Source organism: Oryctolagus cuniculus, chromosome 18 (genome assembly GCF_051225735.1).
Source record: "Oryctolagus cuniculus isolate XC-2025 breed Fujian yellow rabbit chromosome 18, ASM5122573v1, whole genome shotgun sequence".
Lineage (NCBI taxonomy): Eukaryota > Metazoa > Chordata > Mammalia > Lagomorpha > Leporidae > Oryctolagus > Oryctolagus cuniculus.
The window spans coordinates 2,360,269-2,502,077 of NC_142884.1; the positions used below are offsets into that span (position 1 = coordinate 2,360,269).

At 46.1% G+C, this 141,809-nt stretch overlaps 10 protein-coding genes and 1 long non-coding RNA gene across 35 annotated transcripts in view; 4 read left to right on the plus strand and 7 right to left on the minus strand.

Moving 5' to 3' along the window:
* Positions 1–8,759: 8,759 nt before the first annotated feature.
* Positions 8,760–9,713, plus strand: LOC100346583 (olfactory receptor 6Z7). The gene has a single exon (XM_008250231.4). The coding sequence runs from the start codon at positions 8,775–8,777 to the stop codon at positions 9,711–9,713; it is 939 nt and encodes a 312-aa protein (XP_008248453.3). The 5' UTR covers positions 8,760–8,774.
* A 5,363-nt stretch (positions 9,714–15,076) lies between these two features.
* Positions 15,077–16,018, plus strand: LOC100341737 (olfactory receptor 6Z7). The gene has a single exon (XM_002722571.3). It carries the CDS (start codon positions 15,080–15,082, stop codon positions 16,016–16,018), a length of 939 nt encoding a protein of 312 aa, XP_002722617.1. The 5' UTR covers positions 15,077–15,079.
* A 2,238-nt stretch (positions 16,019–18,256) lies between these two features.
* On the minus strand, positions 18,257–19,195 carry LOC100346328 (olfactory receptor 6Z7-like). Its single transcript, XM_008250230.4, has one exon. It carries the CDS (start codon positions 19,193–19,195, stop codon positions 18,257–18,259), a length of 939 nt encoding a protein of 312 aa, XP_008248452.1.
* A 13,358-nt stretch (positions 19,196–32,553) lies between these two features.
* Positions 32,554–33,492, minus strand: LOC100341479 (olfactory receptor 6Z7-like). The gene has a single exon (XM_002722570.3). The coding sequence runs from the start codon at positions 33,490–33,492 to the stop codon at positions 32,554–32,556; it is 939 nt and encodes a 312-aa protein (XP_002722616.1).
* An 11,494-nt stretch (positions 33,493–44,986) lies between these two features.
* LOC100346067 (olfactory receptor 10A7-like) lies at positions 44,987–46,246 on the minus strand. The gene has a single exon (XM_008250229.5). The coding sequence runs from the start codon at positions 46,244–46,246 to the stop codon at positions 45,182–45,184; it is 1,065 nt and encodes a 354-aa protein (XP_008248451.2). The 3' UTR covers positions 44,987–45,181.
* Positions 46,247–53,393: 7,147 nt separating this feature from the next.
* Positions 53,394–54,359, minus strand: LOC100345807 (olfactory receptor 2H2). Its single transcript, XM_017338511.4, has one exon. It carries the CDS (start codon positions 54,357–54,359, stop codon positions 53,394–53,396), a length of 966 nt encoding a protein of 321 aa, XP_017194000.3.
* Positions 54,360–70,013: 15,654 nt separating this feature from the next.
* On the minus strand, positions 70,014–87,471 carry SMIM17 (small integral membrane protein 17). Its single transcript, XM_089320011.1, has 4 exons — positions 87,343–87,471; positions 77,922–78,180; positions 75,477–75,553; positions 70,014–71,775 (listed from the first exon to the last, which is right to left on the minus strand). The coding sequence occupies exons 2-4, from the start codon at positions 78,088–78,090 to the stop codon at positions 71,665–71,667; spliced, it is 357 nt and encodes a 118-aa protein (XP_089176137.1). The 5' UTR covers positions 78,091–78,180; positions 87,343–87,471; the 3' UTR covers positions 70,014–71,664.
* LOC138842965 (glycine cleavage system H protein, mitochondrial) lies at positions 83,028–83,683 on the plus strand. The gene has a single exon (XM_089320003.1). The coding sequence runs from the start codon at positions 83,096–83,098 to the stop codon at positions 83,615–83,617; it is 522 nt and encodes a 173-aa protein (XP_089176129.1). The 5' UTR covers positions 83,028–83,095; the 3' UTR covers positions 83,618–83,683.
* Positions 87,472–97,033: 9,562 nt separating the features above from the next.
* Positions 97,034–117,101, minus strand: ZNF71 (zinc finger protein 71). Of its 4 annotated transcripts, none has more exons than XM_089319975.1 (4): positions 116,685–117,101; positions 111,750–111,839; positions 104,353–104,479; positions 97,034–99,171 (listed from the first exon to the last, which is right to left on the minus strand). In XM_089319975.1, exons 2-4 carry the CDS (start codon positions 111,795–111,797, stop codon positions 97,712–97,714), a joined length of 1,635 nt encoding a protein of 544 aa, XP_089176101.1. In that variant the 5' UTR covers positions 111,798–111,839; positions 116,685–117,101; the 3' UTR covers positions 97,034–97,711. The 4 variants fall into 4 exon arrangements, with proteins under 4 accessions (XP_089176101.1, XP_089176102.1, XP_089176103.1 ...); XM_089319976.1 differs by lacking the exon at positions 116,685–117,101 and adding an exon at positions 114,798–115,058; XM_089319977.1 differs by lacking the exon at positions 104,353–104,479 and having other exon boundaries at positions 116,685–117,099.
* On the plus strand, positions 98,056–102,332 carry LOC149120692 (uncharacterized). Its single transcript, XR_016225135.1, has 2 exons — positions 98,056–98,161; positions 101,746–102,332. It is a non-coding gene; the product is annotated as an uncharacterized LOC149120692 (long non-coding RNA).
* An 11,596-nt stretch (positions 117,102–128,697) lies between the features above and the next one.
* Positions 128,698–141,809, minus strand: part of ZNF470 (zinc finger protein 470) — a 13,747-nt gene continuing 635 nt past the window's right edge. For 3 of the 22 annotated variants that reach the window (XM_070063410.2, XM_051837141.3, XM_070063412.2), the window contains exons 2-7: positions 141,378–141,479; positions 138,488–138,579; positions 137,077–137,128; positions 134,225–134,351; positions 133,978–134,073; positions 128,698–130,749 (exon numbers count right to left, since the gene is read on the minus strand). In XM_070063410.2, coding sequence (XP_069919511.2) covers positions 128,882–130,749; positions 133,978–134,073; positions 134,225–134,351; positions 137,077–137,097 — 2,112 coding nt within the window. In that variant the 5' untranslated portion in view covers positions 137,098–137,128; positions 138,488–138,579; positions 141,378–141,479 and the 3' untranslated portion in view covers positions 128,698–128,881. Of the gene's footprint in view, positions 130,750–133,977; positions 134,074–134,224; positions 134,352–137,076; positions 137,186–137,235; positions 137,340–137,397; positions 137,573–138,487; positions 138,580–141,377; positions 141,480–141,809 lie in introns of those variants that run through there. The other 19 variants (XM_070063418.2, XM_070063419.2, XM_089319938.1 and 16 more) reach the window with 12 other exon arrangements.

Genomic DNA, 141,809 nt, shown 5'->3' on the forward strand with positions numbered 1-141,809 from the left:
AAAACTTATCCAATGTATCTGCAAGTTCTCACAAATACAGATAGACACATGTGCAATAATATTCATTGTCTGTAATGAAAAAATCAGAAACAGCCTAAATGTTCACAAATATTGATGGTTTAGATGTATGATAGTATGTAAACTATGAGATAAATAATCTCTTCTTAAATAAAAATAAATGTACTTGTATGTTTTGACATGGAAATAAAGAAAAGGCAAATTAATTAAATTAAAATCAACAAACACATTACAAAATTTTTCACTTTATATTTTCTTGACTTTATCACTATATTGAGATATAGTTGGCAAATAAAGTTCCATATAGTCAGTGTATACTGTGATGATTTGAGGTGCATGTATATTGTGACATGCCTACCATTCAAGTAATTTCCACATACATCACCACACAAAGTTACTTTGTATGGTGATAAGGTCTACTATCACGTAAGATGTAAGGTATACAATACATTATTCATAACAGTAGACTTCATGCTCTACATGAGTTTTATACATTTTTTTACCTCCTAATTGCAAGCTCATGCTCTTTAACTAATATCTTCTCATTTTTCCTACACTCCAATCCCTTGCAGCCACTGCTCTACTCTCTGCTTCTAAGAATTTGATTCTTTTAGATGTCATATATAAGTGGGATTATGTATTTTTCCCCCTCTGGGTTATTTCACTAAGCATAATGTCCTCCAGTTTGATCCATGATGTCGCAAAATAGATGTGATCTTCTTTTGAGGTAGAATAACATTCCAGCAATATTCCAGTATTCACGGGTTCCTTACTCATTCTGCCAATTGACAGGTAATGAGGTTGTTTCCACTTTGGCTATTGTGAGTAGTGCTGCAATATCATGGGAAACCAGATATCTATTAAATATATTGGTTTAATTGTCTTGTATATACCCACTAGTGAGATTTCTGGTTTATATTTTCTGCTAGTTCTATTTTTAATTGTTGGAGGAGATATCCTGTTTTCCATAATGGTTGAAAAAATTTACATTCTCTCTAACAACACACAGTGGTTCTAATTTATTCACATCCTCACCAACATATTTTATCTTTTGCCTTTTGATATTTAGACATTTAATCCTTTTTGAGTTGATTCCCATGTATGATATGAGTCCAATTTCATTGTTTTATGGGTGGAAATCTAGTTTTCCCAAAACTATTTATTAAAGAGACTATCCTCCCTTCCCCATTGCGTCTTCTTGATGTTCTTGTCAAAAAGTAATTGATTGTTTATTTCTGGTCTCTCTTTGTTTTCCTTTGGTCAGTGGTCTGTTTTCGCATAAATACCATGCTATTTTGATTAGTGTAACTGTGTAATATAATTTGAAGCCAGAAATATAACATTCAGCTTTGTTTTTCATTTTCTTTCTCCGTTTTGAAGCTAATTTATTTTTAGCTTTTAATGAACACATAATTGTACATGTTGATGGGGTACAGGGTTATATTTCAACACTTACATTCAGTGTGTACCGACCAAATCAGGGTAATGAGCATTTCCATTGTCTTACCTTTTGTTTATATTTTTCTTTCTCAAGATTGCTTTGGCTCTTCAAAGTCTTTTGTGGTTTCATACAACTTTTTAAATTACCTTTTCCGTATCTGTGAGAAATCTCATTAGAATCTGGATGGAGATTTCATTGAATATGCAGATGGCTTGGGATAGTGTGTGAATATTTTGATATTTTTAATCCTTCCAATCCATGAACATGCTATGTCTTTACATTTGTTTGTATCTTCTTAAGTTTCTTTCATTGATGTTGTATAGTTTTCAAATTATAGATATTGTTTAAATTTATTCCTGGCTCTGTCATGCAATGGATAGTGCATTGGACTTCTAAATTTATTCCCATATATTTTATTCTTTTTGGTGTTGTCATAAATGGGATTGTTAAAATTTCTTTTTTGGATAGAACATTACTGGCATAAAGAACTAGAACTTCTTTTTGAGTGTCAATTTTGTAACCTATTTCTTTCCTGAGTTCATTTTTAGTTCTATCAATGTTTTTGTTGGAGTCTTAAGGATTTTTTACATATAGGATCTTGTCATCTAAAAGCAGGGACAATTGTACTTATTCTCTTTTTTGAGATAATTTTTCATAGTAATGTGATATGAATACAAAGAGAACAGATTCAATGTAGTTAATGGATACATCTAAAAATATAAAAATACTTACTTCCTCCCCTCCTCCCTCCCTCCCTCCCTTTCTTCCTTTTTTTCTTTCTTTTTGTGATAACATATTTTTAATTTACATTGTAGTCAAGGGCTTAATGCTCTGCTAAACAAAGAGTTCAACAAATAAAAAGTAAAAAAGCCCTAATTCAGCGAGAATATAGGCAAGAGCTATAGATAATAATCAAATGAAAATATAACAATTTTTCCCATATACAATAAATTTTAAAATAATGACAGGGCCGGTGCTGTGGTACAGTGTGTTAAAGCCCTGGCCTGCAGTGCTGGCATCCCATATGGACACTGGTTCAAGTCCTGGCTGCTTTCCCTCCGATCCAGCTCTCTGCTATGGCCTGGGAAAGCAGTAGAGGATGGCCCAAGTCCTTGGGCCCCGCACCTATGTGGGATACCCAGAAGAAGCTCCTGGCTCCTGGCTTCGAATCAGCTCAGCTCTGGCCATTGCAATCATTTGGGGAGTGAACCAATGGGCGGAAGACCTCTCTCTCTGAACTACCTCTCTCTGTAACTCTGTCTTTCAAATATATAAAATAAATCTTAAAAAAAAGTAATAACAGATAATTAAAACCATAGTAGTATAACATTTTTACCATTGGTTTGTCAAAGATACAAAACAAAGTTTGATAAAACTCTATGTCTTTCACTTCCTTTTCATGTCTGAATGCTCTTGCTAGTATTTCCAGTACTGTTTAACAGAAATCGTTGGAGTGGACATCCTTGCACTGTGCCAGACTTGAGAGGAAAAGCAGTTTTCCTCCACTGATTACACTACCACCTGTTATATTTCAATAAATGACCATTCTTCTGCTAAGGAACTTTTCTTCTATACCTGTTTTTTTCCTGAGTCTTATAAGTAAATGTTAATGAGTTTTGTCCGATGCTTCTGCTATATCTGCTGAGATGCTCATGTGTTTCATCCTGTTAGTGTGGTGTATCACACTGATCTGCATTTGTTAAACCAAGTTTGCATCTGAAGCATAAATCCACATGGTCATGGGATATATTCTTTTTGGGTTGGTGAATAAATTTGACTTTGTTAGTATTTTATTGAGGATTTTTTACATCTATTCTCATTAGGGACATCAGCCTGTAGGTTTCTTTACTTGTCTTATCTTTGATTTGGGCATTCAAGTGATGCTGTCTCCGTAAAAAGTTTGGAATTACTCCTACTTCCATTTTTTTTCTGGATGACTTGAAAAAGGATTGATACTAATCCATTGAACATTTGAGAATTCAGTCATGAAGCCATTTCTGCCTAGGCTTTTCTTTGGATATTTTAAATTGCTGTTTGAATTCTTTTGCTTGTTTCAGTCATTTCTTTCAGGCTAATTTTCAGTAGGTGGTTTGTGTCCAGTAATTTAATTAATTTCCTTTTTATAATCAAGCTTTTAGCATGTGGTTGCTCATAATGGTCTGTAATGATCCTTTTTATTTCTGGTATGTTCATTGTAATGTCTTGGACTTGTTGTAGCATGCAAGAGAGTGTCCCTTTATTAAAAGATGGTCACAGAGGCTGGCGCTGTGGCATAGCAGGTAAAGCTGCCACCTGCAGTGCCAGCATCCCATATGGGTGCCGGATCGAGTCCTGGCTGTTCCACTTCCAATCCAACTCTCTGCTGTAGCCTGAAAAAGCAGTGGAAGATGACCCAAGTGCTTGGGCCCCTGCACCCATGTGGGAGACCTGGAAGAAGCTCCTGGCTCCTGGTTTCGGATAGGCGCAGCTCCAGCCATTGCAGCCAATTGGGGAGTGAACCAGCTGATGGAAGATCTCTCTCTCTCTCTCTCTCTCTGTCTCTCTCTGCACCTCCTTCTCTCTTGCTGTAACTCTGACTTTCAAATAAAAATAAATAAATTTTAAAAAAAAAGATGGTCACAGAAACCAAGACCTGGGCATTGTCTCTATTCATTGCTCCTAAGATGTCAGTGTTTCTAGATCACTCAGGAGACAGACATAGGAAATACAAGAATACTTCAAAAAGTTCATGGAAAATAAAATTGAAAGATTACTTTGGTGTAAATGTTTTGAAATCTGTGCAGTCTTTTCATAATGCAGTTTTTGTGAACCTTTTGAAGATCGTTAATGTGCAGAAATTTCAGAAATTTTAGCACCAAAAAGTGTGCACATGTGAATATAAAAAACAGATTTGTTTACATGATTATACATACATTATATACATGCATGCCTGAAGTACACTCTCATGCATATGCATATATAGAAACTCAAACATGAACACATATTTCTCATTACCAGTTCCATTTCAATACCACAGGGTATAATATAATCTTCTCTCTTTCCTTTTTTTTATTTATTTATTTATTTTTTTATTTTTTTTATTTATTTATTTATTTTTTTTTTTTGACAGGCAGAGTGGACAGTGAGAGAGAGAGACAGAGAGAAAGGTCTTCCTTGGCCGTTGGTTCACCCTCCAATGGCCGCCGCGGCCGGCGCGCTGCGGCCGGCGCACCGCGCCAATCCGGTGGCAGGAGCCAGGAGCCAGGTGCTTTTCCTGGTCTCCCATGGGGTGCAGGGCCCAAGCACCTGGGCCATCCTCCACTGCACTCCCTGGCCACAGCAGAGGGCTGGCCTGGAAGGGGGGCAACCGGGACAGAATCCGGAGCCCCGACCGGGACTAGAACCCGGTGTGCCGGCGCCGCTAGGCGGAGGATTAGCCTAGTGAGCCGCGGCGCCGGCCTATTTATTTATTTTTGACAAGCAGAGTGGACAGTGAGAGAGAGAGACAGAGAGAAAGGTCTTCCTTTGCCGTTGGTTCACCCTCCAATGGCCACTACAGCTGGCGTGCTGCGGCCAGTGCACCACGCTGATCCGAAGCCAGGAGCCAGGTGCTTCTTCTGGTCTCCCATGCGGGTACAGGGCCCAAGGATCTGGGCCATCCTCCACTGCACTCCCGGGCCACAGCAGAGAGCAGGACTGGAAGAGGGGCAACCGGGACAGAATCCGGTGCCCCAACTGGGACTAGAACCCCGTGTGCGGGCGCCGCAGGTGGAGGATTAGCCTATTGAGCCATGGTGCTGGCCTTCTCTCTTTCCTATGCTGTAACTCCTCTCACTTTATCTTTGAGAAACCTGATCACCATTATTTTTAATATTTAATCATTTTCTCAGGTTTAGAACTTACACAAACTCATTGAGAAATTTCTAACTCACACCATTTGGAAAAACAAACCTAATAACTAGAGTTCAATATGTGTTTTCAGCTCTTTTTCTGTAAAGTTTGCACACAGCAAAATGTACTAATCAAAATTATATAATTGAATAAGTTTTGAAAAAGGTATGCACATATATACATGTAATACATAGGACATTTATTTCATTTAGGAAACACATAAATGCACAAAGACTGTTCTTGCCTCCTTTTCTAAGTTATCATATAAATGGAGCCCCAAATATGTACTCTCCTGTAAACTTTTCATCACCATGTACCTGTGAGATTTATCCATATTGCAGTCTGTATCATTGGTTTATTTTATCGCTAAAATGTCAACTTTAGGTTTACAGTTGTCCGGTATTAAGTACATTCAAATTGTTGTCAACAATCACTACCATCCATCTCCAAAACTTTTATCTTCTTTCAAAACTGAAACTCTGTCCATTAAATAATAACTCCCCATTTCCTATGGTTCCCAGCCACTGGCAAATACCCTGGTGCTTTCTCTGTGAATCTTAATGCTTCAAGAACCTCATATGAGTGGAATGATACAGTACTAGCTTTTGGTGATAGTTTAATTTCATTTAACATGATGCCCTCACTGTTCATCCATTTTGTAGCATATGTCAGCATATTAAGGCTGAAAATTATCCTACTATATGTGTATAGTAGAATGGTTTTGTTTTTCTAGTCCTCCATTGATGGGCACGTGGGTAGTTTATAAATTTGGCTATTGTGAATAATGCTATCATGAACAAGAGGTACAAATATCTGTTTGTGTTTCTCTTCTAAATAAGAAGCACTTTATGAGCCTTTAGCTTCTACCAGAAGATTCTCTGTTGTGGTCTTCAGTTCTATCAGAGCTCTATCAGTGTTTTTCAAAATGAATTAAAACTTGGTGTATAGTTCCATGTTGCTGTTCTCCCCTACACCTAAGATGGATCAGCTGAATGCTAGAGCTGTTTTGAGCTAATATTAGTACTCCAGGATCAAAGCCCAGGGACTCATGTTGTGGAAGAAATTAGCCAATACATGCTGACTTGAACTTGGGATGGTTTAGAGGCAAATTCTACTTTGCTACCATTCCCCTTAAGGCTCTGAAGAGCATGGAAAAAAAAAAAAAGCTTTCTTTTCCACTCCTTATGTAACTCCACAGAGACAGAATAGGTCTCTGAAACCCAGAGCTCCTGTTTAACCTCACCTCCCTGTCAGTTTCTCACAGTGTGGACAGCCAACTCAGCAACTCAGTGGATTCAGAACCACAGAGAATCAAGGGTGGAGCACGCTTCTTTCAGGACCACGGACAGCTCCTTCTACAGTGTACTGAAAAGCTGTTCTTCCATTCTGGGCAGAAGCTGAATCCACCCGGGCATCAGAGTCTCCTCCAGGTGCAGCACCTGCCAGGAGGGCTCTGTCCCCATTGTCCTTCCACCATCAGGTGAGGAGAACAAAGGCTATTCTTTGGGGTTGAAGACAAGGAGCAACAGAAAGAACACCCAAGGTAAACCAGATACTGACTTTAAATACGTACACACATTAACTAATTTCATACTCAAAACACCTGATGAGGAAATATCAGCATTATTGCATGTCTGGTTTATGTATTAATCACAATGCATGGCTAATTCAAGTGGCTTCTAGAGGCTCGTGCAACCAGAAAGGGAACGATATTTTGCTTATCATGCCTATCTGACGACTGACTACAAAATTTTTCCTATTAATTCTATTTTCTATAATACAAAGTGTTCTCACATGTATAGCTACTATTACATGGACTATATTAATCCTAAGGGAATAACCATCAATCCTTCATACAGTATGCAAAGAAGTACCAAACAGACTAAACAAATTTCCTAGAGTACTGGTGCTTCAAAGTTTTCAAAATTCTTTGAGGCCAAACCCCAGATTTTTTCATGTTTGTGTATATGAAGCTCCTAGCATTCTAATTTTCTTTGTGTACAAATACATTTCTTGATAAGTGTTTGTGGAACGGACAACAGGATTAAAATCCAGTCGCATATAAATCCTAAACTGATGCTTTAACCTCCACATTGTATTCTGTCTGCTTCTTCAGGAGAAAAAAATACATACTCAAAGTAGGAATGATTCTTAGTGTTGTTCTTTCTACTTTTTATTAACAATAATTGTACATATTTAAAGGATGTAATATGTCATTTCAATATCTGCATAAAATGCATACTGATTAAATCAGCGTGAACAACACTTCTCATTTAACATTACCTTTTATTAGAGTCTTAGAGCTCCTTTCTTCTTTTTTTTGTTTTGTTTTGTTTTGACAGGCAGAGCTCCTTTCTTCTATTTCCTCACAAAATATCTAGATTGTTGTGAACTACAACCACCCCCACTGCACTGTGTAACACTAGGAATATTCTCTAACTCTGATTTGACCCTTATAATCTAAATGCTCTTTATCCCCCTACCCCTTCCAGCCTCCAGTAATCACCATTCTGTGTGCAAATTGAGTTCTGTTAATTTGCATATATGCATGAGAATGTGAAGTATTTGTCTTTCTGTGTCTGGGATATTTGTTTAACATGATGTCCTTCAGTTCCATACATTTCTCTGTGAATAATAGGCTTTTGTTCTTTTTATGTCTGAACAGTCCATTGTGAATATATATAACACATATTCTTTATCCATTCATCTGATGATGGGTACCCTGGTTGATTCCATAGCATGGCTATTGTGAACAGTACCTAAATAAACGTGGTGGGATAGCTATCTGTTTCATATAATGATATAATATCTTTGGATAGACACCCATAGTGTGATTATTGGATCATATGGCAGTTCTATTTCTAGTTTGTAAGAAATCTCCACACTGTGCTATCTCACATCTCAATTACCTCTCCTTTGTCTACATTGTCATTGGATTGTGTTACTTTCTGTCTTTTTTGATAATAGGAATTATAACCAGGTAAGGTGATATCTCATTGTGGTTTTGATTCATATTTCCCTAAAGGCTAATGATACCGATCATTTTTCATATGTTTGTTGTCTGTATTTCTTTAGAGAACTGCCTATACAAGTCCATTGAATAATATAAAACTCAGACATGAAGAGGTTAAGTAGCCTACTCAAGGAACAGAACTAGAAAATACCACAATGTAAAATCCTCTGAGTAATAATCAGGTCTTATTTACCACTTTGTCTCCAGTCTAGCTAGTGGAACTATTGACAGGTAGGAGCAGTAACTGTGATCAGATTTTTGTCTCACAAATCTACAGTATCCCTCCCCTCTCTTAACAATAAATCATCTACAGAGATTGAGCTAGCAAAGTCACTGGGCTCTTCAAGCACAGTGGACACACTCCCAGATTTATTTTATTATTGTACCTTTTGAGGAATCAGAATGTCAACAATTTTATTTTTCTCTACACAGATGGAGAGGTCTCTGGAGTTGGCCAATGTGACCAGAGTCCAGCAATTTGTCTTGCTGGGATTTTCCACGAAGCTGGGTATAAGGGACGCCCTATTTGCCATCTTCCTGACTCTCTACCTGCTGACTCTCTTGGAGAATGCACTCATCATCTACCTCATCTGCAGCCACAGTGAACTCCACAAGCCCATGTACTTTTTCCTGGGCAACCTCAGCTGCCTGGAGATGTGCTATGTGTCGGTGACCATGCCCAGCCTGCTGGTGGGACTGTGGACTGGACCCTACCAGGTGCCCTTCACAGCCTGCATGACCCAATTGTTCTTTTTTGTCTCTCTCATCTGCACAGAGTGCACCCTCCTGGCCTCCATGGCCTATGACCGCTATGTGGCCATCTGCCGCCCTCTGCACTACCCACTGCTCATGCGGCCCCATGTCTGCCTGGGCTTATCTTTGTCCTCATGGTTTGGTGGGTTTATTGTCTCAGCAGTAAAAACAAAATGCATTGCCAGCCTGTCCTACTGTGGCCCCAATGTCCTCAACCAATTTTTCTGTGACGTCTCCCCTCTGCTCAACCTGTCCTGCACCCATGTGGCCCTCACAGAGCTGGTGGACTTCATCTCTGCCATCGTCATCTTCTGTGGAACTCTGCTAGTCTCCCTGGCCTCCTATGCAGCTATTGGGGCAACTGTGCTCCGCATGCCCTCAGCGGCTGCCCGGCGCAAGGCTTTCTCCACCTGTGCCTCCCACCTGGTGGTGGTGGGCATCTTCTACTCGGCAGCTCTCTTTATCTACTGCCGGCCCAGCCGCATCAAGTCCATGGACCTCAACAAGGTGCTGTCAGTCATCTACACGGTAGTCACACCCATGTGCAACCCTGTCATCTACTGCCTGCGTAACAAGGAGGTCCACGCAGTGCTGCGGAAGACCCTACCCTGGCTCTGATCCTCATCTTCCAAGCCTATCCTTCTCACATCCAGATTCAAATTGCAATCCGTGTGAAAAGATGTTTAACCTAACTCACAAAAGAACAAATATTTAACAATCCCATGAGCCTGGATGTGTCCACAGTACTGATAGGATAATATGTACAAGGATATTGTTGCGTATTGTTTGCAATAAAAAAATTAGGAACAACTTAAAATTGCACTGATAATGGATGGATTAAATGTTATTTGATGTACATTATGTGATAAACCTTGATCTATGTAAAAGAAATCAATGCTTATGAATTGATATGGAAATGCCAGAGTACTTCAAAAAGTTAATAGAAAATGGAATTGAAATGCTAGTTAATCTTGATACACAAACGTTGACATCTGATGTCCAAATAATGGGTACTGAATCATAGCTAGATTGAAGGAGGATGTTCCTAATGTTACACAGTATAGCGGGTGGCTATAGTTCATTATAATCTATTGTATATTTTATAAGAAAATACAAGAAAGAATCCCAAAGTTTCCAAAAATAAAGTAATATTAAAGAAGTGGAAATGCTGGTTGACCTGATTTGATCAATATACATTGTATACATGTATTGAAAATGTTGCTCCCTGGCCCATAAATGTGAACAATTATTATTAATTAAGGAAGAAAAATATTGAGGTCCATGAGTAGTTTTCCCATAGGATTTCCCATGAAATGGGAAACTTATAAAACAGAATGCAGAACTGTCATATTTTTATATGACTTGTTTCTTCACTTGTTTTCTCGGGAAATTAGTATATTTTGGGAGACTTGGATCAAGTGCCCTTTTGTTTTGTGTCAATTTTATATTATGTGAGTAATTAAATTTGATTGAGGTAAAGCATAAAATTTACCTAAAATCATAATCATTTTCATGTGCATAGCTACTACTTACACTGCTGTGCAATCATCACAATTCTTTTCCAAAATCCCTTTCACCTGGCACAAGTGAAACTCTGGCCATTAGACAGCAAGTCTCCGTAGCCGGCTCCCCCACCCCCACCCCGTCCGCTGGCTTCCTAGTTCTATCATTTGAGAATTCTAGCTGCGTCCTATGAGTGGGATGATTGTTTTTCTCTTTCTGTGATGACTTGTTTTACTCATTATAATATCTTCATGATTCATCCATTTCATAGCGTGTGTGAGAGCTTCCTTCCTTTTTAAGGGTGAATAACATTGTATGTTTCTGTGTATGCCGCATTCGACTCATCAGCTGTTATCTACCTGGATAGCTTCCACACTGTGATGTATGTTGCTATGAACATGGTGTACAAACATCTGCTGTGTCTCTGATTTCAATGAGCAGCATTTTCTGAGCACCAAGTCTGTTCTAAAAGCTCTCTGTTGTGGACCTCAGCTCCACTGGTGCTTCTCCAAACAAATTATAAACCTAGATTCCATGCTGGTGTGCTAAAGCACACACAGAATTGATAAACTGATTTTGCTTATCCTGATACCCAATCCGAGCACCTTGTGTTTGGAAAGACACTCTCAGTGCGTGGGGACTTGCACTTCAATTTGCTTGGAGGCCAACTTGCCTCTGTCCTTCTCCCATCAGCCTCCTTAGAGCCCCAGTTTAATAAAAACTTTCTTCTCCTTCACTTGCTCTAATCCACAGAGATCAGAGAGGTCTCTCAGGGCCAGAGCTCCTGTTTAACTTACCCTTCTGCCTCCTTCTCAAGTGTGGCTAGTCACTTCAGTAGCACCTGGAATGCAGAACCACAAAGAGAATCAAGGGGCTGGGGAGAGTGTGGTACCTATCCCAGGACCAAGGAGAGTTTCCTCTGAGGCACACTGAAAGCCTATAGTTCTATTCCTTGGATCTCCTTTGGGCAGAAGCTGAATCCGCCTGATCTTGAGTCTCCTCCAGGTGCAGCATCAGACGGAAAGGACCTGTGCCCACCGTCTCTCCACCATTAGGTGAGGAGACCAAACGTGATTCTTGGGAGGTGAAGACAAAGCAACAGAAAGAACATTTCTTTTGTAGAAAACTCAGGGATACCAGGTACAGACTCTAAATACTTTAGAGATACTGATTGATTTAACTCCCAGGAGTGGTAGATAGATACAGGTGTATATGGCATATGTAGGTCAAGTGGCTTCCTAAAGACCCTAACATTAGAAAGGGAGGGATAGCCTCGTAATCTGACTTGAAACCCTTTTAACCACAAGTGTTGCCATCCAAAGAGATCTGGCATGTGATGGACACTGATGTATAGCCAATCAATTCTAAGGGGGTAACAGTCACATTTTCATTACAAAGCAAAGGAGGATAAAGTGTATTTAATAACTTTCCTAGAGCCACACTGCTTCAGTGTTTTTAAACTCTTTGAGGCTAAAATCCAGGTTCCTTCATGCCCATCTGTCCACTGGTCCTGGCTCTGCTTTCTTTGCACACAGCATTTACTTGCTATGGAGTGGAGGTGGGATTAAAGTCTGTTAAAGTCTTTTTCCAATCAAGAGTCTGCTTTTATGAGAGAAACTCTGGGTTTCATTTAGGATAAGAGGTTTCAAACCCATATAACATATAACTTCTAAGCACAAGCCTTTAAATTCACAGTGTGTAAACCTCCTCTCCTAACAGATAAAATATTTTAAGGTATAAGAGGATTGTCCTTGATTTGGAAATGCACAACTCGAGCTTGAAAGGGTTAAGCGCCCTGTTCAAGACATGGAGCTAGAAAGCATCATGGCCCAAATTCCTCACAGAGCAGTAACCAGATCTTATGCACACAGTAACTATTCATCTGAAGGATTCAATTAACTCATGTCCCTATGCCTTTGTTCATAACCTTAAGATCATTTCCCAACATCTCCAGCTTCTTGGATCTCTCAGATGTAGAAACTCGAATTCTCTGGAATGAGAATAAAATGGCAGCAACAAGTTCTTACATACTGAAACTCCCATTTATAAAACCTCAGAGGTTCTCTCTCAAAACTCCTTTCATCCTTTGTATCACTGAGTACTGTAGGAATCTTTCTCCTAAAAACTTGTCACAAATATGCTGTTGTTGCTAGTTTTTCCAACTCAGTATTTGAACAGGATATGTGAAAATGATCTGACTTAGGTCACAGGAAGGGGATATGGAATTTCGATCCAATTAGACTCCAATTTGCATCCTAGTTCTCGTACTATTACTCCCTGTCTTGGAAAAGTTGCTGATTTCTTGAGCTTTGTTCCTTACCTGTAATACCAAAATGACAAATACATCTTCACGTTGGTTTTTTGAGCTTTAAAGAGCTAAAGATTGAAGGCATAATACAATGCTACACAAAGGAAGAGCTTCCTAAATAATCATTGTTATTACTGCTACAACAATTTAGTTTATGATGCTTCCATTTAGAATACTGAAAATCAGAATTATAATAATAAAAAGAAAGCATGTTAGATATAGGAATTAGAATTAGTCCAAGATTTCTTCCCAAAACATGGGCAAATAACTTTTATTGTTAACCCTGAGTTGTCTTTCTTAGAGCATTTTGAGAATTTCCTTGAATTGGGAGAGAATGGGGGCGGAGGGAGAGAGAAAGATAATTAGAATGGAAAACTTCAATGAGAGCTCTCTGAACATCCATAGCTGTATCCCAATCTGTAGTCTGAACTCCGAAATATCAGCCTGGAGTTGTCCAGAAGAGTGGCCAGGTGGAGTGAAGTACAGTGATTTCATTTGTTGGGTAATGGTTTGCTGTGCAAAACTTTGCACATGATAAATGGGCCATTAATTAGGGGAGTTTCCCCCAGAGCAGGGGCCATGTTAAGAACCAAAACACAAATATGTGAGTACGGGGGAGAACCAGGTTCATGTGGGCATCAGAGGGAAGTTCCTTGCAACTTCAGACCATTGCAAGTGCTGCTGTCTTGTTTGGAATATTCTTCCGCATTTAGTCCCACGTTGGGGAGCATCTGTCACCTCATGTTACACCTTCAATCATTTTGGCATAAGTAACCTTCTCCTGTGAGCTCTTATGGGCTCAGGATATGTTTCTTCATAGTTCCAAGCCCTTCTGAAATGTCCTAGTCCTTCTAATTGTTCGCACGAGTACCTCTTTCTCACAAATAGCCAGCTTCTCGCAGACAGCTACTGTTCCTGGATCTCACCCATGCAGTCTCAGTGCTAGCAACAAAGGGAACTCAATAAGTGGCCTCCAGTGAATGCAGAGGACGAAGCCCTGTACTCAGAAGGACTCTCCAGGTTGGGTTACTTAAGCTCTCCTATCCCCAAGCCTCAGGTGTGGAAGCCTTTTCTGGATCCTCTGATTTGGCACAGTGCTGACGACCACCCCAGCTGACTTTTTTCTCTGTTCAATTTGCTCCCTGCTGTGTGGTTTATGCTAGGTTGTATAGCAAGTTCTGGACATAGAGTTGGAGTTCAATGTATAGAAATTTTCATTAATAGATTATGTGCCTCAGTTTACATCAGCAATTTCTTCTGTGAAAGGAAGAAAATCATATATGAGAATATACAATCATATAGGTTTGGCACAATAAACTAAATGTCCAGCCTTATGCTGAACAGTGCACCAACTTTTCTGCAATTTGGACTGGACACTGCCTCTTTCCCTTCTTGAACATTACAAGTTATGACTCGCAACATAATATAATTCTATAAATTAAAATATAATTAAAATATTTTTAAACAAGACAGCTTTTAGGCTAACTCTACTCTGGATCTTATAGAATGGCCTTAATTCATTTGTGAATGATAAAAGATAAAAACTCTGAAGAAATCACATTTTACAAAACAAGCACAGCAATCATTCTTATTTCTAATTTGTTCTTAGGTATTGCTCTCTACACTTGATTTATTATAGCAAACTCATGGGATGGAAGTGTTACTCTGCCAAATTTCTTCAGTGGAATTGTTTGTATAAGGTCATAGGTTTAGCAAGAAGAGCACACAAAGAACTCAGACATCTGAGCTCACTGCTGAGTTTCCCCTACGAATATGCGACATTTCTCTCTACAACAAAAGAATTCCAAAGAAAACCAGTTGCCAAAGGCACCTGGTCTCCAAGCACTGTGAATATCCAATTTTTATCTTTTATTTCAGAATAGCCTCAAAATTTCAAAACAAAAGTTGTGAAGTTGCACAACGAGTTCTCATGTACGCCCCACACGGCTTCCACTATCGTTAACATATAATAGAGAAGATTTGTCACAGTCAATAATCCACTCTTGGTTTTGCCTGTTATTAACATCTCATATTAGTATGATATACTGTCACAATTAATGAATAAAACCCAGCTGTCCCCTAAGCCTTCCACCACCCCCAGCCTCTAGTAATCAGCATTTTACTACTGTGCCTTTACAGGAAACAGAATGTTAACAACTTTGTCTCCTCACAGATGGAGAAATCCCTGGAATTGGCCAACATGACCAGAGTCCAGCAGTTTGTCTTGCTGGGTTTGTCCAGTAGCCTGGGCATAAGGGACGCCCTGTTTGCCGTCTTCCTGACTCTGTACGTGCTGACCATCATGGAGAACACACTCATCATCTACCTCATCTGCAGCCACAGAGAGCTCCACAAGCCCATGTACTTCTTCCTGGGCAACCTCAGCTGCCTGGAGATGTGCTACGTGTCGGTGACCATGCCCAGCCTGCTGGCGGGGCTGTGGAATGGCATCTATCACATTTTCTTTGTGGCCTGCATGACACAGCTCTTCTTCTTCATAATCCTTGTTGGCACAGAATGCATTCTCCTGGCCTCCATGGCCTATGACCGCTATGTGGCCATCTGCCACCCACTGCACTACCCACTGCTCATGCGGCCCCAGGTCTGCCTGGGCTTGGCCATGACTTCGTGGCTGGGTGGGCTTGTAGTATCTCTGGCCAAGACCACATGCATTGCCACCCTGTCCTACTGTGGCCCCAATGTCATCAACCACTTTTTCTGTGATGTGGCCCCTCTGTTGGATCTGTCTTGCACTCATGTGGCCCTCACTGAGCTGGTGGACTTTGTTTCTGCCATCGTCATCCTCTGGGGTTGCCTTATTCTGACTATGACCTCTTATGTGGCTATCGGTAGGGCCGTGCTCCGCATGCCATCAGCTGCTGCCCGCTACAAGGCCTTCTCCACCTGTGCCTCCCACCTGGTGGTGGTGGGCATCTTCTATTCAGTCACAATCTTCATCTATGCCCGTCCCAGCCACATGGAGGCCATGGACCTCAACAAGGTGCTCTCAGTCATCTACACAGTGGTCACACCCATGTGCAACCCTGTCATCTACTGTCTGCGCAACAAGGAGGTCCAGGCAGCTTTCCATAAAACCCTGCACTGGTCCTGAGGTTGACCAGCTGACCAGCATCAGGAGAGCTTTCAAGTTATCAATATCCTACTTTTTTTATTGAAATATAATTCACAAGTTATAAATTTCATCTTTTCAACATGCACAATTTAATGGCTTTTTGAGTATATTCACAAGGTTGTGCAAACAACATCACTGTCTAATTCCAGAACATTTTCATTATCTCTACCACCCATAGCCCTAAGAAACCTCCCACCTACTTTCTATGAAGGCTGAAGTTAAAATGGTATCTGCTATGTCAAAGTGTATGAGCATTTAACTATGATCAATATTGGTTAACTGCTTTGCATATAATACGCCTCAATGTACATTTCCATACAAAGAGTGTGCTTCCTCCACGTCTTACAACATTGCATCTTCTCAAATGATTTCTTTTTCATTTTGATATGTATGAATTTTACTTTGATTTTCATTTCTTTACAAGAAGGTAGAGGTGAGTATCGCCTAAGCTTGTGGGTCATGTTGGTTACCTTTATTTGAATGAACTACTAGGTTGTCTTTGTGCAAATAGTTTTGAATAGGTATTTTTGTTACTCAATATCTTGACCATATCATAATCTTTTTGTACCATGATAAATTTATAAAGTGCAATTAATGAATGCAAGGGCATTCAGATTCTCAAGGATTTTTTTATTTATTAACAAATCACCCTTCTAAAATGTGCCCATTTATTCTCTCTCTCTGGAAAAAAAAAAAGAACATGCTCATTTCCCTTGAGGTACCATTGACATAATTTTAATAAAAGTTAAAAATATTTCAGTCTGAGCAAGTCATTCCATTGAAGGTAACTCCATTAATTTGCTTTCTTTTATGTTTATTTATTTCATTATACAAGAGTATTTTTTTAACCATTAATTCACATAATACAACACATTAAGGACAGAGCTGCATGGGGAGTAAGTGCACAGTGACTCCTATTGTTGATTACAGTATCTTAAAAGTTAATGGAAATGTAATTAAAAGATGAGTTAGCTTTAGTGAACATTTTCTTGAAATATATTCATATTAAGAGTCTTCAAAAAATTCATGGAAATGAACATTATAAAAAAAAGCACATGTTTCAATTTTTTTACTAAGTTAATTAATTAATTGCATTTTCCATGACACTTTTTAAGCACCCTAGTAAAGGTGACACAATTATAATACGAAATATTCAATATTTAAAGTAGAGTGTGAGCCCCTGTGACTCCATACCCAAAAATTCCTGCTGATAATAGTTGATATACCCACTCTCAGATTCTTTTCTGGGTGCATATTAACAGAATAACATTTTAATAATTATTATTTCATCACAAGTTTACAAAATGTTAACATACTCATATAATTGCTTATTTTATTTTTAACCCAACAACCTGGCTAGGACATCTCTCATGTCAGTAACCACAGGTCTAATCTAACCTCTTTCATGGAGGCATATTATTGCCCAGTATGTATGTAACATTTAAATAGTCTCCTGTTTGTGGCCACTTGAATTATTTCCAATAATTTCCCCAAAACATTGCCTATTCCAAATTTCCCAATTTTGCAACAAGTATTCTGTATATATAAGTTATGCACCATATAATTATATACATACACATACATGAATACAATAGTTTTATTGTGTAACGAATAGACTGCTGTTTTCCATTTTTAATTTCCTGGATTAACAGATGTTGCCAATCCTTTTATAGCTGATCAACCAGTTATATTTCCTTGGCAATAGCCTTTCTGGTCATGACCATTTTCATTTTGGAATATTTCCATTTTTTAAAAGCCGTGTTCCTCCAGTTTCTTTTTTTTATTTTTTTTTAAAGATTTATTTATTTATTTGAAAGTCAGAGTTACACAGAGAGAGAAGGAGAGGCAGAGAGAGAGAGAGATCTTCCATCCGCTGGTTCACTCCCCAGTTGGCCACAATGGCCGGAGCTGCGCCGATCCAAAGCCAGGACCCAGGAGCCTCCTCTGGGTCTCCCACGTGGGTGCAGGGGCACAAGGACTTGGGCCAGCCTCCACTGCTTTCCCAGGCCATGGCAGAGGGCTGGGTTGGAAGTGGAGCAACCGGGACCTGATCCAGCACCCATATGGGAGGCCAGCACTGCAGGGGGTGGCTTCACCTGCTACACCACAGCGTCGGCCCCCCTCCAGTTTCCTATTTGCCTTTAAAACTTAGGTGTGTGTCTCAGGTGATGAAAATTTTCGAACCAGGAGTGAGAGGGAGTCAGTTCTCAGCAGAGCTCAGCGAGGGTGGAGGGTCTTCTGCAGCACTGCCTGGACTTCCCTGTTGCGCAGGCAGTAGACGATGGGGCTGCACATGGGCGTGGCCACTGTGTAGATGACTGACAGCATCTTGTTGAGGTCTGTGGATGCCATGTGTCTGGGGCGGGAATACATGAAGAGGACCACTGAATAGAAGACGCCCATCACGACGAGATGGGAGGCACAGGTGGAGAAGGCTTTGCAGTGGGCAGTGGCTGATGGCATGTGGAGCACGGCCCTTCCTATGGCCACATAGGAGGCCAGAGCAACGAGTAATGGCCCCCAGAAGATGACGATGGCGGAGACAAAGTCCACCAGATCTGTGAGGGCCACAGGGTTACAGGACAGGTTGAGAAGAGGAGAGACATCACAGAAGAAGTGATTGAGGATATTGGGTCCACAGTAAGACAGGCTGGCAATGCATGTGGTCTTGACCACTGAGACCACCAGTCCACCAAGCCAAGAAGTCATGGCCAAGCTGAGGCAGACCTTGGGCCGCATGAGCAGTGGGTAGTGCAGAGGGTGGCAAATGGCCACGTAGCGGTCATAGGCCATGGAGGCCAGGAGGGTACACTTGGTACCAATGAGAGAGATGAAGCAGAAGAGTTGAGTCATGCAGGCTGTGAAGGGCACATGGCAGGGTCCAGTCCACAGCCCCGCCAGCAGGCTGGGCATGGTCACCGACACGTAGCACATCTCCAGGCAGCTGAGGTTGCCCAGGAAGAAGTACATGGGCTTGTGGAGCTCACTGTGGCTGCAGATGAGGTAGATGATGAGCATGTTCTCCAGGAGGGTCAGCAGGTAGAGAGTCAGGAAGACAGGGAACAGGCCACCCCTTCCACCTTGTCTGGCAGACAAACCCAGGAGGATAAAATCAGGACCACTGGACATGTTGGCCAATTCCAGAGACTTCTCCATCTACGAGAAGAAAAAAAGAGGTTTGTAAAGACCCTGGTCCTGGAGCTGGCACTGTGACGTAGTGGGTAAAGCCACCACCTGCAGTGCCAGCATCCTATATAGGCACTGGTTCGAGACCCTGCTGCTCCACTTCCAACCCAGTTCTCTGCTATGGCCTGGGAAAGCAGTAGAAGATGGCCCAAGTCCTTAGGCCCCTGCACCCACGTGGGAGACCCGGAAGAAGCTCCTGGGTCCTGGCTTCGGATCAACTGGGGAGTGAACCAGTGGATTGAAGACCTTTCTCTCTCTGCCTCTCTTTTCTCTCTGTGTAACTCTGACTTTCAAATAAATAAATAAATCTAAAAAGAAAAAAAAAGACCCTGGTCCATGCAGAAGTGCAAAGATTAAGTTGGGTGGACTGCATGTGGTTGGGTTCCCATGGAGATGACATAAATTTGCTGTTGGTTAACTATTTTAAGGAGGGATAATGAGAAGCAATTGAGAAAATTGCAAATCTGGAAGCAGATAACTTACACGTTTATTCCCCAAGTTTAGAATCTTAGGCAAGACATTCAAACTTTGGTATCCTTATCTGTGAAGTAGAGGAGAAATATATCCCAGTAAAGTCTTTAATCCTTATGACTACTAAACACAGTAATCGTGAGAAGATACTTCTTAATGTAAGGAATATTTGTTATTTCCTCACTTTTGTGTGGAAATGAAATTTTGATCTTTCTAGGTTGATTATTTTTGTTTTTCTCAAAATTCTCCAGGACTCAAGGAGTTTTCTGTACTATTTTTAAAGATTCATTTATTTACTTGAAAGCGAGGAAGAGGGGGTGGGGCGGGGAGGAGAGAGACAGACAGACATCTTCCATCTACTGATTCACTCCCCAGATGTCCACGACAGTCAGGGCTAGGCCTGGTCAAAGCTGAGAGCCAGGAACTCCAGCCAGATCTTTCTTCTTTACTCTGAGGCATGCTTCTCTTAATTGTGTGAATTTTTTGGAAGAAATTTGCAACTGTTTATGAGGAAAAAGTTCCAGCTACAATAGTTTTTCTAAAAAGACCAAAGAGGGTCGGCGCTGTGGCTCACTAGGCTAATCCTCCACCTGTGGCTCCAGTACTCTGGGTTCTGGTCCCAGTTGCTCCTCTTCCAGTCCAGCTCTCTGCTGTGGCCCAGGAAGGCAGTGGAGGATGGCCCAAGTGCTTGGGCCCTGCACCCGCATGGGAGACCAGGAGAGGTACCTGGCTCCTGGCTTTGGATTGTCGCAGTGCACCAGCCGTGGCGGCCATTTGGGGGGTGAACCAAAGGAAGGAAGACCTTTCTCTCTCTCTCTCTCACTGTCTAACTCTGTCTGTCAAAAAAAAAAAAAAAAAAAAAAAAAAACACACCAAAGAGGAATTTCCTCCCTGAATCTTTCTAAAAACAACTCCCTTAAGAAAGATAACATATAAGGATACTTCAAAAAGTTCATGGAAATATGTATTATGAAAAAATATGCATGTACTTAAACATTTTTACTTTTATAGTTTTTTTCCAAAAACAAAAGAAACTGAACATGTTGAGCATCAGTTGTGTGCCTTGGGGCGGGTTCTCTAAACATACAGAAATCTTCTTTTTCACGACCTTAGAACCAAATCAGCATCCTTTTCTCCCTTCATACACATGACTAGACTGAAGTTCACAGGCAACAGGTAACTTATTCAAATGGCTGGGTGGTACCACTAGGGTCTTTACCTCTGCCTTAACACTGGGGGTTCACCTTGACTTTGGGTGACTGACATGAGGATTAGACCGGTTCCCTTAGCATATGTAATCAATAGTAGAGAGCTAGTCAATATATATATCACTTAGCATATGTAATCAATAGTAGAGAGCTAGTCAATATATATATCAATCAGGTACCAGGTGCCTGAAACAAAGCAATGAACAGAACCAACACTGATGACTCTTACATAATGAGGGATAGAGAAGACAAAAGAATAAATATAATGGTAAGGAAATTTCAGTCGCAGACTTAGAACAGGACTAGTCGGGGCTGGGAAGGATTGTGGGAAACAGAATAGAGGGGGTTTGGATAACTTGTACTGAAGCAAAGGTAGATAAATGTAATAGGTTCCAGTGTTCGCAGCAGAGCAGGTGACCACAGTCCACAGCAGTGTGGTACCTAATGGGCTCCGAACGTGAAGAAGAGATACGGGAACAAGCATGACCACTGTCGGACTTCATCTGTGTGCGCTGTATGCATGTGTTTGAAATGTGGCCTGTGCCCATGAAAATGTACAAGTACTACATGTTAATAAAAGATGAAAATAAAATTATTTCCATAATCTAGAACTCTCCCCCAAAACCCCAAATTTGTCTAAAATATTATGTCAGATACCATTTCTAGCAACACTATGAAAGTGTCTTTTTAAGACTATCCCCATCAACTCTGGTGAGTACAAACTTTCCATCTGTTGCCAGTCTGATGGGCAAAAATGTTCATAGAAACTTTATTTATGACATAACTCGTACCCTAGAACAGCTGAGAAGAGAATGAACTTTGCACTAAACGGTCTTTGGGTAGTCTTCATGGAAAAACAAAACAGAAAGGAGCTCCTGAGTTTCAGTCATAATGTACAAGAAGGGGAAATGCTGACTTCCTTAATATGATTGCTACACATGGTATACATCTATTGAAATGTTGTCCTATAGCCCACAAATATATACATACAACTATTTTAATAAAAAATCAATAAAAGCTTTTGTAGTAAAGTTATTCTTTAAAAGAAAATTGAAAACCTGTATCATACCACATACTCAAAGAATCTATTTCAGGTGAACTAGAATTGTAAGCATGACGGTTAAACCTATAGAATTTCAGAAAACAGTGTGGAAGTGTATTCCCGTACCTTAACTGTTTTGAAAACAAAAACCCTAAAGTAGAAGAATTTTAACCTTGTTCATTTTAAAATGTAAAAATTAAAATTATTAAAATAAATTCTGATATCCACAAGTCATAAAAGTCATAAACTAAAAAATATGTTTCCAATAAATATAATAGTAATTCAAAAAGCTTATGGAAAATATAATTAAAAGATAAATTTGGTGCAAAAATAAAATAAAATCCATGCATGCAAGTTATTTGCAAAAATTCATGCAAATGCATAAAATGAAAAAAGTGTATTTCAAAAATTTGTACCAAAATTAATTTATCTTTTAAATTCATTTTCCACCAACTTTTCAGAGTACCCTCATATAAATGACAAGGGTTCACCATATATAATACATTAATAAATTTTTCAATGTACAAGATAGTTTTTTTAGTAAAAAAATGGACAAAAGACCTAGGTATACTCCCCACCAAATAGTAATTAAAGACACAACACATAGAAATACACTCATCTCATTAGGAACCAAGGAAAGGGAAAATAGAGCCAACGTGAGATACCGTTTCATACCCACAGAATTGGTACAAATGTAAGCATCTGAAAATATTTAGCTTGACTATGAGAGATTTTATAAACTGCTTCTCGGAGTCTAAATTGGTATAACATCAGAAATAAATTCAGAAAATTTAAACAAATTTAAATAAATAAATAAAATCAGAAGTAAATTTTAAGAATGTGATATGTCTCAAAAATTCTGTCACAGCATGTGCCCAGAATCAAGTTTATAGCAGCACTATTTTGCTAGCATAAAAGAAAACAAAATCTGTAAATAAACATCCAAGCTACCAATAATGCAATTGTTAAGTAAACTGCGATCCCTTAAATAATGGAGTAGTATTCTGTAAACACATGAATGAATTGCATCTAACATCACCGATTATTCAGCTTCAGAAATATAATCTTGAACAAAAAGAAAGTTACAAAATATGTAAACAATATTATTAACTTTATATAAAAGACAAAGTATGCAAAAGTCCTTTAAAACATATTATTAGGAAATACAAGAGCCCATGTTAAAAGAGATAAGGAGAATGATGATGGACTGAAACTTGGGACAGAATTATTTCTTAGGGTGGAGGAGCTGAGTGGGATAGGCATACAGAAAGCTTCTCCTATAAGTAGCGATGTTCTTTATATACTATACCTGTGTTTCACATTTCCATTGATATTTATATAATATAAAAGTCATTTTAAAAAGTAGCTTCTACAAGTTTTAAGATTCATATGTACACCAGAAACATTTGTGACTAGCATCTTGCTAGCTGGGTGACCACAAGCAAGACTCTTAAACTCCCAAGGCCTAAATTCCCTACTACTTAAAATGACAACATCAGGAATAAGAAGACAGTATGCAGTTACAGCTTTGATCTGTTGCCTGGCTCCTGGGTACTGATCAATTTACTTGAGGTAGAGTATAGCACATTCCAGCATTTTTGCCATAGACCATCAATAGAGACATACTTTACATTGTGGTGAGCCACAGAGACACAGCTATACAATCACCACATTTACAAACAACGCAGAAGTTTAGCATAGCAATGCTTACCCGTACTTTATGTGAATCCCTTTGATACTTCCTTTTGTTTTCTATCCTGTGTCATTTTAAGGGTTAGTATTGACCAATAGGTTGACTTCACGAATCTCAGTTTGAAATAGACTGCCATCAGCTTACCATCAGAGCCTTGAAATGAGGCTGAACTGATTCTAGCCCAGGATTTTTCTACAATCTAGGGAAGTTCTCTGGTCTTTTGGCTGACCTTCATCTCCTGTGTGGATATTCATGGGGGTCATCTGGGGATTAATTAGTCTCTATGGCACTGGCAGTGTCCAGCATCCCAAGGTGTCCTAGGGGATGTAGGATTTGTCTTCCTTTCTTCTTCCCCAGATAAAGTGTTTGTAGCTTCTTACCTCTAAGCTAAAGTGAAATGAGTGATTTTCCTCCCTGAAAGGGACTCTGGGAACAAAAATACTTACTTTCTGCCCATGGAAACAGGTAAAGGTGCTGGTGACTTGAAGAACTGGGTAATGCATTCACGGACCTCCAACCAGCTCATAAGTTGAGAGAAGTTGGTCCTGAGGATTGATTTATCCCCTTGCCTCCCCTCATTCATCTGCTCTGTGCTCTCTGCACTGCCAAGAGAGCTCTGTCCTACGTCCAGCTGCAAGCAGAAGGACCCACTTAAATCCAAGAGATGGACCTCAGAGGGCTATCCTAATCTCTGTGGGCTTAGAGAAGAAGGGAAGAAAAAACTTTTCATGAATGTGTACTGGGACTTGGGAAGGTGGCTTAAAAGTAGCATAGGTTCCAAGACGGTCCTCAGGCATTTGGAGCCCTAACAGGGGCTGGGACTTTGTGTCGGAGGTTGTCATTACAAACTTCAGGAGATTTAATTTCTGTTTTCACTGTAGCCCCAGGACACTGACCATAAAACAGGAAGTTACAATATCTTAGAGCAACTGACAAGCAATATGTCAGTATGCAGAGGAGGGGAATCTGGAGATTTAAAAAGAAAACATATTGTAGGTGGGAGGTATGATGTCATTCCTCAGAAATGTTTCAAGATTCCCTCTGCTTGGTGTAAGACAAGAAAAAGCAGGTAAACAAAACAATTCACAAATTCATTCTACCAGAAAAGTGAAATACTTCCTTCCCATGACCTGCTGGGTGTTTAAGCTCCCACGGTGGCATTCAACAATAAACATTAGATGCATGCAACACAAATTTTCTTCTCCACTCAATAGATATTTTCTCCACTTTGGAATACCCAATGCAAATTTGTATTGTAAAATTAAATTAATTGTCAAATTTAATTTTTGGTATTTTCCTCTTTGTCCAATCAAATGAAATAGATTTCAAATTATATGTCCATATTTCTAGCATAGCTTTCTCTCAGGAACAATATGTATAGTAAAAAATATAAAATAAATATAAACATAAAAATATAAAATAAAATAAAAATATAAAATATTTAGGAGCAAATTATATGACTCATATCCTTCGCAGCATATCTTCTGATCCTCTAATCTTCTTAGAGGGTCAGTTTCCACACACTCGACAAACTCGTAACTGTATATCTGTATCTTTTCTTATGATCACACGCAAAGTGCATTTGTGCACTTGTCTGTGTATACTCACAACAATCTCCCTGTCCAGAGCATTCTCTCCCAGGCCCCCACCAAATAAAGTCATGACTCCCTCAAGATCACTGTGCCTCCTTAGAGAGGTTTTCATCAATTTCCCCCATTTTCCAGGTACCAAGAATGATCCCCTGTCCTTTTCTGAGATGGCCACACGCTAGCATGGAAATGGCACCATCACTAGCAGTTACTCAGAAACTAGACTGAATGCAGGGCTCCAAACCAAGCAATAGAAGTGAAATTGGAAGGTGAAGCGTGAAAACCCGAATTTGAATTCCTGACCTCCCCATGAAGCGTGTGTGGCCTTGGCCTCCATCAGTAAAAGGGTGGTGCTGAGGTCCAGCTGGAAGAAGTTTCTTGAATACCCAACCTTTTGTTTTGTGGGAGCACCTGTTATGTCTTTATACCTATTAGGTATCAGCAAGTGGTAGCCATTGCTATTATTGGTATGTGTTAAATGAGTGCTGCATCTCAGAGGTGGGGAAAATTAAATCAATATCTGTAAGATCTGGCATGATAAGGACACAGGAAAGGCTGCCAATGAATGTTAAGACTTCTTGACCCTAAGTCTAAGCACTGCTTAAACTTAAATATATACATAATATATAAATATATATTATAGATATACAGCTTTTGACCCTTTTACTATGAATATTTACTTACTTTTCTTTCTCACCACTAAACTGAGAACTTATTCAGGGCAGGGGCTAATATTTTATTTCTGTGTTCTTGAGGCCAAGCAGGTGCCTGGCTCATGGTAGATGTTTGGAGTTTTTCTGCTTCAGAATTTAGAAGTCAAAGACCAAGAAGAAGGTTCTGCTTTAACATGATTAATTTTGACTTTGAAATATTTGATCATGAACCATATAGGGATTCTGACACAGAAGTGGGGGAACAGAGTCTTGCAGGTGAACGCCTGAAGTCAAGCCTCCGAGGAATGGACTAGAAGTCACCTGTGAACGAATATTTGTGTATTTTTCCAGTTTCTGTCATTACAAATATTGCTGCACTAGACTTCTCGGCACAAGTGTCTTTGGCCCTGTACAGAAATGCAATATAAGCCAACAATCTCATGGGAAGATGGAATTAGAAGATAAGTTTATTTTGTGCAAAAATTTTTGAAACCCATGCATAGGTTTTTCAGAATATAAATTTTTCAATAAATTTTTGAAAACATCTCATAATTCTAACACACATACATAAAAAAATGTAGGGTTAACTGGTCACTAGGTATTTATACTTTTTAAACATATTGCAAAATTGAAATTTAGAAAGATTGTTTTGCTTTGCACTCCCATCATAGACATCTAAGAATGCCAGGCTTATACCCGCTCAACTACACTGATTCTCCCAAATCTTTTCAATTTTTTATTATCTCATAGGTAAAGATGACAGCATTGTTTTCATGAGCATTTGTTTGTTTATGATGATGTTACAGTCAGGAAAACCCTCTTTCACAAGCCACTGGACTGCATCTCCAAGATCCCTTGCATGTTGGTATGACAATGTGACCAAGTTCTGACCAATGATACGCTAGGAGAGTGAAGTATGAAGATGCCAGGTCAGGCCTTCAACCCTTAGGTGATGCTTCTCATGGGTCATGAAATGGGTAACATACGCAGTAGATAAAGTTTGACCTCCATGGTTAGTAGTGAAATGAAAATTAAAGTGGCAAGTAACACAACAAATTGAAAAAAAATATATAATTTGAGAAAACCCAGTACTGGTTGAATGTGGGGAAAAAGCAGTATTTCTGACTGTGGGAACACAAATGGAGCCAAAGCATTTTACCTCTAAAGATTATATTTTAAATTCTCATATACAGGGACTGGCGCTGTGGCTCACTTGGTTAATCCTCTGCCTGCAGCGCCGTCATCCCATATGGACGCCAGTTCTAGTCCTGGCTGCTTCTCTTCCAGTCCAGCTCTCTGCTGTGGCCAGGGAGTCCAGTGGAGGATGGCCCAAGTGCTTGGGCCCCTGCACTGGCATGGGAGACCAGGAGGAAGCACCTGGCTCCTGGCTTCAGATCGGCACAGTTCCAGCTGTGCGGTCATTTGGAGGGTGAACCAATGGAAGGAAGACCTTTCTCTCTGTCTCTCTCTCTCACTGTCTATAACTCTACTTGTCAAATAAATAAAAATAAATTCTCATATACAATGAGAGAGGAATTACTGTCATATTCATGCTACAGATAGTGAGGGCATCTTGACAGCTCTTCATAAAAATTCTTGCTGATGGGGCTGGTGCTGGGACACAGCAGCGTAAGCCACAGTCTGTCCCATATGGTGCTCCACTTCCGACCCAGCTCCCTGCTAATGTGTCTGAGAAGGCAGCAGAGGATGGGCCCAGGGCTAGGGCCCCTGCACCCACATGGGAGACCTGAACGAAACACCTGGATCCTGGTTTTAGCCTGGCTCAGCCCTGGCTACTGCAGTCATTTGGGGAGTGAGTCAAGGGATGGATGAGCTTTCTCTCTCTCTCTCATCCCTCCACCCCCCATAACTCTGCCTTTTTGGCAAAGCTCTCTGCTAAAAAAAATAAAATAAAATAAAATAAAAAATAAAATAAAATAATTCCTGGTGCACTTCTAGCTTTGTCTTTACCTACATCAAATCAAGGCTGTCATTTATATTATTTTACTTGTTTTAAAGAAATGACGTGGACATGGAGAGAGACTGGGACTAGGGGCACAAGAGAGGATTCAATGACCTCACTGCTCTGCCTTCTACTCCGGGTGCCAAGGCTCTGGCCTGGGGAGGGCTCCCTTGGGTGCGGCCTGGGATTACGCTCCTGGACTTAGTCATGCTTCCTCTTTCCGTGGGGATCCTCGTTCCTCTCACAGGCTCAGCCAGCTGGGTGCCGGCTTTTCCCGGCCAGTGCTGATCGCCCCTGGTTTGTGTTCTCCCCCAGTTCTTCCATTCTCAGTTGCCTCCTTCCCAAGTCATGGAGCAGTCATTTTGGCTCTCAGTGCACACACGGTGGAGGTTGGGATGCTCTACCTCATGACTGCAACACTTGCTGGTGCCCAGCGCTGTGGTGTAGCAGGTAAAGCTGCAGCCTATACTGCTGGCATCACATATGGGTGCCGGTTCAAATCCCAGCTGCTCCACCTCCTATCCAGCTCTCTGCTATGGCCTGGGAAAGCAGTAAAAGGTGGCCCAAGGCCTTGGGCTCCTGCACCCATGGGGGAGCATGGCTTCAGATCGGCACAGCTCCGGCCATTGCAGCCAACTGCGGATGGAAGATCTTTCTCTCTCTACCTTTTCTTCTCTCTGTGTAACTCTTTCAAATAAATAAATAAATCTTTTTTAAAAAAATAACACTTGCCTCCCTTAGATCTTAGAACTGTTCTGTGTGGCTCCATCCTTGCCTGAGAGTTGGCTGATCCCTTGCTAACAACTATGAAGAATTGATGCTGAGAGGATTAGCAATCATAACCTCAATACCTCCCTTAGTGAGACTTAGCCTTGATAATCTACATAAGATATGTTGTGGCAAGTCAAGTTCAGCAAGTTCTCCGGAAGCTATTCATTTATTCAACTAACTTTAGTAAGCACCAGGCATTGCTCTACCATACAGGCTTGAGGGGTTCCGTTCTTGTGCAGAGCTCTCATTCTGTTCCTCATCTTCATGTTGTGTGAACTGAGGACCTCAGAAGACTGGGAGAGGGAGAATTGTACTGTGCACGAGTTTCAGGGCCATCGGGTGCCATAGAAAGTGTTCTGTGTTGAAAGGGAGAAAGGGTGCGATATTCCCAACAGACAAACAGCTTCCCTGGTCACCCGCACAGGCAGAGCAGGAGACATCTAGGTAACGTGCAATCGAGGGCAGCTGAAACCAGAACATAATTTGTCTTGTGATTTCCTGCTTAAGGAGACTAAGCTCCATCTAATGGGCAAACGAGACATCAAAGTGATTTTTAGTATTGCAAGATAAATTAATATTACAAAAGCAACATAAGCTTACCACAGAAATTGGTAATGAAAATTAAATCACTGCCAGGGTCTTCACACAGCAGCAATTATCAGCAACGTTTGACGTGCGGATTTCCAAATGCTCACTCCACACATACGCACACGCGCGTCAGATCTGGAAGATTAAAACACACTTACGTTGTACATGCTGGTTCTGAAGCCGACTTTTACACCTCATCACACATCATTGGCATCTTTCATGGAGTTGATGAAAATGACTTTAAATAACACTCTAGAATTTTTTTGTGTGGATGTGCTACAGTTTAAGTCTCTATTGTGAATAGAGGCTTCTTCCAATATGTCTCCATTACAAAACAAAACATTACAAATATTTTCACAGCTGAATTGCTGCAATTATGGTAAATTATTTTCTTGGCAAAAATTACTTATATTATATTATAATTATATTCCTTATAATTATATATATTCCTTATAATTATATATATATTCCTTATAATTCCTTATAATATATGTTACATATATTATATATCCTTATAATAATATATATAATCCTTATATTATATTATATTCCTTATATAGTATTCTCACAAAGTTCACATACAATGTGATTTTTAAATATATTGCCAAATGCCTCATACAACTTTCAGTTAATAACTTTTATTGTTACAGAAACTTCCAAAATATGTTCTAGTGCTCCCTAAAGTTGTTAAATGTTTAGTTCCTTGTTTTCACCCACTTCAAAAGCAGAGTGACAGAGAGACAGAGACACACACAGAGATAGTTACAGAAAGAGGTCTTTGATCTGTTAGTTCACTTCCCAAATGCCTGAAGCAGCCAAGGTTGAGCCAGGCCAAAGCCAGGAGTCTGTATCTTGATCTGGGCCTCCCAAAAGTGTAGAAGAGACACAAACACTGAACCACCACAGAATGCCTCCCAGGCTGCATTGCAGGGAGCCTGGCTGGAATCAGAGGCACTGGGACAGAACCAGCACTTCAGGACCGGATGCAGCATTTCAGGTAGTGGCTTCCGCTCCTGCACCACGATGTTCATCCCTGCCTGAATGTGTGTGTGTGCATCTCAGAAAAATACGCGCATACATTTACAGACATCTGGAGGGTTTATGATTTTAAGAAAATATTTTATTTAAAAATCTCCCTAAGATTTAATTTTATTTTACAAGGATACTTTCATGAAAATATATATACAATTCTTCTTTAATAACTTCTTAATGTCTCGGAGGCACTATAATTCATTCAACTATTATCTTATTTTTAAATATTCACATTCTGTGCAATTTGGGCTAATTAAGACACTGTTACAGCAAACATGCTTCTACATACAATTTTATAGACCAGTGCTTTTAATATCCCTCTGAAATTCTTGAAATGTGGCGATACTGAGTCGAATATTTATACTGGCAGCTGCAGTATATAAGAGGGCTAACTTTTTTTTTTTTTTGACAGGCAGAGTGGACAGTGAGAGAGAGAGAGACCGAGAGAAAGGTCTTCCTTTGCCATTGGTTCACCCTCCAATGGCCGCTGCGGTCAGCGTGCTGCAGCCGGCGCACCGCGCTGATCCGATGGCAGGATCCAGGTACTTATCCTGGTCTCCCATGGGGTGCAGGGCCCCAGGACTTGGGCCATCCTCCACTGCACTCCCTGGCCACAGCAGAGAGCTGGCCTGGAGGAGGGGCAACCGGGACAGAATCCGGCACCCCGACCAGGACTAGAACCCGGTGTGCCGGCGCCACAAGGCGGAGGATTAGCCTAGTGAGCCGCGGCACCGGCAAGAGGGCTAACTTTTCAAAGTTTCCTCAGTTTTAGGTGTTAACAAGCATTTGAAATTTTCCTAATCTGATATATTGATGGTGTGACTTGTAGTTTGTGTCTTCCCCTTATACCAGTGAAGTTACTAGGTTAATTGATCATTTGCATTGTTTCATCTATAAATTGCCTGTTTGAAACTACCCTATCTGATCATATACCTGAAATATCATAAAATTTTATCTTAAAATTTTTTAAAGATTTATTTTATTTATTTGAAAGACAGAGTTACAGAAAGAGGTAGAGACAGAGAGAGAGAGAGAGGTCTTCCATCCACTGGTTCACTCCCCAGATGGCTGCAACGGCTGGAGCTATGCCGATCCAAAGCCAGGAGCCAGGAGCCAGGAGCTTCTTCTGGGTCTCCCACATGGATGCAGAGGCCCAAGGACTTGGGCCATCTTCCACTGCTTTCCCAGGCCATAGCAGAGAGCTGGATCAAAAGAGGAGCAGCCAGGACTCGAGCCAGTGCCCCTATGGGATGCTGGCACTTCAAGCCAGGGCTTTAACCCGCTGTACCACAGTGCTGGCCCCAGAAAAATTTTTAGAAACAGGATGTCCCTTATGCCCAACTCCAGGGACATCTCCATCTAAGAAAAAATGCAAAATATTGTCTACATCTACATCAACCTCTCTACATCTTGCTTCCCCCTAGATCCAGCCATTATCTCTTGGCCAAAGCAAAGAACCTCTTGTTGGGAGCATCTGCTTCACAATTCTTCTTTATGAAGAAGATTTTTGAAGATTTATTTATTTTGAAAGTCAGAGTTACAGAGAGAGAGAAAGAGAGAGAGAGAGAGAGAGAGAGAGAGAGATTTTTTTCCCCTCAGAATCCTTTTGTTTAAGGTATACAAACTTCATTCATTTCATAAATTCAACTTTAGGGACATTTAAAAGTGGAGTATCATCACTTTGGAAAACTGTTTGGCAGGTTCTCAAAAAAGTTAAACATAGGGCTAACATACGATCTAGCAATTCTACTCCTGGGCACAAAGTTAAGAGAATTTGAAGCAGATGTCCACACAAAAAGTGTGCACAAATGTTGACGTAGCATTAGTTCACACTAGCCAAGAAGTGGAAATAATAAAAAGAGCCATCAGCTGCAGAATGCAGAATGTCAGTTATCCGTACAACAGAATATCAAGGGCTCTATAAGACAATCAGGCGCTGATAAGGACGAACTTAAAAATGGTCTGCTAAGAGAAGGAGCCAGTCAAAACATGTCTTCCATTATCAATTTTTATGAAATGTGCAGAACAGGCAAGTTTATAATTATATAAAGTAGACAGATTGTTTCTTAAGGCTAAGGATGGGTGACTGAGTGCAGTTGCTGGTCCGACTTGCAGTGTGTATGGGTATCTTTTGCAGATGGTGAAATGTTCTGGAGTTAGGCAATAGTGAGGTTGCACACAACTTTCTGAACATACTAAAAAACACTTGATTACACATGCTTAAAGGGTGAAATTTATGGTATATGAGTTATATTTTGATAAAAAAGTAGGATATTGATAACTTGAAATCTCTCCTGATGCTGGTCAGCTGGTCAACCTCAGGACCAGTGCAGGGTTTTATGGAAAGCTGCCTGGACCTCCTTGTTGCGCAGACAGTAGATGACAGGGTTGCACATGGGTGTGACCACTGTGTAGATGACTGACAGCACCTTGTTGAGGTCCATGGCTTCTATGCGGCTGGGGCGGGCATAGATGAAGATCGTGGCTGAGTAAAAGATGCCGACCACCAGCAAATGGGAGGCACAGGTGGAGAAAGCTTTGTGGCGGGCAGAAGCTGACGGCATGCGGAGCACGGCCCTACCAATGGCCACATAGGAGGCCATGGCCAGGAGCAGGGAACCCCAAAGGATGACAATTGCAGAAATGAAGTCCACCAGCTCTGTCAGGGACACGTGGGTGCAGGACAGGTTGAGCAGAGGGGAGACATCACAGAAGAAGTGGTTGAGAACATTGGGGCCACAGTAGGACAGGCTAGCAATGCATGCTGTTTTGATCACTGAGACCACCAGCCCACCAAGCCATGAGGACAAGGATAAGCCCAGGCAGACCTGGGGCCGCATGAGCAGTGGGTAGTGCAGAGGGCGGCAGATGGCCACGTAGCGGTCATAGGCCATGGAGGCCAGGAGGGTGCACTCTGTGCAGATGAGAGAGATGAAGAAGAACAATTGGGTCATGCAGGCTGTGAAGGGCACATGGCAGGGTCCAGTCCACAGTCCCACCAGCAGGCTGGGCATGGTCACTGACACGTAGCACATCTCCAAGCAGCTGAGGTTGCCCAGGAAGAAGTACATGGGCTTGTGGAGCTCACTGTGGCTGCAGATGAGGTAGATGATGAGCGTGTTCTCCAGGAGGGTCAGCAGGTAGAGAGTCAGGAAGACAAGGAACAGGGCATCCCTTATGCCCAGCTTGGCGGACAAACCCAGCAAGACAAATTCTTGGATTCTGGTATTGTTGGACAACTCCAGGGACATCTCCATCTAAGAAAAAATGCAAAATATTGTCTACATCTACATCGATCTCTCTACATCTTACCTCACCCTGGATTCAGCCATTAACTCTTGGCCAAAGCAAACAACCTCTTGTTGGGGGCGTCTTTTTCGTAATTCTTAATCTAGTGGCTAGCGGGTTCTTTCAAAATCATGTATCACATAGGAACACTGCTCTGATTTAAACTCTTCCTGGGGCTGACATTATTCCCAGAATAAGCAACTTCCATTCGGGACCTTCAGTCCCCAGTGTTCTGGCACCTGCCTATTGCTTCATGTTTAAGTCGCACCCTGCTCCCTCTTCTCCCATCTACTGCCGCCCCACAGCACCCTTCCTCACTCAAATGCACACAAGGTCCTGCCAACCTTCCACTATCACCGTGAACTTTCATTATGTTCTCAGAATATCTGCAAAAACACATTGAATCTGCTAAAAACTAATTAAAATTTTAAAAAATAAAAAATACTGTGGAAAGATGACCATAATATTTTTTCATCTATTTATTTCCTTTCATAGGAACCTTTTAGCAAAAGCTTCCATTCTTCTCAGTACTCTGGAAAGTGGGCATCGTTTCCTCATTGCTTAAGATGAGCTTCCAAAGACAACAATCGGAAAGAGAGGACGTTGGAGCTTTTCAGACCAGCTCTCCCCTGTCTGGTCCCGCCACCCAACACAGTGCCTTGCATGAGATTGTGTTATTTGTGAAAGGGGAATACACGACTTGGAATGAATGGGGAAAGGTCTTTCAACTTTGGTCTGTGGAGATGTGGGTGTCTGACTTACACTGAAGATGCCCACATCCCATTTTGGGGTGCTGAGCCTGAGTCTGGGCTCCACTCTCAACTCCAATTTGCTGCTAATGCACACCTTGGGAGGCAGCAAGTGATGGCTCAAGTAGTTAGGTCCCCATCTTCCACGTGGGAGACCCACACTGAGTTTCCAGCTCCTGGCTTCAGCCAGACCCAGCCTTGTGTCTCGCAGTGAATTTGGTAGTGAGCCAGCATGTGAAATATCTCCCTCTCTCTCATAAATAAAAAAAATCCAAACATTCACTTGTGGGCCAGCAGCATCAGCATTACCTGGGAGGGAGGCAGACAGAAATGCAGAATCCAGACACCACACTCCCTGCCTGCCAACATGTAAAATCAGAATCTGCATTCTTTTTTTATTATTATTATTTTTCTTTCTTTTTGACAGGCAGAGTGGATAGTGAGAGAGAGAGACAGAGAGAAAGGTCTTCCTTTGCCATTGGTTCACCCTCCAATGGCCGCCGCGGCTGGCGTGCTGCGGCTGGCGCACCGTGCTGATCCGATGGCAGGAGCCAGGTGCTTTTCCTGGTCTCCCATGGGGTGCAGGGCCCAAGCACTTGGGCCATCCTCCACTGCACTCCCTGGCCACAGCAGAGAGCTGGCCTGGAAGATGAGCAACTGGGACAGAATCCGGCGCCCCGACCGGGACTAGAATCCAGTGTGCCGGTGCCGCTAGGCGGAGGATTAGCCTAGTGAGCCACAGGGCCGGCCAGAATCTGCATTCTAACAAGGCCCCCAGGTGACATCTATTTACATGAGAGTTTGAGAGACTCCAGTACAGAAGAGAGGGAAAACTCCTAGGCTGTGGCCAGTACCACACCCTAGCCACACAGAGACTCATGAGGCCAGGAGCTTCCTGGTGTGGCAGACGCAAGCCTGAGCACGTAGGACTTAACTAATGCTTGCAGTGGGCATAGTGAGTATCCACCATTTGCCAGGTGTTTTACCCAATTCTCTCATTTGATCCTTAAAATGATTTTGAAAGAAAAGTTATTTTCCCATTTTATGCATTTTACATTTTGGTTGCTTGAATTTAAAAGCATTTTAGCTTATATATGTCAAAATGGCAAGCATTCAATTGGTATCAAGGGACATATAGGGAAGGATAATTTCCCTTCTATTTCTATTCTGCTTTGCAGAAGAAACTCTTCTTACTAATGTCTTGCATATGTTCCCTGAGGTATTCTCTCCTTAATCAAAATTATATGTGTGAATTTTGTAAAACTTGTGTGAAAATGAAGAGAAATTACATACAGTACATACACATGTATGAATAATATATTTACATGGGTGTGCTCTTTTCCCATTTGCACAAAAGTTTTGCACACTGTATACCTTGTTCTGCGTCTTGCACTATTTGACATAATATATGCATATACTGGATACTGTTACATTTAACAAGTATTTTCTGCATTGTTCTTTGAATATCTGCAGTTAGTGGTTGCATCAATCTTATTTTCTAGTCATTCATTGTTATCCACAATGTCATGCAAATAGTCTTGTGCATATCTTGTGCATTTGAATACACATTCATGGAAACCAGCCCAAGAGGTGGAGTTCTTATCATCATTTATGCTCACTTAAACTTTTGAGAGATAGAGCCAGATTTTCCATCCCCAAGAAGTTGTCTGAGTCACATCACTACTCAGAATATAACACAGTGCCTCTTTCTCCACATCTCTATAATTAATGTATACTACCTACTTTCTGATCTTTGCAAACTTGATCAGTAACAGTAACATCTGTTGGTGGTTTCCAATGTGTATTTGCTCAGTATTTGTGTTAAAATTAACTTGAAATTTCTTGTCCTTTTCACTTTATTCTTGGGTTGAGTTTTCTTAATAATGTGTTACCATAACTGTGTTAAATAGAAAGAACTGAGTCTCAAGGGGCTGAGTCATTTGCCCGGGCTTTTGTGATATGAAAATGAAAACGCTGATACAGTCACTGAAGACAGGGGCTGCCTGGGTGCCTTCTACTTCCAGGGAGTGGGGGAGGGTCCCTCCACATTCCCAGAGGGACCCCCTGGGATGTTTGTGATTGGAGTCAAGAGTGTGTGGGAGGGAATGGAAATAATGAGAGGTTTTTTTCATAGGATTTCAGACTGTTGGTCTTGGAAGCATCTTCCCGACTGACAATCTGTTCCAACTCCCTAAAAGGGAACAAGTGTAGAAAATGAGGCTCAAGCCAAAACAACAACAACAACAAAAAAAAACAAAAAACAAAAACAAACAAACAAATGAAACAGGAAACCTATACCTGCTGAGAGTCTCTAAAGCCTTTTTCCACCATTGCTGTCTGAGTTTTTCTCTTTCATCTTTCATATGAGCTTTGGGTTCTAACCCCCATGGAATTTCTGTCTCCAGATGTTCTACCTTCAACTCTAGCAAGCCAAGCCCCTCAGCATTCCTGATCACCCATTTCTCCATGTGGACAATAGGGATTAGTATAACCTCACTCACAGAGCTTCTGTAAGGATCCCAAGCAGAGAGGGGATGTGTCCCGCGGTTTACAAACAGAGATTTACATCCTGGAGTCATATTGACCTGGTTACCCACTATCCTGAGCCTCAATTCTCTTGGTTCTAAATCTAACTTCACAGAAGGTTAAATGAGGCAGTGAGAGTAACACGCTTAACGTTCAAAACTGAAGTTTGCCCCTGCAGACCGATGGAGGTGGAGCTGGAAGAAATGCCTTCACTGGGCCCAGAGGACCCTCAAGCTGAGGAAGCTGTCGTTGGCCCGGAGTGACCCCATGACCAGGCGTGTTCAGCACTGGGTGGTGGAGCTCCCTCTGGCTCTAAACAAAAGCATCCCCACTGCCCTCTTCCTTTTGTCTTCCTTCCTCTCACCAGCTTCACTTCCTCCCTGCTCCTTCTTCTGTTTGTAATTCCTTCCTTGTCCCTTCTCCAGACCGGACCCTACAGGAGGTCTCTCACGACTCAAGCCTCACAACTGGCTATGCTAGATGCCAAGGGGGGGGGGGGGGTGTATTTTCCTGTCTTCCCTAAGAACAAATAACTTAGTTTTAAGAAACCACTTTGGAATCCTTTAGTCCAGAATCAGAGGACTCAAGCACTGAAAATGCTGATCAAGTATGCAGTGTGCCACCAACCGTGACAGGCACAGCAGGTGCTGTGGAGATGGACAGGACCTGGTCTGCTCAGGGAGTTTTCTGCCTGCCACTCTCTCATTGATCGTCTTGGATGTTAGCCAACCTCTCAACAGCTTCGGAAAACTATAGTGAAGGCATTATCTTCATCTCAGATTAAATAGCGCCTTCACTGTTAAATTAGTCAGACTGGGCTCAGGATATCAGATCCTCTAATTCATGGCTGTGAGATTTTGAATAAGCCACACATCCTCATAGAGTCTCTGGCATCTTATACGAAATTTGGGGATTATTTTAGTACTTATGCCTTGCACCAATTTTTGGCATAAGATAAGCAACCAATATTATTCATAATGATTAAATTTTGTCCTCCAAATAGATGGATTATCTTTATAATATGTATACTAGTTCATTAATCTAGATTGCAAAGCATTTTGATGTAGGGGTTATTGCTTACATATGGCAAGAAGAGAAATTGAAGCTTGAAGAGGTGAGGAAATTTGATCAAGATTACATAGTTCGCAAGTGGAAAATACAGCAATCAAACCTCAATCTACCCAATTCTGAAGCAAGTGGTCATTTCTCTCAGCTCTGCTGTCTCTGAACACTTGGCACAATTTGAATCCATACAGTGAAGCTATCTTTTTGCCTGACCCCTAAATGGGACTTCAGTGCTGGCATATTAACCAAATCTGTCCTACGCGGAGGGAGTCACACCAACAACAAGCAAGGCAGGGTATAGATTTCAGGGGCTGGTAGTTACTTCCAGAAAGAACTGCTTGGCAAATCTCAGGCAGGATCTCACATGTGTACTGATATTGAAGGATTAGTAGAATTCTGAAAGTTTAAAAATGGGTAGAGTAATGGACAATCCAGGAAGAAGGAACTGCATCAGCAAAATCACAGATGTGTGGCTGCATTTTGTCCAAAGCCATTCAACTAGTTGGGAATGCCAGGCCAGGCTTCCATCTCGCAACCCAGAAACCCCTTTCCAGCCATTCCTGAGAAAAATGTCGGTGCTACAGGAAGAATTAGGGCTTTCCAATCACAAAGATCTCGACTCAAACTCCAAACCCTCGGCTGCTGAATTGCATGAAACCAGGCGTTTTCACGAACTCTTACTGAGCCCTGGAAATAAGCCCTGCATGTGTGACTATGTCAAAGGATCACTGGGAGGTTAAAGCAGAAAAGAACAGCGGAAAGCATCCACAAAGCGCCTGGCAGAGATGGCTTCGCTGCAAGCTCCATTTCCTTTTTCTGGTCTTCTTCTCCCTTCTGTCTTCCCCACCGCCCCACAAACGGGCCTTCCAGCTATCCTACCTGAATTGCGAGGGGGAGATGGCTGCAGGTCTGCTTGGTCCTCCTTCTCTGGTCCGTGGTCAGACGGCCTGAGCATCCACACTGGGACACAGTTTTCAGAAATGGAATCAGGAGGTGCAGCAGTGGGACCAGTGCATCTCCGTGAGCCCACCCCAGTCTGGAAGGACCTTGCCTCGCTCCGAGCTCGAATCCTTCCTCTGACCTTCACTCCTCCACCCACCACATGCTCTGAGCTGAGAATTGTCTGGGCACTGACAAGTTTTCTCTGACCTCATGGAAGCAGAGGGGCCGGTTTAAGCCAAGCTAAGGATCTCTGAGACTTGCCCTAATCTCTGTGGAATTAAATAACTGAGAGAAAAAAAAAAGATGGGAATTTTTTTCTGAATCTATTGGGGTTGAAAGAAGAGGGCAAAGGAACTGTTAACACGGGACGCATCTTAGGCTGTATTGGTAGGCGTGCATTGATACTGTACCGCGTGACGGAATGTGTTTTCAATACTATGAACGTGACAACGACTGCTTTGCTCTTGCTTCCAGAATCCATGGTTAAGGCAGGTACAGAAGCAGATTAGAGTCAGATATTGAAAAAGCAAGGAAGATGGGAATTTACAGATGTTCTGGGGGATATGGTAACTGAACTGAATGTTTAGGAAATCTTCCAAAATTATCTTCATTCAGCATAAGCTGAGAAATACTCCATGTGTACACTCTAGGTCATACTTAAGATTTGAAAATAAACACTCTCCTTGTTGCATTTTGTACAGATACAGAATAGAATATGCTAGCACGTCATTTCTGGCCCCACACTGTGTGGCTCCAAGCTAGTGTTTCTGCCTTGTTTGCTATGGTTCTCCACTACTCCAAACACCTCTCCATGCTAAAAACTCCCTGTTCACTCTCGTACTTCTGCACCTTGGCTCAGCCCGATCCCTCTGCTGGATGCCCTCCCCTCTCCCCTTTCCCACCAGAGAAATGTGACCCAGATTTGGAGGCTGAGTAGACTGGAGAGCTTATTGTTTGTTTCCTGTATCACTGACTTTGACCCCTTTTTCTTTCTTTTGAATAAAAAAAAAGTGATAAAACAGCCCCAAAGCTAAGTGTTCAGTTCAGCAGCACTGAGTTCATTCCCATTGTCCCGCAGCCATCAGCACCCATCTCCTGGGTAATTTGCACCTTGCAGATCTGAAATGCTGCACCCAATAAATAATAACTCACAACTTCCTCACCCCCACTCTCCCTGGCAAGCACCATTCTGCTTTTTCGCCTGTGAATGTGTCTACTCTAGATCCCCCATGAGGTGGGATCCTACAGGATTTTAATTTTTATGACTGGCTTATTTTATTTAACATAATACCTGGGACTCATCCACGTCAGAGTATGAATCTGAATCATAAGTTCCTCCCTTTTTAAAGCCAAGTAACTTTCTATTTTATGTACTTATCTCTTTTTTATTCACTCATCTGTCAGCACACACTTGGGTAGTTTCCGCCCCTTGACTGTTGTGAATAATGCTGTGTGAACTATGAAGATACTTCAAAAAGTTTATTTAAATAGAATCAAAAGTTTACTTTGGTGCAAACAATTGAAATCCATCCTAGACTTTTCATAATATGTGCTCTCCACAAACTCTTTGAAGATTGCTTCCATCTTTTTGAGATAATTTTATTTTAATTCTTCTGTGGCTTCCTTCCCTTTTTGGTCAGTGCTACCGGGGGCTACTTGGAGTTTTTGGATTGGGAGTCTGCAGGGCTGCACCTAGACCTGTCGGCAACGGAGAAGAAAATCGGGAGCCCCTTATTGGCACTGGCGAGGGAAATCATGGTGGCTGGTCCTGCCCAAAGGTGCTCAACTCAGCCAGCACAGTCAGGGAAACAGGCATTCATACAGCAAACTGCGTATCAGTCAACTAACTGTGAGAGCAGGCGCTTTCGAGAGACTCAAGTCAGAATTCTGGACGGATGCTGATTTGTGGAAAAGTGTCTCCTACAATTATCTTTTGCATTAAACGTAGCTGGATTCTTCATGCTTTAGCAGGTGAGAGTTGGCATGGATTTTCTACTCAGCCAATACCTACAGGTGTACTTGGAGAAAGTTTTTAATTTTTCAACTATAAAAATATGCATTTTTATCAGAAGTGAATATAATGAAAATAAATACAGATAGGCTATCCCTAACCATACAATCCAACATTTGAAATTCTTTGATACCACGAGAGGAAAATTCCATGACAAGGAACTGTTCCCTGCTCAGAATGATTTAAAATAGCATATGAAATTACCTTTGGACTATGTGTATAAGGTTATGCAGAAGCATAAATGGACATAACCGTAAAATCTGTGCTTCATTAGTAATCTTATACACATTGTCAACAGTGAATGAGGAATGGAACACTCTTTTTTTTATTTTATTTATTTATTTTTTTGACAGGCAGAGTAAGACAGTGAGAGAGAGAGACAAAGAGAAAGGTCTTCCTTCTGTTGGTTCACCCCCAAGTGGCTGCCACGGCCGACACATTGTGGCTGGTGCTGCGCTGATCTGTAGCCAGGAGCCAGGTGCTTCTCCTGGTCTCCCATGTGGGTGCAGGGCCCAAGCACTTGGGCCTCCTCCACTGCACTCCTGGGCCACAGCAGAGAGCTGGACAGGAAGAGGAACAGCTGGGACAGAATCTGGTGCCCCAACCGGGACTAGAACCTGGTGTGCCGGCGCCACAGGCGGAGGATTAGCCTAGTGGCGCCAGCCGGAATGGAATACTCTTAATAAAGACTTGACTATTGATTGCCTGAATGTTTGCTTTCTTCCCTCATCACGTGTCGAAACTTCAATACCCAGTGTGATGGTGTTTGAAGATGAGGCCTTGGGGAAGCCAGCAGGGTTCAATTAGGTCCTGAGGATGGGGTCCTCATGACTGAGTTAAAGCCCTTATGAGAAGAGGAAGAAACACGAGAACTGCTCTTGCCAGGTGAGGATACAACAGGAGGTGGGTGTCTGCCAACCAGGAAGCAGGTCTCCTGGTTGAATGAAATCTGGCACGTGGAGCTGGGAGCTCCATTCTCTGAAGCATGTAAAATGAACACCCACTGTCTAAGTCGCCCGGTCTGTGATGTGGTGTAAGACTGTGCTGCCCTAAATCCTTGAAGACAGGATATTGTCCTAGCCATTTCCTAAGCGTGGAACTCAGATTAGGCCTACTAAGCATTGGAAGGGTGGGAGGGAGGGAAGGAGAAATGCAGGACATTACTGGGGGGGGGGGGTGCTGTAGGATGAGCACGGTTCTCAGTACTGGGAATTGGGTCTGGAGAAGCAGCAGGAACCCCCAGCTCTGGATGCGCCCAGCAAAGTCCATACACTGAGGTTGGCCTCTTCCCCACTCCCTCTCTCTTTCAAGAGGACACTTACCACCTCCTAGCCTTGCTGGCACCACCCCCTAGGCATGAACAAGTTGTCCTATAAGATTGGGAAGACCTGTAGGATGCCTGGGGGCTAGCTCCTAAAGCATGAAGGAATGCTGTTCTTTTTATTTTTTTTTTTAAGATTTATTTATTTATTTGAAAATCAGAGTTACAGAGAGAAGGCACAGAGAGAGAGAGAGAGAGAGAGAGAGAGGTCTTCCATGCACTGGTTCACCTCCCAAATGGCTGCAACGGCTGGAGCTGAGCCAATCTGAATTCAGTAGCCAGGAGCTTCTTTCATGTCTCCCACACAGGCACAGGGGCCCAAAGACTTGGGCCATCTTCTACTGCTTCCCCAAGCCACAGCAGAGAGCTGGCTAGGAAGTGGGGCAGCCGGGACTCGAACTGGTGCCCATGTGGGATGCCAGCACTGGAGGCAGTGGCTTTACCCACTATACCGCAGTGCTGGCCCCAAAGGAATGCTGTTCCTAAAAGTTCCTGCTCCATATCCCTTTTAGGGATGTAAAATAGCTTTCCCCTCTGCCATTCTGAACAGAGAAAAAAATAGTGTTGCTGTAGCGTCTGTTCAGATCCCCCTCTGCCCATCTTGATGCCATAGGCAAGTTGCCCTAATAAAATCTTTGATCCTTCATGGAGTTTCCTAATGCATGCACTGACCTCAAGATTCCTTCTCCATCAAGGGGCGTTGCCTCAGGCCACGATGCCAATGCTTGCTGCCCTGTGGTCACTCTGAAAGGACACCTCAGGACTCCTGAGGAGACAGCGTCCTGAGAAGTCTGCCTGTATTCCTTCTTGATTCATTCTTTCTGTGAACATTCACTGGGTGACTGACACATATTAGACGTACTGACAGATGCTGAGGATAAGTAGAAGAAACCATAGATTTGGAGTTTAGTGAGCAGCAGATGTGAACCATTGTGAGGAGTCAGATGGGTTAATAGGTAGTCAAGAGATCCCAATGTTGCATCCACTCATCAGCTAAAATAGAGTATTACAAAAACCAGTAACAGTCACACATGAATTTTATTGAAAATGAGAAGCAAATGAAAGACAAATGAGAGGCAAGGTAACCGATCGGGGCTGGCTACTGATCGGGACCAACACTCCTTACCAGAGTGCGGCCCCCAACAGTGGGTTACACAGCTTTTTATAGTACTCTGTCCTCTAGGGCTCACAATTTCCAACGGGGCCCTTGGTATGCAGTGAACAACAAAAAGAAAACCAGAATATGGTTGTAAGATAACAGTTAACAATAACAAACCCAATAGCAGATCCAAGATATGGCTGTAAGATAACAGTGAAGGACACATTTCTGTCAACCTAGTTCCTGGGAATTTGGGCCCACAGAGTTTCACAAGAGACACCTTTAGTCATTAGCGAGCAAAGCTAATATGTACAGAAGCAAGAGATCTGTAGTTAGCTCTTAGCCACACACTCCATTTTGATTCTGATTCTACATCAGTGAAATTTGGGGTGTAAAATATTTGCTTCCTTCCCCAGCTGGAGTGGCGTGGAGGGGGCTTCCCAGAGAAGAAAGAACCCAAAAAGCCTCATAGCATTCCGGTTTTTAAGTACAATCTTGGAGACCAAACTGTCAATCAACAAAGTGGAGATTAACTCAACAAAGGACCTGATTTACAATTCTCCATCCGGTCTGGCCTGCTAAGGGTGGGGTAGGCAACTTGTTTGCACCTTAAGCTGTGAGCTCAGGAACAGCTCCCTCGCTATTTTCATGGTAAATCTGGAGATTCCAAGGAGGGGTGGCCTGTTTGTCCTTGATTCTAATAAATACTTTTAAATCTCTGTGCCGTCTGCTTGGAAATTCTTCTTTCGTGTGAGACAAAGAACTCACACATGTCCTCAGAGATTTCAGTTGTGACAGTTCTAGAAGTGGGGATGCGGAGTTGGGAAAGTCTGGGGTAGATTTCCTTTAGAGGTTGGGATGTTTACCCGCAGGACGTGCAGGAGACCATAACAGGGAACAGGCAGAAGCCAGGTGCAACACTTTCCAAGTGTTTCCATCACAAAGTACTGCGGGCTGGGTGATTTACATGACAGAAGTTCACTCCTGCTGTTCTGGGAGCTGGAAGTTCAAGATCAGGGTTTGAAGGTGCTAACAGTGTGAGCCTGTGAACATTTCTTACAGCAGCTGCAGGAAATCAACACACTTCCAAGTGCTGTGGCCCAACGAAGTGCAGGACATCCAAGTGAAATTTTACCTGCAGAGAAACAAGCTACTCTTGTCCCTGTCTCCTAGCAAATGACATACTTACACTCAGAAATCATTGCAAGAAGGCAGAATATGGGAGCTACTTCTGACCAATTTCTTTCTTTCTTTCTTTCTTTCTTTTTTTTTTTTTTTTTGACAGGCAGAGTGGACAGTGAGAGAGAGAGACAGAGAGAAAGGTCTTCCTTTGCCGTTGGTTCACTCTCCAATGGCCGCTGTGGCCGGCGTGCTGCGCTGATCCGATGGCAGGAGCCAGGTACTTATCCTGGTCTCCCATGGGGTGCAGGGTCCAAGCACTTGGGCCATCCTCCACTGCACTCCCGGGCCACAGCGGAGAGCTGGCCTGGAGGAGGGGCAACCGGGACAGAATCCGGCGCCCCTACCGGGACTAGAACCCGGTGTGCCGGCGCCACAAGGCGGAGGATTAGCCTAGTGAGCCGCGGCACCGACCCGACCAATTTCTTACTCAGCTGAGATCAAAGCTCGCCTAGGTGCTGTGCTTTCGTTCACCCAAGCTGGCAATGCTGCTTCAACAGAAACTGTGCTGCAACTGCGGCTGGAATGCGGATCTGGTTCGTGCTCCAGCAGCACAGAGGGACAGAGCGTCCTCCACAAACAGAGCTCATGAGAAGGATGACTGGGCTGAAGGCAGATATCCAGGGGCGTGGCGCCATCACCCCACGCCAGCAGGAGACGCACAGGAGGAGAAAGACAAAGAGTTCCCACTGCTGTGCCTTGAGGTGCTCCCAGATCGCTCCAGAAGGAGTGCACGGCAATGGCCGGATAAAGTCCTTGTGCAAGGTCACAGAGCACGGGGGCTTCTCTGAACACACACGCGCCCCAGTGCAGCCCTCACCTCCTTGTTCCGCAGGCTGTAGATGAGGGGGTTGAGCATGGGCGTCACCAGGGTGTAGGACAGCGACACCACCTGCTTGCTCTCTGGGGAGTAGCTGGCCTTGGGACGCAAGTGGATGACCCCTGTGGTGCCGTAAAACAGAACCACCACGATGAGGTGGGAGGCACAGGTGGACAAGGCCTTGTGGCGCCCTGTGGCCGAGGGCATCTGTAGGACGGTGGCCAGAATCAGGACGTAGGACATGGCTATCAGACAGAAGGGCAGGATCATAATCAACACTGTGGCCACCAACACACAGCCCTCGAAGACCCTGGTGTCTGCGCACACCAGGCTCAGCAGGGGGGCGATGTCACAGAAGAAGTGGCGGATGCCCCGCGGCCCGCAGAACGGGAAGCTGAAGAGCCAGACGGTGAAGACCAGCGCCACGGGGACCCCCGCCAGCCAGCAGGCGGCGGCCAGCAGGTGGCACAGCCGCGGGCTCATGATGGCGCCATAGCGCAGGGGCCTGCAGATGGCCATGTAGCGGTCCCAGGCCATGGCGGTCAGGAGGAAGCACTCGGACGTGACGCACGACAGCACCAGCAGCAGCTGCAGGGCGCAGGCCGCGGGGGCCACGCCGCGCCCAGGCCGCAGCAGCGTCAGCAGCAGGCGGGGCGCCACGTCCAGCGAGAAGCAGATCTCCAGCAGCGCCAGCTGGCGCAGGAAGAAGTACATGGGCGCCCGCAGCCCGGGGTCCAGGCCGGTGAGCGCCGCGATGAGCGCGTTGCCCAGCAGCGTGAGCAGGAACATGGCCAGGAAGAGGGGCGCGAGCAGCGGCCGCAGCGCGGGCACGTGCGCGAAGCCCAGCAGCACGAAGTCGCCGGCCAGGCTCCCGTTGGCCCAGGACTCGGGCATGGGGCCCTGGGGCGCGTGGGGGCCTCGCCTGGCCGCGGAAGGAAGGAAGCCTGCGGGAAGGTGGGGAGGGAGAGGCCGGTGAGCCGGGGAATTGCGCCTGCCTGGCCCTGTCCCCATGGCGCGAACCTGGGAGGGGTCGTATGCAATGGCAGGTCTGATGGTGGCCCGGGTAGGGCGCCCCCTGAACGGCCTGGAGACGTGGGACCAAGTCCAATGACCACAGCTGCTGGCCTGGCCGCTGCCTGTTTCTCTGATCCATGCACCAGGGTTTGTCCCTCCTTGGGGCCTGGCACGTAGTGGTCCCTTCCCCCACGACCCGCTATTCCCTGTGTCTCCCTGTGTGAGGATCTCTGTGCCCTGGTTCTTGGCTATGTCGCCATCCCCACCTCCCAGGGCCCAGCCTCAGAGACAGCCTCGGTGTCCATAACCCCTACATTTCCTGTCACCCCAGGGCCTTTGCATCTACTGCTCCAACCTCAAGATCTTCCTCTCCCACTTCCTTCTCTCTCTGCAGGTATCAGCTACGATGGCCCCCTCCTCAGAGGGTCCTTCTCCCACTCCCGGAAAACTCAGGCCCACACTGGTCAGGATGACAGCCTCTGGAGTTGCTTTGCGTGTTTTTTCCTGGCTGGTGTCTGCCGGCTGCCCTGCGAGTGCTGCATCCATGGACTTTCCTGCCTCGTTTAGTCTGTGGCACATGGAGAGCACCTGGTACACGGATAATGCCCAGTAAAATCTGCGTCCTTCCGGAGCAGCAGCAGAGAAAAGCGGCACCATCTCTCCCACACAAGTGGAGGGAACTGGGAGGGTCTTCCCGGGGAGGGGAGGTCTGGCCACAGCCTTGTGAAGCCTGGGAAGTCGCCGGGTCCGGCCCTGTGAAGGCAGCTGCAGGCAAGCCTCACAAACCAACGCACCTGCAGCAGGCTCGTTTTTGAGTTGCTGATGTTGTACAGTGCAAGAATGATGTGACAAATATCCAAATGGCCCTGGGCAGAACAGAAGGCTCCCCATCTCCGAATGGAGCCCGGGCAGAGAGGACCACACCTCCAGGTGGCACTGGGGCAGGTGGGTGTGGGTGGGTTTGCCCACCTCGCTGCCCCGGGACAGGAGCCCCCCTGAGCGGCAGCCAGGCAGGCCTCACTCGGCCTCCAGGCTTTGCCATGGCCTGGAGCTGCCCTACAGCTTCTGTCCAGCCGGTTCACCTTGGACTTGTGACCAAATTCCTCATCCCTCTGAGCCTGGTGCGGGCGCCCCCTGCTGGCCGTAGCGAGAATCGCAAGTCAGATCAGCCACAAAACCCCTCTTACAGTGTTTCTCCGAGTCATCCCCTACCATCTGTCCCCTGGTTGTGAATCCCCCCGCGTGTGTGCCGTGTGGCGTGAGCCCGTCCTGTCCTGAGACCTCTTTCCCTCTGCTCCAGTCTTCCTCCAACTACTGCCCGGTGCTGGTTTTCCTGCGGCACCTGCGGGACCTTTGCCGAGCGCCTGTGACGCGGCTCTGAGCTGTGGGAACGAAGCTGCCTGCGATCAAGTCCACGGCGCTGCCCCCGAAGGCAGGCCCTTGTGAGGCAGAGGAAGAAACGTGGCCTTCCCCGTGACCCAGGACACGCTTCCTGGTCCACATAGAGCTGACATAGAAGTCCACGGAGGAAAGCGGCTGCTCTTACTGCGTACGCTGAATCTGGGAATTTTATGTTCTGTTTCGCTCTAATCTATTCTTCTGTTTTTAAAGACAGATTTCACAGGGAGTTCTTGTTTCCTTTCCTTCTTTCTTTTTTAATAATTGAGATAACATGTTTTTAATTAACATGACAGTCAAGGGCTTAACACTACACCAAATAAAGAGAGCAACACATAAGAAGTAAGAATGTGGGTGGGCACTATGGCGTAGTGGGTAAAGCTGCCACCTGCAGTGCTGGCATCCCACATGGGCCCCGGTTCGAGTCCCAGCTGTTCCACTTCCAATCCAGCTCTCTGCTGTGGCCTGGGAAAGCAGTAGAAGATGGCCCAAGTCCATAGGTCCCTGCACCTGCATGGGAGACCAGGAAGAAGCTCCTGGCTCCGTTGCAGCCATCTGGGAAGTGAACCAGCAGATGGAAGACCTCTCTCTCTCTCTCTCTGAAACTCTGCCTCTCTGAAGCTCTGCCTTTCAAATAAACAAATCTTTAAAAAATAAAAATTAAAAGAATGCAGTCAGAAGGCCCTAGCCCGGCAGAGGGAGGAAGGTATGTTATTGTGCACAGGGAAATGTTTATAACTATCCACATTGCACACAACAGGCCCCTCTAGGTTGAGGGTTCTTGGCTGGCCATGATTTTGTCCCCAGGGGACACTTGGCACTCTATGGTGACATTTCTCTTTATCACAACTGGGGTGCTACTGACACCTGGTGGATAACAGGGAGGCTGCTAACCGTGCTCCAGGTCAGACAGGAAGCCCCTCCCTCACCCTCCAACTCCTGCTACACAAATATCAATAGGACCCAGGCTAAGAAATCCTGCTCAAACTGGATTTGAGGTCCTGACCTGAAGTTTCAACAGAAACACCCGCGGGCTGGAGGGAAAGATTGGACAATCAACCAACTAGGAAAATATATGAATGTGACCTGGGGTGGCAACTGTGGTATGGGGTCTTGGTGACAGAAATTCAGGTGTGTTCAGCTGGGAAACGGGCGAGTCCCATCACCTGTGTGCCTGTGTTCTCACCTGGGAAGCGGTGGTAATAAGGTTTCCCCCGCCTGGGCATGGAGTGACCCACTCCTGCCAATGCACGTTGTCTGCAAGCACAAAACAGCCCCCGAGATCTTAAAGAACTGAATCCTGTCGGGACGATGGGGCAGCAGGTGCCTGGATCCTTACACTCCATTCCAAGCGCACAGGGGACACTCATGGTGGCAGCAGTTATGGCCCAGCGCCGTGGAACAGTGTGTGGTGGTCAAAGAGGAAAAGTGGAAACTATTCACAAAGTACTACACCTACAAAAAGAGTAAGTTGTGAAGCAAAGATGGTACCAGACAACTTACAGAAAGCAGCCACCATGGACGGGTGTTGTGGTGTAGCAGGTAAAGCCGCTGCCTGCAACCCGGCATCCCCTAGAGGCTCCAGTTAGTATCCTGGCTACTCCAATTTGGATCCAGCTGCCTGCTAATAGCCTGGGAAAGCAGCAGAAGATGGCCCAAGTGCTTGGGCCCCTGAACCTCTGTGGGAGACCTGGAAGAAGCTCCTGGCTCCTGACCTCTGGCTTTGGCTTGGCCCAGCCCTGGCCACTGCAGCCATCTTGGGAGCAAAGCAACAGATGGAAGATCTCCGTCTCTCCCTTTCTGTAACTCTGATTTCAAATAAATAAGTCTTAAAAATTAAATGGCTTCCCAGAGTGATGCTATTTATTTTTCTTCAGATGCACTGGGTCAAAACCTGCCTTTATCAAGAGGTCCAGGCTGTCTGAGTGCATGGGGAAGTGTGGGAAATGCTGTACCCACATTGCTTCTAGTCTGTGCCTTTGTGCAGTTTGAATGAGAAGAGTGCCAACACTCTGTCTGGCGGGTCTCACCTGCAAGCTACCAGTTATAGTTGCCAATCTATCTACATTCCAGATAGATAGAGCGACAGACAATGGGTAGATGGGGGGGGGGGGGGAATGAGAATGAATGAAAATCCTGGTGGATCTTTGGGGAACTTCCCTGCAGTAAAGTAACCATGGGTCTCAAAGCAATAAGACCATTTTAATACGACAAAGGCTCCCAGTCACTCTGAGGGACCTTCTCTGCCTTGGCCACCACCGAGCCCCAAGTGCCCACCTCTATCCCCGACATGCAGAGGCGAGCTCTCTAGTTGAGAATGCTCTCTCTGGAAGCATTCCTCCTGCCATCTACACTCAGGGCACAGACTGTGAGTGTCCCTGCCCAACACCCCTATCCTTGCCTGCGTCAGGGATGACAAACCTCACATGTGGTCGGACACAGCCCAGCATCTCCTGCCAGGCAGCCCCAGACACACCTGGGATGCTCACCTGTGGGCAGAAAAGGAGCTGTGGCCTTGGGGTTGTTCACCTAAACAGAGGTCTGTTGCAAACAGCATCAAGGGTACAATGCTCCCTATGAGGGGATGGAGGTAGAGAGCTCCACTCTCCAGACAAATGCTGTGGAGTGAGAACAGCCCAGAGCAAGGGCTCCAGTGAGACGCACAACCCTGGGCTGGTGACTTAACCTTGCAACGACCTCCGTCCCCTCATCTGCAAAAGGGAAGTCGTAATATATGTTCACAGGCAGGTTCCCCCGGGGGACATGGAAACTTGCCTTTGAACTTGCCGTTCACCAGCTGTGACAGTGACTTAAGCTCTCTGACCCTCTCTTCCCTCCCTTGCACGCTGATAATAAGCATAATAGCCACCCCTATCGCAGCCTGAGTACTCGCAGAGGTCATGTTCTAGCCGTGGGTACTGTGACACAGCAATTATTCAATAGAAGTCGGTAGTTATCATCTCGTCACCCACATCACCACCGTCATTACCACCATGGCCTTCATCCCCACCACCACCATCCTCACCCTCATCCCCATCATCATAGTCACCAACACCATTCTCATCATCCTCACCCTCATCACCACCATCAAAGAATAATCACCAGTGATTCATGGTTACAAACTATCAACAATGTCTGGAAAGGGTGTGTGGTCATCCCAGCACCACGCAGACAGACAGAGCCCCAGCCCCTCGTCCGCCTAGGACCCTGGAGCCCTTCCCCTCCTCAGGCGACTGCTTACCGTCCGCTTCTCAGCCCAGCTGGAACTGAGCCGGAGTTCTAACTACAATCCAGATCCAGGCGCTCCCGGCCAGACAAGGACCCTGGGAGCCTGGGATTTCCACTCTGGCTCTGGCCACAAGACGAAAGCACTCAGAGGACTTTGCTCATTATCAACGCCCAGCCTCCATGCCCCATGCGGAGGCAGGGGGGTGGGGATGTGAAACCTCTGCTTCCCTGGAGATTGCATTTCCCTTTCTCTGGGCTCTCCCACTCCAGGTCTCACGTGGCATCCTTCTCCAGGGCGTCCCAGAGGGGCTGGAATCTGACTGCTGTGTCACTCGTGCTGCTGTCCCTGGCACTCAGGCCCCTGAGAGTTTCCTTTGCCCAGCTCCCCAGCCTGTGTCTCCCCATGTCCTTGCCACACCCCTGTTTCCCATGCCAGAGAACCTGCACTGGGACTAGGGCACATGGTGCGAGGACATGGACCAGGTACACGGACAAGAAGCCCATGGCACAAAGCTCCAGTTCTGCTGGTGACCAAATAGAGAGAACTTACAGAAGGTGTGGGAGGAGACAGGCTCGTGGTACATGTGATGCTAAAGCCCAGGGCTTGGGAAGACAGGGCCTGGAGCAGGTGCGTGTGGTTTTGGACCCTGCTTTTCACCACGCTGTGTGATCCTGGAGACACTGCTTCAGCTCTGTGCCTCAGTTTACTCTCCCACAAAATGGGATTCAAATAGGGCAGACTTCACAGGGTTACTGAATGGGTTCAATCAATTGGTCCTTTGAAAGTGCCTGGGAAAGGACTCATAAATTGTGCTGTGCATGAGTAGCATGTGCCTGGTTCTCTTCGTGCCATTGCTGATGTTTGCTAGTGGTCCCGATGCTGCTCATCTAGCCACAGAGCTGCGTCCCAGGACCTGCGATCTTACACAGCATCTCCTGAGCACTCAGTGTGCGTTTGTAGATTGAACACGTGAGTGAGTGAGAGAGCAGACTCTGGGCCACTCACGGGGCGCTCACTTTGTACCCGAATCCCATGAGACTGCTTCCCAGCTGTGAATCAGTGTAGTGAGCCACGGACAGTGCTAACCATGGAGAGCAGAGACTAGCAGCATCTCAGGATGGAAGGATGACATTTCTCAAACCTGCAACTTCACCCCTTCCTACTTCTATCCACATCCATTTCCACATCTAAGACAGCACTGGCATCAAAATCAATATCTACGTCGATGTGAACACAATACCCATACATTTAGATAGCTACAAGTACTTGAGAAAGTTCATGGGTAATGGAAATCATTTTTTCATAATATGCACTTTCCAGGAACTTTTTGAAAGCCCCTTGTATGCATGGATTTAAAAAAATCCTGCAGCAAAACACACATTTTTCTTTTTTTAGAAAGTTTTTTATTTAATGAATGCATTTTTACATAGATACCACTTTAGGAACATAGTGGCTCTTTTCCCCATGCTCCCATCCCACCTCCCTCTCCCTCTCCTATCTCCTTCTTCATTATGATTCATTTTTAGTTTGATTTATATACAGAGGACCAACTCCATGCTAAGCATAGCCTTCAACAATTTGCACCCACGCACACACTCAACATAGAGTACAGTTTGGGAAGAAAATTGGCAGTCGATTCTCATAGCACAACTCATTAGGGACAGAGGACCTACATGGGCAGTAAGTGCATAGTGACTTCTGTTAAAACACATTTTTCAATTGTATTTCCATGAACTTTTTGAAGTTTCCTCACATAGAAATGGAGGGAGGAGAGGAGATGGCAAAGGAAGAAAAAGAAGAGGAGCGGGGAAGGGGAGGGATGGGAAGGGAGACGAAATTAAAGACGATGAGGGTTGGCTGCAGGAGTTCCTTATTTGTGCCTTGACTGTCATCTAAGAGGAGAGTCATAATGACGTCCACCTCGTGAGGTTATTCTGAAGTCTGAGTGACAGCACACAGACCCTCCTAAAAGTGCTTGACCCATGACAAACTGCGTCCAGGTGACAATGGGCAAGGAACATCTCTGATTGGACAGCAGTGGCAAAAGGCTGGAAGTCCTCGGATGACATTCTGGATTTAATCCCGACCATTGGGTCAGTCCCTTGCCCCAGGTCAGGCTCCAGCAAACCGTGGCCCAGGGACTAAAAGTGATTTTCACGTTGTTAAAGTTGAAAAAGTTAAAAATAATATTTTGCACACATGAGCGTTATGTACAAGTCAATGTCCGTGTCCACGAACGCAGTGTTTTGGGACACAGCCGTAGTTCTCTGCTGCCTCCCACAGCCACCGAGATCCCGCAGCTGGCCAGGCTATAAATATTTACCACCTGGTCAGCTGCACGTGTGCCTACAAATAAAATCTAAGGACTACATAGAATCTGTTCTCTTTATATTAATTTAAAATTTTAAGTCAGATTCCTGACTTCCGGTTAACCAAAGGTGCGCAGCACAGCTCTGGGAAGTGGAAATGCCAGTACTCAAGAGGCGCATCCAGCTCTGCGCTCCCAGCGCGACCGGGTCAGCGCAGCGCGGTGCGGGTTCCCCGTAGCCGGGCGAGTGCGTAGCGGGCTGCAGCGTGGACCTCGCGGTTTCGGAGGCTGTAGATGAGGGGGTTCAGGACGGGTGTGACCACAAGGTAGAACACAGCCACCAGCTTGTGATGCCTGGCGGGGAGGGTGCTGGAGGCGCGAGGGCGCAGGTACATGGCCGTCACCGTGCCATAGAAGAGCCCCACCACGGCCAGGTGCGAGCTGCAGGTGGACAAGGCCTTGAGGCGGCTCTTGGTCGAAGGCAGCTTGCGCACGGCAGCCAGAATCAGGACGTAGGAGGCGAGGATGAAGGCCAAAGGCACCAGGAGGATGGGCGTGCCCAGGCCGTACACCAGCAGGTGGTTGGCAGTGGTGTCTGCGCACGCAGTCCTCAGCACAGCCGGAAGCTCGCAAAAGAAGTGGTCCACCGGGGGCCTCCCGGGGCAGTAGGGCAGGCACAGCGCGGCCGCGGCGTTGGGCACCGACAAGGCAAAGCCCAGCACCCAGGCCGTGCCGGCCAGAGCTGCGCAGCACGCGGGAGTCATGAGCGCCGCGTAGCGCAGGGGCTGGCACACGGCCAGGCAGCGGTCCAGCGCCATGGCGGCCAGGAGAATGGCCTCGCAGCTGCCCAGGGAGATGCCCACGTAGAGCTGCGTCCCACAGCGCGCCAGGGAGAGGCGGGCCCGGCGCGCCACCATGTGCCCCAGCGCCTGCGGCAGCGTGGTGCTCACGTAGGCTGTGTCCAGCAGCGCCAGGTGGGTCAGCAGGCGGTACATGGGCCGGTGCAGCCGCTGGTCCAGCGCGATCAGCCCCACCAGCGCGCTGTTACCCAGCACGGTGGCCACGTAGGCCAGCAGGAGCGCTGCCCACAGCAAGGGTCGCAGGGCAGGCGGGGCCCACAGCCCCAGGAGCACGAAGTCGGGGGTCCTGCTCCCATTCCAGGCAGCGTGGCCCATCCTGGGGGAAAGCGGAGGTTAGAGAGTGTGGCTGCCTCTGGGGCTGGGGTATCAGAGCTGGCGCTCTCTCCCCCCTCATCTGCCCACTGGTCTTTCTCCAGCCCCTCAGCCTGCCTCCAGCCCTCAGAATCCTTGCTGCCCCCCTACCTTTGTCCTCCTGCCCGCCCTCCTCAGGACCAGCAGCTGGTGTCGTTCATCTCGGGGTCAGCCAGCCCTGGGCGCCTCCTCTCAGCACCAGGGCCTGCCGTGAATGGAGGCACGGATAAATCTGGCCATTGCTCTATAGGAGAGCTCGTCCAGGAAGACTGAAGAGGGCACCTCCTCTCCTCTTGAGAATCCCAGGCTCTGCTCTGTCCGCAGCTGCGTGCCCAGGGCTGACCTCAGGACCTGGCATTGAACAACATGCTTGTTAAAAGAACAGAGGACTGGGACTGGCGCTGTGGTGCAGCAAGTTACAATCTGCAGTGCCAGCATCCCATGTGGGCGCCAGTTTGAGTCCCAGTTGTTCCACTTCCGACCCAGCTCTCTGCTGTGCCTAGGAAAGCAGTGGAAGATGGTGCAAGTACTTGGGCCCCTGCACCTGCATGGGAGACCCGGGAGAAGCTCCTGGCTTTGGATCAACCCAGCTTTGGCTGTTGCGGCCATCTGGGGAGTGAACCAGAGGATAGAAGACCTGTCCCTCTCTGTCTCTACCTCTCTCTGTAACTGCCTTTCAAGCGAATAAATAAATCTTCAAAAAATGAAAAAGAGAACAGAGGATCCTGTTTAGAGGGTTGGGCTTTCTCTGAAGTGTCACAGAAAAATGGCGCAGCCTCTTTGTGTCTTAGTTTACTCCTCCGTGAGACAAGAACAATCTGCACATAACTTCCAGGCTCCCTTGGAGACAGAGTTAACACACCTCAGGGCCGGCGTCAGGTGCTGCTGCCTGTGACCCGGCATCCCTTATCTGGCTGCTCTGCTCCCAGCTCCCTGCTAGTGCGCCTGGGCAGACAGCAGAAGACAGCCCAATACCTGGCCCCGCACCCAACTGGGAGACCCGGCCAGACTTACAAGCTTTTGGCTTCAGCCTGGCCCAGCCGCAGGGTGGCAGCCATTTGGGGAGAGAACCAGAGGACGGAAGATTTCCCTTCTTCTCTCCTCTCCCTGTCACCCTGCCTTTCAAGTAGATAAAATAAATCTTTTTTAAAAATGCACGAAGTCCTTAGGAAAATGCCTGTCACGTTGCTTAGGGACTTGCGGTCACACAGCTATATTTGCAGTCATTACCCTGGTTGCTGCTGTGGTTATCACTATATGGGCATTGTTTTTGTTGCTGCCATCTCAACACAATACACCGTGACCGTTTGCTAGTTTTCTCTTTTGTGTCAGGGCTCCTTTGGCGGGCCCGAAGAAAGACAAAACTTTCCGCTGGAAAATACTCTGTACAAGGGATTTTCGAACTCGGCGAGGGCAGCATCAGGCCTAGGGGCACGTGAGGAAAACAGTACGCTCAGGGCGGCGGAAGCTTGCCCAGGTCAAAGACGAAAGGCTCCAGCCTGTTTAGATGGCTGAGGGCGCCGTCCGGGGAAGAGGTTACTTAGAACACTCACCAGGATTTCTCATCGAGGAGCGGCAAAGCTTTCTCTGGGGTCCTGGAAATAAGGCCCTAATGAATGTTGTGCCTCTGAGAACGATGCAGGACGCTAGGCTCCTGGCCTCTCTCCGGTCCTTGAAGTTCTCCTGGGGCATTCGCTCCAGAGCCATCTGCTGCAGTAGCCACTTGTCTGGCCTCCCTGCCTCCAAGCTCAATTCTGGTGACTTCCAGAAGGGCTGACCTGCGTTGGCTAATTGTCATAGGTCCTTGGTCTAATGCAGTGTGGATTCCTTAATTCCTACCCAGCCTTTCATGGCTTACTGCGTCTGTCTGCCACCCCCGGAACCTTGCACCAGACTGCAGGTCCTGCTTAGCTGTTTACCCAACTCCACGCACACTTACTAAGCGGCTGCGGAGCCCATGACGGAATCTCCTCTGGCCACTGGGTGCCCAGGGGAATTGATAGATTCTACCCCCCTCTCAAGGAGAAATGATTAGCCCTAGGTTTGCAGAGTGACTGTGTGTTACAAAGACAGTGCGATGGGCAGGCGGGCCAGAGAATGTGACCCATGAATCCTGAGGATGAGGAGCCAGCAGGGCGAAGGTCTGGGAAGGCAGTCCAGGCAGATGGACGGCGAGGGCAAGGCTCTAGGGCAGGAAGACTGCCAGTGGTGTAACACCACAGGCAGCGGCTGAAGGGCTGTGGACGGTGGACAGGCTAACGCCAAAGAAGGCAGAAAAGCCACAAGGGCCAGGCCACAAGACACTGCCCCAGGAATCTGCCAGATGCCCCTCCTCACAGCAGCCTCGTACCTCCTTCCACAAGCGGCCCCAAAGCCTCACTTCTGCGCCCCAGGGCGTAGTCAGAGGCTCCTCCACGACGAGAGCAGGCGCGTCCAGGCTTCCTGGTGCCTGGACCCGGAAACTGAGATGACAGCAAAGTACCCAAACTGGTCTCATCACAGATGACGTTGAAGTCCTCTAACTGGTCCCGTGGAGAGCCCTGTCCCCGAGGGAGGGGGAGGCAATTACCAGACTCCTCGCCCTGATCACCCTACCGCCCCAGGCCAGGGCTGTCAGGAGCAACCTGGGATCACGCGAGAACCCCTAGTTGGCCGTCACTAATGAGGGTTTGGTGAGGGGATCGTCACCCCAGAGCACAGGCTCTGCCCAGCTCTCCTGAGACCTCTGCAAGTCCTCTCTGGATATGAGAAGTGAAGGCAGAGGGAGAGAAGCTACAGCACCTTCTCTGTCTGCGGCCATTCCTCCCTCTCACCTGTCCTCTCTCTTTTCTCCTTCTTCATCTCTCTCTCTCTCTCCATTTCTCTAAGATTCTCTTCTGTCTCCCCCCAGCCCATTGCCATTTCTCTCCTCCTTTGTCTCTCTTCCCTTTGGACCTGGTCTTTCTCTGTGGCACTCTGTCAAATGTCTCTACCAGTCTCCCTGCTGCCACATCCCTGTCCCTACTGTGTCGACAGCCCTCTTGGCCAGCCTCTGGATTTACCTAGGTCCACCCGCTCCCTGCCTCTGTCTGGCTTTCTCTATTTGCCTGTAGTTCTCCCCTAGAAGAGCCTGCTCTCTGAATTTACTATTTCCCCTCACTCTGACTTTCCCTCCCTAATTTTTCTCTCCATTCCATACGTTTTTTATTTATTTCTTTTTACCTTTCCTTCAATAAAGTATGGCTTTAGGGTCTCCAGAAATCCCACTTCTTTTAAATTAGCACATTTCGGCATCAGCCTTCTCTAGCTCACTGGAGAAACAAGAATAAGAACAAAGCGACAGTCAGTTTAATACCTCCTGATGCCTGTAGACTGGGAAGGGGCATTGGAAATATTGGAGACATGTTTGGTTGTCACAACCAGGATAGGAAATAGCTATTGAGAGGCCAAATGCACAGGACAGCGCCACCATTGTCTCCTGTCCAGTCAGTACCTGCTGCCCCCTACTGCTCTATCTTTAAACTCCCGCCACTTTATCACTATCACTTGGTTCTTACTTCCCTGATAAAGGTATCAACAGAAAGAGATTTTTAAAATCTTCTTGGAAGGAAAACAGGTCCTGTTGGTATTTGGAGCATTTCAGTCTTCAGTAAGAATCTGAAGAAGCAGAAATCCAAATCCTCACGTCTGTTCTTCCCACCACATGCTAAGGATCTTTAATTTCCATGGAGGAAAAACAGTACAAAAATGCAAATAAAGTAGCTTCGAAGAGTGGGGATTTGTTCTAGTAGTTTCAGAACCTTTACAGAGTACCTGGCTTTGATTCCAGATGCAGCTCCAGACTCCGGCTTCCTGTTGGTGCAGACACTGGAAGGTACCAGGGTTGGCTCAAGTACTTGGGTCCCTGTCAGCCATGTAGCAGATCTGGATGGAGTTGCCAGTTCTGGACCTTGGCCCAGCCCAGTCCCAACCATGGCTAGCATTTGGGGAGTGAACTAACAGGTGGAATCTCTCTGTGTCTCTCTCGTTCTCGCTCTCTCTCCCCTCCTTCCCTCCCTCCCTTAGCCTCTTGAATACATTTTATGAAAAGATGCCTCAGTCTCATGATGGACTGAAGGTAGTGAGCCCGTCAAGAGTCTCACGGGACAGCAGTCATGGAGGACTTCCCTGAGAGGTGGCTTCTTATTAAAGTCATAAATAGAGACAATATGGAGTCATAGAATAAACATCGAGAATATTTTGGGGTTGATGCATTTAAGGAAAATACAGAAAATTATATGGCTGGAGCCAAATTGTCCCCCACCATTTCAGTCCCAGAATGCTCTTCTGTCTGAATACATTCTTTTTTTCTCTGTGAGTTTCTTTCCTTCTCTGAGGTGTTTTGAATGTGGGATCCTCTGTTATTTCTGCTTTGCTTCCTTGTCCCCAAGGCTGTCTGTAATATGTGACACAGGCTAGGTGATTTTTTTTAACTTTTATTTAATGAATATAGATTTCCAAAGTACAGTGTATGGATTACATTGGTTCCCCCACCCCCAATGACTTCTCTCCCACCCGCAACCCTCCCCTTTCCCACTCTCTCTCCCCTTCCATTCATATCAAAATTCATTTTAAATTTTCTTTATATATAGAAGATCAGTTTAGTATACATTAAGTAAATATTTCAACAGTTTGCACCCACATAGAAACACAAAGTGAAAAATACTGTTTGAGTACTCGTAATGGCATTAAATCTCAATGTACAGCACATTAAGGACAGAGATCCTACATGAGGAGTAAGTGCACAGTGACTCCTGTTGTTGACTTTACCAATTGACACTCCTGTCTATGGGATCAGTAATCTCCCTATGCTCCAGTCATGAGTTTCCAAGACTATGGAAGCCCTCTGAGTTCTCCGATTCTTATCTCGTTTAGACAAGGTCATAGTCAAAGTGGAGGTTCTCTCCTCCCTTCAGAGAAAGGTACCTCCTTCTTTGAAGACCTGTTCTTTCCACTGGGATCTCACTCACAGAGATCTTTTGCCAGAGATTCTTGGCTTTCCATGCCTGAAATACTCTCATGGGCTTTTCATCCAGATCCGAATGCCTTTAGGGCTGATTCTGAGGCCAGAGTGCTATTTAGGACATCTGCCATTCTATGAGTCTGCTGAGTATCTCACTTCCCAGGTTGGATCACTCTCCCCTTTATTTATTCTATCGGTTAGTGTTAGCAGATACTAGACTTGTTTATGTGCTCCCTTTGACTCTTAGTCCTTTCATTATGATCAATTGTGAACTGAAATGGATCACTTGGACTAGTGAGATGGCCTTGGTACATGCCACCTTTATGGGATTGAATTGGAATCCCCTGGTATGTTTCTAACTCTACCATTTCGGGCAAGTCAGCTTGAGCATGTCCCAAATTGTACATCTCTTCCCTCTCTTATTCCCACTCTTATGTTTAACAGGGATCACATTTCAGTTAAATTTCAACACTTAAGAATAACTGTGTGTTAATTACAGAGTTAAACCAGTAGTATTAAGTAGAACAGACAAAAAAAAAAATACTAAGAGGGATAATGTATTAAGTTGTCCATTAACAGTCAGGGCTATGCTGATCAAGTCACCATTTCTCATAGTGTCCATTTCACTTCAGGAGGTTTCCTTTTTGGTGTTCAGTCAGTTGTCACCGATCAGGGAGAACATATGGTATTTGTCCCTTTGGGACTGGCTTACTTCACTCAGCATGGTGTGTTCCAGATTCCTCCATTTTGTTGAGTGAAGAAATAAATACAGGGGACCAGCACTGTAGTGTAGCAAGTAAAGCTGCCACCTGCAGTTGCAGATCTTCTTGGTCTCCCACGCAGGTGCAGGGGCTCAAGCACTTGGGCCATCTTCCACTGCTTTTCCAGGCCACAGCAGGCAGCTGGATCGGAAATGGAGCAGCCGGGTCTTGAACCAGCACCCATATGGGATGCTGGAGCTTCAGGCCAGGGCTTTAACCCATTGCACCACAGCACCAGCCCCAAGACAATTTTACATATAATTAACAATAATTATATTCTTCAAGCAAAAATTAGTGACAAAAGTGACTTTGTTTTGTATTTTTAAAGATCCTCTGAATGTTCTCCTTAATTCAAACACTCCCCAAGCCACATCAGGCAGAACATTGGCAAAGGAAATTGCAATATTATCAACGCTCTAAAAGAAATAGCTTGAAACTTACCAACCTCCCAAAAATATGTTGATTCTCCCAGAAATTCTTGCATTTTGGAAACCATTGGACTAAGAGATATGCAAACAATAAGCATGACACTATAAATGGAGGAACTCTGAATATACAAGAGAGAGAGAGGTTATCACAATGTAAGGAATGGCCGCATCACTCATTCTCTGCAGCTGCCTTTGGCTGGGGCAGGACACCCCGCCCCCACTGCCTGTTCTCACCTCACTCATCTCCAAGGACACTGAGTGTTGCTTGGCAACCAGACCAGCTTCTGCAGTCACACCTGCCACATCCTGCTCGTCTGTCCTCGCAGCGACCCTGGCCGCTTTGATATTGAGGGAGACCTGGCCATGTAGCCCAGCTGACACCACAGGGACCACGAGCTCCCAGGATCAGTTTCAGCACTGCCCCTCTGCATGCCCTTTGCTGGCATCATGTCTTTGTGATGCTGTGAAGAAAAACAAGAGCCACATGAAAACCCACATGTGTGGGGAAATGAGGGAGGCGTGCTTCAGCCTGATTCCAAGGTCTGAGGTGTGTACGATGCCCAGCAGACACATACATCCATTATTAATTGTCATTACTGAAGAATGAAAAACACTGTATTTTTTAAAAAGCTTTATTGTAAAATCTATGTAACATGAACTCTGCTATTTTGATCATGTTCCGGGGCACACTTAGGTGTAACCACCAGCACTGTCCACCTTCAGATCCTGTCCACCCTCCCGAACAGAAACCATACCATCAGATCATAATTCCCCGGTCCCCTCCCCCAGCCCCGCACCACTATTTTACTCTCTGATTCTTTAAATTTGACTCCTCTGTGTACCTCGTGTAGGGGGAATCACACAATCTCTGTCCTTTCCTGTGTGGCTGAACTCACTTAGTGAAGTAGGCAGGCACACAGGCTAAAATCCATTGGGTTTGTGAGCTGGAAGACCACGCCTTCACCATGCCCCTGTGTGACCTCACACCCTACCTGATACCTTCGCCACACCCCTGTGAGACCTCATGCCCCTACCTGGCCACACCTGGGTGCCCACCGGCCAATCAGGTTAATTAACCACTCCCCTTTGGAAGTGGGTTAAAAGCCTGGGACATGGTGTCCTGCTCTTCTGCCCTAGCCTCTTGCCAGGAGGGGGCTGGCTATAGCCCTGCGCCTCCAGGGTGTGTGGCCTTCGGGCCACCTGCCCTAGGCTTCCTGGCCTAGATGCTCCTCCACATGGCTGGTTCCTGGTGCTCGTTATGAACTCAGATTTACCCCTCTCTCTTAGATAAAGCTCTCTCTCTCCTATGATTTCTCTCACTAAATAAAGCTTAAAATGTACCATGCTGTCTCATTTATTTATGCCGGTATTTAGAATTCTCTAAATATTAGGCATGAACCCTCTTGGGCTTATTAATATTGGGGATTTATTAATAAGCATATGGTGATATCATAGGCACCCCAAATTCCGGTAACATATGTGGCACCCCAGATGGCACTTCTGGGGAATTTTAAGGGCCACATTTTTGTATATATTTTAGGGAGTCATTTCCGATATCATTAGCATAATGTTTCCAGTGTTCATCCATGCTGCAGTACGTACCAGAATATCATACCTTCTTCTTTTGCTTTCTTTCTACTTTCGAACATTTTATTTCAGATTAATGTTAAATTGACAAGACAAACATTGTGCGGTGGTAATACAGAGTTCCCATACACCCCTCCCTCAGTCCCCTACGAACATCTATATTTGCATCTTTGTTAAATTAATGAGCCACACTCGGCTTCCCTTTCTTTCCCCCAAAGCCTTTTTGTCTCTCCTGTCCCTCTGAGCTTCTCCTGACCAACACCCTGTGTTCTGGTTGAGCCGGGTTTTTCACACTGGAATCATTAATGTGTCTATACAACAGAAAACAGAATTTTGCTCAGAGCGTGACATGACGCAGCCACTGGAAGACAGTCAGGCAGATCCTCAAAAGGCCAAAACCAGAATGCACGAGGCCCCAGAAGTGTGAATTCCCAGAACTGGCAGCAGGTTCCTGCAGAGAGGCAGCGTCACTCACCGTAGCCAAAAGCAGGAGCAACCCAGGCGTTCACCCAAGGTTGAGCGGGGAAAGCTGTGCATACAGACAACGGGAGTAACCGGCTTCTCGTGGGTTATAAATAAAAAACCAAGCAGGCTTCTATTCAACCGACCTGTTCCATGTTCTCGCCTTAGGAAGCTCGCTGCTCTGCTCCCAGCCAGTAGAGCTTTTACTCCTGCGTGGAATGGAGGCTGCCCTGACCAGTGAGCTTGAAACAAAAGCCAGTTTGATCTGTAGCTAAATTTGCTGTCCTTTGTCTCTTGCCACTAGGGCAGTCAGTTCATAGAAGCAGAAGGTGAGATGGCAGGCAGGGGAGCCTTGAGCTGCTGTGTAAGCCTTGCGGGCCCAGTCTGATTCTGCCCCTGAAACAGAGCGTCACAGACTGGGTAATTCATAAACAGCAGAAATTTCTCTCTCAGGCCTCAGGGTAGGAAGACCAAGGTCAAGCTACCAGCAGAGCCGCTGGCTGGTGAGGGCCCGCCCGCCTGGTTAGGGAGTTTTCACAGGATGGAAGGCAGGGAAGGGCAAAAGGGACCAACCCTGCATCCCTATTTGGTTCCCTCTGGGCCTCCTGTGAAATGCTAATCCGCTTCCATGGATGGAGCCTCAGGGCGTAGTCAGTCACTTCCAAAAAGACCCCACCTCTCAATACACAGGATGGAACCCCACAGGAGACGGGGTTCAATCATGTATCTGGGGACCTGTTCAGGCCCAGCAGTGACACCTTCAGTTCTACAAGATGCAGGGACACTGGAGACAGACAGTGGGACCAAGGCAGAAGGTGAATGACTTAAAAATGAATATTGTGGTAAATATTCGCGTTTTTAAAAATTTTTAAAACAAATATTTTTAAAAGTCTCAAATTCTTCATTACAGAATTAACATTAGTGAAATATTTCTCAACAAAGTAAGTTTTAAGCTACACATATTTTGCTACAATTGGAAATTGAAAAGGTAAAGTGCTGTTTTTAAAGGTGTGCCTGGTTCACTACTTTCTACGACTCAAGGTTGCCACCTAGTGACGGAAGGGACCTTAGACAATTTCATAGAAGATGAAGCAACCCTTTAAAAGGTGCATGTCGGCATAGCTTTGTTTCATTTAATAGGATTCTTCGCAAGGTACAACAACCTCCCACAGCCAGGGTTGGCAGTGCGCCTCGGATACGTCGGTGTGTGTCGGCTCTGGCAGGATCAGCAGCCCTGGTGTGGACACAGCTTGGCGAGAAGGAGCAGACAGATGTCTGAGTGCCCCCAGCAGCCCCAGCTGTGAGTGAGGTCCTGAGTGTCTGCATTGTAGAGGACAACACCAGGCTCAGAGTGGGAGAAGGGGCGGGGGCCAGGGTGGGTGGCTCTAAGCCCATGCCCACCTCTTCTGCTCCAGGGGACACTGCTCTGGACACCTCTAGAGGACGATTCCAGTCCTGTCCTTTCTCCATCCTTGGCCTTGGACATCTGGGGTTTGCACAGAGTGTTTTAACAGGGCTGATATGGGAGAGAAAGTGGCCTGAAACTCCAATTCTATTGTCCACGGAGCTAGTCCCTGCATCTGCCCTCAATAACACACACACCACATATCATACACACACACACTCACACACACTCACACACATCACACACACACATGCACACACTCACACATTCACGAGGGGATGCACTGGTTCCCACAGGACTTGAACAACACAGAGAGAGTGTGGTAGGGGCCCAAGCACTTGAGCCATCTTCCACTGCTTTTTCCTAGGCCTTTAGCAGGGAGCTGGATCAAAAGTGGAGCAGCCGGGACACGAACCAGTGCCCATATGGGACGCTGGTGTCACAGCGCCTGTACCCATTACACCACAACACCGGCCTGGAACGATTTTCCGCATACACTCTAGTACAGGCACCATATGTGCAACCATCAGGACAATCGAGTTCAGGAACCCCCTCACTGGCCTGAATGCAAACTCCTGTTGGTAGTGAGGACCCGTGTCACCCCCTGCTATTAATCTGCTCTCTGTCCCTAGGGATTTCTTGCCTGCAAAGGGAAGCTCACGCACTGGGCCTTCTGCGTCCGGCCTCTTGGCTCCTCTCTTTGCAGGAGCAATGCTGCAGTGTGGGGATATACCACGCACGCTTCATTCTGTCCTCTGTCAGTGGACAGAGCTTGTCTGGGCTGTTTTGAATGTCCCGCTACCTTGCATAATGCTGCTAGCAGCACACACACACTCCGTTGCTTTAGTAGCAGTTTCAACAAATTGTGGGTCTTCACTCCAAGAAGTGGAATTGCTGGGTCGCACAGCGTTCCCCTGCCTATCCTTTTGAGGGAACGCCAAGCCCTGCTCCACACAGGCTGCACCGGCGACATCCCCGGCTTTCCCCATGTCCTCACCACCGGCACATTATTTCCCTTGCTCTCTGGTGTTATGGTTAGGGTTCACCCTTCTCACTTGGGGCCATGCAGCCCCAGACGCACCACTAACCGCACACCAACCACGGTGTAGCCCGAGCTATTCTCTCTTCCTGGACCGGCTTCCCACTTCTCCTCCCTGACGCCCCTCCCCCAGGGTACTTCCGAGCCCCGACGTCAGGAGGGACCCCTCACTCGCAGCTCTTCTCACTGCTGTTCACACGGTAACCGCCCTTCACGAATCTTCCCCAGGCCTGCCCCTTCCTGTGCAGAGCGGGCAGTCACAAGCTGCCCTGAGTTCAAAGCCAGCTTCCCAGGCCCACAGGGCAGCACGCTGGCGGGGCTGTCGGCATCCTTGGTGATCACTCTCGCTTGCCAATCAGCACGTGCGTCCAGGACACATCCGCTGCCTGGGGACGGGGCAGCCTCGGGCTCTCCCACGCTGACGTCTTCTGACGAGCAGTCAGAATGGACTTCCTGGGCCTTTGGGTTGAGGATGCTGGCAGGGCCTGGAGCAAATTCCCGTTATTCGTGGTAATAATCACCTTATTTCAGGGCACTGAAGGGTTTGAACAACGCTGGTTTGCTTTGTGAGTGGTGCAGGAGCGCCACCTAGTGACCCCAGCTCACACAGCAAATGTGACACACACATGCCGTACACCCACCCACAGTCCCTCAGCCCTTTCAGACTTACTTTATTTGGCTGTAATCATTCTTTTTTTTTTTTTTTTTTTTTTTAACCCAAGACCCCTTGCCTGTGTGCAAGGTCAGAAGGAAGAGCTCTGGGGTGCTGTGGTGCAGTGGGCTAAGCCTCCGCCTGCAATGCTGGCCTCCCAAATGGGTGCTGGTTTGTATCCTGGCTGCTCCACTTCTGATCCAGCTCTCTGCTACAGGCTGGGAAAGCAGTAGAAGGTGGTCCAGTGCCCGGAAGAAGCCCCCACCTGTGTCTGCACCAGTGTCTTTCTGCAGGAGGCCCTGTTCTTTCTCCAGCAGACGCCAGCTGGACCCACTGAGGCAGCCACAGCCTGAGTGACAGGGACAGGACGTGATGCTTCCAAGACATTGGGGCAGGTACTGCGTGCTATGCCCGTGCTGGGGACCCTAATGGACCACCTTGGGCCTGAAGGGCTGCCTGTGGAGGGGGCACCCAAACTGAAACTGGTCTGGTTTGGCTTCCACTGCTGCATACAGGGCCCTGCCTGTACCCTCTGGTTCTGGGGCTGGAAGTACAAAGCACGGGTGCCAGCTGGTCAGGTTCTGGGTGGGGCCTCCTCCTGGGGCAGACGGCTGGCTGCTCCCTGCGTCCTCACACGGCAGAGAGGGCAGGCCCTCTGTCTTTCCTTAGAAGGACACCAATCCCATCATAAGGCCAGCCCTGAGGGTCGGTGCTGTGGCTTAGCAGGTAAAGCTGCCGCCTGCAGTGCCGGCATCCCATTTGGACACTGGTTCAAGTCCTGACTGCTCCACTTCTGATCCAGCTCTCTGCTATGGCCTGGGAAGGCAGAGAAGACAGCTCAAATCCTTGGGCCCCTGCACCCATGTGGGAGAGAGACCCGGAGGAAGCTCCTGGCTCCTGGCTTCAGATCAGCACAGCTCTGACCATTGCCGCCAATTGGGGAGTGAACTAGTGGATGGAAGACCTCTCTCTCTCTCTCTCTCTCTCTCTCTCTCTGCCTCTCTGTAACTCTGCCTTTCAAATAAATAAACAAATCTTTAAAAAAAAAAATAAAAAGGCCAGCCCTCGTGGCTTCCTCATCACCTCCCAAAGACTCCTCTCCTCTCCTCTCCTCTCCTCTCCTCTCCTCTCCTCTCCTCTCCTCTCCTCTCCTCTCCTCTCCTGACACGAGCACCTGGAAGTGTGAGATGTCAACATGAACTTTGGGGGTGGGAGGGGAAGATCCTGTCCACAGCACCAGGTACAAGGCTGTATTTAGCGCTGAGAGGTTCCTGTTTTCTGAACTTGTGTCCCCAGGAGGCCCAGGGCAGTGTCTGCAGCCACCTGCGAGGGTCATAGCAGAGGGGTTACTGGAGTCCAGTGTGTGGAAGCTGGGGTGCCGCCCAGCATCTCCCCAGGCACAGGAAGGGCCCCTGCAGAGGATTGTCCCACCCCAAGTCTGTCATCATCGGGGAGCCCGGGCCAGCAGATGAGTGTCTGATTTATTTTCTTTCAGACGCAGACACTGGTTGAGATCCAAGCAGCAGCTCCAGGCGCAGGGACGCCAGGGTTCTTGAGCCTCACCCCACAGCCATCCCAGGTGGGAGGACCCCGGAAGCAGGAGGCCGGATTCCAGGATCCCCAGGAAAACCGTCAGAAGTGGGAAGACCCTGCAGGGGACAGGGTCCAGGACAACCACGAGAACCGTGTCAGGACAGGCTGCAGCCCAAGCCTTCACAGGCATCACGCGCCCGATGCAGCACCCGCAAGTCCACCCCAGGGCACTCGTCCAGAACCACCTGGTGCACACTGGGGAGCAGCTCTCCAGGTGTGGTGAGTGCGGGGCCGCCTTCAGCCAGGGCCCCTCCCAGACGCTGCCCCAGCGCATGCACACAGGAGGACAAGCGGCCCTAACTCCTGCCACCAATGCAGCAAGGCCTTGAGCCACCGCTCCCTGTCCACGCCGGAGCCCTCAAGGGAGGCGAAGCCTGCCCACAGTGGTGGCCTTGCGCAGCCTGGCCAGACCTGCAGGAGAAGTGGAGCTCAGAGCTCGGGGGCCTCTTACAGGCCGGGCACTCCCGAGGTCGCACGGGCTGGGAGAGGGCTTGAGACCGCTGGAACGGCCTTCAATGGGACGGGCCTGAACTCAGGTGCAGGAATCCGTGGGAGGAGGGCTCCAGGCCTAGCGGCTTAGCAGAGATGGAGAGGTGGGGTGAGGGGAGAAGCGCTCCGAATCCCTTCTGCAGAAGAGAGGAGAGCTCTGAGCTTGGCGACTGCAGACAGAGCTGGGCCCCTGCAGAAGCTATCAAAAATGTTCCCGGATTTTTGAAATGTAAGGACTGACAATGATAAGGGGAACGGGGGTTGGTATTTGGGGCCAGCGCTGCCGCCTAGCAGGTGAAGCCGCCGCCTGCAGTGCTGGCGTCCCATATGGGCACCGGTTCGAGTCCTGCCTGCTCCACTTCCGATCCAGCTCTCTGCTGTGGCCTGGGAAAGCAGTAGAAGATGGCCCAAGTGCTTGGGCCTCTGTGCCCGCGTGGAAGACCCAGAAGAAGCTCCTGGCTTCGGACTGGCACAGCTCTGGCCGTTGCGGCCATCTGGGGAGTGAACCAGCAGACGGAAGACCTCTCTCTCTCTCTCTGTCTGTCTTTGCCTCTCTGTAACTCTGCCTTTCAAATAAATAAATAAATAAATAAATATTTTTTAAAAATAGGTTGGTATTCGAGGAGCCCGCCACACACAAGACACTGAGGCCGCCCCCTGGTGGCAACGTACAGGCGCCCCCATCAACCCCCTACCCTCCCTGCAGCCTTCAGAGTTGCAAGCCCCCGGCCACAGGTTCCTCCGTAGGCTTCCAGACCTGTCAATCTCCCCCTGCGACATGCTCCCCAGGTATTGATACCAGCCTGGGTCCACGGGGGTGGGTGGGAGGGGCCGCAGCTCCACTGTGCCCTCCTACTGATCCACTCGGTGGAGGCCTCTGGCGGGAGAACGCTGCCATGAACTCCACCCCTGTCGGGCTGGTACAAGCTGTGAAGACCAGGAGAGCGTGACCCATGCAAGCAGGAGCTGCGGTCGGAGGAGCCCTCTGGGGAGGGGGCTCCAGGGCCCCGGAGTGTCTGCAGGAGCAGCATCCAGGCAGTGGGAACAGCCAGGGCTGAGGTCCCGGGGCAAGCGCTCTGTGGGCACTTTCCAGTCTGGCTGGGAGGGGGGGAGCAAGAGAAAGAGAGATGGGCGGAGGGGCCCATGCAAGCCAGATGGGCCCAGATGGCCATGTGGGAGGGGTTTCAGTGGTTTCATAGGACTTGTCTGGCTGTGAGGGGCACCACGGAACTCAGGGGCTTCTGTGGACACTCACATCCTCTGTGGAATGAGGTCCCAGTTAGGCCGCGGAGCCCACACTAGTGCCCATTGCTAAGCTGACTTCAGTTACTATCACAATCATCTCAACGTCCCACAGAACCGATTCAGCCCCGGGGCGCTGTCTGAGCTGAGCTGATCACCGCGCCCTTGGCTGAGCTGGTCACTGTGCCCTTGGCCCCAACGTGAAGTCCTCGGACACCTGAGATGTCTCTGCACTCGCCCCCCTGCTCTGCCCCTGCCCACTACCTGGGTGGCTGCGTTCCTGCCCCCAGGGGCTCTGCCCCTGAATTCAAGACTCCTGCCCCAGGGCAGAGCAGGGGTGGGTAATTCGAGGCCTGTGAGGAGAATCTGCGGAGTCCCGGCTTTGACATGCGGAAGGAGTGGTCCTGAGTCTGGAGGCAGCCATCGCTGCAATCATTGGGGAAAAAGAGGGGTCACCCACAAAAGCGGCTTCATCTGGGCGATCAGCAAAGAGAAACAGCCCCAGTGACAACTGTGGGACCCTGGGGTGAGCTACACCTGAAGCCAATGCCATCCCAAACTTTGGTGTGGCAGGAACGCCAATAATTAGCCTTTTTCCTCAAACGCCTGAGCAGATCTGTTACAGCTAATAATCACAATAGATCTAAGGGTCAAGGCCCATGTTTCTTCTTTTTGAGGATTAGTTACTTGTGGATGGATGGAATCAACAAGCCTGGCAGATGCCTGGAGGGAGAATTTCACACTTCTCCTTGCTAATCCCTCTGGCAAACTCAGGATAGGCCACTGGGGGTCGTGTTGAACAAAATAACACAAGGGGGGATTAACAGTTTGCACACATGCACGCGCGCGCGCACACACACACACACACAAATTTGAAAATAGCATGTCAGTATCAGCCCATATTAGAAAAGGTAAAATTTAAGGCAAAGGGTTAAATTGGTTCAAGAGAATCATATTGTATTTGACAAAGGATCCAAAATCAGGCTTTAACTAACATTTATTGAGTGCATAGGATATTCCTGGAACTGTGCTTGGTGTTGTGCATATATTATTGAATTGAAAAAGACACAGCAATGCTGCAATCGTCTGCATCAAGTTACACAGCTATTGGATACACAAAGGAAAGATTATAAAAATATGTGGGAAGACAGGATCGTCAGAATAGATTTTTACATAACCTTATTAATTTTTGACAGATGAGTAGGCCAAAGTTAACACAGGAGTCTGAACAATATATTTGAGAGACTGGATTAATGAACACATGTGCAAAGTTTTGAGTTCTATAGACAGAGAATACATATCCATCTTAAGTGCTTATGGAATAGTTGCAAAATTGGACATGTTCTAGGCCATGGTAAAAGCTTTTTAAAAGGTTTTGAAGCAGATATATTATAGGCCACAATCTCTGTTCACAGTGCAGTAAAACAAGAAAATAGAATTATTTAAAAAAAAATGACCGAGTTTCTAAGCACTCTTTAGAAACACAACAAAAGAGCAACATAAACAAGGACATGAATTATCAAGCTTCAAGATGTGACCAAGGCTATATCCAGAAGTACTTTTTTGTTAATATGAATGCTATTATAGCAAATATCAAGAGAACATAAGTTTTCAGCTTAAAAACTGAGACAATGAACCAACGTAATCAATATAATACATATTATTGGAAACAACAACAAATAAGAGAAATCATAACAGATGTAAATAAATCCCAATAGTAGTCATTTGGAAAAACAATAGTAAAGTAAATAAACCTTTGGGGGAAAATCTAATAGTGGGCAAAGCACAAACAGCAGTGGGAAGAGAAAGGAGATGGAACAAAATAAAAAGAAAGATGTTGGTTAATTGTACATAACGTGAGCAATTTAGGTAACAATCTGAAAAACTCCATGGAATGAAGAATTCTCATGAGATTAAAAGAACATTGTAGCTACCAAAATGAATTCAAAAAGAAAGAAGTATTACTGAAATGATGATATGGGGGAAACTGAGAAAGTTGCCCACTAATTCACTAAAACTTCCCCTCCATGGCTCTAGGACTGAACTGCATTAGTGGTGAATTCTCTTAAAATGCAAAGGAATTGACACTTCTCAAGCTTTGTAACCACTCAAAAGCATAGAAAATGGTAAGTCCTTCTATGACGTAAGCTTAACCTGCTACCAAAACTTCACAAAGATAGCACCAATCTCACATATGAAGATAGAGGAAAGGACTACATAAAATATCAGGAAGTAGAATTCAGAATATGAAAAGACTGGTGCACCATGGTCCTAAGAATGCAGAGATGGTTTGATACGAGGAAATCTATCAGATTTCACTCTGCCTAAACTGCACACTTTTTTCACCTTCCCTAAAGTGAGGAGGCATCTTCCAGTTGGTGATATCTTGCAAGTAATTAGCATTTTTCTTTCTCAGTGGTTACAAAAGAGTATGTATTGCAATCAATGATGTCTTAATTTCGAAGGAATACAGTAACACAAAATCTCACACCAAAAAGTTTTAAAAAATTATCGCAATGGATATTTGAAAGGCATAAGATGAATACTCAAGACCCATTCCTGATTTTTAAACAGGCTACTTCCTCACCATGACAGCGGGCATCCATTCCAAACAATTGCCACCATTGTCGTTAAACGTAGAGCATCATGGGCATTCCCGTTAGAACCAAGAACAAGAAGAGCACGCACACTATCAAGACTATCGTCGTCTGCTGTGGGGACTTCGACCACTCAACAAAGCCCTGAAACAGAAGAAAGCGAATAATTACTGAGAAGGAAGGGGCCCTCGCTATTATTTGCAGGAAAAGCAGGAGTATATGATTGGAATGAAATGCCTTATCATCAGAAAAGCTGTTTGGATTCAAAACTACACAACAGGGTCACTAGACCCAAGATACATACACAAAAGTTAATGACACACCTTTGCTTTGTCAGGGGAAATCTCAGAAGAGTGGGATGAAAAGTTTTAAATGTCATTGGTGTATAAAGCACCACAGTTTCTAAATATCACGTGTTTTGCAATGCTCTCCCTCAAGACAGATACTTTTATGTGCCTATTTCCTGACCCAACACCCCTTTGGAATTCCTAGTTGTCTCATGGTCCACTTGCCAGTTCCATTTAGATAGCTAGTGGACATCTTGAACACATTCCAAACAAACACCCTTTTGAAAAGTGCCCCTCTCAAAATGAATGAATGAATGAATGAAAATGGGCTCCTTGTATAGTTTTCCCAGGCACATTACTACCCAGGGCTCCCTGGGCCTCCATCGCTGACTTCTCCCTCCCCCTCCCCCTCCCCCTCCCCCTCCCCCTCCCCCTCCCCCTCCCCCTCCCCCTCCCCCTCCCTCTCCCTCTCCCTCTCCCTCTCCCTCTCCCTCTCTCTCTCTCCACCTACATCCAAGCCATCAGCAAGTGCTGTTGGCTTCACCTTCGAAGCTGACCACTTCCATCCCCTTCGTTACCGCCACCCTGGTCAAGGCCTCCATCCTCCCTCTCACACTCTGGCTCCAGACTCCTGCGTCCTATCCCGATGCTCCCATGGACGAGAGAATTCCTTCTGAAGTGGAGATGAGACACCACTCTGCGCCCTGTTCTGTGCTCTGTTAACGTTGCATCAATGACCTGTGCCGGGTGAATGAGGGAAGGCTGCCACTCGGGCCTCTTGCAAGCAGCACATCTAAAACTGATGTCTTTCTTATTTCCAAACTTCCCCTTGATTGCTGTTAAGGATTGAATGTGTCCTCCAGAAATTCGATGTCCAAAGCCATAGACTAATGGTATTTGGAGGCGGGGCCTTTAGGAGATCATGAGGATTAGATGAGATAATGAGGGCGGAGCTATGTAAGAAGAAGGAGAAGCCCAAGCTTGCTCCAGCTGGCCACGTGGTGCCCCTGCCTTGTTGCCAGGCAGCTAGAAGAGCCTCCTGAGATGCCAACACGTTGGTACTGGACTTCCCAGAGCTGTGAGCTAAATAAACATGTGTATTCTTTATAAATTATCCAGTTTGCCATGTTCAAGTACAGCCAGAGGAAATGGATTAAGCCAATCTCCTGTTATGGATGCCAGCACCTCTGTACGCCCTGTCCCCGAGTCAGCAAGCCCAGGTGCCTTCACCAATATGTGCACAGATCTGGAAGTCATTGAGCCCACCGGGTCCACATCTCCTGAGTCCCACTTCCACCACCCAGTCTACTACCGTCGTTCCCGCACAGCCTGGTTCTGCCCTGGCTATGTCACCTGCTCACTGGAGCAAGACACTGAACTCCCTGCCTCGGCATCCTTATCTGTAAGGGAGAAACCACATTAACTGCTTCACAGGACTCCCGAGCTAATCACAAGAGTGAACGAGTGTTGAGTTGACAAATGGGTTAGTAATGCGACACATGGAAGACAGTATCAAGCTTACGGTGCACACAGTAAGCAGCAACACTTATCGGTATTGTTCCCACCCGTTTCTTCTACTGGAGGTTCCTGCCTGGCTCCTGTTGCCCCCATTGCCTTCAATCCACCTTTCTTCCACAGGGGCTGTCAGAGTGATTTCTCTACATCCTCAAATCCCTTCCATGGCCCCCCACTGCCTGGATGCCTACAAAACACAGCCAGCACCCCTGGTGTGGACGGGGCAGTGAGGGGGATGCTGCTAACATACAGATCAGACTTGATGCTCCTCTGCCCCGGACTCTGCTTTGGCTCCCACCCCCTTGGAACAAAAGCCAGAGTTCTGTTATGGCTCTCAGGATCCTGGGTCCCCACCACACCACCTCCATGCCCTCACCCCCTGTGGCCCCCTCCCACTCTCTTCCGGACACACGGACCCCCTCCTGCTGTTCCTCAAATCTTCCAGGCACGCTCCTACCTCAGGGCCCCTCTGCCTAGAGCCAGCTCCCCCTGGATACTGGCTGGTCTCACTCCCTCATCCCTTCAGGGGACCTCCCTGGACATCTTAGAATAGCAGCTCCCAACCTTGACCTCATACACCCAACTCCCATCCTTGCTCTATCTTTCTCCAGAGCACTTATCCCCATTTGGCATAAGTCATATTTTGCTTATTGTCTGTGACGCCAGTGAAGGCAGGGATTGCCCCATTCATGGTGGCACCTTCCACGCATTGAACCTTGCTCGTTGCATAGTAGGCACTCAGTAAGTAGATGTGGGATGAATGAATGATCTCATCCCAGCAGGAATTTCGCCCACATCTCCCACCGCTCTGCCTTCACCTCCGGTGTCTCCTATGGGTGCCTTGTCATACTGTGGCCCTGGCCTCTGCATGTGCTGTGCCCTCAGCCCTGGAGGAGGAAGACGTGCCCCTCCTCTCTGGGATACCTCCTACTGTGCAGAATTAACATCTTCCTCTTCTGAGCCTTCTCACTGTGGCCAGCACTCGCTTCTGTGCTGATCTAACTTGTTACCCAGTTTGCCTTCCCTCTGTGACCTGTGAGTCAACAAATCCGTTTTCTGAACTGAGCCAGTCCAAGCTGGATTTTCGATGTGTGATTGAGATAAGGGGCCCTTGTATACTACCAATAATAATTATGTGACTTTCTCATATGTAAAATAAATGTGTAAATAAAATAACTACTGTCATTATTTCATATACCAGCATCTTATGTCCCCAAGAGAAAACATTAGATTTTTGGGTGAAAGAAATAAACCTGATAATTACATTCATGGAATAATCCACTCATTGCTAACGGATTAAACCCTGCTAGGTGTCTAGTAGATGAATAGATGGCTGGATGGATAGTGAAAGGATCAGTGAACGCATTGGTAGATGGATTAATGAATGAATGGGTGGATGGACAGAGGTGAGTGAGTGGATGCATAGTAATATGGATGGATAAGCAGTACTGTGGCCACCAGCTAGTTGGTAAATGAGTAGGTGAGTGTATAAGAAGATGGGTAGATACAGGGATGAACTGAATGGAGGATTGATAGAATATGGATGAAAGGATGGACAAGTATGTATAGAGATAACTGGATACACAGATGGATGGAATGTGTATATGGATACACAGGTGAAGAAAGGTTGGGACTATGAATTAGTAGGCAGATGAATTGTTGGTGGATATTTTGAGAGGTGGGTGAGCAGATCAATGGTTGGGATGAATGGGTAGAAGGAGGAGTGAGTGAAGGGGGGATTGATGGATGGATCCATGGATAGATGAGGTACACGGATGGATGGACTGATGGATGGACTGATGGATGGATGGATGGGTGGGTGGGTTCGGGGGTGAAGACTTGGAGGGTATGTGTGGTAGAGTTATACCGACCACGTGGAGACCCTCCACCCTGTGTTTGAACGCCATAAGAATATGCTCTATTTCCACGGGAGACTGCTTGGCACTTCTGTGGGGCAGGTAAATTCCAAGCTGAGGAAGGATATGTGACGTCCACTGAGACCTGCACTTGGGTGCAAGGAGAGCGCTGCCCCTCACAAAGTACCTGGGAGTCCTCTGAGTCATCGTCGTCCTCTACAGAGCTCCACTCGTGGGAAAGCCCGGTGTCTGGGGAAGACAGGTCTGGGCGGGGACAGGAGTGGAAGAGAAAGGAGCTGAGAGTCAGTGATCATGTTCTCCCCACTGGCATCCTCCCCCTTCTCTGCTAAAGTCCTAAAATGTACATGCACACACATGCGTGCACATACGCACACACATGAACACACACACACAATATGACCCATGTGGTTCAGGTGGAACCAAGAGCATGTGAGACCTGAATTCTGATCCCATTTCTGTCACTAACTGCCCAGAACTACCTGAATGTCTTAATCTGAGTCACCTTAGCCTTCACTCTGTCACCTGTCCAATGGAAACAGGAGCAAGAACTGGGGGAAGGAGCAGAAGCAAAAGCCATAGAAGCAAGCCAGGCTAATAGGGCTTCCGCAGATTCCACGAGAGCAGCTGCCGGTGGAGAAATGTCCCCACCGTGGGAACCGCAGCACCATCTCACTCCTGGCTGGAGAGCACCACAAGTCAGGTCAAAGGCTGCCATTTCCCACTATTCCCAGACTTCAGCCCCTGCCGGAACTCCAGACCTCATCCTCACTACCAGACCTGACCTCTGTGGTCCGCCTCTCCTTTTCTGAGCCACCCATGCCTGAGGGAAAGTCCTGGGGACAGCGTCGTGGCACAGCAGGTTAAATGCAGCCTGCGATGCTGGCGTATGGCAGCACCAGTTTCAGGCCTACCTGTTTAGTTTCCAGTCCAGCTTCCTACTAATGCACCTGGGAAAGCATCAGATGGTGCCCCACATGCTTGGGCCTCTCCCATTCATGTAGAAGACCCAAACATAGTTCCAGGTTCCTGGCTTCAACATGGCACTGCCCTGGCCTTTGGAAGCCATTTGGGGAGTGAACCAGTGGATGGAAGATCTTTCTCTATATGTCTCCCCACAGACCAGTGCATGGTCATTCAAATAAATAAAATATTTTTTTTAAAAAAGAAGATGGTCCCCACAGGTTCAGCTTTTTCCAGTGTTTCTTTCAAGCATTCACATCTCAGCAAATGGCACCACCTCTTGTCCACACCCAGATTCTTCCCTGATATCTTTCTTAGTTCCCTTCCCCCACATCCATTAGCAAAACCTGATCCCTCCTCCCCCCAAACGCCTCCCCAACCTCTCCACTTGTGTCACCTCTCTCCTGGGGAGGTGCAGAAGTCTAACTGACCTCCCACTGTCCACTCTTGACCTCCTGACCCTACAATCCATGCTAACGTGCACTTAGAGGCAGGGTTTCTGAGCCCTGGGACAAGTGACATTTGGCAGGGGGGTCTGTCCTGTGCATCCCAGGATGCTTAGCAGCTGCATTGCTGACTTCTGTCCACTGGATGGCAGCAGCACTCCCTTTGTTAGGACAACTCAAACTCTCCCAACACTGCCCCAACACTGGGGCAGGTGGGTGGGATTTAAAATTGCTCCCAGCTGAGAACTGTTAAGAGGAATTGTTTTGAAATAAATAGAAAGGAGACCATTTAACCTTCCAGTTGTTCCCAATCCTTCATCTTGCCGTGGTCTACTGATCTCTCTCTCTGCTTCATTCACCAAAGCTTCACTGGTGCTCCTCATAGCCCTCTCCACGTGTAGCTCTGGCTGCCCACAGTGGACTGCTCCTCACGGCCCTCTCCTCCTCGCAATCACCCTAGAGTCATGCGCCATGCTCCACCTCGTTTTGGTGTCTGGATAGCGCCATTACCTTCCTCTTCACTTCCCAACTCCTTGTCTGATTTCTCTGCTAAAATCTGAGCCCTACCAGGGCTACCTTGTTTCCTGCCAGGTTCTGGGTCCCTAGTACATTGCCTGGCACACAACAGGTGCTTCCAGCAGGTTTCTGTACCAGGAGGCCCCCAACTTGCTCATTTCTCCCCATTCTACACTCTCAGGTAGCCCCTCCCTCACTGAGTATGGGCTTGATCACATGGCTCATTCTGACCAACAGCCTGTGCATAGCTGAACTGTCACTATGGCCTTAAACCGTGCAGTGAATGGGAGTGCTCCCCCTCTTGCCCTTCTTGAGACACCTACAAGCACCCTCAAGTAAAGCTGGGCTAGCCTGCTGGAGTCAGACGGACTACTGTCTGTGCCTTCTGGGTATGCATGGGCAAGACCACCTGAGCTTAACCAGGTGCCTGCTGGTTCTCTGTAAAGGCAGCAGGAGAAATCTGCTCTCGGCCAGGTCAGATGGCCAGTCCACAGAGTCGTGAGCTCATGCACGATGGTTGCTTCAAGTCACCAAGTTTCAGAATGACTTGTTATGCAGCAAAGCTGGCCAACGCCGTACTTTAAACACCTGTTGAATGAGTGCGTGAAGGATGAATATCCAGTCTTTCCCTAGGCTCGGTCAAGACCTTCCTTACTCACTCACCCCCAGGAGACCCCCTACCCCCTCACCTTTCTCATCACCATCGCAGCTGGAGGCCCCGACCTCCACAGCCTCCCAGTCCTGGGTGACAGTGGAATGGGCCGCCTTCTCCCAGGCCCTGCTCTCCCAAGGCAGCAGAGACTTGGCCCTCTCTGGTTCCAGCAGCCCCCGTGTCTGCTCAGGCCTGAGACTCTGCATGTCTCTGAGAGGAGGTGGAGCTTCCACAACAGGCTCCTTCTTCTCCTGTCTGAGGGTCCTGTCTGGTTCTGCAGGCACAGGATTCAAAACCTGAGGATGGACAGACATTTAGTCATTCAATGAACAGTTAGCGTGTAACAGTTGGGCACTCTGAGTGTCCAGAAACACAGCACTGATCAAAATGAAGATCCCTGCCCTTGTGGGGTTTATGTTTTAATGGAAAGAAAAAGAGAGAACAAACTACACAGAAGTCCAAGTGGCATTGACATGTTCTAGAGACACATGAAGTGGGACAAATAATGAGTGCTGTATGGGGGAGTGCACGCATGCACACACACACATGTGCACATTCAACCCACAACCCACAGCACAGAGCCAGGAGTTCAGATGGGGGGGTGTCTCCCCCTAAAATCCATGTTATGGTTCAGATGCGTTTTGTTCCTCCAAGGGTTCACTTGTTGGAGGGTTGGGCTGCAGTGTGGTGATGTGAAGTGGATGTGGAACCTTTAAGAGGTGGGGCCTAGAGAGAAATTATTAGGCCATTGGGAACACTGGCCTCAGAAGGGATTAAGATTAAGGAGGTTATCATGGGACCCTGGAGAGTCTCCTCTCTTCCCCACCCCTCTGCCTCACTCAGTTGCTAAGAAAGAGTGAATTTTGCCCCTGTCTTCCAGTCTCCTCTCACAGGTGGTCCTGCCATGATGCTATGCACCATGTGACACAGCCAAGAGGCCCTCACCAGGGGCCAGACAGGGTCCACCCATCTGAGTCTTAGCATCTAAAACTGAGCTAAGTAAATCTCTTCTCTTTACAAAGCACTTTGTTATAGTAGCAGAGAACAGACCACTGCCACCCCTCTGGCTACAGAGCAGAACCCTAGCCTCCCCACACCCAAGCCCCTGCAGCCCCAATTGTCTCCTTCACTGCCACAAAAATTCACCCACCAGGTAGAGGTTAGACATTTACATTTAAATGAAATATCGTCTATCTGGCCAAACTGAAATCAGTAGCTGGGTTTCAAGATCTTAACTAAACAATAATGACTTAATGAGGTTGTAACCTCTGCCTGAAGACTCAAAAGCTGAGAGTTTGCTCTTGTCTGAACATTGCACATACCACCAGTTGAGCATTTATAAGCCACTGCCTGCCCTTGGAAATAGTAGCTTTTGAAAACAGAAAATAATTTCTCTTAGAAAGAAGAAAAAAAGCTTGAATACGCTTTTTCTTCTTTGCTTAGGTTTTTGCAAATAGAAATTGTTCTGTACTTTAAAACCACAGGGCAGATATTCTAGATTCAAAGAAAAGTTAGCAATTTAACAACCAAAACCATACGGGGACCATATGTGGACTCATATTTAAAAATGAATAGTATTCCATTGTATGAATAAATTGTAATTATCTCTCCATTCTCTTGTGGATAGACATCTATCTGGGATGTTGAGGTTTCTGTTGTGTATATGAGTAGTGTTGACTATGAATATTACAGTGTCGCTATTGTGAATCCAGGAGAGTCCAACACCCGCGTGCAAGTGTTTGTGTGGATATGGCTCTCACTGCTCTTGGGGAAGGCCCGGGAGTAGAATCACTGCATCCCAGGGGCTGTGCATGCCCAGCTTCAGTGGATGATGCCAACAGATGCTCCCACAAGCACACATGAGTCGGTCACTTCCAAAATCTATCTCCATGAATCTCAAAGGGAAATGTGTCACCACTGTTATAAAGGAAGGAACAACCAGTTTCACGTTTCTTGAGGGCAACCACAAGAGTGAACACAGGGAAACTGAACCCGCGTCCACAGCTGCTGGCTGATGCGTGGCCTACTTGAGCCTTACGTTGCTCTTCCCATGCTATAATGGAGACTCGGTGGAGCTACGCCAAGGGCTTTACTAGTGCTGTCCTGGCCAAAACAAGAAGGATCAGAGGGGGCTGAAGAGGGGAGGTTTCTCTCCCTGGGATTCAGTTTATCTATTATTTAGCCTCATTGTATGGAATTAAAAGATATGTTTATTTTGGTGTAAAAAGGTTTTGAGGGGTGCATGTTGTGGAGCCGTGGGTTAAGCTTCCTTATCCGAGTGCTGGTGCAAGTCCCAGCTGCTCCGCTTCCAATCCAGCTTCCTGCTAATGTGCCTGGGAAGGTAGCAGGTGATGGCCCAAGGACTTGGGCACCTGACACCCCCACAGGAGCCTCAGATGGAGCTCCAGGCTCTGGCTTTGGCCTGACCTAGCCCTGGCCTTTGCACGCATTTGGGGAGTGAACTAGAGGATGGAAGATCTCTCTCTCTCTTTCTCTCTCTCTGTATGTATATGTGTGTCTCTGTCTCTATTGCTTTGCCTTTCAGAGAAACAAATAAACTTTTTAAAAATATGCTAAAATACAAAATTTTAAAAACAATGTCAAAATTCATGCACACAAGAGGTCTCCAAAAAATTTCAAGAAAACATGTGTTATATAATAGCTGTGCGTGGATATACACTGAGTGAAAACAAAGACACAAAGGAGTACACACACGGTTCTACTGGTATCAAAAAGCCCTGAGCAGGTGGGATGGATCAACGTTGACGTAGGTCAGTAGGGTGGGAGACTTGAGAAGGGTGTGGGGAACCTTCCAGGGTTGCTGGAATGTTCTACCTCTCAACGCCAGTGGTGCTCATCCAGTGAGCATCTTTGTACAAAGCCATTGAGCTCTGGCTTCACTGAACTGCAGAATTCCTGCACATTATTCTCTTTTTTTTAAGATTCACAAAGAAGAGAAAAACAAAATGCATGTTTACATTTCATGTAACATTATTTGCAGTTTGCTGTGTGTGTGTTGCAGTAAATGTGTGAAAATAAATGTTGGCTTTGGGAATTGCATCCTGTACATACCTCACTGCATTGTTTAAACCTGATTCTGGGACCGGCAATGTGGCATAGTGGGTAAAACTGCTGCCTTCAGTGCCAGTATTCCATATGGGCACCGGTTTGAGTCCTGGATGCTCCACTTCAGATCCAGCTCTCAGCTGTGGCCTGGGAAAGCAGTGGAAGATGACCCAAGTCCTTGGGCCCCTGCACCATGTGGGAGACCCGGAAGAAGCTCCTGGCTCCTGGCTTCGGATCAGCACAGGTCCAGTCATTTTGGCCAATTGGGGAGTGAACCAGTGGATGTAAGACCTCTCTCTCTCTCTCTCTCTCTCTCTCTCTCTCTCTCTCTCTCCCCTTCTTTCTCTCTCTGTGTAACTCTGACTTTCAAATAAATAAATAAATCTTTTTTAAAAAATAAGTAAACCTGGTTCTGCTGCATCATCGGCAGCCCTTGGAGTATATTATAAAGCCCAACTTAAAAGAGCCCTTGAAGGCAGTATATGAGTTTTCTATGAGTGCTATTAAAAATTATCATGAATTCAACAGCTTAAGACAATGTAAGTTTATTTTCTCACAGGTCTTTAGAAGTCTGGGTGTATACTATAATGAAACAGCTGAGGCAGGTTAACTTTATGAAGAAAAGGGGTTCATTTAGCTCACAGTTTTGGAGGCTGAATGCCCAAACAACTTAGCTCTGGAAAGGGCCCCAGCCCCACAGTGGGTGGCAGGAGTGCTGAGGGAGCAAGAAATCATACCACAAAACTGGAAGCCAGGAGGCCAGGACCATGGCACAGCGGGTTAAGCAGGTGCCTGCAATGCCAGCATTCCATATGAGCGTCAGGTTGGGTCCTGGCTGCTCCACTTCTGCTCCAGCCCCCTGATAATGTACCTGGGAAGAAAGCAGAAGATGGCCCAAGTGCTTGGGGCCCTACCCTCCTTGTAGGAGACCTGGATGGAGTTTTTGGCTCCTGGCTTCAGCCTGGTCCAGACCTGGCCATTGGGGCCAATTAGAGAGTAAACCAGGAAATGAAAAAAAACTCTCTCTCTTTTTTTTCTCTCTCTCCCTTTTCCCCTCCCCTCCCCCTCTTCTCTTCTCTCCTTCTCTATATGTAGGTCTATCAAATAAAATAAGCAAATCATTTTTAAAAATTTTAAAAATACAGGAAACCAAGGAGCAGCTCAGGGCTCAGTCTTGCACTCCTAGCAACCTGCTCTGGAACGGGCTTAAGCCCTTTCCTGAGTGACAGAAGTGCCCCTCAAAGGGTCCACCACCTTCAACTCTGCCACCCTGGGAACCAAGACTCCAACACATGGACCCTCAAATCACAACCAACCCATCGCACTGCTGTAAAACAGAGACCTGGCTGGGGCTGAATTCCTTCTGGAGGCTCCAGAGAATTCATTCTCATCTCTTTTCCAGCTTCTGAAAGCCACCTGCATTGCTCCTTCCCCAACACCCTGAGCCAGCAAGGGCTAGGTGAATCCTTTACTGCCTCTCTCACTCTGCTCTTCTGCACCCCTCTTACACTTTTAACAACCCTTGCAGCGACCCTGGGCCCCTCGGGGTAACCCAGAATCAACTCCCCATCACCAAGTGGGTGGACTGAAAAGCTTAATCTTACCTGCAATCTTGTTGTTTAAAATGTTTATTTATTTTCTCCTACTGGAAGGAGAGGGAGAGAGAGAGAGAGAATGAATCACTCTTCCATCTGCTGGTTCAGTCTGGAAATACCTGCAACAGCCAGGGCTGGGTCACGCCAAAGCCAGGAGCCAGGAGCTCCAGCCAGGTCTCCCACGGCGGGGACTGGAGCACTTGAGCTGTCCTCCCTCGCTGCCTCCCTGAGCAGTAGCAGGAAGCTGCGTCAGAATCCAAGCAGCCAGGACTTGAACCAGCATTCCAATATGGGGTGCAGGCCTCCTCAGCAGCAGCCTAACCCACGGGGCCTCAATGCTCACGTCTCAGCTGCAGTCTCAATTCTCCTGTATGAAGTGATCTAACATAGTCACAGGCCCTGGGAGTCAGGACACTGGCATATTTGGGGAACCACTATTCTGCCTATCACAGGTATTAGAATAAAAACAAAAGAGAGCTCACCCTCCCTGCGCTTCCCGCGGGTCCGGTGGCCCGGTTGCAGCGCTGCGACCCTCGGCACCCCTGCGAACATGGCGCTGCGAGTGGCGCTTAGCTTGCGGGCCGCGGCCTGCAGCCTGCTCGCGGCCTCGGCGCCCGCCGCACCCTGCTCGCCTCTGCCCTGGCGGCTGCGGGCGGGCGCCGTCCGGACGCTGCGCACTGGACCCGCTCTGCTCTCGGTGCGTAAGTTCACAGAGAAACATGAATGGATAACAACAAAAAATGGTATTGGAACAGTGGGAATCAGCAATTTTCCACAGGAAGCTTTGGGAGATGTTGTTTATTGTAGTCTGCCTGAAGTTAGGACAAAATTGAAAAAACAAGATGAATTTGGTGCCTTGGAAAGTGTGAAAGCTGCTAGTGAACTCTGTTCTCCTCTATCAGGAGAAGTAACTGAAATTAATGAAGCCCTTGCAGAAAACCCAGGACTTGTCAACAAATCTTGTTACGAAGATGGTTGGCTGATCAAGATGACACTGAGTAACCCTTCAGAACTAGATGAACTAATGAGTGAAGAAGCCTATGAGAAATACATAAAATCTATTGAGGAATGAAAGTGGAACCCTTACATGAACTAGTATGGAATAACTTAATCCAGCACAGTTTTTTCTTAAATTAGTGGCGGACAGGACTTAAAATAGCAACTTTTAGCAATCTTGATGGAAGAAATACTACTTTCAACCCTGCTACTGGAAGAAAATATACCCTAACTTTGTAATGATTGCAGAAAAACTCAATATGCATCTTTTTCACAGTATCTTGTGATATTTATACTAGGCTCTAGGCACTGGTATTCAGAATCCATGAAGTTATCTGTGGTAAAAACTAGTTTTACAAATAATGTAATTCAAGGATAACATTGTTATCTTAAGCCTTATGTAATATTGTAACTTGCTTATACTCATCCCTGGTTTGGGGTCAAAATATGTAATGATCTTTCCATTGGAAGTAACTGGTAATACACAACAGTTTTTGTTAGTTGTAGTGCCAGAGAAAGAACAATACTATCTTAACTTTTGCAATATACTGCATTTGCTGGTGCTGTTGTATGCAGTGAAGGAGCAGCTCTACAGCAAAATAAGAAACACAAATAAATTTTCAACTTCCTCATATCATGTTTTGATGTTAATATTTGATTAAGTGACTTGGCTAGTATCTATGAAGATGCTAATTTTAACTTATAGAAAGTTATGTTTTAAAAGAAAGTTTAAACTAACAATGAAAGGTTCCAAGAAATGTCTCCTTTTAGTTGCAAATTAATTCTGGTAGAATCAAACACTTGTCATCTTTAATATAGGCAAAAAGAAATCACTGACTTTTTCATCACACTAGATTAAAAATGAGAAGAGGAAAAACAAAACAAAACAAAATAAAATAAAAACAAAAGAGAGAAAAACAGGAGAGGTGATTTTAAGGAGAAACCAGTAGGCAAGTGTTAGTACAGGTGTTGTTAGAGTGAGCAAAAATATTCATGAAGGTGGAGAGAGATGGGCCGGTGTTAAAATGCAGGGCTGGCACTGTGGCACAGTGGGCTAAAGCCCCAGCCTGCAGTGCCGGCATCCCATATGGGCGCCAGTTTGAGTCCTAGCTATTCCCCTTCTGATCCAGCTCTCTGCTATGGCCTGGGAAAGCAGTAGAAGATGGCCCAAGTCCTTGGGTCCCTGCACCCGTGTGGGAAGCCTGAAAGAAGCTCTGGCTCCTGGCTTCGAATCAACTCAGCTCTGACTGTTGTGGTCATTTGGGGAGTGAACCAGTGGAATGGAAGACCTCTCTCTCTCCCTCTGGCTCTACCTCTCTCTGTAACTCTTTCAAATAAATAAAATAATTCTTTAAAAGTAAATAAATAAAATAAAATGCAAACAAATGGCACCAGCAGCAGGGTGGTTTAACAAGGCATGGAGGTGACTGCATAGGCGTGAATTTCAGCTCTGCCACACACTTGCTGAGTGACCTGGGGCAGGTCACTTGAGCCTCATTCAGGATCAGTTTGCTCATCTGTGAAATGGGCGCTTTCTGCACAGGGGTGCTGTGAGCTTTCTGCAGGGACAGAACATTATCTCAAACACAGTTTAAGTGCTCAGTGAAGGCACCGGCTCCATGGGTGCTCCACGGCTGAGCTTACGCACCACCTCCGCGGGGCTCTGTGAATATTTGCCACCCACAGGAACTTGACTAGACACACATTTTCCCAGCCATTTCTCAGCCAGAACTTTGTGCCAGAACTGTGCTCTCCCTGGGGGAGAGCAGACACAACGAAACAGAGCAGAAGGTCCAGCGCTTCAGCAGACAGAAGCCTCAGAAGAAAGGATTGGAACTCATTCACAGAGGGACTGCAGATGGCACAAACGAGATAGGTTTTAAAACAAATGAACAGGGGCTGGCGCTGTGGTGTAGCAGGTAGGGCTGCTGCCTGCAGTGCCGGCATCCCATATGGACAATGGTTCAAGTCCCGGCTGCTCCACTTCCCATCCAGCTCTCTTCTATGGCCTGGGAAAGCAGTAGAAGATGGCCCAAGTCCTTGGGCCCCTGCATCTGCGTGGGTAGACCTGGAAGAAGTTCCTGGCTCCTGGCTTTGGATCCACCCAGCTCCAGCTGTTGTGGTCATCTGGGGAATGAACCAGCAGATGGAAGACTCTCTCTCTCTCTCTCTCTCTCTCTCTCTCTCTTCCTCTCCTTCTCTCTCTGTATAACTCTGACTTTCAAGTAAATAAATAAATCTTTAAAAAGAATGAAAAAACAAAAACAACTCTCTGTCTGGCTTTTACTTTCTAAGAGTGAAGATGAAATAAGGTTTCACAGAAATGCTTCTTAGTTCTAAGTACAACCTGAGCAAATGGCCAGTGTTGTATGATGTGGGGAGAGACAGTAGGGGGTGGGAGGTTGTGGCAAAAGAGGGAAGGGGAGCTGTGCCTGAAGAAGCCACCCCAGTCAGCCCAGGCAATGTTTGCTGAGCGACCACATGGGAACAATGTCTTCTCTCTGCTGGTTTCTCAAGAGAACACTGGATATCTGCATTTTCAAATGGCATCTTCTGTGTTTTAAAACGTCAATAATTCTTAAGGCGTTGAAAGGGATGTCGCTCTGTGAAGGTCCTGGGGCTGGGAAGAAGCCTGTGGCTGCCCCTTTGCAACCTCACTGTGGGTCTGGGAGTACTGGAAGGGAGGAGAGGGGGCTTCCAGCATAGAGGCTGGTTTTTTTTTATTTGTTTGTTTTCAAGAAATATATATATATATATATATATATATATATATATATATGTATGCCTGGATGGGAAAGAATGTGAGAGTACACCAGGGAGTACCGTTCTGTTTATCACTTTGTTATGTCTTTCATACGGGACAACTAATCGTGGGTTTAGGTTGGGAGAAGACATGCGATGGGAGTAAAGGCAGGTGTGCAGGAGACAGGAACTGCAAGGTCAAGGTCAGAAGAAACGGGATCCTCAGGCGATTGATGGGGGGAGGAAGGGAGAGGACCCGGAGTATGGGGTAGGAGGGGCCTTGACACCTGGCTGCCTGAGCGCTCTTGCGAAACCGCAAACAGGTTATCCCTGAGCAGAAAACATGGGGACGCAGCGACCAGAGCGCCTCTGCCACCAACCATAGTAGTAAGAGCAGCACTTGCAGCCGCTGTTTCCTGGAGCGCTCGCTCCTCTGTGCCAGCGCTGCTGAGCGACCCGCGTGCCTTCCTAACTGACATAGTCCTCCGTCCCAAATACTGCTAGGGTTCCGCTTTCCAGATCCCTGCGCGGATCCCTCAACAAAGCCACACAGCCCTGAACAGGGGCGGGGACTCTACGCGCCTGAGATCTCAGATGCTGCACTCCCAGCCGCTGCAGGATGGCACACACGTGCCCAGACAGACACACAACGCACACGCGCAGGTGCACGCGCGGGCAGGTACGCGGGGGCCCGGCGAGACAAGCGCGCTCAGAGTCCTTCGGGTTTTGCTCAGACGCACAGATGCGCACTCCATGCTGCGTCCCGTCTCCCCTCCCTGCGCCAAGGCTGAAATTCAACTGTCACCCACCGGCCAGGGGGTAGACCACGGCTTGCGGAGAAAAGCGCCCAACCAGGCAGACCCCTCCAGCCCGCTCCCAGCAGGTGGGCTTGGAGACTGTCGCTCCCCAGACCCCCAACCCTGGGGCAGCTCTGCCCCCGCCCTCGTCCGCACACACGCCCACATATCTCTCTTGCGCATGTCTCCGGATCACCGCCCGCGCCCCGGGCCCCTTTTCCCGCCCCTTCCCGCCCTCGGGGGGGTCCCTCGAAGGACTCACCCTCCCCAACCAGACCCGTCCGGGCACTGCAGAGCCGGCGCCGCACCGACCGCGGCTGCGCAGACGCGGAGCCTGCCTGTGGGAGGCGGGGGTGGGAAGTGGGGCGAACCCGGGAGGGCGGGCGGCCTTCGCCTCTCCTTCTCCTCTGGAAGAGCCTGCACCCGAACCAAGTGGCGAGGGAGAGCGAAGATGCGGCGTAGACCCGGTGCCCGCCGCAGGTGTGCGGGGAGCAGGGGCGTGGTGCTGTGCAGGTCCCGCCAAATGGGCTGAACCGTCCACTCCCTGCCACGTCCGACGGCCCCTGCTGCAGACGCCCGCTCAGGCCTACAGCTTTGCGCGCGCGCCCCTTTGTGATTCGGAGGTGGCGAGGTGGGGAGGGCAGAGGCGGGGGCGGGGGCGTGGCGCCCGGGGATCCGCCTGGCGCCCCAGAGGCTAGTTTTGCTATTTGCTACTAGGGCGCTTAGGGGTGATCCTGAACGTGTCCGTGCCTCAGTTTGCCATTCTGCTAAGTGGGCGTTATTATGACTGTCGCCTCCCAGGATTGCTGCTAAGGTAGGAGATAAATATTCCGTGCACAGGTTTAGCTGCCGTCGTTATCCTCTTCGCTATTCAAATTTTACGATGTGCAAGGACAGCCAAGTTGAGACCACAGGGGGCGGGGCGGAGACGGGTCCCTTGCTCACGGTACTTTCATTCAGTGGTTTCTAGGGAGGTAGCACAAAGTTGTCTTTGTTGCCCAGATTTAATTTCTCTCCTGCGAAGTAGCTGTGTGTCTCCTGTTACTCTGTTTGCTCCCGGGGCGCTTTCTTACTGATGTGTTGGCATTCTTCCCGTTTTGAGTATATTAATCCGTTGCCTGTTATCCCATGCAAGCCTAGCACCTACTTCCGGCTGCTGGCTGATCTGTTCACCTTGTTCATACTGCGTCTAAGGTTTTGAATTTTTACAACAAGCCAAGATTTGTATTTGTTATGTTTTTGGCTTTTGGGGTCTTACTCTGCTCACGTAAACACACTCTCCTGTCTGATCTCACACTTCACAGTCTTGTTTTACATGCTTGCTTCCTTGAACCTTCCAAATGTGTTGGATGCTGTGAGGTAAGGATTTAACTTTCTTTTCAAACGGGTGGACATTGAATGACCCAAGTTACTCAGGAAAAAAAAAATAAAAATAACCACCATGTATTCAACAGACACTATAAACAAAGGCATCCTTTGTGCATTCTGCCGTTTAATCCCAACAGCCCTTGGTGGTAGGTATTATTATTCCCATTTTACAGAGAAGAAAGCTAGACAGAAAGGAGTTAAATGGTTTGCCCAGAGGGCACACAACAAAAGTATGGAAGAATTTAGGTTGAGCTTTATCAGGAGTTTCTATGAATGTGACATAATTGGAAGGGGACACTTCCTTTATTTAGATGTTTGGAGATAGATTCCCAGTGATTCTCAGGATAGTTGAGAGGTGAAGCAAGGCAGGAGGGCTTGTCAAGGAATGGGACAGCTCATCCTGTCTTCACCACTTCCTGTGACAACAAGGCCCTCAGTGCAGAAGACTAGGGAAGCTACCGCAGCCCATGGAGCCTTGAGGGGTTGAGCTGGGCCTCCACATACAGATTCGGCCACACTGCAACGTAACTTCGGGAAGTGAATCACTGGGGTCTCAGTTTCCTTATCTGCAAGGTGGGGCAACATTTTCTTCCACACAGGGCTATGGTGACCAGCAGATGAGTTAATACATGTACCACGTACATATTAAGTGCTTAATAAATGTCACAGTATCATCATTGTAATTGTTGAACACCAGGTCCTCAATGTGGAAGAAAAACCCAGGTGTGATTTTGATAGTCTAGATAAATTAAGGGTTGTGATTAAAATAGAGCCAAGTTTGAGATTTTTTTTTCTCCAGGTAATGAGAGGAGGAAAATTACTGAATGGCTCCTAGAGGATAATTTCTTCCTGAAAGAGGTGAAAATGATGAGGAGGAGTGCCTGGAATCCTGTCCCATCACTTTAACCTTCCCCATGCTTTTCTCACCTTTGGCAGGTTTCCATATCTCATCTGTACTATTATTACTATTTATTTAGAATACTTTATTTAGAATACTTTATTTTAAGTGAACTTACTTTTTTTTTTTTTTTTTGACAGGCAGAGTGGATAGTGAGAGACAGAGACAGAGAGAAAGGTCTTCCTTTACCGTTGGTTTACCCCTAAATGGCCGCTGCGGCCGGCGCACTGCGCTGATCTGAAGCCAGGAGCCAGGTGCTTCTCCTGGTCTCCCATGCGGGTGCAGGGCCCAAGGACTTGGGCCATCCTCCACTGCACTCCCGGGCCACAGCAGAGAGCTGGCCTGGAAGAGAGGCAACCAGGACAGAATCCGGTGCCCCGACCAGGATTAGAACCTGGTGTGCTGGTGCTGCAGGCAGAGAATTAGCCTATTGAGCTGTGGCGCCGGCCATGAACTCACATTCTAAAACCCTCTTAGACAGGCCTTTAAAAGGAGTCTTCACAGAAACCCTGCAAGTGGAAATAACATCAGATTAGTAAGTCATAGCTCAGTGCCACTGCTCGCTGTGCTGGATTGAGTTTTTGGTGCCAACTCTTCATTTCCATATTCTAGCATGACACATCCCCACCCTTGCCATAGCCTCCTGGCAAGTCCAGGGCTGGAGTGAGGCAGGGTGATGCCCATGAACCCTTTCCCTTTCCTGACTTGCATGTTTTCACTGTAATAATCATAGTTGGAAATGTGACTATCCAATGAGTCCTGTGAGTGTGCCCAGGGAGCCATCAAACCCAGGGGAGGTCTTGGGGACCCTGCCACAGCCTCAGACCCTGGGCCACGATTCTACCAGGATAAGGGCTATCTATACACTTTTGGGACTTCCATGATGAACTGGGAAAAAACAGATTAGTTCAGGCCTCGGGATTCATTCATTCACTCATTCATCCAAGTGCTTATTAAACATCTGCTATGTGGCAGATGTTGCCCTGGGTGGCCAAGAGGTCAAACTCTGTGACCTAATGGATCTAATAGCCTAGCAATAAAAACATTGATGAGTAAACCAATAAATGCTTACAGAGAAGAAAGCTAGGCAGAAAGGAGTTAAATGGCTTGCCCAGAAGGCACACAACAAGAATATAGAAGAATTTAGGTTGAGCTTTATTAGGAGTTTCTATAAATGTCACATAATTGGAAGGGGACACTTAACTAAATTCTATGAAAGTCAGTTTGATAGCTACTTCAAGACCACATTACATAGTGATGGTCATGGGAGGCCTTTGTGAAGAGGTTACATTTTGAGCTAAGGCCTGAAAGTTGGAGAGGTGCCAGTTTCAAAAATTCACAGCAAAGAAAAGGCCAAATAGAGGCCTTGAGGAGCAACATGGAAGGCTGCATGCCAGAGTGGCAGGCCAGGGAGATTGATGGGCTGCAAGACCAGAGGGACATCCAGGTCTATAAAGTCACAGGAAACCATTGTCCCGTGTTGTAGGTGTGTGGGGAGCAGTGGCAGCATGCTGAGGAGGGCTGTGGTGGCTTTGGTTTTACATTTTCAAAGCACTAGCGACAGTGCTTTATAGAGCATGTGCTACAAGAGGCTATAGGGAAGAGCAGTTAAGAGGCAGCTGCAGTAAACAAGGAGAGAAATCATGTGACCTGTGAGTAAGTAACTAAGCAGTGGGAGTGGGGAGCTATGGTGAAATTGACAATGAGCCATGCAGGTGAAAGAACCCACAGAGGGTGGGAACACACTGGACCCACTGAAAGTGGGGGTGAGGCAGGAGAGGACAAGACTGCACGAACACTTCTGGGCTGTAGGCCGTGGCATCTGAAGGCCCTGTGTTGCACTGTGTAGAGTCAGGTGTTTCGCAGAGAACATGCAGAGACCCCTTTTGAGCAACGATTGTGTTGACACTGGGAGAACACAGGTTAAAGAGATATTGCCATCTCCACACTCTAGGGGGCAGGAGTGGGCTCAGAAGAGCCATGCGTTTGGCAGGAGCGGCTCCTAAGTCGCTCCTGTGACTGTCTGCGGCGCCCAGGCTGTTCGGAGAGGACTGTCTCGAGCAGACCCAGATGTAGCCACGAGCTGTCCCCGATGCTGAGCCAGCTCCCAGTTACAGCTGTGCGCAGTGCCAAACAAGCTCCAGCAGAGCTGTCCGGGGCACCGAACCAGTTCCCTGCAGAGCTGTCCGCGGTGTCAGACAAGCTACTGGTGGCGCTGTCTGAGATGCTGAACCGGCTCCCGCAGAGCTGTCCGCGGTGCTGAACCGCCTCCTGCAGAACTGTCCGCGGTGCTGAACCAACTCCCGCAGAGCTGTCCATGGTGCTGAACCAGCTCCCAGCAGCTGTCCGCGGTGTGGGACAACCCTGGCAGGCAGACTGTCCTCAGGGTTGCGTCTCCACACAGAGAAACGGAGTGGATTCTTCCTTCTCCCTCCAAGCCCCCCACCAAAGAACTCCCCTCCTGGGAAAATCGCTGCTGTTTCCTAGAAGCTAAGCTCTCTGTGCTGCAGGTAGCGTGCAGAAGGCAGACTCAGTTTTAAGTGGCAGCTTTGGCTGTTAGGACGCAGTCCTGACTCCAAACTAACTGAAATAAGCACGCAGCTGGGGGAGGGACAATATAGAAAGGAAAGTAAGAGGAAGATGTTCCCCAGAATTCAAGCTATTGGTTCCTTGGGTTGGGGAAGTAGGGCAGTGGGGCAGAGAGTGCTACCTAAGTACATGTGAGTTCTTGGAAAGACACAGATTTTTCTGAGGCCAAGTGAGAGCACAGGATTGATATTTTTATAGATTCTCAAAATGCAATATGGCTGCATTTATTATAAATATTTGATATAATGAGATTTGGTTGGCATTTTAAAGATAATTAGAAACCTTGAAATTCAAAGATTCCTGAAAATGTCATGCTTTTGAGTACAAGCAGTCAAACTGTGTTTGTGGTTTGAGTACAACTTTAGCTAGTGAATGGACACAACCACCAGCCTAACCCTGGCCGATCCAATTATTGATCTATCTCACTGCCAATGCACCCAGGAAGCAGTTGATAACAGTGCAAGCACTTGCATCTCTGCCACCAAGTTCCTGGCTCCTGACTTCAGCCTGACCCATTCCTGGCTGTTGTGGCCACTTGGGGGTACTGAACCAGCATATAAAGATTCTCTCTCTCTCTCTCTTTCTCCCTCCCTCCCTCTCTCCCTCTCTCCCTCTCTCCCTCTCTCCCTTTCTCCCCTCCATTCTGTCACTCAGCCTTTCAAATACATAGATAAACATCTTTAAAAAGAGGCAGGCATTCATAGAGAATGCACTGGGTGCCAACACTGAAGGGGACCCCCAGGATCCCTGAGGCAGATCGCTGGCCCCCAGAGGTTGACTTCCATGCCTCTTCAACGGGCAGTGAGCTTTGGGCTCTGACCTTGCACTCTTTGTATACCTGGAGCTGATGCAGGCATTTGGGGAGTGAACCAGCAGATGGAAGACCTGTGTCTGACTCTGTTTTTGTCTCTTCCTTCCTCTACTCACATTTCAAATATATAAACATTTTTAAAATGCTGCTATGAAAAGTGAGATATTTTCAAGACCCTGAATTCAATTCTTTGGGGTGTATACTCAGAAGGACAATTGTTAGATCATATGGTAGATATACTGTAAATTTTTAAAGATTTATTTGAAAGGTAGAGTGACAGAGATAGGGACACACACACACAAAGTGGAAAGAGAGAGAGAGAGAGCAAGAGAGAGAGAGAGAGAGAGAGAGAGATCTCCCATCAGCAGGTTCACTTTCCACTCCACAGATGTTGCAAAGACTAGGGCTGGGCCATGCCAATGTCAGAAGCCAGAAGCTTCATCCCATCTTGGGCCATCTTCCAATGCTTTTCCCACATCATTAGCAGGGAGCTGGATAGGAAGTGGAGCGGTAGGGACACAAATGGCCACCCATATGGGATGCCAGCATCACAGGCAGCGGCTTTACCCACTACACCATAATGCCAGACTCTTGCCAACACTTTTATTTTACTGTTAGTAGTAGTTGTTCCAACTGATGTAAGGTGATCCTTGGCTTGTTGCCATTTTTTTTTTCTCCAGAGCAAGGCTTCTGTGAGTACTTGAGTGAAGGGAAAATGTCCTGCCTCCAGATGTGCATAATATTGTCTTTTCTGTGCCACGTGGGTCTCTGCTCAAGTGTCACCTTCCTAGGGAGGTCTTCCTTGACTACTGAAGCTGAGGCAGGCCCCCCGACTCATGCTCTATAGTCATGCTCAGAAATTAGGAGTGGTGGCTCCATAAGGCAAAGGCTTTTAATTTTGCTGATTGCTCGATTCCCAGCCCCAATACTGCCTGACATACAGCAAGAGCTCAGATATTTGTGAATGGATGACTCCCTGCTCAGCCAGAGAGCTTCTTGTCTCTTGAGATTTCTGATTACCAGAGCGTGAAGAAATTATGGATATTCATAAATAAGGAGTCTTTTAAAAGTTCATGAAAAGGCATATTATGAAAAAACTATGTATGAATTTCAAATGTTTTTGCATCAAGGTAAGCATTTTAATTACATTTTCCCATGATCTATTTTTTAAGATTTATTTTTATTTATTCAAAAGGCAGAGTGGCAGAGAGGAAGAGATAAGAGATATCTACCACTGTTGATTCACTCTCCAAATGGCTGCAATGGTCAGGACTGAGCTAGGCCAAAGCCAGGAGGTAGGAACTCCATCCAGGTCTCCCATATGAGTGGCAGGGGCCCAAGTACTAGGATTATCTTCTGCTGCCTTCCCAGGTGCATTAGCTGGGAGCTAGATTCAGAAGTGGAGCAGCAGGGACTTAAACCAATGCTCTAGTACGGGATGCCAGCTCTGTGGGTAGTGGCTTAACAGACTGGGCCACAATGCCAGCCCCTTCATGATCTTTTTGAAGTATCTTGTATTAGGTATTCACTTTCTTATTTCTTAGATTAGCTGCTCTCCAAACTTTGAAGTGGAGAGAAAAAATAGCTCAGGCTCCTTCCTGTCCCACATTTTTCCTCCCCCCTTTCCAAATATTTCTCACACCAACCTCCCTGTTGGAACTTCTCTGCAAAACAGGTGATAAGCTATAAGTAAGCATCTATATTCTCTGTAGGCCTCTCTTCCAAAGCAGGCAAATTCTGTTCTGCCTTTCCCTCCTCTGTGAGCTCCAGGATTTTCTACCTCAGATAGGGTAGAGACAAAAAACAGTAAAACGCAACTCTCAACTTGTTGATCATTTCCTGTGGTCTTTTCCAAATTATTATACTGGAGGCTCCTTTTGCCACTGAAATTAAATGACATGCTATGTGTGCCAAGGATTTATCAGACGGCCTGGAACATAGTGCATGCTCAGTAAATGACACTAGTGGTTCGGGTCATTATGTACTCTGAGAGGAGACACCTCATAAATATCTCCTTGCTCTCCTCCTCTTCCTCAGACCCCTCTGACCCCTCCCCTTCTCGCCTCCGCCTCCTTCGCTCTCTTCCTCCCCCAGCCCAAACCCCACCCCCTCCCCTCACTTCGTCCTCGCCCCGCCCCCTTCAGCAACCGAAGCACCAGTGTCTGAGGCCCCGGCTGCAGCTTCTGCGTGGGCTGTGGTGAGGGCACCCACTGACCTACCTGCTGAGACCCTCGCAGCAGCTGGTCGGGCCGGCTGTTAGGGTCTCCGTGCTGTAGACGAGGAAACTGAGGCGCTGAAGATGTCCCGCACAGCGATGCGTGTGTGAGTGCATGTGTGCGGCCTTGCTGAGGAAGCCGGGTGCATGACGCCGTCCTGCCAGATCCACACTGACTCATGTAAGCCTCAGGTGCAGGGCCGATGCTGGCCCTACGGACTGGAGCCTGGCAGTGTGCACCCTGGTGTGGGTTCTGTCAGGGTCGCGGTCCCGAGGTGGGTGCGTGCCAGGGAATGCTACAACTTGTGTACTGGGTCATTTCAGTCTTCTCCATTTTAATGCCTCCAAAATTAGGATGTGTTTGACCTCTAATGGCATGTTGTCGTTTAATTAGTGATTTTTTTCCTCCCCCTTAGTGACATAAACTCGTGTTTTAGCCATTGGCCTCAGTGTCAATGAAATCCAGTAACTAGTATAGCACACTTGGAAATAGGGTGTCTAGTGGAGTGCATGTGGGAATACAGCATCAGCACACGTCAATGAAATGTGATTCGTAGCATACATGTCAGAGAATGACCCATGTGCATGTACATATATGTGGTAGCTGTATATTAGTGTGATTCTGTTTTTTTTTTAATATATAGTGTTATGGATTGGACAGAACATGGCTCCCCAAACTCATTCAGATGTTTAAACTCGTAAGTCTATAAGGGTTGCTGGGTTAGGGAGACTGGACCTAATTATGTCCTCTGAGAGGCAGGTCTGCTGGGATGTGTTTAGATCCTGCAGGGCTGGCCCAAAGAAGCTGGTTCTCTCTAGAGGGTTGGCTGTTTAAGCTGTTTGGGCCTAGCTTCTCTTTCTGCTTTCGGGCTCACCATCTGATGCCCTCTTGGCACCCTCTCGCTCAGCCATGGCCAGCCTCCACCAGCTGCCACACTAACGGGGCCCCTGGTCCTGAACTGCTAGCCTCCACACTGTAAGCCAAAGTTACACTTTTCCTTCCCCAGAAACCCCCTCGGTTATTTTAGTTAAAATAGTGAATAAAACACAATGTTTAGTACATGTCTTTGTGGACACCTTATTTTCAAGAGTATGTTGCACTTAGCATTAATGTACCTTACATTCATGTATTTAAAGTATTTGGTGTATGTATTACCCAAATACATGGTGTTCACAGCTATGGTATCTGTATTATCAATTTACATATATCTTAGACACATGTATTTATAGCATTTAGTGTGCATGATTATATCTTACATACAGGTATGATATATATTTAATACCACAGTACATATAGAGATACACTCTACACACATGTGGTATTTAGTGTGTGGTTACACCATATATGTACACATCTCCTGTATATGTCATATGTCAGCTCACATGTATCTTGTATACATGTATTCATGTTATTTAGTGCCATAGTACATGCCAAGAAGGTATACATATTTTATACATGGTTATTTCAGTTGTTGTTTCAGTCATGAACATCTGAGTGTATATATGGTAACATATGGTTACATACTGCAGCATTGGTATATAATTTGGAAATAAACACCTAGCACAGAGGCTATTGCCAGGCCCAGATTTCTTTTTTACAGATTGGGACTTATGATCATAGGTGTGTTGGAAGCCCATTGCAGGAACCCCTTCAGAGTTCTTGACGAAGAGGGGTTCAGCAAAGCATTCAATCCCTGAGCCCTGCAGAAGGCCCTGTCTATGAGGAGTGGGGCCTCACCAGACAATAAGTATGCCAACACTTTGACTGTGGACATCCTAACCTGCAGAACTGTGAGAAGCAGATGCTGGGTATTTATAAATTACACATTCTAAGGCATTTTGTGACGGTCGTAGGGATGCACAATTACCTTCAAAAATAACTAAGAATGAGCAAACAGTCTGTGCTGGGGTGTGTGCTTACTGAATCCAACAAACATTTAAACCTGAACAGCAAGCCTGATGGAGTTCATTCTCTCTCGTACATTCCCCCACAATTGTGGAAACTGATTTTTATCATACAGCCCATATCTGTATCGTTTAACAACTAAAGGATGGCTTAAAATGACACAATCTCCTGAAGTTAAGTTTTATTAAAAAAAAAAAAGTGACAGACTGCTCTAAGAAACTTTGGCATTGGAAGCAGTAGTTATTGTTACTTGCTAACTCTGAAAAATTTTTTTATCCCTCTCACAAACAAGTTGCAAGCCTCCACCACTGACTGGCTTGGTGGCTTCCAGTCGAGAGACCAGGGTAGGCGGGAGGCACGGATGTGGGAGGAATGGAAAGTCCCTCTTGCTCCTAGCCATGGGGAAACTCAAGAGATGGCATGAAAGTACACTGGACTCTGAGGAGTGTATGACAAAGAGAGTTCACCTCCTCCTCCTCCCCTCCACCTATCATCAAGGAAAAGGAGCTCCAGAGAGCCTCTGTGACCTGCTCAGGCTCTTAAAACAACTTACTGGAAAGCTGGGCTTGACTCTGATGGCCTAAGATCCTGTGTTGGATTTCCAGATACAATGATCACAGCTTGGCTACAGCGAATGCTCCCCAGTACTGTGGATGCTGAGAGCCCTGCACCCTGACACTTAGGAGAACGGTCGTGTATGCAATCGGAAAGCCCTCTCACGAGTCCCACCTTCCTAAGCCTTCCCTGACCCGGAGTCACCCGCGAGCTCCCACGGGAAGATTTCCCACGCCGGCCACGTGGACACAGCGCGCCCTCGCTGTGGCAGTCACCTGGCCATGCGCCCTCAGGTGTGGATCCGCAAGTGCCGCGTCAGGTTCGTGTTGCGGCTGAAGGTCTTCCCGCACTCGCCGCACCTGTAGGGCTTCTCGCCAGTGTGGATGCGCTGGTGCACGGTGAGCGAGGAGTTCTTGATGAAGCACTTGCCGCACTGCGCGCACCTGTAGGGCTTCTCTCCGGTGTGGATGCGCTGGTGCTCGATGAGGTACGCGCTCTGGCTGAAGGCCTTGCCGCACTCGCCACACTTGTAGGGCCTCTCGCCCGTGTGCACAATCTGGTGCACGATGAGCGACGAGCGCCCCGTGAAGTGCTTCTTGCAGACGTAGCACTCGTAGGGCTTCTCGCCGGTGTGGATGCGCTGGTGCTGAGTGAGGGACGAGTTCTTGCTGAAGGCCTTGCCACACTCGCTGCACTCGAAGGGCTTGACCCCGATGTGGAACCTCTGGTGTTGGATGAGGTAGGAGCTCTGGCTGAAGGCCTTGCCACACTCGTTGCACACGTAGGGCTTCTCCCCGGTGTGGTTCCTCTGGTGCAGCGTGAGGGACGAGCTCTTGTTGAAGGCCTTGCCGCACTCTTTGCACGCATAGGGCTTCTCGCCTGTGTGGGTTCGCTGGTGCTCAGTCAGGTGCATGTTCTGGCTGAAGGCCCTGCCGCACTCGGGGCACACGTACGGCTTCTCCCCGGTGTGCGTGCGCTGGTGCACGATGAGGTGCATGTTTTGGCTGAAGGCCTTGCCGCAGTCCCCGCACGCGTAGGGCTTCTCGCCCGTGTGGATGCGTTCATGCTGCGTGAGGGACGAGGTCTTGCGGAAGGCCTTGCCGCACACGTCGCACACGTACGGCTTCTCCCCGGTGTGCGTGCGCTGGTGAACGATGAGGTTCATGCGCTGGCTGAAGGCCTTGCCACAGTCTCCGCACGCGTAGGGCTTCTCGCCCGTGTGCACGCGCTGGTGGATGGTGAGGGACGAGCGCTCGATGAAGTGCTTCCCGCAGGCACCGCACGCGAAGGGCTTCTCCCCCGTGTGGATCCTTTGGTGCTTTATCAGCGAGGAGCTGCGGCTGAAGACCTTGCCGCATTCGCTGCAGTCGTAGGATTTCTTCTCTGCATGGAGCCTGGGGGGCTTACTGAGGTTCTTCCCGTGCATGACAAATGGACAGGCCCCCTTCTCCTCCGTAGGCTCCTCCAGCCTCGGGGGCGCTGGGGTAGAGTCTTGGCTGGCAGAGGCCTTCAGTTCATGACATCCAGTGACCGACTCCCCGGTGCGTGCGTTCCCCTGTGGAGTTCCCGGGTGGTCCCAAATGGCCCCTGAGCATCCCCTCAGCCTCCCCTGCATCCATGCTCGTCCCAGGGTGGGACCCCAGGCACCATTCCTCATGGGTCCTCCTGGGCCCACCTGGATGCATGGCTTGTCTTCAGAAACACTAGCCTTAGCATCCAGCTCTTTCATTTCGGGTCTAGTCTCCCAGTCTGAAAACCCAAAAGAAAAAACAAAGACAAAAGAAAACAAGCAGATGCAAACAGATGCAGTTAGCAAGGCCAGGTGCAGGGAATTTCTGAGATGGGAACGGGTATAGGCACAGACTGTGCTGGCCACTGACGACTTCTGGTTGCAGAGGGGGTGGGAAGGGAAGTGATGAATTGGGCACCCACGCCTGTGGCTGAAGGAGCTGAGCAGGGAGATCAAGAAGTGTCCCTTCCAGAGAAGGATGCAAAAGAAAGAAAACGTGAGAGCGCCAGCAAACTGCAGGGCTCTTGCAAGCTCGAGTAGGGATGACTTGGAACAGACTGCTGTCTGTACTGGCTTTACCTCCCCAGTTCATACCCTCAGCCATCGGATTTCCTTATAAATAACAAAATAGCAAATAGCAGTTATATGACATCTTCTTGGACTCGCCACCGTCCACCCTCTTCCTGTGCCACAGGGGACTGGCTTTACTCTTCTCCGGTGCATTTGGCAGGAGACGGGAAGGTGGAAGGAGAGAGACGTTGGGTTATTTCTACCTGCTCACTTCCGGCTTCTTATCCAAAGCCGTCTCTGGTCCTCTAGCTTCTGCTCTTGCTGGTCCCCACCTTCTCACTATGCCCTGCTTGTCCCCCAGCCCTCCTACTCAGCATCCTCATAAGTTTCCTCAGGTCTTCAAGGCATGAAGAGTGCCCTACACACCTTCTCTCCTGTGAGCCTCATGGGAATTATGCAACTTGGGGACTGAGCAGCAGGTGTTCCGTGGAGTTTGGGTCTAGACCCTCTTTGTACAACCCTCCCTTGGAGAGCCACATTTATGCCCAACTTTATATCACCTTCTACATATCTCTCATTCATTTCTAAATCTCAACTTCCAGCCCAGGTGGTTCTTCTGAAATTCCAGACTTAACAGCAGGGAATTTGTGTGTGCCACTTAAAAACGTGTCCAGTAGTGGGCATTTGGCCTAGCAGTGAGGTGACAGTTAAATAATTACACCCCATATCAGAATACCTGGGTTTATATCCTAGCTTCACTCCCAATTCTAGCTTCCTGCTGCTGCAGACCCTGGGAGGCAGTCATGATGACTCAAGTAATTGAGTCTGCCAGCCATGTGGTAGACTTGCATAGAGTTCCTAGCTCCTGGCTTGGGCTTGGCCCAAATCCAGCCATTGCAGGCCTTTGGGGAGTAAATCAGCAGGTGGGAGATTCTCTCTCTCTCTCCCTCTCCCTCTCCCTCTATCTCGATCTCTCTCTCCTCTCCCTCTCCTTTTCCCTCTCAAATGAAAATAAATATTGAGGTCTACATGCTTCCTTCTCATAAAAAATATGAGTACTCAGCCAGATGAAGCTACCATTTCTAAAATGCAGCAAAAATCTGAAATGGAGCAGTGACTGGTCCCCTTCCCCCATTTAAATGGCCTTCCCTGGTCCCCATGGCCACTTCAGTTTGAGGTCTCTCCCCTGAGCCATGCCTTGCACTAAGGGAGACTGTATTTAAACATTACCCATATGCTAATCTGTCTGACGTGTGTCTCCAGTCCATACCTCCTCTCTAAGCTCCACCCAGGAATATGTGAAACTCTACTTGGCATCTCTTAGATATCCCAGCTAGCATTCTGGATATGAAACCTGAGAGTTCAGGGGCTGGGGTTGTGGCATAGTAGGTAAAGCTCCTGCCTGCAACCCCAGCATTCCATATGGGTCCTGGTTAAAGTCATGGCTGCTCCACTTCTGATCCAGCTCATTGCTAATGGACAGGAAAAGCAACAGAAGATGGCCCAAGTGTTTGAGCCCCTGTCACCCACATGCGAGATCCAAAAGAAACTCAGGGCTCCTGACTTCAGCCTGGCTCAGCCCTGGCCATTGTGGCCATCTGGGGAGTAAACCAACAGATGGAAGATCAATATCCCCAGAGGAAAAGAGTTGAGAAATACTTTAGGTAGAAGGATGGTGAAGGCTGAGTGAACTTGAGATGCAGCACCATGCCCAGATGTCAGGGCCAATGGTGACGATGGGCACAAAGGGTTGTAGTGGATGTAGGTAACTTTTCAGTAGAGAGAAGAAAGGAAGGGCGGTGGTGAGTGGGGCTTGGGGTTAATGGGGTGGTGATGTTCTGGGAAATAAACTGTGTGGCTGAGGACTCTTGGTTGGGGACAGGGCTGGAAGCCTCTTGGAGTCAACAGAGCTAGAGACAGGTTGCCAGCTTCCCTTCAGTGGATTAAACCCCCTCCATATAGATCACTTGCGAAACAGCAAACACACCAGGAAAAGCTGTGAAAACACCACTCCATGTCAGCCTGAGCAAAGCTACTCTCACCACACCACTCTCACCAATCACCAATCAGATCAGCAAAACAAGTTATGTGCTTGACTGATGATGTACTTGACTGGCAGGAGCACATGTTCTTGGCATGCCTGCCAGTGTGAAGGGGAATGTTACCAGGTCGACTTCTGCAGACTGACAAAAAGCTATTAGTGGGGCTGGCGCAGTGGCGCAGCGGGTTAAAGCCCCAGCCTGAAGCACCGGCATCCTATATGGGTGTCAGTTCGAGACTGGGCTGTTCCACTTCCAATCCAGCTCTCTGCTATGGCCTGGGAAAGCAGTAGAAGATGACTCAACTCCTTGGGCCCCTGCACCCACATGGGAGACCTGGAAGAAGCTCCTGGATCCTGGCTTCGGATCATCTCAGCTCTGGCTGTTGCGGTCATTTGGGGAGTGAACCAGCAGAATGGAAGACTTCTCTCTCTCTCTCTCTCTCTCTCTCTCTCTCTCTCTCTCTCTCTCTTTCTCTGGATCTACCTCTTTCTGTAATTCTTTCAAATAAAAATAAATATATTTTTTAAAAAACTATTAGCATGCAAAATGCTATTTGTTCCTTCTGATATAAATGTGGTGTGTATTTTCATCATGCTAAATCTGTTGTCCTTTAGTGTTTCTTTTTCCCTTTTCTGTCTTTCTATAATTGTTCCTGACTACGAAGTAATTCACATTTTTTATTAAACCATCAAACATAAAAAAACTTAGGAGAAAATGGAAATTTCCTGTATCTCACTGATCAGAGTTAACAGTTTGGTTTATACTTTAAGATTCTCCTCCTTCCATATGCACCTTTTAAAAAATACACACAATACATCTATATACAGACATGCACAATCACATAATCCGCCTCCCCAAAATAACACTCAGTGGGGCTCTAAGATAAGAGTAACTAGGACAAGATTCCCTCCAGCTTTAAAAATAGGACAAACTACATAAAACAATGGTGTTTTTTTTTTTTTAAAAAAAACAGTAGACATCAAGCAATGAAGGGCAATAATTCCTAAGAAATGAAAATCAAATAACATAGGCCCTATGATTGCCCAGAGGAACTGTGACACAGGAGGAGGAAACTGAAGCACATCCTGGCAGACAAGAGACCAAGGTCAGGAAAGGTCATTTCAGGATAGAGCAGTGGAAACAGGATGCTGCCCAGACAGCATTCCAGGGATCTGTGAGGGTCGCCCAGTATCTGAGACTGATCACAACATGCAAGGAAACAACCCAACTTTGGGGAAACCTTTCCAGAAGAATGTGAAAATGGTGTCTGGCACAGAAAAGGGCTGGAGTGCCTTTTTCCTCCAGTCAGTCTGGAAAATCTTATAATCCATAGAACACTGGACAGAGCACTTAGAAGTGGCTGTGGAGACAGTATTGAGCATGAGTCATGCCAGCAAGACCATAGAGATCAGATTACATGCGTCTAGACAAAGGACAGACAGATGGACAGAACTGGACCCACACACATGTACACAACTGATTCTTGGACCTGAAAGTTTATATTGCAAGGTGTTGATCATAGGGAAAACCAGTGTGCAGAACAGAGTCAGAACTGGACCTATACACATGTACACAGCTGATTTTTGGACCTAAGAGATGAGACAATCAACAGAATCAACTGGATCCACACACGTGTACACAACCTATTTTTGGATCGGAAATGTAAAATGGCACAACCGCTCTGGAAAACTATTTGGCAGTTTCTTAAAAAGTTAAATATGTTTGTACTTTACATCCAGCCATTATACTCATGTTCATTGATCTAAACACAAATGTTCATGGCAGCTTTATATGTAACAGCCCGAATGTTCAACAGGTAAGTGGGTACACAAATTATTAAATACTCTCATAGTGGGACAATACATAGAAAAAAAAAAAAAGAAATCCACGACTGGTAAATGCAACAACACGGTGAATCTCAAGATGATAATGCTGAGTCAGGGAAGTCAGACTACCTGATTCCGTGTGCATACATGCAAGCACATGCACCTATACAACAGTGACATGAAGCAGACCAGTGATTGTTCAGGATGTGGGTAGGTAGCGGCGGTGAGAATATAAGTGGGTATGCTTGCTATCTTTATCCTGGTGATGGTTTCCTGAGTATGCATATATGTCAAAATGTATGAAACTGTTCACTTTAAAAATGTGAAATTAATTGTAGGTCAACTATACTTCCAGAAAAGTTGTTAAAGTTCTGAAAGTGAGTGTGTTCACCTAACAGTGTATCGTGGGACATCTTCCTGTTCAGTGTCTACACAGAGTCTTCAGCTTTGAAGAGCCACAGAGTTTCCATCACATTGGAACCCCTTAATGTACTTAATCAGTCTGGTAAGACTGGGAATTTAGGTTGTTTTCCTTTATTTTTCTTTCCATGTAAAAGTTTGTACACTTACAGGAAAATTGTTAAAGGATAGAGCCCTACAAATAAAGTCATTCAAAATTGGATGTAATTCCAAACTGCCCTTCAAAAGACTTGCCCAAACTGAATACTCCTAAAATGACACAGTCCCTTTCACTAATTTTTGTGTACTTCATTAGCAAAACTAATCTCTCAATTTGTATTTTATTTAGCCAGGTTACTTTTATGAAGTATAACCTTTGTATTTCCATATCAAAGAATTGCCAGTTCATAATTTTGGCTCATTTTTAATCATACATTTAGTCTCTTATATAATCATAACCCTCTGGCCATTATACATGTATGAAACCATTCCTATATCATCGTCTATCAACTTTATTCTTAGCTCTGAATAATTTTTTTAAAACTTTTAAAAAACTATGCAATCAAGCCTGTCAGTCTTCTTACTTCTTTGTGGTCCTTAAGTCACAGGCCTCCAGTAAGCAACTGCACAAAGCTGCCCTTACCCAGCGAGGCCAGATTCCTGTAGTTCTCCAGCATCACATCCCTGTACAAGTCCTTCTGGGCAGGCTGCAGCTGCTGCCACTCCTCCTGGGTGAAGTCCACAGTCACGTCCCTGAATGTCACTGACTCCTGCAAGAGGAAACCCACATCCACTCACTGCTTATGGAGGCCTGGAGAAGTGGCTGGAAAAGCCGAGAGGATTTAAAAAAGTATCTGAAAGTGATTTTGACAAGGCACAGGGTTCTCAAGTTTTCTTGGTGACTAACTGAATTTGGTGCTACTCTGACAGAAATAAAACAAGTATGAGACAGTGTGGAACAGAAAGCCATTGATTTGTGTAGCACACAGAAGGGAACCAAAGGCAAACTGATTACAGCCCAGTATGCTGACATGCGCTTGAGGGTATAGCAGCACAGAATCCTGGATGGAATTCACCATGCATCTCACTTCCCCAAGCCCCTGCTAAGCACCAGGCACTAAGCTAGACACTGGGATACGGACAGGAAAAGTTCAAGAACTAGTTCCTCATTAGAGAAGCAAAGACCAAAGCACATGTAATTTGGTGAATTCAATAATGAACAAATCAACAGAGCTCATAAGGCACCTAACTAATAGCAGCTTTGGTGTCCAAGAAGACTTTGAAAGGCTGACACTGAGTACAGTGAGGAAAATTAATAAGGTGTCCTTGCAAGGAGATTCTTGTTAGAGGTTAGAGCCTGGATTAAGACCTGAGGCTTAAAAGGCAAACCAGACTACGGGAAAATTACAAGAAACCCATGTGGTAGAAGCTGTGCCTTCCCAGTAGACATCATAAACCAATGTCTAAATGAATATGGCAGCATGGGAGACACTGATGACACCCACCTCTCACTTATTATTCTAACTGGATGTTATGGGTTGAATTATGTGCCTTTCCAACCCATATGTTGAAGATATGACCCCAGAACCTCAATAATGTGACCTGATTTGCAAACAGAGGCATACTGTTATGGTTTGAGTGGGTCCCTTGATGTTAACGTTTTAGCAGCTTGGACCCCATTGTAGTGGCATCAAGATGGGCTGTTTTTTTTAAATATTTATTTATTTTGAAATGTTACAGAGAGGGAAAAGAAGAGACACAGGGAGAGAGAGAGAGAGAGAGAGAGAGAGAGAGAGAGAGAGAGAGAGAGACAGAGAGAGATCTCCCATCTGCTGGTTCACTCCTTAGATGGCTGCAATGGCCAGGACTGGTCTGGACCAAAGCCAGGAGCTTCTTCATTCATGGGTGGCCTAACACCTAAATTCATTCATGGGCCTAACACTTCTCCCAGGCCATTAACAGGGAGCTGGATTAGAAGTGGAGCAGCTGAGACATGAACTGGCACCCATATGGCATCAAAGGTGGCAGCTTTACCTGCTATGTCACAGTGCCCGCCCTGTTGGTGTGATTTTTAAGAGGCAGGGACTACTGGGAAGCCATTAATTAGATCATTTGGGCACCACCCTTGGAAGGCATTAATGCAATTCTCTTAGGAACCTGATTCAGTTCTTAACAGAGCAATAATAAAAGATAATAAAGGAGCAAATCAAGGGGCCAGTGCTGTGGTATAGTGAGTAAAACCCCTGCCTGCAGTGCTGGCATCCCATATGGCGCCGGTTCGAGTCCCAGATGCTCCACTTCAGATCCAGCTCTCTGCTATGGCCTGGGAAAGCAGTGGAAGATGGCCCAGGTCCTTGGGCCCCTGCACCCATGTAGGAGACCCAGAAGAAGCTCCTGACTCCTGGCCTTTGATCGGCACATTTCCAGCTGTTGCAGCCAACTGGGGAGTGAACCAGCAGATGGAAGACCTCTCTGCCTTTCCTTCTCTCTCTGTGTAACTCTTTCAAATAAATAAATTAATCTTAAAAAAAGAGCAAACCTGCCTCTTCCCTGTGCTGTGGATTCCTGTCTTGCTGTGTGATCTCTCCCTACCACCATGACGCCATCTGCATGAAGTGACACAGGTAAGGAGGCTCTCGAGAGCCCTTGACATGCTTGTTGGACTTTCAGCCTCCAGAACTGAGAGCTAAATAAACCTTACTTCTTTATAAAGTTCCCAGCCTTAGGTATTTGGTTATAGCAACAGGAAACTGACTAATATGCATACACACAGAGAGAATGTTAGAGTGATGCTGCCACAGCCAGCTGGAACTGAGATGGGGAACAGAACCTTCCTCCATGCCTCAGCAGGAGCTGGGCCCTGCCAGTCTCTTCATCTGGGACTTTGCCAGCCTCCAGAACTGGGAAGTAACACATTTCTGTCATTTAAGCCCCCAGTCTGTGGAACTTATTTGTAGCGACCCAGGAAACTAATAGAGTGCTTCACACATACTAGTTCATTTACTGATTGAAGTCAGGCCTAGAAGGCAGGTAGTGATACTATTAAAATAATATTATGCCTATTAATAAGCTATCGTCTTCTATCCCCAAAGCCTTCCTCCTATGCTCTGTGTTATAATGCGGGGCCTGTGATGCTAGCCACGAGTATTTCTGCCTTACCAGCTGAATGCTCCTTAGGTTTGGCCAAGAAGGGTCACTGGAGGGAGGTAAGAAAGTAGAGATAAAGAAACCCAGGCATGGAGATGGTAGGTCCCTGAACCAGATCACATAGGCAATGAGTGGGATGAGCTCCAGGTCCTGGCTTCTAATCTCTGCTGGCATCAATTTCTCATGAACAGCCTGTATTATCCAAATATGGATCTTTATTCTGCCCTCCTATCCCTAACCCTGTTCACACCTGCTCCTCTCCAAACTTGCTCTGCCCTGGTCCACTGGCCTTTCTCTTGCTCTCTGAATATACCCAGGCCTTTGCACTTGTGTTTGCTCTGCCTAGAATGTTCTTCCTTTAGATCCTGGCTAAGCTGATGCCTTATTCATTCTTCTGGAGGTCTGAGCAGGCCAGTGACAGAATCTGATTATGCTCTTGGTGAAAGTAGACTCTGCATTTGTAAGCCCATGCTCACAGAAGCATTGTTTCCAACATCTAGAAGATTAGAGCGACCCAAGTGTCCATTGATAGATGAAAAGGTACACAAAATGTAGTCTCTTCATGTAATAGAATACTACTGCATCTTGAAAAGATTGATAATGCTACATCATGGATGAAACTTGAGAACATTATTAAGTGAAATAAACCAGTCACAAAGGACAGATACTATATAATTCCATTCACCTGACATACCCAGAGTAGACAAATTCGTAGAAAATAGAATGGTGTTTGCCAAGGGATAGGGAGGAGGGAATGGAAAGTTAGTGTTCAATGGATATAGAGTTTCTTTTGCAAAAGAATAGGGAGAATGATGGTGTTGATGGTTACACAACGTTATGAATGTGTAATGTCTTGAGCTGTACACTTAAAAATAGTTAAGCTAGAAAATTTTAAGTTATGTGTACTTTGCCACAATACAAAGAGAAAAAGTTATAAACACTGCTCTCTCGCTCTCTCTCTCTCTCTCTCTCTCTCTGTCTCTCTCTCCACCTCACCAGCTGCCATGTTATGAGAAGTCCTGTGGACAGACCCACCTGTCCAGCTACTGAAGCCTCCCACTAGCATGCACATGCATGAACTACCTAGTAAGTGATTCTCAGGTCCTGTGGAGCCTTCAACAGGCCACAACCTTGTGAACACCCTTAAACTATGCAAAATAATAAAATACCTGTTTCTTTAAGCTGCTGAGTTTTGGGAAACTTCTATGCAGTGATGGAAGATGTACTCAGGGAGGGTGTGCACTTCATTAAAAAAAAAAAGAAAGAAAAAAATATGTGGATATGTCTTCATATGGCATGTTTTTGAGGAGTATAAAGATCAGTTTGTAAACTGTGGCTTGGCCTTTACAAGTTAGGTGAAGGTGTAAAAGCGAAACCTTCAATTACCTAACCTCTTCATGCTTCTGTTTTCTCCTCTGTCAAGTGGGGAGAATAACAGCACCCACTTTGCAGGGAGGTTGTGAGGTTGTCCATCTGCTGGTCTACTGCTGAATTCCCAAATGCTAGAACAGTGCCTGACACACAGTGGGACCTTGACAGAGGCAGCATGCTGCATGCTGGAGCCAGATGTCTTGCTTTGAATCTGAGTTTGGCCATTTAGCAAGAAGCTCTTGGCTCCTGGCTTCGGATTGGTACAGCTCTGGCCTGTTGTGGCCATCTAGAGAGTGAACCAGCAGATGGAAGACCTCTCTCTCTGTCTTCATCTCTCTCTGTAACTCTTTGAAATAAATAAAATTTAAAAAAAAGCTTAAGCCAAAAATCCCAACCATACTGAAATAAAAACAATCAACAAATCCTTCTAAATAATGTAGGTTAAAGAAATCAAGAAAAGAATCACAGATGAGTTAAAAATGAAGACATCATGGAGCAGCCATTTGGAAAATAATGTGTCAATTCCTTAAATAGTTAAACAGAGCTAACCATGTGACCCAGCAATTCCAACCCTAGGTATACTCTCAAGGGAAACGCGAACACATGTTCCAATGAAGACCTGTACACAGATGTTTATGACAGCATTATCCATAACAGCAAAAGAGGATACAACCCAAAGTCTATGAACTGACCAATGGATAAATAAAATGTGCATTTTCATACAATGGAATATTATTCAATCATGAAAAGAAGCGATATTCTATTTGTGATACCACATGGATGAACTCCATAAACATTCTGCTAAGTGAAAGAAGCCAGTCACAAAAGACTATATACTATATGATTACATGTGTATGAAATGTCCAAAATAGGCAAATCTATATAGACAGAAAGTAAATTAGTATTTGCCAAGAGCTAGAGCTTCATGGTGGAAAACAGGATTGAATGCTGATGAATACATGATACTTTTAGGGGGGAGATGAAAATGTTCTAAAATTGATTATGTTGGCTGACAACTCTGTGAATACACCAAAAACCAATGAATTGTACACTTTGTGGTATGCAAAATTTATCTCAACAATTGTATTAAACAAAGGAAAATATAAAATACCAACATAACATAGTCAACATAACCTGACCAACACATTTATAGAGCAAAATAAATGCCAGGTGGATTCAAAAGATCATTGTTAACATTCAAATGATAAATGGCATAAAGAAAATATAGATGTTATCTGTCTGTGGATGAAGAAATCTTTTCACAGCTTAAAAACTATGGAAGATACCATAACAGGAGACATTAACAGATTTGATTTTAAAAATACAAAATGCTTCTGTACTGAAAAACAGAGTAACATAATAACTAAGAAACAAAAAGCAAACCTGGGAAGAATATTCATCACAAATATTTACACACACAAACACATACATACACATACATTTCTCTAAAATCTTTAATACTAAGATTTCTGTAGGCTGATAAAGCAAGAGATGGGTCTGCTCACAGAAATGATGAAAAAATAAATACTTAGTAAAAATTGAACCTCACTAATAATAACAATGCTACTGATAGAGATCATTTGACATCATTTGAACCCTATAACACTCAAGTTTTATATCATTTGTCATCTATATCCATCTGTCAATATATCCATTTCTCCTTTATATTCTCCAAGCAGAACAACTACCTGACAATGGCCAGTGTAAGCTAGTGGAGGCTGTCTCCTTCACATTGCTGGGAATATATACTGCCACAGATAATGTGGAAAGGCATTCAAAGACTTAGGAAAGGCCTCAAATATATTCAACCCATTATTCTTTTTCAAGAATCACTTCTAGAGAAATCACATAAAATTCAAGAGAAGATAAATGTTCAGTGTGTCCTTTCTAACACCGTTTATACCATGAATACCTGGGCACCAATAAATGTCCAACAAGAAGGGAACCATTAAGTAAACCAGGACAGGGCCAATAGGTAAAATTTTTATGTAGCCATCAAGACAGATATCACAGAAGAGTTTTTAATAGGGTGGAGAAGTGCTCAGTATAAAATATTTTATGCAAAAGCAGGATATAAAAATGCTTATCCAGAGAGATTCTATATTTTGCAAAAACAATATGCATATCCAAGGAGGGAATAATCCAAGGTGTAAATAATCCAGAGTATTTATCCTTTGAGGTAAGATTGTGGGTGAATTTGATTATCTTAGCTATGTTTTTCTGATTTTCTAAGGCTTTTATTCTGTTCATGCTTTTCCTTACCTATCAGAAATTTTCTTTTACTTTTATATTATTTACATTACCATAAAGTGATTTTTAAAAAGTCAAAGTCACGAGTACCGGATGAACACTGGGGTACACTGATTATGCAGCCCAAACAAGTGATGTTTATAAAGTTTTCAAAGGCAGAAGGACATTTCTACTGCACAAAGCTGGGTGAAAAACACCCCAAGATTAAGATGGCAGAGCCAGTATTTGGTCAACTTTTAAAAATAATCTTTGGAGTGGGGCTTAGTCTAGCAATTAAAATGCTCGTTAAGACACCCAGGTTCTACATGGGAGTTCCTGGATTTGATGCCCAGCTCTTGTTCTTAGCTCAGATTCCTGCCAACGCAAACCCTGGGGGGCAACACTGATGGCTCAAGTAGTTAGGTTCCTGCTCCCTATATGGCAGACCACTTGGGTGACCTGACTTAGCTCCCACCTCCTTGCTTTGACCTAGCCATGACCTGCCCAATCCCTGCCACTGGGGATATTTGAGGAATGAACAAGCAGATGGGAGGACTTTCTCTCTCTCTCTCTTACATTAAAAAATTCCTCAGAGAAGGGAGAAAATAAATGAATATTCAAGTATCCACATGGTCACCCTTAAGTAGGACTATGGGTGAATTATGTTGTCTTACTGATACTTTATTTTGCCAGCTTTATAGAACCAGCATTTATATATTATTATTTTTATAATGAAATATTATGTCTGGCAAAGAAGAAGATTTAGAGAAAAATACAACAGTCTCATGGATACTACCCAGAGAAAGATATAAACCTCATGGCTATAACTGAAGATGTCCATGTGCCCTGGCCTTATACCCTTTGCCTCCTCTTCCCTCTCTCTGTAGGTGCCCACTATCTTAGATGAGCTGGGCCTATATACTCTGTTTTCACTGCTCACATGGGTGCTCATAAGGGCCATTAGTGCTGCCTGCCCATTGGTAGACATGACATGTTTAGCATTATCCTGCCTGGGTTCTTTTGCTCACTCCCAGGTACTCCCCCTGTGTCTCCTGAGAGTCCTGAGGGCAGGGATGCCCACTTTCAAGCTACCCTGCCCCCCACAGCCAGGGTCAGGAACAGATGTGGGATGTTGGCCTGTCCTTCTCATCAGGGCAAACACAGACCCCAGGAGATGAGCTGGGGACATGGGTCCTGTAGGGGTTCAGGCAGTAGAGGGTCCTCTGAGGGTAGAAGCCCAGCCCTCTGGGCTCATGTCTTTGGAAAGGAGGGCAAGAGGGCAACAGGACTCACCGGGGCCTCGTCAGTAAGCAGCTGAGCAGCAATCCCTCCGCTGCCCATGATGGCCAGGGGACTGGAGGATGGGCCTTAGCAGGTGCAGGGCTGTGTGGTGGTGGGGGAAAAGAAGGAAGCACATGAGAGAATGGGCTTTGGCCTGCTTTACAAATGCAGACAGGACAGATACACACATATACATCAACAGTAAACATTTTTGGGACTCACTGCATGCAAGGTACTTGATAAATATATCTCATTTAATCTTCCAACCACCCTACAAGATAGATACTGCTATCCATACCAATTCACAGATGAAGAAACTGAGGCCCAAAGAAATAAGACAGTTGTTCAATAAAGAAACAAAACAGTGCCTTGCTAGACACTCGAGTGAGGTAGAGCATGTCCAGCTGAGTGCATATGCTTACCCACTAGGCTAGGCTGCCTCCCAAATGCGTACCCACATATACTGGTACAGATACTCCCCAAACACACACACCCAAATGCATTTTCACAGGCAGCTGGGGAAGCAGAATCCCTACCTTCTCCTAGCTGTTCTCCCTCATCCCCTCCTTGGGTCTGGGTGCTGGACCAAGACCCTTCCAGATGACCTAGCAGTGCCCTTCCACCCTCTGGGGACTTCCCCCAAGACTTCATGAAATCATGTGAGGTTCAACTACTAGATACACATAAGGAGCCAGTCCTGGCACATAGTAGGAGCTCAATAAACATGTACAGTCATTATTCCTGTTGATGTTAGTCACATATTTCCCAAAGAGTGGGACACAGCTGTCTAGAGATTCAAAGAGTAGACTCACTGGGTAGAAACATATCCCAGCCCCATTCTCTTTCAATTCTGACAGGCTTGGGAGAAAGTCAGTGGCTACTCATGTGTCTTATCTGTCACCCCCAAATTCATTAGAACCACATGGCTTTACCCTTTTCACAGTAATGTTCAGTTTCTATTTACAGTAGTCACAGAGTGTCCTTTTAATCCAAGCTGGATTAAGTTAAAAAAAATCAGTGACCAATGTAAATTTTTTAAAAAAATGAAAAAGGATAGTTGGCATAGGTTAGTGGCAATTTTAGGAGACTGAAACATGGGGGCTTAGTCTTGGTTCCACAGAGTAGAGACTATCATTTTGTTTTATTGTACCTCCAGCATGTAGGACACTATTTGGCACACAAAAGGCACCCAAACATGAACTTGAATAAATAAATGAACTTCTAGCATCAGCAAGAATGCAAGGAAACATGCCTTTTCACTCGCAGCTGAAGCACTGTGAGTCACTCAACTTTTTCCAGGAAGTGAGTTGGCAACACAGAAACCTCATAACCCAATGACTCTCTTCCTGGAAATCTACCCATAGCAACAAAAGCTCCGTGTAAAAGGTTATACAGAGGAAAAAAGGAAGTTAATTGCAGCACCATTCCTAGAGGCAAAACAAAATAAAACACCAAGCCAAGCATTAAACCAAAAAACATCTGAAAACAAAATTAACAAACATTTCTAAAGGAAAGAGAGTGAATAAATAGTGGGGAATCCATCCTATGAGCTGCCAGGTCACTTCTAGGAAGCAGTAGTTGGTTTCACATCTCTTGACAGGCCTTTGGTTTCACTAAGTGAGAAAAGGAAGTTACATGGTTTTATGCAAAATTTCAACCCTTTGTGAGAAACAAATGAGTACTCATGGATGTGGCTGCTTCTGGTGAACATTTTTAATCTGGGGAAGGCTGTGACATGAACCCAGGCTGGTGTCTCAAGGGGCTGGAGTGGGAATGACAAGGGAGCTGGAGGTTACTAATTTTTTTCTATTCCATTGAATTATTTCCCTGGGAGCTGCAACCCTGTATTACTGCCAAGAATTTTTTTTAACAGAACTTAATTTGTAAACAAACTTAATTTGATTTGCAAGTAAATTTTATTTATTCCTTCCAAGTTAGTGGTCTGACTTTCACCCCATTCCATGAGGTCAACAACACTGGCTCTTTATCAGAGCTGACTTACTCAGAAAGCACAGAGCTTGGGACCCATGTCACCTATAGGAACCTACTGGAAGATCTTAATTTATTTTAAAATCATAAGAAAATGATGACTCTAATCCAGCCTGTATTTTATTTGTCTTTATACTAATGGAATCACAAAATAACATTTTTAGTGTTCTTCTCTCTCTCTCCTCTCTCTCTCTGTAATAGAGCAGGGGGCCCATGAAAGCAAAGTGCCCTTAAATGTCATAAAGTGGTCCTGGAAGTGACTTGCCAAGGATGGCCAGGGACCTGAGACCCAGTATGGCCTCAGATCTGTGTGGCTGCCAAGCCAGTGGCTTCCTCCTTCCACTTCCCCTCTGAATCTTCTGTAATGTCCTTCCTTCCTTTTCCATTGTTTCTAAAGGGAGAGTTTTTTGGGGGAAAATCTTGCAACCTAATCTCAGGTAAGCAGAAAGGGGAAAAAAGAAAAAGGGATCTTCCATCCATCTGGTGGAGAATTATGAAGGCTCTGGAACCCAGATGCCTGTGTGCAGCCTTGGTGATCCACTTAATATCCTCAAGCCTCAGTTTCTCCATCTGTAGGAGGGGATGACGATGGTTCCCCTCAGAATTACTGGGAGGCCTATAAATGAGGTAGTTACTGCAAAGTGCTCAGAACAGCACTGACTCAAGGCCTGATCCCTGAATAAATCAATCCTTCATTGGTCATAAGGAGCAGGGGAAGAGGACTCTTCCAGAAGTCTGCCCCCCCCCTTTAAGAAAGTCCTGTGGGAAATAGAAGAACCCCCCCATCACTCACACACTTCCTGCCCTTCCAGAGCTTTCCATGAGCCAGACAGGTTTCTGAGGGCCATGAAAATGCTTGGGAATTGGAACGAGGGGTACCCTAGAAGTGGGGGGTGAGAAGACCTGTCCTTGGAAGGGGCACACTCAGATGCACCCGCACAAATACATCCACCAGGACACAGCAGGACAAGTGCAAAAATAAGGAGAGAGACACTGGTGGGGCTGGGCTTCTGGAGGGGTTCACTCCCAGTGACACTCAGAGACAGGTGGGCAGCCAGAGGGCAGACTCACATAGACAGAGATCGAGACCCACAGCACAGACCAGGCCACGGCAGTCACCAGGAGATGGGCAAGGCTCACAGGGCCGCCCTCAGAGGTCCAGGAGGACCAGGACAAGTACGTGCCTGTGCACACACACAAGATGAGAGGACTCTGCAGGATGGCACCCTCACAGCCAGGAACAGCTTTCCTGTCTGCTGCGCTCCCTCGGCTCACACACCCTTTCCCCTCAGCCCGCACACCTCTCCCTCAGCCCGCACACCTCTCCCTCAGCCCGCACACCCTCTCCCTCAGCCCGCACACCCTCTCCCCCAGCCCGCACACCTCTCCCTCAGCCCGCACACCCTCTCCCTCAGCCCGCACACCTCTCTCTCAGCCCGCACACCCTCTCCCCTCAGCACGCACACCTCTCCCTCAGCCCGCACACCCTCTCCCTCAGCCCGCACACCCCCTCCCCTCAGCCCGCACACCCTCTCCCTCAGCCCGCACACCCCCTCCCCTCAGCCCGCACCACCTCTCCCTCGGCCCGCACACCCTCTCCCTCAGCCCGCACACCTCTCCCCTCAGCCCGCACACCCTCTCCCCCAGCCCGCACACCTCTCCCCTCAGCCCGCACACCCTCTTCCCTCAGTCCGCACACCTCCCCCCCAGCCCGCACCACCTCTCCCTCGGCCCGCACACCCTCTCCCTCAGCCCGCACACCTCTCCCCTCAGCCCGCACACCATCTCCCTCAGCCTGCACACCCTCTCCCCTCAGCACGCAGACCTCTCCCCTCAGCCCGCACACCTCTCCCTCAGCCCGCACACCTCTCCCCTCAGCCCGTACACCCTCTCCCTCAGCCCGCACACCTCTCCCCTCAGCCCGCACACCATCTCCCTCAGCCTGCACACCCTCTCCCCTCAGCACGCAGACCTCTCCCCTCAGCCCGTACACCCTCTCCCTCAGCCCGCACACCTCTCCCCTCAGCCCGCACACCCTCTCCCTCAGCCCGCACACCTCTCCCTCAGCCCGCACACCCTCTCCCTCAGCCCGCACACCCTCTCCCCTCAGCCCGCACACCCTCTCCCTCAGCCCGCACACCTCTCCCCTCAGCCTGCACACCCTCTCCCTCAGCCTGCACACCTCTCCCCTCAGCCCGCACACCTCTCCCTCAGCCCGCACACCCTCTCCCCCAGCCCGCACACCTCTCTCCTCAGCCTGCACACCTCTCCCCTCAGCCCGCACACCTCTCCCTCAGCCCGCGCACCCTCTCCCTCAGCCCGCACACCCTCTCCCCTCAGCCCGCACACCTCTCCCTCAGCCTGCACACCTCTCCCCTCAGCCCGCACACCTCTCCCTCAGCCCGCACACCCTCTCCCCTCAGCCCGCACACCTCTCCCTCAGCCCGCACACCTCTCCCTCAGCCCGCACACCTCCCCCCTCAGCCCGCACACCCTCTCCCTCAGCCCGCACACCCTCTCCCCTCAGCCCGCACACCTCTCCCTCAGCCCGCACACCTCTCCCTCAGCCCGCACACCTCTCCCCTCAGCCCGCACACCTCTCCCTCAGCCCGCACACCCTCTCCCCCAGCCCGCACACCCTCTCCCCCAGCCCGCACACCCTCTCCCTCAGCCCGCACAACCTCTCCCTCAGCCCGCACACCCTCTCCCCCAGCCCGCACACCTCTCCCCTCAGCCCGCACACCCTCTTCCCTCAGCCCGCACACCATCTCCCTCAGCCCGCACACCTCTCCCTCAGCCCGCACACCTCTCCCTCAGCCCGCACACCTCTCTCCTCAGCCCGCACACCCTCTCCCTCAGCCCACAAGTCCTCTAGGGGCTCCACCCTTTCTGGGGCTGGGGTCTGCCTCCCAGGTAGAGTGTGGGCGGGACTCCGCCCCGCCCAGCAGCCGGACTCACCCGCGAGCTCCGCCGCCGGGACAATGACCGCGCCCGCTAGGCCCGCCCGGCCGCAGTGCGCCTGCGCTGGCGGCGTTGGACTACATTTCCCAGCAGGCCGCGCGCCGCCGCCTCCCTTTGAGCGCCTCCTGCTGAACGGAGCCGGACGGAGCCGAATGGCGCCGGCGCGGGACGATGGCTCCCTTGCGTCTTCCAGAGGCCTCGCTGGCTAAGGCCGAGGAGTCTGGGTGCATAGGAAGCGATTAGAAACTGGGGGAAGGGGGCAGAGAAGGATGGAGAGGGAGGAGCAGCTGGGAGAGAGGACTGGAGGCGCCCGGGTGAGGGGAGCAAGCGGCAGGGAGGGAGACGGGAGGTGATGGGGAACGTGTGGAACCGGGGCTGAGGAGGAGGAAAGGGATGGAGAGAGGACAGGGGCGGGCCTCTGGCCGGGCGCGCCACTCATCCCGCTCAGGCACCTGCTCCGCCCTGACTCCGGCTTCCTGCTAATGCGCCCCTGGGAGGAAGCAGGTGATGGCTCAGGTCCTTGGGCCAGCAACGTGGGACCTGCAGTAAGTTCTCAGCCACTGCCCTTGGCCTGGCCCAACGCTGGCCGCTGTGGGCATCTGGGGAGTGAACCAGTGTGTGGAAGAGAGAGGGAGAAAGTTAGAAAGGCTAGAAGGGAGGTTGCGGGGTGTGAGGAGGCCGAGAAAGGAAGCTTATGGCTTCTGCAGACAGCCGCTGACCACCCTGAGGGATGACCCTGGACAGCTTTGGGCCTGATAATCGTGCATATTTGTTTGCATAGAAACGAATGAGCACAGTGAGTGTTAAATAAAATGTGTATGAGGCCAGTGCTTTGGACTGAGCTGCTGCAGTGAGCTCAGCAGACGAGATCACAATGGAAATACAGTACTGATGCTGAAGTCACCCGAACTAAGCTGTGTATCTGACCTAATGAGAAGTCAGTAGAGAAACAGACACCTGCCTGCTAGTCTAAGAAATCCCCTGTGTTTTAAAGTTTAAAAAAAAAAAAAAAAAAACTTTTATTTTTTATTTATTTGAAAGGCAGAATTAGAGAGGGAGAGAGAGCGCAAGCTTTTTTATCTCTGGGTCATTTCCCAAATGCCTGCAATGCCCAGGCAGGCCAGACCTTTTTCCACATGGTGCAGGGCCCAAGCACTTGGGCCACCTTCTGCTGCTTTCCCAGGTGCATTAGCAGGGAGCTGGATTAGAAGTGGAGCAGGTGGGTCTTAAACTGGCACCCATATGAGATGCTGGTGTCACAGGAGGCAGCTTAAGCCATTACGCCACAATGCCAGCCCCCCCCCCCTTTTAAAATAAGACAAGCTATTGTGAAACATCCAGTCCACTTTTTATTTTCCATTTCTGCTTTTCTCTATTCTTTTCAGCCTATCAAGGTATCTACTCAGATACACCCATCAGGTCCTTCCTACTACTTTATTGAACAAGGTGATGTGCAATTACAAATAAAAACCTATTAGATATTTAAATTTGCAGTCAATTTGTTAGTGGTAAACTACAAAGACAAAAACACTGGATGTGTGAGTAAACACAAAGAAATAAATAATAGCCTTAGTTTTTTTGAAAAGCATTTTGAGATAAATGTAGACTCAGGCACATGAAGTTATAATATAGAAATAATAGAGCCATGTGTATGCTTTACCTAGTCTCCCCCAGTGACAATATCTTGCAATGTCACAGATAGGAGATTGATCCTGTCACGTCAGGATTCAGCACATTTCCATCAATACAAGGATCCTTCCTGCTGTCCTTTCACAGTCATAGCCACCTTCCCCCAGACCCCTGACTGTCTGTAATCTGTCCTCCTGATCTATAATTTTGTTTTCTCAAGAATGTTAGAGAAACAAAATCATACAGTATGCGCACTATGGGATTGGCTTTTCAAAAATTCAATGTAATTCTCTGGAGATACAGCTACCTGTTATAGGTACCAATAGTTTATTACTTTATCATACAGTGTTACTTCAGGGGATGGATGAACTGCAGTTTGGATGCCACATTTGGGTTGTTTCTGTCTGAGGCTGTTACAGCTGGGGTGTCTGTATGTGTGTGTGTGTTTGTTGTGGTAAGAACACAATAAAACATCTATTTCTGAGAGAGAGACACAGACAGAGAAAGATCTTCCACTCGCTGGTTCACTCCCCAAATGGCTGCAATAACTAGTGCTGGGGCAGGCTGAATCCAGGAGCCAGGAATTCCATCTGGATCACACATCTGGGTGGGCAGGGGCCCAAGTACTTGGGCCATCATTCACTGCCTTCCCAGGTGCGTTAGCAGGGAGCTGGTTTGGAAGCAGAGCCACTAGTAAGCCAGCACTCTGATTAAGGATGCTGGTGTCACAAGGAGCTGCTCCATCCACTGCACCAAAATGCTGGCTCTTGTGTCTGGCTTATTTCACTCAGCATAATGTCCTCAAGATTCATCCATGTTGTAGCGTGTGACAAGATTTACTTCTTTTATAAATTTTTTTTTTTTTATTTTTTGACAGGCAGAGTGGACAGTGAGAGAGAGAGACAGAGAGAAAGGTCTTCCTTTGCCGTTGGTTCACCCTCCAATGGCCGCTGCGGCCAGCTCGCTGCGGCCGGCGCACCGTGCTGATCCGATGGCAGGAGCCAGGAGCCAGGTGCTTCTCCTGGTCTCCCATGGGGTGCAGGGCCCAAGCACCTGGGCCATCCTCCACTGCACTCCCTGGCCACAGCAGAGAGCTGGCCTGGAAGAGGGGCAACCGGGACAGAATGCGGCGCCCCGACCAGGACTAGAACCCGGTGTGCTGGTGCCGCTAGGCGGAGGATTAGCCTAGTGAGCCGCGGCGCCGGCTTCTTTTATAAATTTTAAAAATATTTTGGGGAAGGTGTTGTGACACAGTGGGTTTAGTTGCTGCTGGGGACACCAGCACCCCATATCAGAGTTCCTGGGGTCAATTCCCAAGGCCATTTTTAAAAAAGATTTATTTACTTATTTGAGAGGCAGAGAGGGAGGTCTTCCATCCATGGTTCACTCCTCAAATGGCCACAATGGCTAGAGTTGGGCTGATCCAAAGCCAGGAGCTTCTTCCAGGTCTTCCATGCAGTTGAGCCATCTTGCACTGCTTTCCCAGGCCATAAGCAGAGTGCTAGATCTGAAGTGGAGCAGCTGGGACTCCATCCTGTGCCCATATGGCATGCCGGTGCCATTTTAAGAGGCAGCCTAGCCCACTGCACCATAGTGCTGGCCCCCACCTCCACTTCTGATCCAGCTTTCTGTTAATGTACACCCTGGGAGGCAGCAGAGATTGGCTCAAGCACTCGGATCACTGCCACCAATGTGGGAGATATGGATGGGGTTCCTAGCTCCTAGCTCCTAGCTTAGGCTTTTCCCAGCCCTGCCTGGCTGCTGTGAGCATCTGGGGAATGAACCAGTAGATGGACAATCTATATCTATCTCCATCTCTTTCTCTATCTGTGTGTCATTCTGCCTTTCAAATAAGTGAAAACAAGTACATAAACTTAAAAACATATTTCATTTATCTCCCTGTAAATATATTATCTTTTAAATTATTTATTTATTTATTTGAAAGGCAGAATTACAGAGAGGCAGAGGCAAAGAGAGAGATCTTCCATCCACTGGTTCCATTCCCCAGATGGCCACATCTGTTGGTGAACACTGACTCTGTTTCTACCTCTCAATTATGGTGAGTCTCAATACAATGAACATGAAAGCAAAAATATCTTGAGATCCCAACTCCAATTCTTTTGGATATATTTGAGGGCAGTTCAACAAGTTGATGGAAAAATCAAATTAGAAGATAGGTTTGTCTTGGTGTTAAAAACTTGCAATCCTATTTATTTGGATACCCAGATGGGGACTGTAGGATCATATGGAATTTCTATTTTTATTTTTTTTAGGAATTTCATACTGTCCCACAGTAGCTCCACCACTTTGCATTCTCACCAATAGTATAAAAAGGATTCCAATTTTTCCACATCCTTACCAACACTTGTTATCTCTTATCTTTTTGCTAGCAGCCATCCTGACAAGTGAAACGTGATATCTCATTGTGGTCTTGATTTGCATTTCTCTGATGATTAGTGATGTTGGGCACCTTTTTGTAAACCTGTCAATCATTTGGATATTTTCTTTGGACAACTATATATTCAAGTCCTTTGCCCATTTTAATTTTTAAAAATTTATTATTTATTTGAGAGGTAGAAAGAGCTCTCATCCACTAATTTACTCCCTGATTTCCTGCAGTGGTCTGGTCTAGACTGAGCCTGGGCTAGAGCCAACAGCAGGAGCTGGTAACACAATCTAGATACCCCTGTGACTGGCAAGAACCCAATTCCTTAAGCCATCATCTGCTGCCTCCCAGAGTCTGCACTGGTTGGAAGTTACAGTCAGGAGCTTAAGCAGATAAACCAATGTGGGATGTGGGTATCTTTTTAGAAATATTTTTATTAATATAAAGAGAACAGATTTCTTGTATTTTATAGGCACAATTCTAAGAAGATAACTATACTTCCCTCCATCCCTTTTAACTTTTGCAAAAATATAATTTAAATCCACTCCATAATTACAGACTTAAAGCACCACTAACCAAAATATTCAACAAGTAAAAAAGACCCCAGTTCCACAGGAGTATAAACAAGGGCTAAAGACAACAATCAAATCACAAGATGTCTGTTTCATTCTGACAAATTTTTTTTTTTTTTTTTTGACAGGCAGAGTTAGACAGTGAGAGAGAGAGACAGAGAGAAAGGTCTTCCTTTTCCATTGGTTAAGTGGCCACTGTAGCCGATGCGCTGCGTCGATCTGAAGCCAGGAGTCAGGTGCCTCCCCCTGGTCTCTCATGTGGGTGCAAGGCCCAAGGACCTGGGCCATCCTCCACTGCACTCCAGGGCCATAGCAGAGAGCTGGACTGGAAGAGGAGCAACCGGGACAGAATCCGGCGCCCCGACTGGGACTAGAACCCGGGGTGCCGGCACCACAGGCGGAGGATTAGCCTTGTGAGCCACGGTGCCGGCCTCTGTGTTCTATACGAACTACTACAGATCAGAGATTCTGCTCTCAGGGTTCTAGAGGCTGAGAAGTCCCACACAGACGTCTGCAGGCTGAAGAACCAAGGAAGCTAGTAGCATGGTGCAGTTCAAGTCCACAGGTTCACAGCCAGGAAGACTGATGGTGTAATTCCCAGCCCAAGGCCTGAGCCCCCAGTGAGCTGCTGGGGCAGGTCCCTAAAGAACACGGAGTTCTTCCGTCCAAGGGCAGAGTGAGGGTGTCCCAGCTCAAGAAGAGGAAAAAGGAAAGAAGAGAGAAAGAAGAGAGGAAAGAAGAAAGAAGAAAGGAGAGAGAGAGAGACTCCTTGTTCAGCCCACTGATTCAAATGTCAATTTCTTCTAGAAACAATCTCAATCTCATAGATTCATTTGGGTATACTTATTTGGGTATTCCTTGATGCCTAAAATTAACAATTAGTATTTTACCACAATTTTTAAAAATCCATGTAAAATGTTTGCTTCCCACTTCTCTTTGAGCTCAGCTGGTTTGGAAATCTGCTACCTAGCCATTCACAGCTCCTCAATCCCCTGCACCAAAAGAGCAGATTACTAGAGAAGAGATTGATCATGGTTACCAAGTGGAAATGGAGCTAGTGCTGCATGATGGAGGTAGGAGAAGGGAATATGTCTGGAGTCTTTATTTTTCCAGGGCACTTTCCCCCAGTATTTCCAAGTCCAAATACAACCATTAAAAGAAAACTGCAGCAACCTAATAAAGACAGTATGACTGATGGTGCAACCATCTAGGTTTGAGTCACGTCATCTTGTAAAGATCCGTTACTGGCTGAGGTGCTGGCAGAAGAAGGCAAAGGGAACCTAGTAGCTGGCTTGGAAGGAAGGAGTTAGGAAAGATTAGGTGTTGTTTCATTAGACTGGGGCACAGTTTCTGAAACTGAATTATGACTAAGGCAGGGCTGGGTCTTTCGTAGGAGAAAGCAGACTGCTTCTGGTATCCTCTTTACTGGAGCTGAGAAAAATTCATTTGCTGCATAGAAATCTGCATCCCAAAAACCTGTATTGATTTCTCTAATAAGGAGACGAGTAGGTTTGAATAAAATTGGATTCATTGCTTATTTTTTAAATCATTTTCCCCTTTCCAACACAATTCAGGAGAGAGAATCCCAGGATAAGTATCACTGGACTAGAAGTCACTCTTCATATGGTTCCTATAGGAGTCCTTTTGGGTACATCAATAATATTCTAGGTCTTCAAGAGTTGATAGAATGGTATTTATCACAGTATAACTAATAATCACTTAATAAATATTGCTAAGTGAAGGCAGGTTAACAGGCAGCAAGTATACAGTAGTCACCAAAAGACTTGGTGTTTCCCTTTACTTCATAGAGTTACTTGACCAAATTCACTGGGGATAATCAAAAGAAACCTGCACAATATGTCCTTCAAGAGTAACCAGTGAATGATGACATAAAAGTCGGGTCTGGCAATACATTTTGGAGGATGTTACTTTAGTAAACTGTCTCTCAATTTTGTTTTCAAAAGAGACCCCAAAGGGAACAATTACATTTGTTACATTTAAATTTAAGTTTTCCATAATAGAAGAAATGAAATATTAAAGACAACCTGGTAGTGTTAAACTCTGGAGGGCTACAAACCATCATAATAGTTAAGATTTTTACCCCAAGCATCAATCTTCACCCTACGGGTAGAGACGGTGTCCCTGTTGAGAACACAGCCTCTACAATAAGGCAACCTGCATGGTCTTCGTTGGCCAGAAATAGAAACTTGTGTTAAATGAGCCAAGTAAGATCACTGGCTGCTGGGTGAGTTCATGCCTACATTCCATGGTGACTAAACTAGAAGGCACGAGAGTCGTCTGTGGGCCAAACCAACTTGATCTAGATGCCCATTACAATCACTTCTACTTCTGTCTGGTGCTATAGATGCTGCTACTCAAGTTTAGTTGCTTTGGATTCCACCACTCCCTTTCAATGACAGTTTTTCTATCAGAGATGCTCCTTCAGTTAGTCTCTCTACAGCACTTCTGACCTACCAAAGAGCCAATGTAAGTTTTTAATACCACAGCACTGTGGCATAGCTTCCCATATGGGTGCTGGCTCATGTCTCAGCTGCTCCCCTTCCAATACAGCTCTCTGCTAATGGCTTTGGAAAGCAGGGGAAGATGGCCCAAGTGCTAGGGTCCCTGCACCCACGTGGGAGATCCGGAAGAAGCTCCTGGCATCAGACTGGCCCAGCCCTGGCTGTTGCAGCCATTTGGGGAGTAAACAAGTGGATGGAAACCTCCTTCTCTCTCAAATAAATATTTAAATTTTTTTTTAAAAACCCACAGCATAAAAATAGTGTTTTGCTCAGTGAAAGGATGAATACCAACCCAGCAATTCTGTCTCATGGAGTCTTCCTACAACATTATCTACATTATGTCAAGGGATTTCTGGTCTTGGAAAGTATTATAGGTCAGCATATGTTCACTGGTCACATGATCGAATTCTTAGAACTACAGCAGGTTACTTTTTTTCCTATTCAATAATCTATTACCTAAGAAGTATGACCACTTATCCCATGTTGCCAAGGACTGTCCCTGAATACCTGTTGTCATAGGCCCTGGGCAGTTAAGTATCTCTTTTACTCTCATACTTTTTATGTCCCAGTTTGGACCATGTAATAAATTATAAGCTTACATGGTAACTGTATTAGCTATCTCAGGCTGCCATAACAAAATACTATAGATCAAGTGGCTTAAACAACAGAAAATCTATTTTCTCACAGTTCTGAAGATTAAAAGTTGGAGATCAAAGTGCCGGCTGGGTTGGTTCTTGGTGAGGCTTTTCCTCCAGGCTTGCCTGTGAAAGCCTTCTTGCTGTGTCCTCACATGGCCTGTCCTCTGTGCACGTGGAGAGAGTGCTCTGGTATCTCTTCCTTTTATACAGACATCAATGCTACTGGATTAGGGCCCTACCCGACCTGATTTATCCTTAGTTATTTCCTTAAAGGCCCTATGTCCAAATTCGGTCATTTTGGATTTAGGGCTTGTAACATGAATTTGGGGAGGACAAAATTTGGTCCTTAACAGTCACTCTTGAATACAGTATGTAATTTGACCAGTATCCTGCTTTAGCAGTACATAAAAGTAATCACTGAATTTGGTATTGAGCAATCCTAACCTTACAACCTCAAATAGAATATAAAACATATTTCAGTAATATTATACCAAACTCTTGTGTTGACTTTTTGTCTTAAATCTAGAAGTTCAAGATTTAAGCTTTAGATGATCTCAGTTAGGCACCAGCATCTCATTCACTCTTTGAACTCAGTACCCTTCATCCTCTTTAAATTGCCATTATCCAAGACCCTAGATATTATTCCACCCCAGACAAGTACAGCAAATTCAATTGGTGTCTGCCCACTGGATACCCCGAGTCTTTATTTTTCTTGGTTGGAAAACAAATAGGAGTTTCACTTGCTCCACCTCATCTAAAAACTAATCCCAACACCTCAAATTTTCCAAAGGTCCTATTGCCTACTACCCAATCTTCCTACCAAATTCTGTGATGGGTTAGTTTCTGTAGCTGCAAGAAACTGCCCAGCAATGAAGTACTGAAATGATAATAGGTGATTATGTGATTTCAGGAATCATATTTGTGGAAAACATAAGATCCAGGGTGGCTCCAAAGATCACAGCCACAACACTGGCATCATTTAAGGAGCTGCCATTGAATGACACAGATTCAAATGACTTTCAAATTCCAGATCTGAAAATGGGATTGGCCAGGTCAGAACCATATGGTAGAATGTGTGCAATTACCCAGAAGTTAAACGTAAGACACGAGAAACAGCCAAAAGAAGGAAACTGGGCAGAGAGAGAGATGCCTTCTCTAACAAGTACTTTAATTTTTGGTTTTATGAGTTTGCACTACAATGCAGGTATGTTATTTTATCATTTAGTAGTACATAACTATCTTTCTATGGCTATTTACATTTATATTTGTTTTTTAAACAGTTGTAAAAATTCAACTTAATGAAAACCTTGTAATTAATTTACCCATTACCCTAACTGATGGATATTTAGGTTGTTTCTAAGTTTATCATTAAAAAACTTTTCTTTTTGCCATTATACATTTATCTACCTCTATAAACTGGTTTCTGAGAACACTGATTCAAGTGGTATACATACAGCAATGTATATAAACAACAATGGCACTGTCTTATTCTCTACACATTTGCCAACACAGGATATTATCACTCTTCTGCAATCCAAAATCAATCTTTTTAGGGAAAAGTATGTATTTCACTTTAATTTGCATTTCCTTGACTATTTGGTGACATTGGCTAATTTTCATTAGTTTCCTGTATTTTATCTTCTGTGAACTAACAATTAACTTTCTCCACTAAGTTGCAGGTGTTACTTTGAATATTAAGGATTATTGTCCTTTGTTTTAATTGTAGCAAACACCTACAGTCTCTCATTTGCTGCCATTTTCCACTGCATAAATTTTATACAGCCAAATATCAACTCCTGCTATAATGCGTATGATCTATCTCAAATCAAGATTACAGAAATATTAGTTTTCCTTGTACTTTAATGCTTTACATGTCAATGTAATTTTTTAAACTTACTTGAGAGGCAGGCATAGGGGAAGAGAGTTGGTGGTTCCCATCCACTGGCTCACTCCATATATGCCTGCAGCAACTGGGACTGGGCAGCAATGAAGCCAGGAGCCAGGAACTCAATCCAAGTCTCACAGGCGGGTGGTGGGGACCCGATGACTTGAGCTCTTAGCCCTGCCTCCCAGGGTCTGCATTAACAGGAAGCTGGTACTTAACCCCGGTACTCCAACATGGAATGCAGGCATCTTAACTACTAGGGTGAATGCCCATCTCACACATTTAGATATTTACTCTTTTAGATCTTCATTAGTGTATGAGGTCAAGACCTTTTTTCCAGTGAGTTAATGTCCCAATGGCATCTGAGCAACCCCACTGAAATGAAAAATTCTTTGTATGCTTGTATTCATTTGATTTATTTAAATAGGACCAACGGAGGGAAGAAAGGAGGGAGAAAGAGGGAGAGACACTGACTGTCCTATCTGCCCACAGGTCAGACTGTGCCAGGAGCTGGGGACACTACATGGGTGGCAGAGCCCCAACAACTTGAGCCACCCTCTGTTGTCTCTCAGGGTGTGCATTAGCAGGAAGCTGGAATAAGGAGTAGAGTCAGGACTTGAACCCAGACATTCTAATATGCGAGTAGGTATCCCAAGCAGTCTTAACTGCTGTGCCAAATACCCACTCCACTTTTACTCTACTACAGGGAGTTTGAAGGCTTCATATACTCTAGGTAAGACTGCCATGCTGAGCAACCCCACTCACCCCACCCCCTGCTGGCCTACATGCATCCATCAATAGAAGAGGGAGTGCCAAACCTCCATTTTCCAGTAGTAATTTGCTGAGTAAGAGCTCACCTCACATGGCCCTCTATACTGCCACAGATAGCAGTCAAAAGGGAATACTCCAGAAACTGTCCCTCCAATGGTGGGAGTAGCTACTAAAAAACATGGAATTTCTTTTTGGGTCAATGAAAATGTCCTAAAATTGATGATTTTAGGTTACCCAATTTTGTGAATACACTAAGACCACTGAATTGTACACTTCATTGGAGCTATCTCTTCACTTCTGTTGAGGGAGGCAGAGGCTAGGGGGATGCGTAGTCTAATCTAAAATTTTGTTATATGAATTATATCACAATAAAGTTATTACCAAAGTAAGAGATACCCTTCCACCAGCCTCTGAATCACCATTTATGAGTGAACAGAAACCTCATGATCATTGTTACACCTTCAATTCGCCCATCCTTCAACAATGAAAGTATTAAATATCCGCCTTAGGACCCCCATGACGATTCTCATCCGGTCCTTAACGTCTGACAGTTACCTCCAGTTCTCCCCTCCCCCTTCACTTTTAATGACCATACATTCTGGAGCTAGCATGATACTCCCCATCCAGCCCTCCCTCGCTCCTTCTTTTCAATTATTTCTCTTTGTGGCACATATCATATATTGATCATGGTATTTATTTTTTATATTCTCCCCCTAGATTTGTGAAGTCAAAAATTTTTATCATCAGCACTTAAAAGTGCCTGACACATTGGTGTTTAGTCAACAGTCACTGAATAGAGTACTGATTCCAGTATAAACTATGTTCCTTATTATCATCATTAATCTACAGATAAACAGAATCGGCTTGTCAACTAATAAATGTATTAGAGTTTTTACTGGAGTGTCAGTGGATTCACACACTTAGAGACAAACATCTTTACCTGAGCCTTTCTACACAGAGACAAGTCTAGCCTTATTCATGTTTAAAAATAACCTGTAAGTTTTAATATCTACAAATTGCAGAGCATGTTTTTCCTGTTTGGGTATGTAATGTCAATCTAATGGAACAAGATGAGAATTTTATTACATTTCTAATGCATGAAGAATAATTTGAACACCAAAGGAATTAATTGTCTGGTGCTTTCTTGAAAGGTCAAAGCACTGTTACCCTTTTAATCCATGGTTATTAAAGTCTTCTAGATTGTCAGTTAATTTTGTTAATAGATAGCACTAAGTTTTATGAAACATTTTTGTTCTACCTGGCTTACTCTCTAAGTGTAAGCTGAGCTAAGAATTCCTCAATACCAATGCTACATGTCCTCATACTCATACTCAGGGAGGGGTAAACCCACTATCTAGTGCATCATATGTATTTTCTGAGAGTATTCATCTGGGTGTAGCGTCTTCTGTCCTAAAATCTGTAGCTTCTTAGACTTGACCTACTGGGTCACTTACTTACAGCTGGAAGCCTTTCACTGAGGAGCTCTGATCTAGCATTTCAACACTAGCTGTATGCTAAGGATTGTGTGCTAAACCTTCAAAATGGAGCTTCTATTATACTTTTCAATGCAAGTTGTTTTAAATGGGAAAACAGCATGACTATATATATGTGTGTGTATATATATGTGTATACTTTTATTTTTAAAATGTTAAATGGCTACAGTGTTAAAATGCACTTGGGAGGAACAAGAGGAGTAACAGTTATACTACTGCAGAAATCCATCTTAAGACTGATGATGGGACACAGGCAGGAGAAAAGTGGACTGACTTCAGAGGCACGGAGAAGAGTAATCTATAGGACTTCGTGGCAGGAAAGGAAGGAGGGAATTGAGGCTGACTCCCCAGTATGAATCTGCAGGTGATGAGCAAGATGGACACTCTGCCGGAAGGATTTTCCACATTCTTTACATTTGTAGGGCCTTTCTCCAGTATGAACTCTCTTATGGAGTGTAAGATGGGCAACCTGGCTGAAGGCTTTGCTACACTCCTTACACTCGTAAGGTTTCTCTCCCGTGTGAATTCTCTGATGCAGGGTGAGGGATTTACGATGGCTAAAAGCTTTCCCACAAACATTACATTCATAAGGTTTCTCTCCCGTGTGACATCTTTGATGACAAATCAGAGATGCCCTCTGTCTGAATGCCTTCCCACATTCAGGACACTCATAGGGTCTTCTGCCAGTGTGGAGTCTCTGATGTTGAACAAGATATGAACCATCACTAAAGGCCTTCCCACATTCAGTACATTCATAGGGCTTCTCACCAGTATGAACTCTCTGGTGCTGAACAAGGTGTGCAACCTGACTGAAGGCCTTTCCACATTCCTGACATTCAAAAGGTTTCTCTCCAGTATGTATTTTCTGATGTTGTGCAAGATGTGCATTCTGGCTGAAAGTTTTGCTGCAGTCCTTACATTCATAAGGTTTCTCTCCAGTATGCACTCTCTGATGATGAGCAAGGTGTGTGCTCTGCCGAAAAGCCTTCCCACATTCCCTGCATGCATAGGGTTTCTCTCCAGTATGGACTCTTTGATGGAGAGTAAGGGAGCCCCGGTGGCTGAAGGCTTTCTCACAGACGTTACACCCATACGGTTTTTCTCCTGTATGAATTCTCTGATGTACAGTGAGGGATGAGCCATGGCTAAAAGCCTTCCCACACACGTTACATCTGTAAGGTCTCTCTCCAGTATGAATCCTCTTATGCTGAATAAGTCCTATGTGATCAGTGAAAGCCTTCCCACAATCAATACAATCAAAGGGTTTCTCTCCAGTATGATAATATCGCCGATGACGGATAAGAGAAGCATTCTGCCTGAAGGCCTTCCCACAGTCAATGCATTCATAGGGTCTTTTCCCAGTATGGATCCTTCGATGATGAGCTAAGGATGAGCAATCACTAAATGCCTTCCCACATTCAACACATTCGTAAGGTTTCTCTCCAGTATGAACCCTCTGATGCTGAGCAAGATGTGCAAGCTGGCTGAAGGCTTTATGACACTGCTTACACTGATAAGGCTTTTCTCCAGTGTGAACTCTCTGATGCTGGATAAGATGAGCATTCTGGTTGAACGCCTTCCCACATTCAGTACATTCAAAGGGTTTTTCTCCTGTGTGTATCCTCTGGTGCTGAGCAAGATGTGCACTCTGGCTAAAGGTCTTCCCACACTCAATACATTCAAAGGGTTTCTCTCCAGTATGAATTCTTTGATGAAGAGTAAGGGTTGAGAATCTGCTGAACATTTTTTCACAGTCATTACATTTTAAAAGTTTTTTTTCTCCAAAGGTTTTCTTGTATTTTTTCACAATTGAATGTGTTGATAAACTTTTCTTTTCTATATCAAAATCATATATTTTCTCTCCCTTGGGAAAAATCTGTCTTACATAAGATAGCTTATTCAGGTGAAAAAACGTCTCTGATTTGTTAGAGTGGTCTCTTTTCTCAGTAAGGGCTTCCTTATGAGTCAAAGTCTCTTGCCCAAAATGTGCTTTCTGACTTACCAGTTCCCTCTCAAACAGGCCTTCACATTTCCAGCTTTCCTGTAATGTGGAACGTTCAAAGTTATAGTTTGTAAGTCTTTCCATTATTACTGCCTTGGATACTTTTTCCTTATCAATGTTCTGGTTCATAGATAATTTCTTGGCCACCCACACATACTCCAAGTCTGAAAGACATTAAGAACACAAATATCACCTTTATTAAATCCTAGAATGGAAATTTCCAAAATGAATCATGTAAATCCAATAGTTATTGAAACCCACAGGAGGTTAACAGTTCTTAAGACAAGAGATGCAACTATTCTTGCATTCCCAGAATAAACCCTCATTGGCTGTAGTATATTATTTCAAAATAACTCTTAAGATTTTGCATGAATATTCATAATTATACAAATGTCTGTGATTTCCTTTTTTGGTGCTATTTTGATAGTGTTGATATCAAGTGTTATGCTGTTTTCATAAGCAAAATATTTTTAAGGTCTCCCTTTTATTTTACATCCTGGAATCTTTTAGATAACACTGATGGTATTTTTCCTTAAATGTTTTAAATAACTGATCTGTGGAACTATTTGAGGTTTTAGCTTTTCTTGGAAAGACAGTTTATGGGCAACTTCCTATATTTATTTGACAGTAACTAGCCTGTTTAAATTTTTTTTTTTAACCTCAAGGTGGGCATTTGTCACAGTGGTTAAGAGGCCATTTGGGATGCCTATATGCCATGTCTGAGTGCCTAAATTTGAGTCCAGGCCCTGCTTCTGATTCCAGCTTTCTACTAACGTACACCATGGGAAAATGCAGTGATGTCTCATGTCATTGGGCTCTTGATATCCACGTGGGAGATGCAAACTGAGTTCCAGGCTCCCACCTTCAGCTTGGGGGAGATCCAGCTGTTGGCAGCATTTGAGGAATGACCAGTTGATAGAAGGTCTTTGTTTGTCTCTCTTTCAAATTAAATGAATTAAACTTATTTTAAATCTCTGTCTTCTTGAATATGGTAATTGATATTTTTATATTTTCCTAGAATAGCATGCATCTCATTTAGCTTTTCAAAATAGATAGTTGAAGAAAATAGATTTATGATCCTTTTAAGTTCTTACACATTTGTGTTTATCATTATTTCTTTGTTGTGTTTCCTCTCATTTGCCCTGATAGTTTATATATTTTAATGTTTCTCTAAAGAAGTACATATCTATTTTAATTAGATCTATTATTTTCTATTTATTGGTATTTTTAGCGCTAAAAGTGTAACTCACCATATACAACTTATTTTGGTTTCTCTTAGATTCATTTTGCTCTTATTATAGTGCCTTTAATTGCATGCTTATTTTAGTTGTTTCTTCATTTAAAAATACTTGTTTTTTATTTGAAAGGCAGAGAAACAGAGATACAGAGACAGAGATGGCAGGCAGATAGAATTATTCCATCTGCTGGTGTACTTCCCAAATGCCTACGACAGTCAAAATATAGCCAAGCTAAAGCCAGGAGCCAAGAACTCAATCTCTGTCTCCCCCGTGGGTGCCAGGGACTGGAGTTGAGCTGTCACCTACTATCTTGGAATGCACCTCAGGAGAAAGAATTGGTAGCAAACCCAAGAGTTGAATTCAGGCAGTTCGACATGGGATGCAGGTGTTCCAAGCAGTGTTTTAAGCACTGTGCCGAATGCCTGCTTCAATTATATTCACATCTTATTTATTAAGGACTACAAGTGACCTGCCAAAACTCCTCTTCAAACTCTGAGGGCTGAAAGCAGGAAAAGGCCACACCACAGGTCACAGAATAAACTGTGATCATCACAGTTGGTTCCTTTCCTCGTAATATATACCTATAGTTCATATCTAGCTTTCAAAACCAGAAAAATAGCTAAGAAGCAAGGCAGGAAAATAACAAGTAAAAACAATTTGAAGAAAACTGGGCCAATAATCCAAGTGTGGACAATATATGAGGGTACTTCATGCATACTTTTGAAAATAATTTATCTTTTCCATGAACTTTTATAAGATCCCTTCTAAGTGGGGAAATGGTAGACATAGAAGAGGGAGGCAATATTTGTGAGCTAATTTTTTAATCTTTCATGTGGGTATTAAAAGATGATGTTCAGAAATTCAAGTGGATGAGTTTTAACATAGAATTTTAAATATATAAAGATATAATAAATGTTAACAACTTGTAAAACTAAAAACCTTTTCAATTCAAGGAGCAAGGTACTATGAAGGGGAAATAAGAGAAAACAGACAAAGGCAACAAAGCAAGAAGAAAGGAGAAAAAATAAGTAAAGGCAAAGGAAAGAATATAGCTATTAATACATATTAGGAATGGGCATTTTGGTGCAGGGGGTTAAGCCACTGCTTGGGATGCCCACATCCCACAATGGAGTGCCAATTAGAATCCAACTACTCTATTTCCAACCCAGCTCCCTGCTAAAATGCCAGGAGAGCAGCAGATGATGGCTTAAGTACTTGAGTTCCTGCCACGCAGGAAACATGAATGGAGTTCTAGGCTCCTAGCTTCAGGCTAGTCCAGTGCTGGCTGCTGTGCCATTTGGTGAGTGAACTTCCAGCAGATGGAAGACCTCTGTCACTCTGTCTTGGAAATAAATAAATACATCTTATTAAACAAACATGTTAACACAATAAACTAACCTTTTCAAGAGAGGAAAATAATATTTAAATCAGTTCAAAAGATTAAACACAAGTTACTTTAAAGAATTCAGAAATGATTAAGTTCAAGAACAGCTATAAAAATATGGTGCTGGAGTAGAAGCAGGGAGATGGGAGAAAAGAATTCAGAAATAGAATCTGGTACATACGGGAAATCTGGTAGCTAAGAGCCAAGATGGCATGTCACACCAGTGAGGAAGAGAAGAACCACTCAACAACTGCTGGTAGAACAAGTTTCAACTTGGAAGAGCGTTGGAAAGGTGTTTCAGTTTTTTTAAGATTTATTTTACTTGAAATTCAGAGTTTCAGAGAGAGGGGAGAGAGAGGGAGGGAGAGAGAGGAAGGGAGAAGGAGAGAGAGAGAGAGAGAGAGAGAGAGAGAGAAAGACAGAGAGACAGACATCTGCTGGTTCATTCCTCAAATAGCCACATCAGCCAGGGCTGGACCAGGCTGAAGCCAGGAGCCAGGAGCTTCACCTGGGTCTCCCACATGGGAGCAGGGGCCCAGGGACTTGGGTCATCTTTTACTGCTTTTTCAGGCGCATTTGCAGGGAGCTGGATTGGAAGCAGAGCAGTTGGGACTCCAACCAGTGCTCAAATGGGATGGTGGCATCATCATCACAGCTGGTGGCTTAACCCACTACGCCATAACACCAGCCCTGAGAGGTTTTCCGAAAAACATCGGAGAGAACAAACATCTTGAGCACGGTTCTCCCAGACCTAGTTGTCCTGCACTCACCTGGGTACAGGCCTCTCGTCATGTCTCCTGTTACCACCCAAGGCTCTTTCTCTTGCTCCAGGAAGGAGATCATATCTGGTTTGGAAATGCAGAGACCTGCATATAAGAAAAGACAGGTAAACTGGTGACGCTGCAGGTATTCCAGAGCCATGACTGATTCCAGGTGGCTTTGACGGGAGAGGGGTATTTTAGGGAAATGCCAAGAGCACTGAGTCAAGGGGAGGCAAAAGGACGATTATATTCTTACCCACTGAAACGAGGTTCCTGTAGTTCTCCAACATCACCTTCCTGTACAAACTCCTCTGGGCAAGGTTCAGCCACTGCCACTCATCTTCAGAGAAATCTATGGCCACATCTGTGAAAGTCAGGGAACCCTAAATTGATACAAATAGAACTGTGTTCAATCAATGCTCATGCCCTTATGTGGCTCAAGGTTAAAGGTTATGCTACTCTCACTTTGGGATAGAAACACTCTGAGTAATCGCACCAAATGTCCAGAGGGTTCAGGTCAGTTAGTTAGGAGTTTTCTGTCCAGTTATCTTGTACATAGTATAAAAAGAGAAGAGAGACACTCTCCAGTCTTCAAATATTTACAATTCAATGGCTGTAATAATACATTACCACATGAAAAATAACGTTGCCTATATTCAAAACAACTTAACTGGGGCTGGCATTGTGGCATAGCAGGTAAAGCCGCTGCCTGCAGTGCCAGCATCCCATATGGGCACTGGTTTGAGTTCCGGATGCTCCACTTCTGATCTAGTTCTCTGTTATGGCTTGGGAAAGCAGTGGAAGATGGCCCAAGTCCTCCGGCCCCTGCACCCATGTGGGGACCCAGAAGCAGCTCCTGGCTCCTGGCTTTGCATCGGCCCAGCTCAATCTGTTGCAGCCACTTGGGGAGTGAACCAGCAGATGGAAGACTTGTTCTCTCTCTGCAAGTCTTTCAAATAAATAAATCTTAAAAAAACATAATCAAGTGCTACATTATGTTATCTATGTTAGCAGCTGGATCACTGTTCACATGGACAAATAAGAGTTCTGGAACTCTAATGGAAAGTTACAAGGAAGGATGCTGACCTGATGAACACAATTTCAAACTCCATGATATTTTCTAAGAAATCTTAATGCTCTTTACAATGAGCAGTGTGTCTAAAAAAAAAAAAAAAAAAAAGAAGATACCTAGCAATATGTTATCTTTTGATATAAAAATATATTTATGTTAGGAGAGAATTACTTGTTTGGAACATTTTTTGATAACCTGCTGAGAAGTATCAGGAGAGATCATGTGATATGAGCACATGTCAGGAAACCTGTGTTTTGTTACATGGGCTGCATTTCCTAACCAATCAGCAAGGTTTTGGCATTCATCCATTCCATGGTCACTTATATCAAAACCTAAGTAAAAGAGTTTTAAATCATACCAGACTTGAATGAAACTTGGAAAAAGGTCAGGTTAATCCAAATAATTCTGACTGTGATACTGACTACCCAGGTGGTCTTGGCCTAGTTAATTAAATCCCTTGTACAGCACTGTACTTACTCTTCTAGTTTTGTGACTATAAGATATAACTGTCAAATATTTTGGTATTATTCCACAGGGCTCCAAGTCTCTAATCTTTTTTCTCTGTTGTTTGTATTAGATGATTTGTATTTATCTACAAGTTACTAATTCTTTCTTCCATCAACTCCATTCTCTAATTTAGTCCATCTAGTGAATTTATTTCGATTTTTAATATTTTTCATATCTTATTTTCTATTTCTTTGAGGAGAGTGTTCATCTTCCATTAGTTTCACGACTGTTCAATCTTACTTGCTAAAGCATTTTATAATACCTGCTACAAAATCTTTACCAGATTAATCCCAACATTTGTGTCATATCAATATTAGCATCTGTTGTCTTTTCCCCTGTGAATTGAGGTTTTCCTGTTTTTTGTAAGCTGAGTAATTCTGGATTATATCCTTGACATCCTGGATATTGTTATGACTGTGTCTTGTTTAAATTCTATGGAGAATTGGCCGGCGCCACAGCTCAATAGGCTAATCCTCCACCTAGCGGCGCCGGCACACCGGGTTCTAGTCCCGGTTGGGGCACCGGATTCTTTCCCGGTTGCCCCTCTTCCAGACCAGCTCTCTGCTGTGGCCTGGGAAGGCAGTGGAGGATGGCACAAGTGCTTGGGCCCTGCACCCCATGGGAGATCAGGAGAAGCACCTGGCTCCTGCCTTTGGATCAGCGCAGTGCCAGCCATGGCGGCCATTGGAGGGTGAACCAATGGCAAAAGGAAGACCTTCCTCTCTGTCTCTCTCTCTCACTATCCACTCTGCCTGTCAAAAAAGAAAAAAAAAAATTCTATGGAGAACATCAATTTTTTTTTCAGGCTGCTGGTTCCAACCAGTGTTGTGTGGGTTGTGTTTGAACATCAGTTCCATTTTCAAAGCCTTTGAAGTAATCATCTCTGTCCTGATTGTATACCAAGCAGCAGCCAGCCTAAGAAGTGGACAGTAGTCTATTCCTTAGCTCACTTCTAAAACCCTCTGATATTTTATACGTACAACTGTTGTGTGTCAATTTAAGAAAAAGATTATGGTATGATCTTTAGGGTCAGACACACACATGAGCAGCTCACAGTAAGCCCAGGAGTTTGTAAACAATTTTAAGTGGTTGATTTCCAAAATCCATCCCTCACTGTCCTTCTATTAGGGCATTAAAAATATTAATACTAAAAATGTTCTGAAATTGTGTAAGTCTGAGAAATTCTAATCCACAAGGAATGAAAAGCCAGGATTTAGTCAAAGAAAATAATCAGAGATGAGGGCAAAAATACAACTAAAAGTATGATCATTTTAACATGCTTGATTAAATAATAGTACATTAACAACAATTTCTGTTGGAACAGCAGGGAGCTGACTAAACATATTACTAAATGACTACTAAGTATCGTAGTTACTAATATAATTAAATACATTACTAAGCTGATTAAATATTTTATTAATTATATATATAGATATAGATATATAGAACATTCTTTGTCACTTCAATGTCATTTGAAGATTCTCATGACTACAGAGTTAAGTGGGGAGAGAGAAAAAACCTCTACATACTCTGGCCAGAGTGTCATCCATCTTAACTGGACCTGCAGATTTCTTCTACTTCCTTCAAGAAACAATTCGGGAATTAATTATTTTGTGAAGTCCTCCCAATCCTTCTTCCCTGCAATGATATGGTTGTGCAGACTATATCCTCCACAGGGATTCTCTCACCAAGGAGGCAAGAAGGGGCTACAATAGACTCCCACTTGCCAGGTTGTCACACAGCTTCACCAGTCTAGAGGAAGGGCACTTTCTCTTCTAAATCACCGAAAGGAAGCACGAAGACCACGGATGACACATTCCCACAATATTCCACAACTCACCACTACAGGTGGAGAGAAATACAGGCAGAGCACACTCATCACATTGTACAATTATTTGCTGCCTTTTCATTTCTCTAACAGGTTGTAAGCTCTCTGACAGTCAAGGCTGGGACTTAAGGACCAGGTAATAGCGGTTCTCAAATCTCCTCCAAAGAATCCTGCTCTGTCAGATGCCTATGAAAAGACTAAGCACAGGGACAGATGCATATTGTGTCACTTCCTCTGTGAAAAATAAACATCAAGGGGCTGGCACTGTGGCACAGAGGGTAAAGCCGCTGCCCGCAGTGCCAGCATCCCATATAGGCGCCAGTTCGAGTTCCAGCTGTTCTACTTCTGATCCAGCTCTCTGCTATGGCCTGGGAGAGCAGCAGAGGATGGCCCAAGTCCTTGGGTCCCTGCATCTGCCTGGGAGACCCAGAAAAGCTCCTGGCTCCTGGCTTTGGATTGGATCAGCCCAGCTCCAGCCATTGTGGCCATTTGGGAAGTGAACCAGCAGACAGAAGACTTCTCTCTCTGCCTCTGCGTAACTGCCTTTCAAATAAATGAATAAAATCTTTTAAAAAATAAATAAATAAGTACCAGTGCTGTGGCATAGCGGGTAAAGCCGCTGTCTGCAGTGCCAGCATCCTATATTGGTGCCAGTTCAAGTCCCTGGCTGCTCTACTTCCGATCCAGCTATGGCCTGGGAAAGTAGTGGAAGATGGCCCAAGACCTTGGGCTCCTGCACCCACATGGGAGACCCGGAAGAAGCTCCTGGCTCCTGGCTTCGGATTGACGCGGCTCTGGCCATTGCATCCACATGGGGAGTGAACCAGTGGATGGAAGACCTCTCTCTGCCTCTGCCTCCCCATAACTCTGCCTTTCAAATAAATAAATAAATCTTTAAAAAATAAATAAATATCAGGTAGGGAGAAGGGACATCTGAAAAGGCACTGGCTGGCTAAGTCTATTCCTGTGGCTCCATCAATCATCAGAAATGGAAGAACTCAAAAACAGCCATACTATGGAACTCTTACGTCGTTTTCAGATGGGAACAAATACTATCAAATCTTGTAATGGGGGAGATCATACTTTAGAGACGAGAGAGCACTCTGATTTACCGGGGTCATGGCTTTAAGAAGTTCAGCTCCTGCCTTTTTTACCTCTTCTTGACTTTTCATCTGGAGAAGGGCTTCACTGTGAGAGGGCAAAGCTGGCAGAGGAGAAAAGAATACGGAGAGACTGAGTAGCTCTAATAATCACAGCACAGAAACACTCGCTGCCCTTCAGCTTCTGCACCCCCACCCCCACCCCACCCCACCCCACCGCCCTCCCAGACGCACGTCCAGGCACTTGTTCTGAGACTGTAATTACAACTGGGGGTTCCTTGTGTTCTGAACACTTTCTCTCTTGCTCTCCTTTTCTCTCTCAAACCCACACATTCATTACTAACAAAGATACCAGAGGGGCTTTCCAAAAGCTCAAGGAAGATGCAGGTTGTGAAAAAAAAATCACCTGGATTCATTTTTTGCACCAAATAAACTCACAGCACCTCATAAGTTTGAACAAGATCTAGTCTGAGGCACTAAGAAGGATGAGGCCTCACTTTACAAACAGTCCCTTTGACAGCAACATACATTTTACTAAAATTGAAGCAAGAACAAATATCTAATTTATAGTGAAGCTTGGGTGGGAAAATGCTAAAACACTGATACTTAAGGAAATGTTTATGGAGATAGTGGTCCAAAGAAATCAGCACTTACAAACAGGCACCTCATTTTAAAAAGGGACCAGAAGATGCTGAAGGCAAAGCCTCTAGCAATATACCATCCACATCAACTTGCACAAAAAAATTAACCCTGTGTCCTACCTGCAGACGACTGATGACTGACTGCAGAGACAACAGCCAATACCACAACTGGTTCAAAATACTGACTGAAAAATTAAAGTTGAGCCAATTTGCTGCTTGATGGATGCCAAAATTGTTGCACCCAGATCAGCTACAGTTGCATCCAGAACAGTTATAGAAAAGAGCAAACCTTTCAATGGAAGTCTGTTATTTTTATAATCTTTTTTTAAAATTTGATAAGCAAACACACACACTTTGGGGTGGGGTGAGAGAGGGAGAGAGAAAGAGGGGAAAAGGGAGAGAGACACACACACGCAGAGTTCCCGTCTGCTGGTTCATTTTCCAAATGCTCACAATGGCTGGGACTGGGCCACGGCCGATGCTGGGAATAGGAACTCAATCCAGGTCTCTCACATTGGTGGCAAGGATCCAACTACCTCAGCCAGGGTGTGCAGTGGCAAGAGCTGGCATCAGGAACTGGAGTGGGGACTGAACCCGGGCATTTATGGGCCATGGGCACCTTAACTGCCAGGCCAAATGCCCATCATTCAATAGAAATTTTAAACAAGCACATTCAAGATCCTAAAGCGTTTCTCCAAAAAAATTATGAGATAAACCGTGGCTGTAGCAGTATGATCCTGATGACAAACCGTAATAAAAGCAATGGCTATCAAGAAGCAGAAGAGGTCTAGCCAAAGCAGAAGCGGACCAGTCAAGGGCAAAGGCCACAGCAACATTTTTTTGGGATTTTCAAGACCTTTTGCTTGCTGACTTCCCTGAGGGCCAAAGTATGGTAACATCTGCTTATTTTTCCAAAGTTAGTCAAATATCCAAGACAGCTTAATCAGAGTTCTCCATCACAATATTACTGTTGGTTCCCCTCATCAAGCAAGGGCAATTTTGCAAGAGTTCCAATGGGAAATCACTAGGAATTTACCATACATTCTTGATTTGGGTCCTTCTAATTTCTTTTTGTCCCCTAATCTTAAAAATCTTTAAAAGGCTGCCATTTTTCTTCAGTTACTAATGCAAAAATGACTGCATTAGTAGAAGAAGGCCCAATTCTTTAGGCCCCTGCACCCACGTGGGAGACCTGGAAGAAGCTCCTGTTTTCTGGTTTCAGACCAACACAGCTCCGGCTGTTGCAGCCATCTGGGGAGTGAACCAGCAGATGAACGACCTCTCTCTCTCTCTCTCTGCCTTCTGTAACTCTGCCTTTCAAATAAAATAAATAAATCTTTAAAAAAAATGACTGCATTGACATGTATACATTCCCAGGACCCTAAGTTCTTTAGGGATGGATTTTTTTTTTTAAGATTATTATTTATTTGAAAGAGTTAGAGAGAGAGAGAGAGACAGAGATCTTCCAGCAACTGGTTCACTCTCTAGATGGCTGCAATGGCCAGCACTGAGCCAGGCTGATGCCAGAAGCCAGGAGCTTCATGTGGGTGGCAGGGGCCCAAACACTTGGGCCATCTTCTGTTGCTTTTCCCAGGCTGTTGGCAGGGAGGTGGGTCAGAAGTGGAGCACATGCGAGGCCTGGAAGCTCCTGGCTCCTGGCATCCATCTGGCCCAGCCCTAGCCCTGTGGCCATGCAGGGAGTAGACCAGCAGATGGAAGATCTCTCTGTATGTCTCTCCCTTTCTCTGGAAGCGTGCTTTTCAAATAAATAAAAATAAATCTTAAAAAAAAAAAATCAAACAAACAAACCGTACCACCTTGGGCACTGGTTTAGGGGATTAAAAGACAGCCAGCAGAGAGGGGCACTCTGGACCCGCCCGTCCTGGATCTGAACCCCTCTTCCATTTACTAGCGGGTATCCTCTCTGACCGTAAAAGGGAGATGAGGGAGCTCCTAACTCACAACGTTGTCAGGTTCGGTGCTAATACTCCCCAAAGGCGTTAGAACTGCGTCTGGCACATAGCAGGCACGCCTTAAACATTAGCTATTATGATTGCGTGCAGTAAGACAAGCAATGTTTATGGGCAGCAAGTCTTTCCCCTCTTTAATGATTGAGGAGCGGGGGAGGCAAGGGGACAGAGCTGCGGAGGAGAGATGTTGGAAGAGTGAGAATATTTTCTTCCATTGACAAGCAGGTGACTGAGCTATGGAAAGACTGGAATCCCTCAGCATTTCTCAAGGAAGCTGTGCGCCGTGCCTACCTCTTCAAAATGCTGAGGTCCTTCGAAGAGCAGCAAAGCACCCGGAGGTCACGTCCTGTGTCCTAAGAGGACAGTATCCTCTCGATCGGGTGATACCCAGAGCTGGAGGGGCCGGGGGGGTGGGGTGGGGGTGGAGTGGAGGAGACACGGGTTTTGGACTCTGGGCAAGTGCAGACCCCTTAGTAAGTCCCCGTGGTCTCCGCCCCTCCAGGCAGCCCCCGCCCCCGCCCTCCTCACTGGACCAGGGCTCCAGGGGTTCGGCCCCCACCGGGCACCCGCAGAGGACGGGGCGGGGGTTCTCCTGCAGGAGCGCTTCCAGCTCCGTCACGTCCGTTTCGCTCGTTCCCGTGCACACCGTCCCGCACACGCTCCCACGCACAGCCACAGGCGCACACGCCCCTGCCCGCGCCGCCCACACCGGCCCCTGCTCCC

Excerpts from the sequence above, each read along its gene's own strand:
- LOC100341479 (XM_002722570.3), bottom strand. The coding sequence starts at position 33,492 with ATGGAGATGTCCCTGGAGTTGTCCAACAATACCAGAATCCAAGAATTT.
- LOC100346583 (XM_008250231.4), top strand. The coding sequence starts at position 8,775 with ATGGAGAGGTCTCTGGAGTTGGCCAATGTGACCAGAGTCCAGCAATTT.
- LOC138842965 (XM_089320003.1), top strand. The coding sequence starts at position 83,096 with ATGGCGCTGCGAGTGGCGCTTAGCTTGCGGGCCGCGGCCTGCAGCCTG.
- LOC100341737 (XM_002722571.3), top strand. The coding sequence starts at position 15,080 with ATGGAGAAATCCCTGGAATTGGCCAACATGACCAGAGTCCAGCAGTTT.
- LOC100345807 (XM_017338511.4), bottom strand. The coding sequence starts at position 54,359 with ATGGGCCACGCTGCCTGGAATGGGAGCAGGACCCCCGACTTCGTGCTC.
- LOC100346067 (XM_008250229.5), bottom strand. The coding sequence starts at position 46,246 with ATGGGGACAGGGCCAGGCAGGCGCAATTCCCCGGCTCACCGGCCTCTC.
- ZNF71 (XM_089319975.1), bottom strand. The coding sequence starts at position 111,797 with ATGGGCAGCGGAGGGATTGCTGCTCAGCTGCTTACTGACGAGGCCCCG. Across the intron at positions 104,480-111,749 it reads TGCTTACTGACGAGGCCCCG|GAGTCAGTGACATTCAGGGA; the intron begins GTGAGTCCTGTT and ends TTCCTCTTGCAG. Across the intron at positions 99,172-104,352 it reads CAGGAATCTGGCCTCGCTGG|ACTGGGAGACTAGACCCGAA; the intron begins GTAAGGGCAGCT and ends TTGGGTTTTCAG.
- SMIM17 (XM_089320011.1), bottom strand. The coding sequence starts at position 78,090 with ATGCAGAGTCTCAGGCCTGAGCAGACACGGGGGCTGCTGGAACCAGAG. Across the intron at positions 75,554-77,921 it reads CTGCGATGGTGATGAGAAAG|ACCTGTCTTCCCCAGACACC; the intron begins GTGAGGGGGTAG and ends GTCCCCGCCCAG. Across the intron at positions 71,776-75,476 it reads ATGACTCAGAGGACTCCCAG|GGCTTTGTTGAGTGGTCGAA; the intron begins GTACTTTGTGAG and ends CTTCTGTTTCAG.
- LOC100346328 (XM_008250230.4), bottom strand. The coding sequence starts at position 19,195 with ATGGAGAAGTCTCTGGAATTGGCCAACATGTCCAGTGGTCCTGATTTT.